Raw genomic sequence first — 143,147 nt, forward strand, 5'->3', positions numbered from 1 at the left:
ATGGGTTTCCATAGGGCTTCTGTAGACCAATGGAGAGTAATTTTTGCGTGCACCAAGCAGACAATATTTAACCTGCTTTACGAATTAGTTGCACAATTTATAGTCCCACCAGCAGGGTTTAAGAGCTGCTTTGCTTCGTTACATGCCAAGGCTTGTGTATTTGAAGAATGAGGAATGGTGTTTCTTGTTGTTCATTGTGTTTTCTGTAACTGTGGTTTTAATTCACACTACTTCCATTTTATTGCCTCAATCGACTTAACCTGAACCTCTCCCCTGCCTAGCGCCTCAGTGCTTTTCAGAGCTCGTGCTTTGCAATGGCTTGCATCTGAATGTGTGCTGCTTTCTCTTTGTGGGGAAGAGTGGTGTCCTGGACTTCCCTCATAGCCATCAGCATTCATCCATGCACCACTGGTGGACTGACTATTTGATACGCACCGGGAACTGCACTAAGTGTTGGGAGTACAGCCATGAACAACGGGCATGCAGCTTGTGATCTATTTGCAAGAATAGAAAAGTAGGGATGTTTTCCCAGGAAAGGAAATGTCTGAGATGAACTTTAAAAGTCGAGCAAGCAAGGAGTCTATTTAGTGTTGCAATGGTGAGGACACAGCCCCAAAGGCAGGCGGACTGACAACTCATTCAGGGAACAGACTGAGACACTCAGCTGGGCGGGGCTTGAACAGAGTCCAGAGCAGAGGGCAGGTTGGCAGGAAGTTTTGGAAGTTTGGCAACTTCTTGTTTTCTTGCTGAATGAGGGTTTGAGAGCTGAGCCTATGATGTCGCCATCCCTAATACTTATGAACTAAATGACAGGACATGGAGGACAGGCACTGCCATTGAGCACATGCCCTTCTGACTAACCAAATAGCTCAGTCTTCATGTTAAAGATTGATCTTTCTGAGGTGAAGACATTGCTGCTTGTAAATTTTGTCAAAAGAAAAAGCATGAGTGTGGAAAACTGCTCTTGTCATGCAGTGTAAGAAAGGACGTTTCCAGGGCATCTGGGAAGGGAAGGGGTGAAATGTCCCTGTGTCAGGAGGGAGCAGGCAAACGTCTCTCTCTCTCTCTCGCTCCTTGGCTGTGCATGCTGTGTGAGTCCTCTGCTTCCTCTTTGATGCAGTGGGGAACTGGTAGAAGATTGCATCTGAGGATACTGCCAGCTCTGACATGCTGTGGGTCTGTCAGCTATCAACACTTTGAGGGAAAATGGTTTAGGCAACATGTCTAGCCACGAGAACTTCTAGAGAGAACACCTCTCTCATCAGGTAGCTTTTGCTGTGTAGCAACAAAAAGCTCCATTTATTCAAGCTTATCATTTTTGACTCCTGTGTATATAGAATGATGTGGTCTCTAATTACAAGTAACAAACCAACTTAACAACTTGAGTGAAAAAGAACTTGTTTATAGGATTTTTGGAGGAGGTTGCTATGGAGCCTTAGGACAAGAATGGAGCTAGATCTCAAGACAGTACTAGAGCAAGGATTAGGGAAACCTTTGGGGCTCCTTTTCTGTGTGTTGAGTGTGGGTGGTTGCAGAACCGGGTGGCTGGCTTCAGGACTAGATGAACAATGCCATGGAACCCCGCCTCTGCCAAGGTTGTTTTCACTGAAGGCTGTGAGTCCAGACATGGCTGGTCCTAATGGGTAGCTTGCTGAAGGTCTCTGGTGGAGATAAGTGGAGGGGCTGTAGATGAACAGACTCCTTCTATCGGAAGGAACTTGTAAGAGAAAGCAGTGTGTGTGTGTGTGTGTGAGAGAGAGAGAGAGATGAACTTTACTGTGTCATCCTAGGAGAGCAGACCCATTTTCTTGGCTCTCTTTTGCCATCTGAGACTCAACTTTGACCAAGGGCTGGCTCCCAATAGCAAACCTATGCCAGTTTTTCTGCTCCCAGACAGTGCAACAGATAAACAGGAAGAGGAATCACAACTTCTCACTAACAAGGAGGCCTGAGAGTGCTGTTAAAGGATGTGGTGGAGCTCCTGGCCACATTCCCTGCACATGTGGAGGTTCTGTAAATGGGGAAACTGGGTTTGGTTTGGGTGGAGTTGGGGATCCCCTCTGTGACCTTGCCCCATGTTTCTTTTACAGAGTTGATATATCCCTAAAGGAAGAGCCCAGGGCTCCAGACTTCCATCAGGATGGTGGGCGATGCCCCCTACCTCATCTCAGATCTGGACCGGCGGGGTCAGCGGAGATCCTTCTCAGAGAGATATGACCCCAGCCTGAAGACCATGATCCCTGTGCGACCCTATGCAAGGTACATCAGGAGGGGAATTGGAGGAAGAGGGCCGGGACCTTAAGTGGGTGTTGCCTTTCTTTTAGGAGGGTGGACCCTGCTCCTGCTGCCTTCAGGCTGTGTGTGTGTGTGTGTGTGTGTGTGTGTGTGGTGTGTGTGTGTGTGTGTGATTGTGTCCTTCCAACCACCCACATGTTCATTCATCTGTTGACCACTTACTTTGTGCCCCCTCCTAACCTTTAGTGAGAGGAAGGCAGTAGCTGATGTTTAGAAGGGTGCTCTATGTGCCAGGATCTGCCCAAGTAGCATGAAGCATTGCATTCATTCTTCACTGTTACCATGGAGGCGCTGAAGTTATCTCTGTCTGATAGGTGAAGAAACAAAGGCTCAGAGAGTTTAAATAACTTACCTTAGGTTCACCAGGTAGCATTTGCTTTGTAACCAAAAGCAATTGGTCATTTATTCAACCTTGTAATTTTTTTATTTGATTTATTTATTTTTATTACAAAGTCAGATATACAGAGAGGAGGAGAGACAGAGAGGAAGATCTTCCGTCGTCCTCGACTGCTTTCCCAGGCCACAAGCAGGGAGCTGGATTTGGAAGTGGAGCTGCCGGGACTAGAATCAGTGCCCACATGGGATCCCGGCGCGTTCAAGGCAAGGACTCTAGCCACTAGACCATGCCGCCGGGCCCCAAACCTTGTAATTTTTTGAGTGGTCTGGAGAGTAGATCAGTTTAGACTGAGTTCAGTTGAGTGGTTCATCTGGTGTTACCTGGGCTTATTCACAAAGTTACTAATGAGCAAGGTGCATGTGTCTGGGGGCCGGCTGGTTGACTGATCTGGGACAGTGAAGGCCCCTGGGCCATGCTGGAACTCTATCTCCAGCAGGCCAGTCTGGATTTGATCTTACAGTGCTATTGTCAGCTTCTGAGGAGCTGGAGGGGGAGAAAGCGGACTTCTTAAGGCTCAGGTTCACATTGGCACATCGCTTCCTTAACTTCATCCCGTGAGCTAAATCACAAATCAGTCCAGATTCTAGAAACTACCTCTTGAGAGAATAAGCTGCAAGGATCTTGAATGCACATGGAGAGAGAGAGTGGGGTCCTTTTGTAATTGAAGGTTACAATTCAGCAGCCTCATCTCTAGGCTTTCCTGTTTTGTGTGTGTAAAGGTCAAGGGTCTTCAAAAAATTCATGGGAACTGTGTGCTAAGAAGAAACCACGCATGGGTTGCAAGAATCTTTGCATCAAAATCAACTCCTTTAATTCCATTTTCCATGATTTCTTGAAGTGCCTTGGTATATCATTATCATGGTGTTCACAAAAGAACCACGAATTACTGCCATTTCCACGTGACAACTCGAGGCTAGCAGGCAGCTCTGTGCAGAAGTGAAACTGCACACGTGAGCATGCTCTAAGGTGAGAGGTGAACAGGTGAACAGGTGAACAGGTGAGGGCTTGGGCTATCACCTTAGGGCCCAAGAGTCTTGTTTTTTTTGTGTGTTTTTATAAAGTCATTTTTGGTAGGATTTATTTATATAAAACACAGAGAGAAAGAGGCAGGGAAAGGGAAAGGTAACACGGGACACACCAGTGTCTCTGCTGTGAACCAGGCTAGGGCGGTGAGGGAGAACTGTCTTACCAGGTCACCTGACAAGTCTCTGACCTTCCACCCAAAGGATGTGAGCTGGGAACATTTGTCTGGGGGCTCCCTCTAGTACTCTATTAGCTAGGGTGTGCCGCTGGGGGCAGCAGCCCCCTGCATTGCTGGCTGCACGCGGGCTCCTGTGAAGATCCCAGAACAGATGGCGAAAGGATGCCCAGCACACGATTGAGGCGGGACTCAGCCAGCATGAGCTCACGTGAAACCCGTCCTCCTTAGCCGAGGTCAGAGGGTGTCTCCGACAGCATCTGCCACAAATGCAGAGCTCCTGCAGGACCGGGAATGTCACGATCCACCAGCACTCGGGAGAGGACCTTCTGTGTCTCTGGCTTGTATTTTGCCTTAGATGCTTAATTCTTCAAGAGCCCCGCACATGTTTTTTTCTTCTTTCTTCCTTTTCTTCCTCTTTACTCCTTCCCCCCCCTTCTTCTTTCTTTGCTTATCTTTTTGTTCTTCCATTCTGCCTCATTCTTCCTCTTTTCTCTCCTCCTCCCAATATCTCCACTTTCTTCTTTCCTGTCTTCTGCACCCTCTCTGTTGCCCTTCCCTACGCAACGGTGAGCCTTGGTTTTGCCTCCAGCTCTCAGGCACTGGGTGGCCCTGCTCTCTGTAACATGCCCTGCAGAGGAGCCTCCTAGCCCCCTAAGATCAGATGGCACTTACTGAACCCTCTGCTGGCCAACTTGTGATTCTCTGTTCCCTTCACATGGACCAGGCGCTCTTGTTTCCCATGGAATGGTCCCAAGATCAGTTTTTGGTAAATGCTCCACAACTGGCCACTGAAAGAAATGTCCTAGTTGTTAATGTTTATCAATTTTTAAAAAAGATTTCTTTGTTGGAAATAGTGACTGAGAGAGACCCCAACACTCAGGGGGAGAGAGAGAGAGAGAGAGAGAGAGAGAGAGAGAGAGAGAGAGAGAGAGAGAGATATCAATCTACTGCTTCACTCCTTGAGCCCACAACAGGGTTGGGCCAGGCCAGAACTAGAACCCACGAACTCCAACTGTACCTATCCCATGTAGATAATAGAAACCCAAGTATTTGGGTTTCATCTTCTACCTTCCTGGGTGCATTAGCAGAGAGCTGGATTGAAAGTCGGGCAGCCAGGACTTGAACCAGGGCCCTGATAAAGGCGGCTGGCATCTCATGCAGCAGCCAACTTTCTGCTGTACTCCAGTTTCCAGCCCTGTGTTGATCAGTTTTGGTGGTGTGACTGCCCCCACCATGACTGATTTGTGGTTCCTGACATGGCATTACCGAGAACAAAGTTGGGAGGTATTGTTCAGTAGCTCACTGGTCTATGGTGTTTCTACCCTTCACACCCAGCAAGTACAGCTAACCTCAGGAACACAGCAAATGCTAAAATAATGAGGAAGTGGTAAGTTTTGATTATGATGAGTATGACTGATACCTTCTTTAATAAATGATTCATGACTTCTTTAAGTCTATATAATCTGATTTAGAATATCAGCTATGTCTCACACGTGCCCTTGTATGTTATTTTTTTATATTTTATTTTTTATTCATTGATTACATTGTATTATGTGATACAGTTTCGTTGTTTTTTATATTTTATTTTTTTATTCATTGATTACATTGTATTATGTGATACAGTTTCGTTGTTTTTTATATTTTATTTTTTTATTCATTGATTACATTGTATTATGTGATACAGTTTCGTTGCCTTGTATGTTATTAACATGGTGTTCATGAAAACACCACAGATTATGGCCATTTCCACATGGCACAGTTCCCCCACTAAGGGGCTGACGAGTGAGAGTCATGAAATCCTAGCATGGCTGTGGTTAGTGTTCTGGGGGGAGTCAGGGTCCATCGCATTTGTCCACAGGCTGGCATCTAACCCGGTGGATGATGCAGGGCTCCTGTCCTTTGCTACCTTCTCCTGGCTCACACCGATCATGATCAAGGGGTACAAGCATGCCCTGACAGTGGACACCCTTCCTCCGCTGTCACCCTATGATTCATCCGACATCAATGCCAAAAGGTATGCTTGGGTCACGTTGGGAGAAGAGTGTACCCAGGGAAACTGTCCCATGAGCCCTCTCCTGGGCTTCCACCTACCCAAAATGTGTGGAGGTCCCTAGCCACAGGTGCTGGTCACCCTGCTTAGTAGTTACACTTTGAACCTGGGGCTGGGCAGCCCGAATTTCTTGGCCCTATCCTGGAACGGTCCAGACCAGGCAGAGGTAGTGTGGAGGGGAGAAAGGTTGGGTGGAAGGGCTGTGGCTTGAGGCTGCAAGGATGCTCTGGTTTGTTGGTGCCGCAGGATAAAGATACTTGGAAACTCAGATACCAGTGCATGTAAGGGTCCAGGCAGACTCCGTCTGGGCTACCTCGTGTGGCTGAAGGCATGAATTCTGTTTTGGCTTGAAGACCTTTATTGGACTTTGCTATTGCAAAATGCGTTTCGGTGCAAGCAGCTGAAACTGCCATATTTGCCAGTTCTGACCTGTAAAAATGTAAATGCCATTGACTTAATCTGTTTGCTATTCAGGAACAGAGTGCGAAAGTGACAAAGGTTAAACAGGAGGGCGCCTGCCGCAGCCCTGCTCCGCTACCTCGGATTATAAACACCAGGCAGGCGTGGTTCGGTCTAGAACTTTTCTGCTCTAATTAAACACACCTTGGGCTACCATTGTCTACAGATCAATACTTCTTCTCTCTCCCCACTCAAAGGTCATGCTTTTCCTCTTACACAGAAAAGGAAGTGTGCCAACTGACTGTCCACCACTTGGCTCTTTTCAGCAGTCTTGTAAAGACCCTTCCGTGTCTGCAAGGAGACCTCAGCTGCCTCCTCTCTAACAGCTCTAGTGATCTCCAGGGCTCCCATGGCCTGGGCTGTTTGGACAAAGGCACAGTGGTCAAGCCCTTTGCACCTCTGTCTCCAGGGAGTCTCCTTGTCTTGGGCCATGTGGGGGTTGCGTTCATAGCACGAGCTGGGTGTCTTAATTATGGTCTTGTAATTGCTTCTGAAATTTCATCGCCCTTCACGGATACCCTGGAGAAATCTCAGCTGGTGACAATTTCTGAAATCTACATACATCCTGGAGAACGTTGACAGGAAGTCCTTAGAGAAGAGTGTTGACCGTGGGGTACCCATGCAGCCTTGGGTCTTCTTCCTTGGTTGTCATTGTTGATTTTCATTCTCCCAACTTCCAACTGCAAGCCTCTTCTCTGGCTGTCTGCGCTGCTGAGGTGATCTCTTCTACTTGGCCAAGATTCAGCTACAAACCCATGCTGACTCCTCCATACCATGTCTGCCTCTCACCCAGGCCTCTCTGCCTCTCTGCATCCTATTGCATGGCTGCCCTGGGGTGCCTCACAACCCTCTCATAGCTTGAGTTGCACCCTCGATTCTGGGCCCTGACCCTGTATCATTCTCATCTTTCTCTTTCCTGCTTCACACTGTGGGTCATTTGGGAAGTGAGGATCCATCCTTGGCTTCCCCTTCCCTCCTGCGTGTGATTCATCAGTGAGTGCTGTGGTACTTCCGGTGCTCTTGTCCTTAGATCCACTATTTTGTTATGCTGTGTGTGGTTCAGCCAGCCCTCTCCTGGATCTCCTACAACCATCTCTGGATTCTGCCTCTGCTCGCTCATGGTCCATTCCCTTCTAATCAACCAAGCAATCTGATGGGAATGTGAGATGAGTTTGTCACATTGGTTAGAGATTGGATGAAGACTTAAGTCCCTTCCTGTGCCCCTGGCTGGCCTTGCCTGCTGGCTCTTGTTAGCCCCTCTTCTTCACCCACTATTCTCCTCTCACACTGACCTTCATATGGAAGTTGGAAATTGACTCTGTCCTCTATGCCCTGGGGAAGCTTATTTTCTTTCATTTTTTTTTTTAAGATTTATTCATTTTATTACAGCCAGATATACACAGAGGAGGAGAGACAGAGAGGAAGATCTTCCGTCCGATGATTCACTCCCCAAGTGAGCCGCAACGGGCCGATGCGCGCCGATCCGATGCCGGGAACCTGGAACCTCTTCCGGGTCTCCCACGCGGGTGCAGTGTCCCAAAGCATTGGGCCGTCCTCAACTGCTTTCCCAGGCCACAAGCAGGGAGCTGGATGGGAAGTGGAGCTGCCGGGATTAGAACCGGCGCCCATATGGGATCCCGGGGCTTTCAAGGCGAGGACTTTAGCCGCTAGACCACGCCACCGGCCCCGGAAGCTTATTTTCTTGATCTCACTATTGCCCTGGGGTTTTATCAGAGTTGGGAATTAGGTAAACAAAGGATTAGAAAGTGCCTCAATGTCCAGGCATCATCTCCTTGGCTCTATGTACCACCTGCTTAGGAAAAGAAGAAAACAGAGTCAGTGCTGTGGGTGCTGTGAGGACTGAGGGCGGGATCCAGCCCTTTGCCCACCAGAGGAGCTTGAGGCAACACACGGCAACATCCCTTGCCCCTTGCTGTCTTTTGGCCACAGATTACGAATCCTTTGGGATGAAGAAGTGGAGCGGGTGGGTCCCGAGAAGGCCTCTTTGGGCCGAGTGGTCTGGAAGTTCCAGAGGACGCGTGTGCTAATGGACGTCGTGGCCAACATCCTGTGCATCATCATGGCGGCCATAGGGCCGGTGAGTGGGGGAGGTCCCTCTCCTACTTCTTATCGTAGGTGCCCAGCCTGACTAGTGGTGTCATTAGTTACTTCCTCTGTGAACTGGTGGGCTTAGTTGCACTGTCATTATCTTTGTACTCCTGGGGGCAGATTTTCACAAAGCTAGTCCTTGGTGAGTGCCGCAGCCACCATGGCACTCAGTTAAAACGTTTGCCTAGTAAAGTCAATCTGTGGGTTGGGTCCGAGGCCACCCCCAGCCCCCTCCCCTCTCTCTGCTGTGCTGTTTTACAGACGGTTCTCATTCACCAAATCCTGCAGCACACTGAGAGCAGCTCTAGCGAAATCTGGGTTGGCATCAGCCTGTGCCTAGCCCTTTTTGCAACCGAATTTACCAAAGTCCTCTTTTGGGCCCTTGCCTGGGCCATCAATTATCGCACAGCAATCCGGTTGAAGGTAGCTGTCTCCACCCTGGTTTTCGAAAACCTGTTGTCCTTCAAGACACTGACACACATCTCTGTTGGTGAGGTAAGCTGGGCCAGAGGGAGGCCAAGCTTAGCAGGTGGGTTCTTAGTTTCCTGGACCAGCGTGAGGTGAGCTTTCTGAAGGGAAGCACCTGCCTTCTTCGGCTTGCACCGGTCCTGCTCACGGTGCTGCCTGCTGAGACTCCAAATGCTAGCAGAGTGCAGGGCAGGGAGCTCCATGCCAGCTGAGGGGGGCTAAAAAGGTTTCCGAGTTCCAGCTGGGACAGGGCTTGGGGTGATAGCATCTAGCCCTTGGGATGGTCAGTGTCAGGACTCTGAAGCACAGCAGAGCACATGATGGGCATTTAGTAGTACTATCCAGATGGGCCAATGGACAGAAAACTCCCAAGTTGCGGAGCATTTGGAGGTGGCAAAGCCTTGGTTTAGAACATGCCTATTGGACTTCAGAGTTGACCTTTTCTTACACCCTTAATCCTTGGCAATGAGATCCTTCCCACCTATTTGAGAAAATTTCCTTAATTGAGGGACTCCAGGCGGTCTGACCCAAGAAGAAGGATTTACTTCTCTCTCACAGTTCAAGTATACTCAAGCCATTCTATATTCATTTATGATCAGATTCAGCTCTCTATATAGAGCAGACACCCTATAGCAACATGATGAATTTATTTCACTGTGAATAAAAGAAGTCTGGAAGAGGAAGGTGAGGGCTGGGAGGTGGGTTTCCAGAACCTGCTATCTTTCTTTATCAGTCATTGTAGACATGGTTACCAAATTGGTACAGAGTGGATGCTGGGGATCCAGCCTTCTCAGTCACATTTTAGATCTTGGTAGGAAGAGGAAGGTGCCAAAAGAGATGTCTCTTCCAAGTTGGCTCCTTTAACAATTCATTCCAGGGGAAGGCATTTAATGTAGTGGCTAAGATGCCTATATTCCGTATGGGCATCTTCCTTTTGACAGCTGGGACTGACTCCTGGCTTCCCACTGATGCAGTCCCTAGGAGCCAGTTGAAATGGCTCCAGTTATTGAGTTCCTGCTGCTTGACGGCCTTGAACTGAGTTCCTCTTGGCATCTGTCTTTGGCTCCTGGTACCCCACCCGAAGGTGCTATGCACATTTTGAGGATGAACCAGTAGATGGAAGCTGTCTGTCATCTGTGCATCTATTTATCTATCTAACCTATCATCTAGATCTATCTTGTGTATCGATATCCTCTCTCTGTGTGTGTGAGTTTGTCTCACATGAAAAACAAATAGGATTCATCCCAGAGTCCCATCCCACATGTTGACTTATATCCCAGCATAGTCTTGCCATTGACGTAGTCGCAAGGGCACGTCTCTTCCACAAAGTAGGCTGGGGAAGGCAGCTGGGTTGATATTGAAGAAGGCGAGAGTGAATACAAGGCAGATACTGGCAGTCCGTCTAGCATGCTCCCAGATAGTGCTGCTACTTTCTAGGTTTTCCCCAAGATTCTCGGTCTTCAGAGACTGGCCTCTGTAAAGCCACATCAGAATGGGACCCCAAAACTCATTGTTTGGTCCACTGATGATCCTCTGCAGTTTCTGTCTTCTCCCCTGTGACCCCTTGGACACCCCGAAATGCCTTCAGTTAAAGTAATGCTTGAGTGACCGTTCCAAAGCCTGAACCCATGTGCTTTCTCTACAGGTGCTCAATATACTATCAAGTGATAGCTATTCCTTGTTTGAAGCTGCCTTGTTTTGTCCCCTGCCAGCCACCATCCCTATCCTAATGGTCGTTTGTGCGTTGTATGCCTTTTTCATTTTGGGATTCACCGCTTTCATCGGCATATCCGTATATATCGTATTCATCCCCATCCAGGTAATGCCGGGCCTCTGTAGTTGCAACTGCTTCACCCACACATACACCTGTCCAAATGGGGGTGCTGACACCATGTCGTTCTTCACAAACTCAAATCTGCATGCTCTGGGTGAGGAGAGCTGGGCCTCTTCGGCTCTCCCAAGTCCCCAGCACGTCCCCGGCATCCTGACAATCCGTTCCATCAGCTGCCCAATCCCTACTGACTTCCCTCCAGACTGCTCAGTGGCCTCCACTCCAGCAGAAAACCCTGGAGAGTCTCAAGGCAGCTTTCCTTGGAACATTCCCTGGCACCAACACGCCAATCACTCCAATCCCTGGATTTTTTTTTTTTTTTTTTTTAGACCAACTGCAACTCTCAGCAGTTCTGTTTGAATGCGATGTTTGTGTCTTGGTTTCAGATATTTATGGCTAAGCTCAATTCAGCTTTCCGAAGATCAGCAATTTCAGTGACAGACAAGCGCCTTCAGACAATGAATGAATTTCTGACCTGCATCAAGCTGATTAAAATGTATGCCTGGGAGAAATCTTTTACCAATACAATTCGAGGTAGGCGTAGCCGCTGCTGCCAGAGCCACTTGTCCTGGAGAATGGGTTCTACTGAGGGGTTTTTGAGTCTCCCTGCCTGAGTCTTCCTGGTAGGGACCTCGTGGAGCTCTTAGGGCAGGCTCAGGCACCTGTTCACCGTGAGCCACCGTGCTTTGGCTGGAGTGTGGAGTTCCCAGTATTGAGCTGCTCCTTTGACAGGAGTGATCCACTGCAAGATGGCGAGTATGAAAACAGCTGTCTCAGGCAACTACCTCCTGGACGTAAGCAGCGCACACACACACACACACACACACACACACACACACGTTTATACTCTCAAACACACATGCTTCATAAAGTTGGTGGAAGGTGGAATTAAAAAATGTCTATCTGGATTGAAAAAGATTTTGAAATGTGTGCATGGTTTTTGCATTAGGTGCCATTTCAAAGCTCCCACCTTGCTCTCCTGCCCCCTGGTGGTGGCTCCCCCAGCACATCTGCATGGCCACTGGCTCAGTGTTCCTTCCACAGAGGCGAGGTTGGGTTTGCACTGCTTTCCTCCTCTCTTTTACCTACTTGCCCTGTGATGGATATGTGGATATGGGGATGGAAGCCATGACCAGCATGGTGAAGGCAGGTTCACTCTCTCTCTCTCTCTTTTTAAGTGATATTAAAACTTTCAATCAAATATAAATGCAAATTTAATGGCAAGGCACTTACATAATTGCTGACATGGACTCAGGTGGTTGGCCATTTAATGATCTGAATCCCTGTTAGAACTGACTCCCTGGATCTGCAATGATACTTTGCACCCACGTGTGATTGGGTCCGAAGCTGTCTACCTACCCTTGAGGAAGTGGCTTTAGAAGAGCTACTTCAAAACTTGTCAAAGGCTGGGACACGGGTGTCCCCACCGGCCCTCTCAGAGGACCCAGGAACACTCCCCGACGCTCTGAACTTACTTCAGCATGATTCAATTCGATTTGAATCCATTGGAATTAATTCAAATCCACCCAACTGAATTTCAAGCAAGTGCTTTAGTTCTGTCAATATATAATAAATATCCCTACTAAGTGCGAGGCCATGGGTCTGGGGCGAAGGAGTTCCTGCTTTGAAGATGAGGGAAGGGTGAATAACTAAATCTCAGAAGAGCCACAGTTGGTTGGCTCCACCTCCAGAACACAGCCGGAACCCATCTGCTCCCCTGCATTCCTCTGCCACCCCAGGGCAAGCCAATTGTCTGGCCCTCCGGGACTAGGGCCAGAGCCCTTGGCTGACTCTCCCCCGCCTCTCGGCATGCCATCTGCACCCTGCAGCCTGAGTGACCTTTAAAAAATGTCAGTCAGATCCTGCAGGAAAACCTGGAGTGGCTTCTGATTCTCAAGAAAGCCTTCGGAATGAACCTTCAATTTCTCCACCACAGGACCTGAGAGGTCCGGCGGGATTGGGCCCCTGGCAGCCTCCATGGCTCTCTCACGGTGGACCCTAACCTGTGCAAATGGGCTGTGCTGCTTCCTGCCACAGGACCTTTGTACCTGCTATTCCCTGTGCTGGGAAATTGTTGAATGGGTAGCCACTTGAATTGGTATCCATGGGGGAGTGATTCCTAGACCCCTAGGGATGCCCAGATCTGCAGATGCTTAGGTCCCTTATAGAAAATGATGCCACACTTGCATAATCTTTACAATCGTCTGTAAGTGACTTCGTGCAATGTTTACTATGTTATTTAGGGAAAAATGACTAGAAAAATTTCTGCTCATGTTCGGCATGGATGCAGACGTTCTGATGCATGGTTAGGTGGGTCTGTAGGCTCAGAGCCTCATAACTGAGACAATACTGACTATAGTTTACAAATGGGGACAATGCCACAAGAGGAACTCAGAAGGGTTTAGGGGCTCCTGGGGCACACACTAATTTGAGGAGCAGTTCCAGGAAAGACTTCTGGACATGGGTGGATTTCACATAGGCCTTAAGGCAGGGGAGGGTTTGGACACTCAGAAAGTGGGGGAAGCCCCAGCCTGGTGGTAGAGATGTGGGAGTGCACTTGGGCAAAAGGGTGACGGTGTTGTTGTTGTTGTTGTTTGTTTGTTTGTTTGTTTGTTTTGAGAAGGGTATGTGAGAAGTGAGTTCCAATCCTGCCTGGTGACTTAGAAGGAAAATGGTCCTTCACAGGTGATGCCCCCTCCAATGGTGTCAAGGGCATTAGAAGTGCCCCTCCCTCAGCACATCGCTGAGAGACAGTGGCTGTGGGGACACAGCAGAGCCCCAGGCACGTGGTGAGCTTGTGTAAGGGCAGCTGTGGCTGTCCCGTGGCTGAAGTGAAGGAGCTGAGGCAGACGACGCTGGGGCAGGGCTTCAGGGCAAGGCCCGTGAGTGTCTGGAGCAGGAGGTGCGAACTCAGGGCAAGGCCCGTGAGTGTCTGGAGCAGGAGGTGCGAACTCAGGGCAAGGCCCGTGAGTGTCTGGAGCAGGAGGTGCGAACTCAGGGCAAGGCCCGTGAGTGTCTGGAGCAGGAGGTGCGAACTCAGGGCAAGGCCCGTGAGTGTCTGGAGCAGGAGGTGCGAACTCAGGGCAAGGCCCGTGAGTGTCTGGAGCAGGAGGTGCGAACTCAGGGCAAGGCCCGTGAGTGTCTGGAGCAGGAGGTGCGAACTCAGGGCAAGGCCCGTGAGTGTCTGGAGCAGGAGGTGCGAACTCAGGGCAAGGCCCGTGAGTGTCTGGAGCAGGAGGTGCGAACTCAGGGCAAGGCCCGTAAGTGTCTGGAGCAGGAGGTGTGAACTCAACTTGTGAGCAGTGTGGAGTTGGGAACAGCCTCCCAGCTGAAGAAAGAGAGAGACGCTTCCGAGTGGATGGCTGCAGTGGGAACACCCAGGCAGGGGTTCCAATCAGGTGGGCTTCGGACCTGCATATGTGTCTCATGTGGCTGTATAGTACTGAAGTCTCTGCCTGGGTGACTCCCAGTGTTGAGGCATAAAGAAATAGCTCATTCAAATCTAGACCTGAGACCAGGAAGGGTTAAGGATCCAGCATCATGGGGTCTCACCACACTCCTCATTCTGTTGCACCTGCACATTTCCTATGGAATTACCCTGCTTCAGTCCTTGCCTGGTCCCTGGAGGCATCTGAGTTTATGACTCCTAGTACACAGGGTGTCGGGCCTGGGAGGGACCTTGGAGCCCACCCAGGAATGGCAGCTGATGTGCACTGAGCTCCTGGCTGATGCTGAGTTTGTGCTAAGGGCTTGTGGGGCTCACTGAAACTCCACACCAGGCTTCCTTATCAGTATTTGGAGGAGAATCAGGCGGAAGGTCACACAGTTTCCACACACTGACTCCAGGTATGCACAGGGAGGTGATTCTGAACTGTTTTCGCCTTTGTAGATATAAGAAAGAGGGAAAGGAAATTACTCGAAAAAGCCGGATTTGTTCAAAGTGGAAATTCAGCCCTGGCCCCCGTTGCGTCCACCATAGCCATCGTACTGACCTTCACCTGCCACATCCTGCTGAGACGCAAGCTCACCGCCCCTGTGGTAAGAGCAACTTCTGGATCTGGAGCCTTCTGCACTCCATCCTTGCCAAGCCCCAGGCAGGAGATCCCTTCTCACCTTCTCTCAACGTTGGCATCAAACCACCCAATCACAATGGACCACAAGTCAGCCCCTGCATTTTATAAGTGCTTGGGCTGGCAGGCAGCCGGGCTAGCATAGGCTGGATTCTCACGCAGTTCAGGGTGTAGCAGGGGGTATGATTCCTGTAAAAATGTAATTTTACATTTGGGGAAAACTTGAAGTCAGAGGTGTGCTTGGCTTTTTGGTTTGTCCTGGATGCTATCAGGAGAAGCAGGAAAGTCTCGCGGTGTAGGGAGTTGTGGCTATCGGGACAAGCAGTGCTGGCATTGGAGTCTGGGCTCAGAAACCAGCTCTGCCTTCTTGAAATCCAGTGCTACCTCTCCTTTGCCATGTGTTATGGTGCATGATTGACCCTCTCTCACCTTAGTTCTGTTATTTGTAAAAGGGGTAAGTCTCTCTCCATGCAGTGGTCACTCCTGAATGGCTACTTTATGTTCCAGCCTGTGGGATCTGCCCTGGCCCTCAAGTACTGCATCAATTCTGCTTTCATTTTTAACTTGATTCTTTGACCAGGCAAGCATATGCCAACAAACAAACAAACAAACAAACAAACAAACAAACCAAACAAAAAGCCTCAAAAGGGAAATTGGGATAAGTGTGAGAAGTTTATCGATTGATTAATTGCAAGGTAAGGGAGGTGCCTGAGCAATCCAAGGTGAAGAAAAACTTGATTGGAAAGAAAAAGATTCTTGATTTGCATAAAGGAAATGGCTGGAGTATTAGCACAATGATCAGCAGGGCCAGGAATGGGAGAAAGAAGGAGAAGGAGATAAAAAAACAGTGGGCAATCTTGCAGAGAAAATGCTGCCCCCAATGAAGGGGTTCTGGGCCCAGGCAGGGGTCCTGTTGGAGAAGTCAGTGGCCTCTGCCGCCACATGTCACTTGGGCAGGTGTTTGTTTTCTGTAGCTTTTGGCAGGTCAAGGCTCACACACAGTTTGCTCTTACATCCCCCAGAGGCTTTGAGCCCAGCCATGCATTCAGACCCACGGAGGGTATGATAATAACGGGCTTTCCAGGGTTCCCAAAAGAAAAGTAGTTTTTCTCCAGAAGCAACACATCAGGTAAACTAATTTGAAAACAAATTGAGTGCATGCATCACAATGGCTTATGAGAAATATAAACCAAAGCCAGATGCCCCAAAATCAAGTTCCCTTAGTCTTTGGATTCAGAATCGCTTGCGATGACTTTCTCTGCTGGGCCCGGGTCAGAAGGAATCAACTCTATGGTGCCTGGTTACACCAGACAACCCTGGTGCGTTGTTAGCTGAGGTCTGGGCTCCCCGAGGCGAGGGGGCGCTTTGGGTCCTAGGTGAGTGGGGGTCAGAACTAGATCAGACAATCACGTCCTCCATCACTTTGCCAACTAATAACAAAGATTAGTGAGGACTGGTGGGGAGGGGGGAGTTTCTATCCAGGGGATCCATTTGATAGCAGGCAGGACTTGTGGAAGGAAGCTTTGTCATTAAACTCTGAAAGAGCAGCTGGAGAAGCTGCTAATTACAAGGTGGACAGGTGGGAAGATGAAATTGGAGAGGTGTGATTGCATACCCTTGGAACTCCTGTCGGTGGGAGGAAGCTAATCCTGGTTGGGGCTTCTCCACAGCAACTACCCATTTCATAGGACGCCATGAGGAAGAATCCCCCAACAGACAGGAGAGATTGCTTTAGGAACCATTGTTGAACAAAGGCTCTGAAATCTGCCCTTGGTGTGTGGGGAGGCCAGGCCCTGGGAGCAGGAGAGCCAGAGGTCTCTCTTGCAGCTAGCAGGAACTCTAGAAGATTCTTCCAGGTAGCTGCTGCCTTCATCCCTGGGGTAGTGTGAGATGTAGAGAAGGATGCTGTAGCTTCGGAGAGCCTGAAGAACTGATAGCAGAGGCTGATGTAGGTGAGTCACTGGACTGGACTCAGGCATGGACAACTAAGGAGATAGATGTTCAAGGGAGTATAGTTAGACGCCACCCTCAGATCTTCTTCCTCCTGGGTTGATAGAGACAAGGGAATATATGTCCTACTATCTTGTTGCAAATCAAAAAGCAAAGTGGGTTAAGACGCCTCTGTTGCTAGTTTTCCGGCCCATGGTTTCTGAGCCAAGAGGGGGATGTTGTTTCTCTGTAAATTCTAACTTTGCCACTGCTTATCTTCTCAGCTAGTCTCACACGCCCATGGGTAGAGCAGGTGAGCGCCAAGGCATCTTCCCATCCTAAATCTTTATGCCTCTCTTTTGCTCTTCAGGCATTTAGTGTGATTGCCATGTTTAACGTAATGAAGTTCTCCATTGCAATCTTACCTTTCTCGGTCAAAGCAGGGGCCGAAGCCAATGTGTCTCTGAAGAGAATGAAGGTATAACTAACACTGGGTGAGTAGGGAAGAGACATCTCATTCCTGGGTGGGGAGACACTCAGGTGTGGGGAGGTCGCAGCCATGCTCTGGAGGGGGAGGCCACTTGCCTGGCTGGCAAGGGAGAGGTAGGAACCCGTCTCGAGTGGGGTTGGTCAGTGTGCATGGCGCAGGCAGCAGGGGAAGCATCCTAAGTCATCTTCCCGTATAGGAAAGACAGAGTCCCTGGACATGCAGGTGATGTTCCTGACTTTCTGCACTTCATCCAAGTCCCGAATCTTCAGTTGTCCCATTGGTGGGGATGGATTTACCCCTGTCATCTCCTCTTTACCTTCTTTGTCCCGTGGTGGATGCGGGGATGTAAGCCATGACCACGTTTATATTTATTTAGTCACTGTATTCATTCATTCAGCAAGGACTCCCTGCCTGTCTTCTATATACGAGGTATGTGGCAAGTGAAAAATATAAGATAATCTTTCAAAAGCTCCACTCTAGTAAGGATGTCAGTGACATGCAAGAAAGGAATATGATTTTTTTTTTGAGTTCAGGTGAGGACAGAAAAAGGAGAAGGACATTTGGGTAAAACAAAAACAAAACCTTGTATGTTCAGACATCTAGGCTTTGATTAGATGTTATTTGCCCCAGCCAGACATCTGACAGTCACCTTAAGTCTGCCTGATTTCTGCACCTTTTTTCGCTTCTAGCTACTTGAGAGCTGCTTGAGTCACTGTACTGTCTCAATTTTAAGAGGCACCATTGCAATATAGGATGGAAAAGTGAACTATTGGGTTGATACTTTCGGATAAAGTATGAGAATTAATGCCATCATGTTAACTGTATCTGTTATGATATCAGAGACAAAAGGATTCTTTTCAGACTTGGGGAAGATAGAATATCTTGAATCTGCAATCTCCACGCTGTTCATTTTGCCTGTACCTGGCGTCTACCATCATGGCCCGTACGGACAAATACAAGGATTTGTCAGCCTGGCCTCCGCCTCCAGCCTTGTCCTCTGGGGGCACTCAAGCCCCCCCCGCCCCCGAGAGCTACAACATGTTGGTTTAAACACCAACTCTCAGCAGGTTAAATCTTTGAACTCCTGTCTCCAGCCCCCATCTCTGAGCCCTCCACCCATCTTCTCTGCCATCTTGATCTCAGTGTCTCAGTCATCCTGAATGTCTTGCTTTCTGTCCCCACCCCCAATGTCATGCCTTGGCCCACATGGTGTCCTCCATCAGCATACTCTTCTCCCTTTCGCTCGACAGCACCAACCATTAGCCTGGGCCAATCATGCCAGGACCCAGATACCCCTCTCCTGGAAGTTACAGTGCTGTGAGACTGAAAAGATATACGCATGTTCTCGTCTCCGCTAAACTTCTCTCCTCAAAGACAAGAACTGTGCCTTATTTAGATTTGTGTTTCTGCTGTTTGCCCCAGAAGCCATCACAGGGTGGGCACGTGGCAAAAACCAAAGTAATTGTTGAACTGAGTTGAATGGGACCCTAGGAATAGCACACAGCATGTGATTCTGCGCTCACAGGCATCTCTCCTGCACAAGCAAGTCTATCACCCAAAGAGTGACACAGACCACCTGTCCTTGGTGTGAGGTTGGAATGTAGCTGGGATCAGCAGTCTTCAAAGTGGGTGACCCAAATAGGGCTTGTGGTAAGGGGCCTCTGTCCCAGATAGGATGAGCTGGTGAACTATTTCTGCTTCAGCTTCTCTTGTGGGAATAACTTGAGAAGTTCTATTGTGGGTATCCTGGTAGATTGTCAAGGTTGTGATTTGGGGTCATTGGAAAATACATTGGGATGGCTCTTGCAAATGGGTGATGCCTGCTCAGTTAATTTTGTCTCTTTTATCTTAGAAAATCCTCACAGCTAAGAGCCCCCCATCTTACATCACCCAACCAGAAGACCCAGATACCGTCTTGCTTTTAGCAAATGCCACTTTGTCATGGGATCAAGAAGCCACCTGGAAAGGTGACTCAAAGAAAGGGCAGAACCAGAAAATGCAGCCTGCAAAGGAGCAGAGGCCAGAGGTGTACCGTGAGCGGAGTCCCTCAGCCCAGAGATCCTTGGGTTCAGAGGAACATTCTGGTAGTCCCAAACCGGTCCTCCACGACATCAGCTTTGTGGTGAGAAAGGTGGGTGTGTCCCGGGAACCTCCGTCCTCTTCTGTACCTGGCATGGCTGTGTCTACCTCAAGGCCTCTAGTCTGAGCTGGAGATAGTGGTGGGAATGTCTCTATTCTAGTTGTCTGTTTCCTCCTCCAATTTTATATTATTTTTAAGATGATTTGGCTGAGGTCTGGAACCACGGTGCAGTAGGCTAAGCTTGCATTTGCTGCACTGGCATCCCATATGGGTGTCAGGTTTTCTTTTTTTTAGCAGCTGTACTTGCCATCCAGATCCCTGCTTATGGCCTGGAAAAGCAGCAGAGGATGGCTCAAGTGCTTGGGTCCCTGAACCCAGATGGGAAACCCAGAAGAAGCTCTTGGCCCCTGCCTTCAGCCTGGTCCAGCTCTAGCCGCTGCAACCTCTAGTGAGGGAGTCAGCAGAGGGAAGACTCTCTCTCTGTACTTCTCTCTCTCCCTCCCCTGTCTATCCCTCTCTCTCTCTGTCTTTCAAAAAAATATCTGACAGGTAGAGAGAGAGATCTTTCATCCACTGGTTCACGCCACAGCTGTCCACAACAGTGAGAATCAACCCTTACCAAAGCAACAGAGCCTGGAACTCCACCCAGATTTCATATGTGAATGATAGGGACCCAACTGCACCTCCCAGGGTTCACCTTAGCAGAAAAGTGAACTGGAAACAGCCTAGACTTGAACCTAAGGACTCCCACATGGGATGTGGGTGCCCCAAGTGGCATCTTAAATGCCAACTCCGCTGACTGCCATTTTGAGTAGACAGTGGCTAGGCTCAAACCTACTAGTTTTCATAAATTTTTTAGATTTGCTCTTAATATCATGTTGGCCAATTAAGACAGATAAATAATAATTGATAATTAAGAACACTTGCTATGAGTGTACTTCAGCAAATTATGCATATTCAATTTTTTTTGCACCAAAATGAACTTCTAATCAATTTTAATTAGCTAACTTTTAATTTAATTAGTTTTAAGTTCACTTTTACACAATCTTGGTGAAGTGCCTTCACATTTGCCAGGTGTGCAACCCACTCATTTAACCACCACATTATCCTCACTTTGTGATGGAAGAGCCCAAGACACAAGAAAGTTAAATAATCACCTAGGGTCATGTAACTGACAAGTGTCAGAGACTCCCCAGCAATGTTTGAATCAGAGACCTGGAGGTCAGCAACCTCACGTCTTTCTGCTGAAGACAAGAATGGATCTAGAAGACTCATAGTCAACCCCAAGAAGTGGGCAAGACCCAGAAGAAAGCCAAGCACATGGTGAGGCTTGTCTGTGATCTGTTGTTCCCATAATGTCACAGTTTTTTGAAGTGCTTTGAGTGGAACTGGAAAGAACCAGCTTTGTTGACAGGGGACTGCAATGACACTAGGGGCTCTGCCAGGGCAGAATTGAACTGACTCTGTCCTGATTGCCATTTTGTCTCTGGTGCCCTTCCTGGTGCCTGACGTTCATTAAAAACATGCCACAGGACTCATTGACGGGAGCTGGCAACCTTCACATGCTAAGGTGTGGTAGACTTTCTGGTCTAGTCTAAGCTGGTAAAGGAACCACATCTGATCCCATGTTGGAGTTCTCCAAGGGGCTGCATGAAGCAGGTCAAAACAAGAATCTTCTTGGATACTCCTGCTGCGCCACTCTCTCTGTCAGCCGTAGTCTCTGGTAGTCTATATGGCTACATCTCCTCCCTCATGTTTTGTAGGTCTTACTAAAACATCACTAGAGGCAGGTGTTCTGTGTGATTCATGTACCTCGGACTGCCGGTGGCTTCTGGCACCTGCCACTGCTGGACCTGTGCCTGCCCTTGGGCATGTCACAGTCCTTGCAAAGCCCCAGGATCTTCCCAGCACAGGGAGCAGCTCTCCCACAATCACAGTTGGGCTGCTTTAAGCACCAGCTCCTTCCACCACAGAGCTGGATGAAAACCCACTCAGCTTCTCAGATTTCCTTGAGTTTTCCTACAGCTCTGAGCTGTGTTTGCCTCCTGTGGGAACTGAGCTCATAGCACGTCCTTCGTAGGCTGCCTTGCTGTTCCTGTTTTACTGCCTCCCTTTCCTACAGGTGTTTCCTGCTCCTCCCAGCAAACTACGCTCACTTGAACCCATGATTCAGGGTCTGCTTCTAGAAGACCTCAAGCTAAGATATCTCCCTTCCCATGGAGGCCGTGTCTTTAATATTATTTTTATTGGAAAGGCAGATTTACAGAGAGGAGACACAGAATGATCATCCAGCCTCTGAGTCACTCCACAGTTGGCTGCAACAGCTGGAGCTGAGCCAATGAAACCCAGGAGCCAGGAGCTTCTTCCGTGTCTTCCACATGGGTGCAGGGGCCCAAGGATTTGAGCCTTCCTCTGCTGCTTTCCTAGGACAAAAATGGGAAACTGGATTGGAAGTGCCAGAAGTAGGGAGTCGAACTGGTGCCCATGTGGGATGTCAGCACTTACAGGTAGAGAATTAGCCTGTTGAGCCAGCTACCAGTCTCATGAAGGCCTTCTTTCTACTCCCACCATCCTTCTCTCTTCTTTCCTGCTTTAGTTGATTCCCTGACGTGCACCTGACACTCTCCCTTTTGTCCATTTCTGCTAACTGAAACAGAAGTCCCATGGCTCTGTAGTCAATGCATTTTGCCTGTTGTGGTCCTTTGGTGCAGGAGGACTTTTCAAAAGTAAGCAGAGAGTCTGTACTATGGGAAAAACTACACATGGAATACAAATGACTTTGCATCAAATAAACTTTTTTTTTGTTTCATTTCCAAAGTTCTTGACAAATAGTCCTCCACACATAGCAGATGCTAGTAGCCATTTGATGGTGGAACCAAAAAAAAAAAAATCTGCAGCTGTAGAATCCTCAAGGAGCCCAATATGTTGAAGTAGTGTCACTGTTTGTGGGTTTTAATGAATTGTTATGGTGCAGGAATAGAGAAAAATGACTTTGAAAACATGCCCCGCTCTTTGAACTTCCAAGGCTGCCCTTGTCCCCTGGTCCCTTGAGCTGCACGGCCTTTCCCTTCCACTGGCTTTGCTTTCGTGGAGAAGGCTGTGCAGAGGATCACCCTTGTCTCCAAGGCCTGTGACTCCCAGACCGGCACAAGGCTGTTTCACACCGCTGCTGGTACATGATCTCCAGAAACCCTCTGGGTTCTCTGCCATGCTGTGCAAGGAGAGCACTTAATTAAGACTTACATCCCTGGACGCTCCTGGCTGTGTGGGTGGGGGCTGGAGTGTGAGGCTGCAGCTGGTGCCCCACTGAGCAAGCAGTGCCGCTTTGGTTCCCACCAGGTTGGGGATGATTCCCCTCTCTGGTCCTGGACCCTGAAAGAATTCCAGCGGTGACTGTGTATTGTCTCTTTCTCTGCCAGGGGAAGGTCTTAGGAATCTGCGGGAATGTGGGGAGTGGAAAGAGCTCCCTCATTGCAGCCCTGCTGGGACAGGTAAGCCTGATGGGGAGGGCTGCGAAGTGGAACGTTAACACTATGACCAAACTAGTCCCTTCCTGCAGTATTTACAACCTGTTAGGACAGTGGAACCAGCGCTTGGGCTGGCTGCCCTGGATCCTGGGTGTATTGTTGGTGCTGGCGGCTGGGTAGTTAATGAACTTGACAGCTCAGAGCTCCTCTGAGCTTTTTAACATAGTTGTGGCTTTGAACCTTGAGGACATGTGCACAGTGGTGGCCGCTTCTCTGCCTAGAGCTGCGTCTTGGTCAGAGAGAGCTGAATGTTTGGATCCATGGCCTCCTGTGATTGCGGCTGCACAGATTGGGAAATGCCAGCAAGGCAGCTCGGTCTGGGATGCAACGTGACTGTGGATTATGTCTTTCCCCTTGTTTATTTCCATGGTCCCAGCACCTGCCCTGGTGTCTGCCAAGAGCCGATGCTCAACCTAGCCTGCCTTGGTGAAGGAGTTGCCAAGTGAATGTCAACACACTAGTGCAGGAATGCAGTCCAGGCTTCTCTGCAGATCTTGTGGTTAGAAGATGCAGGAGCCTGGGCTCTTGTTCTTTCCACCTGAAGCTGTGTGTCCCCAGGAGAAAGAGTGAGGGCATTTCCAGTATCCATAGGCTTCCATGTTCTCACGGGTTCTAAATCATATACTCAATGAAAGAGAAATTCTCTGGAGGACAAATGCTAGGTTTTCTTCTTTCTCTCTACTGTCCCCAAGAACAGATTGGGAAGTTGAGAATGACAGTGCTAGGATGAGGCTGGGAGCCTCTGAAGAAGTAATGGTACTAGGCTCAGAAGGAGGGGTGGAATTTGACATGCTACACTACACGCCACCTCTTTAGACCCCACTCAACTAGTCGGTACTAAGAATGGAGGCGGCCATGGGGGCTGGCCAACCTCAGGGATTCCGACTGTGCCTCTGTGATAATTCTGGAGTCGGCAGGCTCATTAGAGTTGATCCAGCTCGGTTCTCCACCTTCCAGCATGTGTGCTCTTGATAAGCCAGGAGATGGTCCAACCCGCTCTTGTGATCCCTCCAGCCACAGGGATCTCATTATTTCACAGCCAGCTCCCTCTGGGAGAGTTTTGATGTATATCAGGGGATAATTTGCCTCCTCTAGACTTGCGCATCTTTTTAAAACTTCTCAGAGAAAGTGGAATCTATCATCTACCATGAGACTGTGGTGGCAACAGGCCCCTTCACCACGATGACACACAGGATAATTCCCTGGAGCCCTATCTGCCTGGGTTTGTTCACCTAGCTCAGCTGTATGCTCAGTGTTTAATCCTGGGCAAGCAGCTTCACTTCTCTGAAACTTGACTATGAAATGAGATTTCCCTATTGCCTGCAAGGGCTATTGAGCATTGTGGTAAGGCTAAATGAGATACTGCATAGACTAATCCATTACAGGGTAATTCCCAGTGCCAGTCCTGGCCATCAGTGCCTTACATACACATAAGGCAGTGTATGGACTCTGCTCTACACATTTTAGTTGCTATGAATATTCAAGCTGTTGTTAATGGTGTCCCTTCTCCCAGTCTGGTGCTCTTTATTGCTTGAACCATTGCTGCAGTGAAATGGTAACACTGCCTTTCATACCTGGGCTGCCTTGTGGCTGCCTCCTTTTCCACCTGCAGACACACTTGGGTGGCCGCAACCCTGACATCTGTGGCCTGTTCTTCAGGTCTTTGCTGTGGATACCTTCAAACATTGCATCACCATTCATGTCCACCAACCTTGTAGGGCCTTCCTTAATGATCTATGTATGTCAGGGACACAAACAGAAGCTTGTGCGTTTTTTTCCTCTAAGAATATATTTATGTATTTAAAATTCAGAGTGACAGAGAAGAGAAAGGAGGGAGAGAGAAATCTCCAAATGGCTGTAACAGTGTGTTGCATGTGAAACTTGTTTTTCCGCTCCTCTGGAACAATTTGAAGCCCTGGTCACTCCAGGCCTGTGTCTTTGCGAGGTACCCACTGTGTGACTGAGTCAAGGCTGCATCCTTGAGATGATGCATGCATGCCAGGGCCACCAGCCCCAGCATTTCAGGCTGTGCTAAGCTTCCCAGGGCCTGGCAGACAAGGTTCAAGTCCAGCCAGTACATGAGGAAGAAAGGAAGCCCTGTGCCTTTGGCTGCTCAGAGAGCATCTTGCTGCTGCTGGCATGCTACAGCGTGACTCGCTGCTGCTTGCTCCCTAATCCTCCTTTCATGGACTTTTAACCATCTGACTTTGAGATCCCCAAACGTACGGTGACATTTTGCAGTGTTTGCAAATGTGTGTGTATATATGGGGGTGGGGTATGTCCAGGACATCTGGTCAACCCTCCTGCACTTCATAACTAGTGCTTATGAGTGATGGAACCTCATAGGTCATGGTGGGGAAGTCCTGGGGTCTGGCTTCCAAAAGTCACGTGATCCTGCTTTTCCAGATGCAGCTGCAGAAAGGAATCGTGGCTGTCAATGGAACTTTGGCCTACGTCTCACAGCAGGCTTGGATCTTCCATGGAAATGTGAGAGAAAATATACTATTTGGAGAAAAATATGATGAGCAAAGGTAATGTCAGCTTTGAAAGCATAAGGCATGTCCCTGCTTGGTGGGCTGCCTTCCAGGTGCTGTTGCCTTTGGTGAGGGTGGCTCAAGCAGGTGGACAGTACATCAGACCATGCTTGATTATTCTCTTCCTGTTCCTTGTGTTTAGGCAAAGCACCTGCTGCATACTTGCGACCCAGTTCCAGGGCCAGGCATTGCATGTCCTCGGGTTCCCGGGAACAGGGCACATGTTGTCTGATTGGGAGAAAGCGAATCTGACTGTGTAGCTTTAGGCTGAGTAGCCAACACTATGGAGCCATGAGCAGCAATGAATCTACCTTGGCATCAATAATCGATGTCAGTACTGCCAAGATGAATTGTCATTGTCCTGAAAATGTTATAAGCAGCATTCCAGTTCTAATGGTCTGAGTGTGCTCTCAGTGCCGGGACTTGAATCGCATGTGAAGCCCTAGGAAGAGAGCTTGCTGAAATTCTTTACCAAGCTTGGTGTGGGGTCAACACAGTCTCCTCTGACTTTTCTAACCGCCTGTTTCTGGGGCATCCTGGCACTACCTCCCCATTTAACAAGGTGGAGAATCTAAGGCTCACAAAGGCAAATTGACTCAGCCAAGACCTAATCTAGTCAGCAGCAGACTCAGTCTTGGGTTTCCATCTTGAGCACCACACACTAGCGTCCTCTGTCCCTGTTGTAAAAGCCTGTCTGGGAGTCATCCAGGAGCTGTTCCAGGCACCATGATGCTGAAGTAGAGAGAAATGCAGCTCACCCCAGGAGCAAGCTGTTGACTCCGGGGGTGGCTTGGACTTCCTCACTGTACTGTCTGAACCTGCAACACTGCCCTGCTGGCTGGTATTGGCCAGGATGCGGGTTCCCAGCAAGAGGCCTGTTGCCTCATCTCCTCCTTCCTGGCTGTGGCATCCTGTCACCAGCACACTCAGGTGTGGCAGGCAGGTCTGACCAGTACAAGTGTACTGAGCACCAGCCAAATCCCTCTGCTCAGCATCTCCTGGCCTTGGCTGCCTTCACCTGCCATGGAATGCCTTCCTAGTCTGCAGAAACAGCCTGATAGCAGGGGTCTTTATTCAACAGGATGTTTGGGGAGCAACCATGAAGGTGCTTCTAAAAGGGGCATAAAAGGTACAATTCAAAGATGTTTATTCTGGTTTATTTTTGGAAATTCATGCATTTTAATTATCTGCATGAGCAAGGAGTTCAACAATATTATTCTGCAGTAAAGCAGACTTAACATTCCATCTCCCTTTCCCCCAGGAATTTTAAAAACACCCTTGATTTACCAAATGGTTGTACCACGCAAAGCATAACGGGGGACAGTCATCTTAGGCCTCTCAGTGCTAAAGTCTGCCAGAGGCTATGAGAGAAGGGCAACCCAGGAAGATGTTGCGTCATGGGCGACAGGAGACTGCGTGCACTGCTCAGTGGCCACCAAGATCACAAGAAGGTGTGAGATCAGGGAAGAGTGGCCCCTGCACTGGGTTTTAGAGGATGGACCAAGCATCCTTCCCATGAGGCGTCTTAAGCAGGGTATTTTGGGGGTAATTGTGGCTTCAGAGCCATAGGAAGGAGGGAGGTGGGAGGAAGTTTAAACTGGAGCTTGATGAGGGAAAGGAGAGGCGCTGGTCAGCCTGAGCGTTGCTGCTGAAGACAGTCCCAAGGCAAGGATGCTACTGCCAACTCCCGCTTGGTGGGGATTTTTGCAATGCACTAAAGGCTGTCCGTGTGCACTCCGGAACCATTCTCACAACAACCCAGTGAAGAGTTGCCAGCCTAGTTTCCTAGACTGGAGAGTGAGGGTCAAGGTGATGCTTGCCCAAGGCTACCCAGCTGCATGCAGAACCACATTGTTCTCATTCCATGGCCCCTGATCTCAGTCCCTGTGTATTCCAGTCCTACAGTTGTTCCCTGGTCTGCACACAGGATATGCTCCAGGTGTTGTTGAGTACTGCCATATGCCTCTGACCACTGACTCAGACTGACTGCCCTCTTCCTTGCTGCTCTGTCCACTCATTGGGACTGTGTGTTTTGCAAAGTGTAAATTGTCATGCATTGAGGGGGAAGGATACAGATATCAACCAATGCATCCATCAGGCTCTGTGAAGGAAGGCAGCTCATCAAACATCAAGACTGATAGAAAATGGAAGGCCCAGCAGAAGTGCCTGGCAGCTGCTCAGCCGGGGCACATGCCTGGACCACCCCTAGATATACCAGGTGGTCAGAGCAGAAGACAGTGTGGTGGGGCTTTCTGGGTGGGGTTAGGATGCAGAGAAAGCTGAAGGAGAAACTGTGCTTTTCACACAATGTGGGGTCTGCATATGAACCTTCTACCTTTCTAGGTGCTTTAGTGTGGAAAGTTCTTAGGGCTTGACTGCTCTCTGGGTTGAGTGGTTAGGCCACTCAAAGGCTTTGGCACCAAGGCCCTGGAGGTACTTTTGTACTTTGCAGGATCTCCCCCCAGCAATTTGGCCAAAGCAAAGCTAGTCAAATTCCCCAATGACTGGAGCCAGATGGTGGACGATGTGGGATGGATAGGGGAGCAGACCAGGAAGGCTGAGGGGTCTGAGCATGGTCCTGTCCAGCCTCCCTCACTTTCAGGAGGCATTCGCTGGGTCTTGGTGTTCTCGGCAGATATTGGGGTGCCATTCTGTAATCAGCAAGCTCTGAGCCACCTGCCTTCAGCTAACCACACTCTCTCCTCCTGGCCTAGCTGTGGCCCTGTGTCCCCTGGAAGGCTGTCCCCATGGACCTCAGCTTATGAGGGTGACCCCACCAGGGGCTAGCCAGCAGTCCAAGCCTTCATCGTCCTCTACAGGGGGTCCAGGTGTATGCATGTCATCTTCCCCAGGGTGAAGAAACCCTGCCAGGCAGGGGAGGGCTGACCCCAAGTCAGCCCTGCATCAGGTCCAGGGATCAAGGGGATACCCAAGGCAGAGCAACTGGCCAGGGAGCTGTGAGCCTTGACCTTGCTGCTACCTCCCTTGTCCCAGTAGTGCCTTTGGGGCAGCCCAAAGCAGCAGTGCTGGGAGTCCTGCTCACCCTGCTGCCTCGTGATCTTCATGCCCGCAGGTATCTGCACACAGTTCGTGTCTGTGGCCTTCAGACGGATCTGAGGAGCCTCCCTTACGGGGACCTGACCGAGGTGAGTGCCACCCCACTGTAGCTGCCTAGCCCAGGGCCAAAGGACTGGGACCAGCAGGCCCCTGCTGCGCGTTCATGTGCTCCAGAGGACAGAGAAATGCCAGCCCATGTGGACCAATTCCAACTTCTGCCCGTCCTGCATTGTGCATAAGGTGTCTGGCCTTGATGGATGTCACGAGGGGTGACACAGAGCCCACTTCCTGAGGCTACTTTCAGTTTGTCTGGCATGTTGGGAAATGTTCTGGTGAAGTTTCTTTCCTCGCCTCCAAGGCTAGCCAGACCCTCCAAAAGCAGGGGCCTCGGCTGTGGCATGAAGACCTGTTTCAAGGCCTCCTGCTTGTCTCCCTGGTTCTGCTCAGCCAAGGAGTGAGCACTTCCAAGCATTGCCACCTGTGCTATCCCAGGGCGCTTGTCCAAAGCTTGGTGCTCAGTCCTGCGCTTGAGCCCTGCTGCCCTCCTTGGCTGTTCTTCTACCTGCCTGCCCAAGTGGGTATGCCCCTTCTAGCCTCTGGGTCCTTGCCCTCGCAACTGTTACAACCGTCTGAGTTTGTACTCCAGCTTTCCTCCTTGGGGAAGTTCTCTCCAGCCCCCTCTGCATTCCCAGTCTGAAGCAACTTGGCACAGTTCTTCATTCGTGCTCCTCTGCAGGCTCTAAGTCAGTTCTGCCTTGTGCCATTACTGTGCATGCATGCCAGTACTTACCCCTGTTGTAAGGGGACTCCTTCTGCCTAGGGTGTTGTCTTGCCCAACCTCATGTGGCCTGCCCGGTATCCAGCTCAACACCTTGTTGAACCATAAGGAAGATGTGCTTTGGGCTCAGTTGGATAGAATCTCTTTGAAATAAGCAGCCAAGCTTTACAATCTTTCAAGGAAAAAGTTTCTATGCTCATCTGGCCCAGCATGGTGGCAGGTCTCAAGGATGTGACGATGAGCATGGAGACCAGGGTCATGTCTGGGCAAAGCCCAATGCTGTCTAGTATGGGGGGAATGGGGAAGTGGTCTGTGCTTCCCAGGGAAGCAGCAAGGCCCCTGGTCCCTTTGCTCCCAGCCATCTCCTTCTGTTGCCTCTGGTTCACAGCGCTGTTCTTCCAGTGTACCAACACTTCCCTCTGGGACTGATGGTCCAGATGTGGCTTTCTGTGGAGTATTGGTGGTTGTTAGGGTCTCAAGAGCCAGGTGCCCATCCACCGATCAGCATCAGAAAGAGCCATGGTTGCCAGGGCCCACCAGGCTTCAGAGAGGAGGGAGAGGAAGCAGAACCTTCCCTTTGCCAGTGTCCAGTGGGGTCTGGGGTCCTGTGAAGGTGGCAGGAAGCTCTTGACCCCTGAGAGCTGCAGCACCACCATCCGTGTCCTTGTTTGCAGATTGGGGAGCGAGGTCTGAACCTCTCCGGGGGGCAGAGGCAGAGGATCAGCCTGGCCCGTGCTGTCTACTCCAACCGTCAGCTCTATCTGCTGGACGACCCCCTGTCGGCCGTGGATGCCCACGTGGGCAAGCACGTATTTCAGGAATGCATCAGGAAGACACTCAGGGGGAAGACGGTTGTCCTGGTGACCCACCAGCTGCAGGTGACTGGGACACACAAGGGTCCACAAGGCCAAGGGACAGGATGGAGAGTCTACTGCGTACAGCTGCCTCTTCTATCCAAGGCTCAGAAAGGGCAGGAGGAAGCTGGAGACAGAGAAGGCACCCATGGCTATGTCCCAGTCGTCTGGCTTCTGTATAGCACTGCCTGTCCTGAGCACAGCCTCCACCAGCCCTGCCTTTGGGATGTGTGGGCAAGGCTTTTCCTCCACTAGGATCCATGAACCTTAGCTTGTATGGTGGAGATGGGGACCCCTCCTTCAGCTCTGGGCACCTGGCAGTGAGTGAGAAGAGTGGAAACCAGGAGAAGCAGGCACACTGCACCTTTCTTTCAGCCAGCTCCGGCAGGTCTGAGGCCAGTGGCACCTTACATGGGAGGATGGCATCACCACCCCTCTCCTGCAGTTTGCATTCGGGTGCTGTCTGGGCTTCCTCTGAGTGGGCTTTGCACCCTGCAGGAAGCTGGGTGTCTCTAGAGCTCCTGTCCTCAGGGCAAGGTGGAGGAAATTGCTGGAGCTCCGGTGAGGTGACTGGGAATGGTTGTGACCCAGCCAGGCTGTAGCGACCACCCTCTGGGAGGCAGACCTCTCCTCTCCAGCTCTTGTCAGGGATCCTGGAGATCCAGGGGGCCTGTCTCATCCATGACTCATGTGGGTCAGAACTGCCCCTCTGGGAGTTCCCAGGGAGGGGGCATCACAACCTCGGGGTGCTGAGACCCACCCACCTGCAGTGTGACCCAGGCAAGAGGAACCTTGCTCCAGGCCACAGCCTCCTGCAGGTCACCTTTCCCAAGGTCACTCTTGTCTGGTGAAAGAGGCAGGCAGCCACAAGGTGGCTCTAGACTCTGGGTCTGGCCCACTGTTGTCCATTGTATTGTGTGTGTGTGGTGGTGGTGGTGGTGGGGGGTACTCAGGCTTGTCTCTGCTGCTTTTATTCTGGATCCTTCCGAGTGCTTGTGCTGGGTGATGGGCTCTGCCACGTACTTGAGGAGATATATGAAAGGATGCCCTTGGAAGGCCATGGATCCCCAGCCTGGAGGCAGATTCTAGTGTTTGAGAGCAAAGCCATTCAAATCTGCCTACTCACTCCTGAGTGAACCTGGGGCTGGCTGGCCAGAGGAACCTCCACCTTATCAGGAGCTGCAAAGCTTAGGGTGTGCGGTTGCCATGGGCTCTGTACTGCCTCAGTTTCCCCATCTGGAAAATCAGCTGCTGATGAAGTTGCCTGCTGGCCTGTGGGGTTGTAGAGGACCAAGAGGAGGTAAGAGACCAGACCATGCTGCCGGAAGTAAGAAGCCATTTACAGGAGTGAGAATTTCGTTTTTTTGGAAGGAGGCTTTGTCAGGAAGTGATTCCACTGGACATTAAAAACCAGTCCATTCCTGCTTGGGCTGTCTGTACCAGTGGACAGGGAGGTGGCAAGGCTGGAGTTGTCTAGGATGTCAGACCTGTGCTCCTGTCTGGCACACAATCACTCCTTGCAGCTCCCTCTTGGTCTTTTTAAGGACGTTCAAGGTTGGTCTGACCTTGGTGGAAGCTGCAGTATAGGAGAAGGCCCCTGGCCCGTTTTATAAATGCTTCTTTAAGTTGTAGCATCTTAAAAATGTCACACCCAAATCTGAAAAATTGCTCCAGCCACTTGCCCACCTCCAGGAAGGGGCTTGCTGCTCTCCCACAGGTTGATCCTAAGGGAGACAGCTCCTCTGTCGCCTTCCAGAGTGAATGAAGAAGCCCCTCTTGGCATAACCCTTTGATCACAGGAATGACTTGGAAATGGAGTTTCAGTGAGCAAAGCAGAAGCACTCAGGGTAGAAGACGGGCTGCCAGTTGCAGATGCAGGTCCCTTTCTGTGGTACAGCTGAAGCCCAGGGCCGTGGGCTCTTACCTGGGGGTCTGCATCAGGGTCTGCTGCAGTCAGAGGTGGCCCTGTGATGCTACAGCTGAGGAGGGCCATCATACGCTCCCCACGTGCCTTTTGCCACTATCAGCTGAAGCGGAGGAGGGTGCTATGTGCTTCCCCTTGAATGTCAAAGCCTGGCTTTCACATTCCTGGGTGCTAGATCAGGGCTCCTCCCTGGGGGCCGTTGGCAATGTCTGGAGATAATTTTTTATTATCATTTTGTTGGAAAGGCAGATTTACAGGCAGAAGAAGATACACAGAAAGATCTCCATCTGCTGGTTCATTCCCCAAATGGCCACAACTGCTCGAGCTGAGCAGATCTGAAGCCAGGAGCTTCTTCTGAGTTTCCCACATAGGGGCAGGGTCCCGAGGCTTTGGATCATCCTCCACTGCTTTCCCAGGCCATAAACAGGGAGTGGGATGGAAAGTGGAGTAGCCAGGGACACTACAGGTGCCCATATGGGATCCTGGCGCTTGTAGATAGATTAGCCAGTTAGGTCATTGTGCTGGCACTGAGATTTATTTATTTGCTTATTATGGCTGGTCACAGTCAGTGGGGAAGGATGGAGGCTGGTGGGTGAAGACTTCTAACTCTGCCACAGAGCACAGGCAGCTAAGAATCACCTGACCCTTGCATGATGGTGGTGAGATTCCCCTCGGCTGGTGAGCCAGGGATGCCTGTCCCTCCCCAAGGCAGAAGCGTGCTGTGAATCACCCCTCTACTTCTGCAGTTCTTGGAGTCTTGTGATGAAGTCATTCTGTTGGAAGATGGAGAGATTTGTGAGAAGGGCACTCACAAGGAGTTAATGGAGGAGCGGGGACGCTATGCCAAGCTGATCCACAACCTCCGAGGCTTGCAATTTAAGGTAGCACTGGTGCGCCTGCATATGTGTGTGTGTGTGCGCGCGCGTGTGTGTGCAGGTGTGGCAGGGACTGTGGATGGTGCTGTGCCTCCTGGTGTCTGGACCGGAGAGGTGCTGTCATTCAGCTCTCAGAAGGAATCTCCTTCTGTCTCCAGGACCCCGAGCACATTTACAACGCGGCCATGGTGGAAGTCCTTAAGGAGAGCCAGTCACAGAGGAGCAGTGAGGATGCTGGTACAAGCAGAGCTCCAGCCCCGGCTCTCCTGCTGCCCTAGGTGCCTGCGTGGACCCAGAGCTCTCTTTATTTCTCACCCTAGCTTTGGCTCCAGGAGATGAGAAAGAGGAAACAAAAGAATCTGAAACAACCTTGGAATTTGGAGATGTCAAAGGTATCTAGCATCCATGATATACACATTTATTTTAATTTGAAAGGCAGATTTACAGAGAGAGCGAGAGAGCGAGAGAGCGAGAGTGAGAGCGAGAGCGAGAGCGAGAGAGAGGGAGAGAGAGAGAGAGAGAGAGAAAGCGCTTCCATCTGATGGACCACTCTTCAGATGGCCTCAATGAGCTGAGCTCGTCCGAAGCCAGGAGCCAAAAGCTTCTTCTGGGTCTCCCATATGAGTACAGGGACCCAAGGACTTGGGCTATGCTCATTGCTTTCCTAGGCTATGAACAAGGAACAGATTTGGAAGTATAGCAATCAGGACATGAAGTGGTGCTTGTAATGGATGCCAGCACTGAAGGTGGAGGATTAGCCTGTTATGTCATCATACCAGCTTCCATCCATGCTCTCGTACAGTGACTAAGCTAGTAACTACGCCCGCAATAGTCACTGCACCAGTTGGAGAGATCACGCAATGCCAGGGCTTCCTCAGAGGCAGAAGCCAGCACAAGGCGTGTGTCCTACCCTGCAGGGGAGCATGAAAAAGGACCTGGATCAGTGATGGGATCGAGGTGGGATGAGGTCGTTCCAAACATAGTACTGGGTGCCAAGTGTTACGGGAGGCTGCGTGGAGAGATGGAATGTCCACATTTGTGGGATCTCATGGGCTGGAGGGGGTCACAGCCAAATGAGACACTGTAGTAGGAGTTGTGGACAGGGTCTGGAGTGGGAGTAACAAATCAGGGAGGGCTTCACTGAGGGGGCGATCTTTGAATGAGGCCTTCAGGGATGTGTAAGAGGTGTGCTGGGGACATTGTGGGGAGAAGGCAGAGAAGGCAGAGGGTTTGAGGCTGGGAGCTTGAGGGCACTCTGGGAAGCCAGAGGAGCAGGGAATTTGGCTAGGGTCTGGCAGGTGAGCTGCCTCTTGCACTCCTTAGGCACTGCTGCCCCTCATCCCTGCCCTATAGTTCAAGGTCTCCCATTCTGGGCTCTGGGCCTGACCCTGAGAGAGCAGGGCTCAGCAGCCCTCAAAGTGCCTGTAGCAGGTGATTTTCCATGCTGGAGTCTGTTCCTCAGTGATGTGTGGCTAAAAAAAAAAAAAAAAAAATCCAAACAACTTGATCCATTTCATCAAGTATAAAATGCTTCCTGTTTTATAAGACCTGATCATTTTATGCGCCGCTTAGGAAAGAGAAAAATCACTTGCAATTGAATGTTTCTCAGACTGTGGGCACATCCCAATTTCAAAGACGCTAGGATGTGAATTTAAAACTCAGGTGTGTCTTTGCTGCCTTGAACTTTGTCACCCTCAATGGGCTTACAACAAACACAGGTGCATTGAGAAAGACAGCAATGGTGTGAGTGCTTGCCAGAGAAGTGATGTGCTGTAATGGGGGTCTTGTGGGCAGTCAGCACAGCTCCCTGTTTTCTTACCACTCATTCTCCTCTGGAGAGGAGGGGGACACTGTGCACTTGCGCTCTGGAGAAAGAGTTACTGACGGATAAACATCTGGGTGATTCTAGCTGCTGACAGCTGCAGGAGAGAGGATACCTGGAAACCAGTTATAGGCAGCACCGCCCACCTCGCCCGCATCAGGGCGCCTGGCAAAGGTCAGCAGAGGGGATCGAGGAGAGCTCCAGTGGGCCGGCTGTGGGGTTTGCCCAGTGCCATGGACTCTGCAGGGTGCCCTTTATTAGGCACTGCCCACACACTGATGCCTTGCCCTGGTTTTCCAGTCCTGGTGGGAGACACAATGAGCAGATGTTGGGCTGAGAGTTTCTCAAAGGAGCACCAGGTTCCTGGGCAGGGAACTTCTGAGTCCTCAAGGCAGCTGCCCCTTTGAGGTACAGATGCATTCCTCATTGTGGCAGGGTGCACAAAGCCTTGGTCCAACTCTCTTTAACTCAGTTTATAAAGCCAAGCTTGGTTTGTGCGTCTGCATTGGAATGACATTTTCTGTTTCTTGGTGGAAGAGAGGGGCCGAAGACATGCATTCAGCCCTACCTGCCTGGTGCTGTTTCAGACAGCACTGCTGTGTCTCTGAGATGCTGTTTTCATGAGAATGTGGCAGGCCTGGGCCTTCTCCTGGGGCAGTGCAGGGGAGGACGTGGGGTTACCGCAGGGATGGCCCCAGGAGCTCATGCAGCAGTTGACCTGGAAGGGTGCCTTGTATGTGTGTGTTTGCTACATATCCTTTTTCTTTTTAAAAGTATCTATATAGTTGAGAAGGATGTATGCCCAATGTGGACCACTGATCAGGGTGGGGATAATCAAGGCTTGGGGGGAAGGGAGTAAGACAAATGCTTCCAATTTATTTTTTCCTCCTGTGTCTGGAGGAAAACAGGGAAGGAAGGGCTGGGGTCACTCCCAGCAGCCAAACTACATCAGTACCCAGGGATGGGGAACAGCCACTTAACATCAACCTAGGAACCCCAGTGTGGAGCATGTTCCCTGGGTACTTAAGTGGTTTTGATAGTTCTGGGGAAGGTTGAGGAAATATTTTCAAGAAACATTGATTGACATAGTCCACCCTAGTGTGTCCGTTTGCCCAGATACTTGCTGTCAAAGCTTGGCCAGGAGAGTTGTCCAACCTGTTCTGCTCTCCATCCTCTGACATAGTACCTAATGTCCTCTGTAGTTCTCAATGAGCTGGCTGTGATGACCGCATGTACATCTGGTCATGCTGTCCATTTCACAGGCATCAGCAATTGGGGAAGCCCAGTCCCAATACATGCACTAAATGATCAGACCACAGACCCTGTGTTTTTCCGTGTGGTCAGAATTTTAGTCCAGTGGTTCAGTTGGGGGAGTCCCCCAAGAAACCTCAACTTAGGTGACTTCAGACCTGAGTCTTGTCTGTGCCCGCCAGTGCAGGGTCTGGCTCAGTTCATCACCTGTATCAGCCTACATATGTACTGATGGTTGTTGTCACCTGATATAGTTCTGTTCCCAGCCTCATCTCATACACCAACCAATGGGTGCTGCAGCCCAGTCTAAACCTGCCCACCACACACTTGACCCTCATGCACATCAGTGGGAATTGTAGCCTAGTTGGAGAGATCGCCAATAACTGCCCCAGGTCTGCCACCAGCCCCAGTTCCTGTGCAGTAGGAACATACCCTGGTATGTACAGCAGACTGGTCTGGTCCATTTCGTATCCCATCTGGTTCTTGTACACACCAATGGGTGCTGCTGCCTAGCTCAGCCTGACCGACCCCAGTGTCCAACCCACATGTATGCTGGTGAGTGTTTCTGTTTTGTCCAGCCAGTCCTGTTTCTAGCTCTGGTTCTACTCACAGGTGGGAGCTGCAATCTAGAGCGGGTGCCCACAGTTTCCCCAGTAAGCCCACTCCAAGCCCCAGAACTTATATTTTCAGGTGATATGACTTGCAACCAGTCCTAGCACTTGTCAGCAGACGCTGTGGCAAAGCCCAACCAGCCAGCACTTACTCTGGCTCTTGTGTGTGCCTGTGAATGTGGTGTCCTAGTCCAGCCCGGCTCTCCCACAAACCCAACTCATATGTAGGCCGATGGGTATTTTAACCATGCCCAGCCTGATTTACCCCCAGTCTCAGCTCACCAATGGGAGCAGTAGCCCAACAGGGGAGCCCCTGAGACCCTCATATCAGACTCCTCTGGCCTGGGATCTTATATTTGTTGGTGCATGTTGTAACCCCAGTCAGACATGGCTCACTTTGCCTCAGCATTTTCTGGTGGATGCTACAGCCTGGTTCCACCCAGCCTGCCCTGAGTTCTGGCCCTAATGTGAACTGGCAGGTATTGTAGCTGAACTTAGTCTGTCCTGCAACCTATCCTGGCTCTCACCTGCCAGTAGATCCTGTGGACTGTCCCAGCCTGGCCATATCCCAGGTCTGCCCCACACGTATGCCAAAGGGTACTATAATCCAGTATTGTCTGGACAGCTCCCAGCCTTGGCTCTTATGCTTATCAGTGGGGACTGCATTCTGACTTAAGGAGTTCTGCTGGGGGTGAGCTTGAGAAGGCAGAAAAGGCCTCTTTCATGTTCAAGGTGTAGGAAACATGTGGGTATGCTTGCCACTCCAGCTGGGCATCTAGCCCCACTGCCAACCACTATGACAACCTGCGTGCTCTCCCTGAGAGCTGCCTGTGTAACTCTGGCTTGAAGTGCAGGGAATTGGGCCCTCACAGATAACAGCCTCACCCAGTGGCCAGCGATGTGCAAAAACCTCATGTTCCTGTTGCCGTATTCTGTTTGTCTACCTATGCATGGAGTTAAGCTCTGGTTGTCCACAGTGGATGACTTGCCTCCAGTTTTTGTCTTCCTTTTTCTACTCCCCACCTCCTCTTTTAAAGAGTTCATTCATTTATTCACTTGAAGGGAGGAGGGAGGAGAGAGAAAAAGAGAAAGAGAGGACCCAGTGCGGTGGCCTAGCGGCTTAAGTTCTTGTCTTGAATACACCAGGATCCCATATGGGACCCAGTTCTAATCCTGGCAGCCCCATTTCCCATCCAGGTCACTGCCTGTGGCCTAGGAAAGTAGTCAAGGACTGCCCAAAGCCTTGGGGTCCTGCACCCACATGGGGAGACCTGGGAGAAGTTCCTGACTCCTGGCTTTGAGTCGGCACAACTCTGCCGTGATGGTCATTTGGGGAGTGAATCATTGGACAGAAGAGCTTCCTCTCTGCCTTTCCTCCTCTCTGTATATCTGCCTTTCCAATAAAAATAATCTTTTAGAGAGAGAGAAAGAGAGAGAGAAACTCTTCATCTGCTCTCCAAACAGCAGCAATGAATGGCTATGGCTTGACTAAGCCAAATTTAGGAGCTTAATCTCATCCAGGGCTTGCATGTGGGTGATAGGGCCCATCTTCTGCTGATTTCCAGGAGTATTAGCAAGGAACTGAACGGGAAGTGGAGCAGCCAGGACTTGAAGCCAGGATTTACATGGGATGCTGGCGTTGCTAGCAGCAGCTTCACCCACTTCACTGCAGTGGCAGCCCATTCCCAAATGTTTTCAATCCATGGTTGTTCTCATTCACTGTGGACACTGCAGAGCCAATGCTCACATCCACTGCTTTGTTTTGAAGAGAAATGGATCAAGACAACAGGGGGAGTATCCACAGTCCTGAGCACACAGTAGGCATTTGATTTAGACCAGAAGCCTACCTCCCAGAGCTCATTTATAGTGCAGTGAGCGCAGGTGTGCTGGCAACCTGAACGAGTGGAGCATGGGGGAGGATGGGTCCTTCGTGCCCTCTGGGGATAGGGGTGTGGAGGGCCTGCCAGTCTTGCCAGGAACCCAGCTGGCAGTGACCACCTGAGACCCGTGTTTGTCTTCGCAGTTCCTGCACATCAGCTAGTCCAGACCGAATCGTCTCAGGAAGGCACGGTGACCTGGAGAACGTACCACACATACATTAAGGCTTCTGGAGGTTCTTGATCTCATTTACATGGAGCAACAATCCCTTCTTAAATTGCTGGGTTCACAAGTTTATGATTTCCTCAACAGTTACAACCGCTGGGGCTGTTTATCGAGGCTTTTATTTTTCTCCCTTTAAAAACTTAAGACTGATAATAGGACTTTTTAAATGGAATCATCCTTCATCTATATTGAAGCTGGCAGCCCCTATCTTCTGGGAGCCAGATGGGCAGCAGCATGCATTGGCAATGGCTCTTCAAACCCTCACACTCTCTTCATCGCCTACAATGGCAGTCTGCTTATGACCTGCCATCCACACTAGATGCAATGTCGGTGCGCAAGGCGGTCCTGCAGCTTCGTCCCTAGTCTGTCCTCCATCATTTTGGTATATTCTTGATATATTTTTTGATGAAATGCTTCATTTTCACATCGTATTGGTTAATTTTTTGTAAGATCTGTTTATTTGAAAGGCTGAGTGACACAGAGAAGGAGAGACAATGGTTTTCCATCCTCTGGTTCTCTCCCTGAGTAGTCATAAGAGCTGAGACTGGGCTGGCTGAAGGCAGCCCTTCCAGTCTTCCCACAGGACCACAAAGACTCAGACCATCTTCCGTTGCCTTCCCAGGCACATTAGCAAGGAGCTGGATCAAAAATGGAGTGGCTGGAACTAGAACGGGCACCCATATGGGATGCTGGAATTGAGGTGGCAGCTTAACTCGCCACACCGTAACACTGGCCCCCATTGATTTGTTTTTAGAGTATTGAGTTCTTATTAAAATGTGTGCTGGTGGTTACCATAGGATGGCAGGTGGGCACATTTTCCAAATAGATGGAAAAGTTGTTCTCACAGTGCTCTATTAGCCTAGAAGGTGGTACCCCAGGTTCAAGGCCCTCTTCCCATGGGTGTTGAGTTTCCCGTGGAGGGTGGGTTTTCCAGGGGGTTGAGTCCTGATGGAGGACAGGCCACTTCTGCCCCTGCTGGCATTAGTAACCCCGCCTGGCTCCCCTCTTTGCAGGATACCTCCTCTCTCTCTTCGCAGTCTCCCTCTTCCTCCTCATGATTGGCAGCTGCACCTTCAGTAACTGGTGGCTGGGTCTCTGGCTGGACAAGGGTTCACAGGTGAGTTTGTTCTTGGCAGTGAAAAGCACTGAACTTGTGTCTTGGAGCACGGAGGTCACCCACTGGAATCACTTTGGGAGCCTCTGCCCCTGCAGGTGGCATCTGGGGCAGGTGCTTAAGCTGCCCAATTCCAATTCCTAACATCCCCTTCAGTTTCTCAAGACAAACAGTGCATTGGGATTCCCGCATGCCACCTGCAGATATCAAAGGGGTGGCTGAGAAAGTGTGCCAAAGACAGTATGTCTGTGAGGGCAGGAAAGACCAAGTCAGCGTTGTAGCCTGGGTCTCAGGCAGGGTCAGGGAAACGTCACATAGATTTCTCTTTCTTTCCTACCGTTGAAGAACTGGCATTCTGTCCTTGACACCATCAGCGCCAGACAGTTCCATAGGGCTCTGGCCCCTGAAGTTGCCTCTGTGGGATTGGGATGTGCCAGAGTCACACTCAGTTCCCATACGTGCGACAGACCACCAGGAGCCCTTTCCTGCTGGCTGAGCTCCTCTGGGAAAGGACTTGAACTCACTTCTCCCTGGAGTTTGCAGGGAGCTTTCCCAGCTTTTGGCTAATGGTTTCAGAGCTTTTCTGGAAGCCTCAGCAGTGCTGTGTCCGCTCATGCTTGGTGGCTGGCTACATTTTTGTTTAGTTCCGTTGCTATGACCATCAGAATCAGGAGGGGTGGGGCTTGAGCAGGAGACAGGCTATTGGACCACCAGCATTCTGAGGCCACACCCCAGGCGGAGGCCAACAATGGACAGCATGGTGGCATGAGCACCAGGATCCATAGCTTCTTCTTGATCCAACATGCCCAGGACGAGGGATTCCTCTTGGGGAGCCAGTTTAGATCATGGCAAAGGCCACTCCTGAGCTTGGGGCTTCCCTACAGCAGGCTGCTGGGTGTGAAGCAGCAGTGGCAGTCCAAGTGTTTGTCCCTTGTCCCTGGGCACAGGAGCAGAAGGAACAAAAGACCTTCAGCCAGGCCTGTGATCAGGGACTCCCCTGGGGATGCTTTCACTTTTTTTCAACAGTTCATCCATCAGCCACCTCTGGTTTATGCTTCTGCTATTACTGCCCTCAGCAAAATGGCATTTGGAAGAGTGATCCCCCCAAACAGTCTCCCAGCACACGGCCAGGAGACACAGGAACTTGGTAGTTTCTCAGGGTGGGGAGGAGAAAGTGGCCTGTACTCAGAGATGCTGGCAAAATGGTGTGTGCCCCCTGGGGCTGGGTTGGATGGGATTGTGGCTGGAGCCTCCTATGACGGGGGGCATCCAAGGCTGTGTGGCTGTGCCCTCCCAGAGAGCCCCCTGGGTTTCCCTGAGCTAAGGCTTGATGACAGCTGGCAGCTGGCAGGAGGCATGGTGAGTGAGGGAGGTTCTTGGGCACTGTCCTGTTGGGGTGGATACCAGGTGCCCCACTTGCTTCTCTTATCTGCCTGGCCCAGCTTTCCTTTCGGTCTTGCAATTACAGGAAGCTTCTGGGTGACTGCCTGCATGTCACCTTGTTCAGCTGCTTTGTTTTCGCAGTGACTGTGAGATCATGTCAGATGCCCCTTGGACTCACAGCTACCCATGCAGAAGAATCATGCATAGCCCCAAAGGGGAACTGGCTTGATTTTGCCCACCCGACTCCTTCTGTACCATTACCCACCTCTTATTTTGAGTTTCTTCTCTCTGGGAAGGATCTCTGGATAATCCCTGTTCTCTCTAGAGTCCACTCATGCTAGGTGCTTCTCTTGTATTTTCTCCCAAGATTACTTGCGGGCCACAGGGCAACAAGACAGTGTGTGAGGTCGGCGAGGTCCTGGCAGACATGGGGCAGCGCTTGTACCAGTGGGTGTACGCAGCCAGCATGGGGTCTGTGCTGTTCTTCGGCATCGCCAAAGGCTTCACCTTCACCAAGACCACGCTGATGGCGTCCTCCTCACTGCACGACAGAGTGTTCGACAAGGTGCCACCACCAGGGCCCTGAGGCACACCAGTGATTTGATGTGCCAGGCACTGTCTGTGCTGAGCCCTGGGCACAGGCATAGCCCTCTTGGAGTTTTCAGTCTTTTCCCGGGAGAGACTTTCCAATATCTATAGCACCTAGGAAGGCAAATTTCAGGCAGCTGTTAGGGGTACCAGAGCTGCAATAGGCAAACATGCAGGCCCAGGAGCATTTCCTGCTCCAAGGAACTCAGATACCTAAAAAGTCTTTCCAGCCCCTGCCTTATTCCACTGCTGCCATAGGTGGCAGCTACTCGCTGTGATGGCCCTGGTCAGAGGTGTTTTCATTTTGGGGATAGAGGACCAAGGGCATCTTGACATTTTAGTTCCCTGGGGCACAAGGTCCCTCCTCTCTAAAGGCACCACCTCTCCCATACCTGGCTGTACCTGAGATTTGTCAAGGGTCTCTCTGGGTCTCTGTGCCCAGTCCAGCTCCCCCTTCCCCCATCTTCACTGTACCTCATGATGACTACAGAAGCAGAGGGCAGCCCCACTGTCCCCAGGACACAAGGTCAAGTCCCACCCTTACAGCTGCAGATCCAGCAGAGCAGCCTGCAGTCTGCCAAGCACCAACCTTGACCCTGCCTGGCTGTTTGCTTGTGTCTACAGATCTTAAAGAGCCCAATGAGCTTCTTCGACACAACTCCCACTGGCAGGCTGATGAACCGCTTTTCCAAAGACATGGACGAGCTGGATGTGAGGCTGCCATTTCATGCTGAGAACTTCCTACAGCAGTTTTTTATGGTGGTGTTCATTCTCGTGATCTTGGCGGCTGTGTTCCCTGCTATCCTGCTGGTGGTGGCTGGCCTGGCTGTAGGCTTCCTCATGCTGTTACGGTAGGTCCTGGCACCACTTCAAGAGGAGAAAGTTGTATGTACACACACACACACACACACACACACACACACACACACTTACCCATGTACAATGATGGCATGTCAGAAGATGCTGCACCCTGGTCTCACCCTGGTCTCTTTGACTGACAGTACAGCACACTGGTCTCCCGCATTTGCTAAATGTCAGCTGCTTTGTAAAGTGTTTCACATATATCTGGCCCACATCTAGTTTCAGGCAGGTGGATAGTATTAGGAGGTGGCCAGGAGACTAGTAACCACTGTCTGTCTGCTGATATCCCCACTCCTGCTGCCAGAAAAGAGAGGAGACTCATCCTTGGGGACTCTGAGCCTGGTGACACAGCCCTGGAGCTGTCCCAGACTGTGGTTAGAGACCCAGGCCTGCAGGGTCGGGAAGGCAGGGAAAGACAAGGACTCCAGCCTCCCAGGGGGGGCAAATCCCCCATTTCCTGGAGTGAACTGCGATTCTAAGCAGATGGCACAGTGGTTATTGGGTAAGGGCACAACAGTTTGTACCTGAGCCTCAAAACTAGCCAAGAGACCTTAGGGAAAGTTGGGGAAGTGCTGGGAGCCTCCATTTGCTCATGTCCAAAGAGGCCATGGCCAACACATTTGCCTCACCTGTGTCCGAGGTGTCACTCTGATGCTCAGATGAGGCAGTCTGACCAACTTCTTGCAAATTACAAATGAGATAAAGGACCAGCAGAAAGCCTAGTGGTTAAGCCGCTGGTTTGGGATGCTTGGGCATCTGTTAGAGTGCCTGGGTTTAAGTCTTGACTTGGCTGCTGGCTGTACATCCTGGTAGTAGAGGTGGGGAGTGGATGATGATTGAAGTTAGTTGGGACTCTGCTTCTAAAGTGGGAGACCCAGACTGAGTTCCTGGAGCCCTGTTTGACCTAGCCCAGTCCCTGCCATTGTGGTCATGAAGGAGCATTAGATAAGAATAATCCCTCTGTGTCTTAAATAAATAAATACATATATAACTGAAGAGTTTCCTTGAAAATCAACAAACCGGGAGTATGCACTTAGCTGTGCTCTAGGTGGGTAAAACAAGTAAAGCAGCAGATGGGAACTCTCTCCTGATGTCTCACTGTCTCTGCTTCTCAGATCGAAAACAAGCGCAGGTGTCCATTTGGGGCTGTGCTGTTGAGAAAGGTTGGTTTTCACAGACAGACTCACATTCTGGGCAGTGAGACATCTCTGCTCTAGGAAGCGCTCAGAACTGAGGCCTCTCCAGAGGGCACGGGCACTCACATTGCTCAGATTCCCACCTCGTACCACCTGAGATTTGCACACCCAGAGAAGGACAAGCAGGCTCACCTTCTCTCCCTAGGAAGGCAGTGCATTGCCCTGAGCGAGCAGCCACACCCGCCTGTGGCCACGGTGAGCCCTGTGTGACCCTGTCTTGCAGCCCTCTGGGCCCCTCTTGATTCCTACACCTCCCACTCCCCCATGCCCTTTCCTTGCAGTATTTTCCACCGAGGAGTCCAGGAGCTCAAGAAGGTGGAGAACATTAGTCGTTCACCCTGGTTCTCACACATCACCTCCTCCATGCAAGGCCTTGGTGTCATTCACGCCTATGGCAAAGAGGAGACCTGCATCAACAAGTGAGTCTGCTGTGTGTGGGGTGTGTCGGCAACGCCTGCGTCACTGTGTATCCCGAGCCGAGTGGAGGGACTGGGGTTGAAAAGGAGACAACAAGCACCGGGTCATTCGTGTAAGGAGAATGCCGAATGCCGTTTATTGAAACTCCAGACTGCCTTTTATACTCTGCCTAGTTCCTCCCAGTGTTTATCCAATCTTCAAGCAGCCATCCTAAAATCCCCTGGGGACAGAACTTGACAAACAGGAAGCAGGAACTTGAGGTTAGGCTAGGGGGCTACATGTGTCATGCCAAGATTGCACGCCCTGTTACACCTCTTGAGAAACAAACTAAGCTGTAGAGTTAACCGTTGAGAGACTGGGCCCTGGAAGGGTTGCGGGGTGGGGGCGCTGCTTGAGGTCTGACCCAGGAGGGTGCAGAACACGTGGCTCCTCTGACTCTGACAGCCAAGTCTGGGCCACAGGGGAAGAGCTGGCTGGACTGGGAGCCCTGGTCTAGGGCCATGGTCCCAGTGAACTGGGGCAATTATGCGATGGCCGCCTTGGCACTTAACTTCGTCTTTACTTTGTACTCTAAAAGCAAAAGCGGGTTCAATTCGAGAAAATAAGGGAAAGCAGGAAAAAAAAAATAAAACACACAGGTAAAACCAAAGTCCTGTTAATAGTTTCACTCAAGTCCTTTTTATAAAAATTCATTAGTTTTCTCTTATGTATTTGGAGTGTTTTTCTCTTGTTTTTAAACATGTACTTAAAATTTTTAGTATCATTTTTCATGATGTTAGAGACTTTTTGTTAAAAAAACAAAAGTTTCCCTTTGGCTGGTCCATCATTTTCCTGCTTTTCAAGTGGGGGAGATGAGATGAGCAAATTCCTCTTGAGTCATCCAGTTGCAGACCTCTAAGATGCTTGATAAATGGTATCAGCCTTCAGGGACTCACTGCAGTGAGAAACATCCTGGCATCTTAGGCTCTTGCATTAAATAGCTGCTCTCCCTCAGGACCCAATTTAATGTGAGTTCCTGGGGCAGGGGTAGGGGATCCTGCTCTACACTCAGGTACACAGTCTCTTCCACCTGATGGCCTTTGGGGTCTTCTCCAAGATCCTCCACATCCAGCTGGATGAAAAGAAAAGGGAGGCGGGTAGAGGACCCCATGGGAAATTCTTACAGCTCAACCTTTGTACAGGGGTACTGGTCATCTCTGCACACTCATTGTTCAGGTTTCAGTCACATGCCTCTCCTAACTGCAAGGGAGATTGGGAAATGTAGTCCAGTGTGTTGCAAGGTGGCAGTGAAAACCAAGTTTGGTGAAATCTACAGCTGTGTCTGCCACTATTTCCTTACCATCTTCCTCACATACTCTGACACCTGCTTCTAACTCTTTTTCTTTCTCTCTCCTTGTCTCCCAACTTTGCCACTGGGGATCTCCATGTAGCCTCACTGCTTGCTGGTAATTGAGTCAGTACCTGGTTCTCTCACATCACCCACCAAGAGCCTTGCCTTGCATGCAGACCCTCTCATGCAAGTTGTGCCGTCCTGCAGACTCTCCTTAAAGCACCTTTAGGAGGATCCTGGAGGGAGCTGAGCCCCTGCAGGATTGAAGGTGGGGTGTCCCTTCTGTTGATGTTTTATTTCCAGAAAGTTTGGGATTCTGAGCTGTGTTGCCTTGGCTGCCAGGCAAACAGAAACATCATGGTGCCTGGAAGGACAGTTGTTTCAGCGTTCTGGGGAATAATGCGTCATTGTGGAAACAGGAGAGGCGAGGGGACTGCAGAGCCCAGAGTGGTCACAGGTGCTACCACACAAGGCTTGGGGGGCCTGGAGAGCAGGGGGAGCAGCCATGTGTGAGGGCCTTGCCCCTCCGCCCCCATCCCTTCTTGGGCAGGAGCCCATGATGGCAATGGTTAGCCATATGGTTAAAAGATGACTCTTGGATGTGTTCAAGTCACAGGGTCTTGTTGTGATGAGGCTGAGTTTTGTGTGTGTGTGTGTGTGTGTGTGGTGAGGAATGGGGGCGTAATGATGCACAGTTGGGGAGCATTTAACTTTTAGAACACCCCACCCCTTTTTTTCTGAGTCTGGTGCAGGGGAGCTGTGGAGAAGGGCAGCAAGGAGGGGCCGTCCTCAGGGGACTGCTGACTTCTGGACTGTTCTTTCTTGTGTACTGTTCATTCCTGCTGACCCAGCACACTGTGCAGGTGTGGCATGGCAAGAGGTCTGTTTCTCTGTCCTCAAAACAAAAAAATGTGGTTGGCTTGTATTTGCAGTGCAGCTGAATGAAACCTTCTGGCCTTCAAAGACAGAGCCACATCTTGTGCAGTGAGATGCTCCTGCCAACAAAGTACTCAGAACTGGGACTTGAAGGAGAGATGCAACACTCGGTTTCTCAGAGTCCTACTCCTCAACTGGGTCACTAGCACTCACTGGCTTTTCCAGGGAGTTCTGCCTGGCAGCATTTGTACCCCTAAGATAGAGGCCTTTCTGCCTCACCCCAAGGGGTTGCACCAAAACTATAGTCTTGAGTGTCATCTTCCCCCTCCAGGCTCAACTCCGGGGATGGAGGGAATGGGCAGAAAGAGTCTCCCCTTCTTTGGGTGGGTCTCGCCTCCACCTTCTGACTGTGTTGCCTCTCTGTCACTCTGCCTTGACTTTGCCTTCTTTTTGGCTTGGTGGATGTGTAGCAGGGGTACCAAAGGTCACCCTTCTCTCTTTGAAGAGACCGGTGGTTTTATCAGCATTTCCCAGGAAGCTTTTCCCTGACTTAGAGATAGAACCAAGTAAACACCCTTCATTACCACCTGACTGTCACAGACATCAAGTCTCACCAGGGCCAACTCCTCCAGAACATAGTCTACCCATTTGATAGAACAAAAGGGGCGAGTCATCAATTCCACAAGGCCCTGGAGCAGGGACTGAGGGGAAACTAGAGTGTGAAGAACTCTCAGTTTTTATTCCCAGCAATGAGTTTCAGTCGGAAGGTCTGGGAAAGAGCCAGGTTGTCACCATGCTCAAATGCCACATGGAATTTCTCAAAATATGTGCAAAGGTGGCAGATTTTTCAGAACATGGTTGGATGTATGCTAACTTTTGGGAGACCTTACTGTGGAAGGGTGAGTTTCCCCCAACTCCCTTATTTTTCCCTAAATCCATGGAAGCACAGCCTGAATTGTTGTGTCTGATGTTCTTATTTTCTTCACCTTAGGTTTAAGATGCTGAATGATGAGAACTCCAGCCACCTGCTGTACTTTAACTGCGCTCTCCGGTGGTTCGCTCTGAGAATGGATGTCCTCATGAACATTGTCACCTTCATTGTGGCTTTGTTGGTGACACTGAGCTTCTCCTACATCAGCGCTTCGTCCAAGGGCTTGTCATTGTCATACATCATCCAGGTAGCAACTCATACAAGGTGGGGCCTGTGGAAGCTCTGACATGGAATGTATACATCAGGAGGGATTGAGGGAGCGGAAAACCCATCTTAGCGAAGAGAACTGAGTAGCTCACATCATGAAAAAGTTGGGCAACTACGTGGGCTTCAGGCACCACTGGGTCATGGCTCTTGGCTTTGTCCTCACAACTGTGCAGTGGTGGCCAGCAGCCTCTTGGGTCTTCAGCAGGGTTCAAGCAGGAAAAAAGTCGCTGGACAAGAGCTTCAAGCTGCTTCTCCTGGGATTAGTTGAGGCACCATGGAGCTGAGGAATAATTCAATGAAGTGAAGTGGTTGGTTTAAGCTAAGGGTTAGAGTCACAGCCCTTCCCTCCAGATCACATGGCTCTTGCACAGGTTGGAATGTGAAGGGAGTGGTGGGAACATGGTCGCAGTGTCTATGACACTGACTTTTGGATCGCCTGCTTTTGACTAGTGAATAGCTAGATGGCTTTTAGGGAGCTTTGGGCAGCACCCTTTACCTCAAGGAGTTCGCCTGCTGCTGTGCAGTGGCCACACGGTACTGCCGTGGGCTCTGTTTGCGGAAGACAGGGTTGGGAAGATTCTTCCAAGATCACATGTGATGGTCAGGATCTGTACCCAGGCCAGCCAGACTGGTGCTTGTTTGACCCTTGTCTCCTGACACGCGCTTTGTGCCATTCTCTTGGTAAATTTCTCTGTCTAGGCGGTATCCCAGATGGTAGATCTTTGCACATAGCTTGTTTGGTGGGCTGGGCTGTTTCAAAGTCAAAAGATTCTTCCTCTGAGATAAACTTCTCCTCTTCTTGTTTCCCAGACACATATTGGTTCAATATTGAATCAAGTTGCTAAACTTCTTTTATCTCAAAGTTTCATCTTTTCTGGGCTGCTTATGTTTATTTTGGGAAATTTTTCTGAACTTTGTCATTCAACTGCTGCTTTGCCTTTTAGAACTGATGAACCTAGAGTCATATATTTAATTCCCACAAGCTCTTTATCAGGAGTGGCTGGTTGTGGACACGTGCGCACGTAGCCAGCCTCTCTGTGGGCTCTTTCTCATGCCTGAGGCTTCCTTCTGCCCTGCCGAAGCTCGTTAAGTGCCTGTAGCACGTTCTGCTTCCATTTTATCAGAAAGCTTTCATCATTTCCTGCTTAGCAGAAATCTGTAACTCTGTTACTCATTGGCATTCTTTCCCAACACCCTTGCTGCTAAAGGGCTATTCTTTGTTGAAATTGTCTCTGATATTATTATTATTTTGTAAAAGATTTATTTGTTTATTTTTGGTTTTGTGATTCAGAGTTACACACACACATACACACATACACGCATAGGGAGACAAAGAGAGAAAGAGATTCTTTCTAATGGCTCACTGCCATCTGGCCACAGATCAAGAATGGGCCAGGCCGAAGTCAGGAATCAGGAGCTTTATTTAAATCTCCCATGTGGGTGAGGGGCTGAAGCGCTTGTGCCAACCTCTGCTGCTTTTCTAGGCCATTAGCTGGATCCAGGGAGCTGGATCAAAAGCGGAGAGGCTGAGACTCAAATCAGTGCCATATGGGAACCCAGCATTTCAGGTGGCAGCTTTACTCATTGCACCACAATGCTGGACCTCTGATATTATCTTAATGACATTTGAGGGCGGTGAGGGAGCAGCCTAGCATATTCTTAGTCCTCTGTCTTAACGAGGGCCGCATGAATTGCCTGAGTTAGACAGTTTCCCTCGCTGATGTTATCATTTGTTGTTCCTAGTAAATGCCAAACCAACGATGCTCTTATACTATAATTGGTCCAAGCAAAGCAGCTTTTCCCAATGAAAGTCAGGCTTTGGGGTGATACCACCAGCTGTCCGTGAACCTGTTTTCCAACCCTTCTGTTAAGTTTAAAGAACTTGCACTCATCGAGATTTCTGGGATGTTTCTCCAGCTGGCCTTGTGGCTTTTTGAGCATTTGTTCCCTTTGGAGAATGCAGGATCAAAATGACAGAGTTTCACTTGCAAAGAGAGGAAACTCACTAGATGGATGGGAAATTAGTGTGAACTCCTGCAGAGCAGGCAGTGGATGTAAGGGCATTTCAGCGAATAGAGTGAAGGAGGCAGGGCTCACAGAGGCTTTAGGATCATTGCACCTGCCCTTCTTAAGGGCTGAGTTCAACCATTCACTCTCCAGACATCTGTTGAGCACCTGCTTTGAGCCAGTCACTGTCCTGGCTGCTGTGAATTCAGCTTTAAATGATCTGGACAGAATATTTCAAATTAATTACAAGCATGGATTTTTAAATATTCTTACCTCAAAGACACAATAGATATTTGTGGTGATGTACGTGTTGAAGACCTTGGCTTGAGCATCATGTAATATGCACACAGGTGTCGATGCTGTAGTGTACTAGGCTAAAGCCTCTGACTTTGGTGCCGGCATCCCTTCTGGGTGCTAATTCAAGTCCCAGCTGCTCCACTTCCATTCAGATCTCTGCTTTGGCCTGGGACAGCAGCAGCAGAGGTTGGCCAAAATCCTGGGACACTGCACCCAAGTGGAAGACAAGGAGAAAACTCCTGGCTCTTGGTTTCAGATTGGCTCAGCTCTGGCCATTATGGATGAACTAAAGGATGAAAGCTCTCTCTTCTCTAACTCTGCCTTTCAAATACAAATAAATACACCATTTATTTATTATTATTATTATTATTTTTTTAAGATTTATTGTTATTGGAAAGCCGGATATACAGAGAGGAGGAGAGACAGAGAGGAAGATCTTCCATCCGATGTTTCACTCCCCAAGTGAGCCGCAATGGGCCGGGGCGCGCCGATCCGGTGCCGGGAACCAGGAACTTCTTCCAGGTCTCCCAAATACACCATTTATTTTTAAAATAAGAATGTACACCTAGTGTTGAGGAGCTGGTGCTATGGTGTAGCAGGTGTGGTGATGCAATACCGGCATCCATATGGGCAGAGATTCAAGTCCTGACTGCTTATCTCCGATCACAGCTTCCTGCTAATGAGCCTGGGGAAGCAGCAGAGGATGGCCCACGTGTTTGGGTCCCTGTACCTATATAGGAGACCCAGAAGAATCTTCTGCCTCCAAGTTTCAGCTTTGCCTAGTTCCAGCAGCCATTGTGGCCATTTGGGGAGTAAACAAGTGGATGAAGGAAGACCTTTCCCTCTGTCTCTCCCTACCCCTCTGTAACTTTGCCTTTCAAGTAAGTGAAATGATGGGGATATATATATATATATATATATATATATATATATATATATATATAAAATACATATGTGTGTGTTGAAACTTCATACTAAGGACAGCCATATGGCCCGGTGGATTCAGCCACCATTTGAGATGCTTACATCCCAAATTGGAGTGCATAGTTCAAGCCTGGGCTCCCTGCTCCGTCTTGGCTTTCTATTAATGCACACCCTGGGAGGCAGCAGATGATGGCTCAGCTGATTGGTCTCCTGCCACGCAGGTGGGAGACCTGGGTTGAGTTCTAGGTCCCTGGCTTCAGCCTAGGCTGTTGTGGGCATTTGGGGAGGAACAAGTAGATGGAAGATCTCTCTTTTTCCCCCACCCCCATCTCTGCCTTTCAAATAAATGAAACATATTCTAAAAAGTGTCAAGAATAAGAAGCATCCCTGTAGCTCATAAATATGCATATAATTGTATGCATACTTTTAAAGAAATGGATGTGGAGAGGTTCCAATCTTGCAGGCAGCTGGAAGAAATTGTAGGACAAGTAGTACATGGGTGAGGAGGCCTCAGACAGTCCGTGTCACAAAGGTGGCGGGGGGTTGCTGTGGCTGTTGAGGGGAGCAGCATGGCGGCCAGCACTTCCAGAAGGCCTTGGTTGGGAAGTGAAGGACAAGGAAGAAAGAAGTCCAGGATCGGTGGATCGGGCCAAGGCGCTGAGGCACAGCTTGGGGGCAGGCAGGAGGTTGGAAAGTTTGAAGAAGGGGCGGACAGTGATGTCAGGGGGCTGCAGAGCTGTGTAAGCTGGGGCAGGGATGCTGCCTCTGTTCCAGGGAGGGCCCTTTTCATGATGATGTGGTAGACATCTGGATGGGCAAGGTTGTTCTGGGCATTGTGCACATTGTGCAGTGCTTAGCAGCTCCCTTACCTCTCTGCTCCCATCATCCCCACTCCAGGCTGTGATGACCAAGAAAAACTCTAGGTACTGCCTGTGTGTTTGGGAAAGTCACTGGTGTCAGAGTGTGCAGCCCCAGGTCTGGGTGGGGCAGGGAGGTAGCGGGGAGGGGTTGCAGAACAACTGAAGGCCTGCTCTGGGAACTGGAACCAGCCACTCTCCACCTCATTTGCCTAATTTCTATTGGGCCACTTGTTTCTTACCATAACTACTTCTTTTTAAATATTTATTTTATATATTTGGAAGGCAGAATTCTAGAAGAGAGAGAGAGAAAGAGAGATCTTCCATCCATGGTTCACTTCCCAAGTGGCTGCAATGGCCATTGGCTGGGCCAGGTTAAACCTAGAATCCAAAAGTTCATCAGAGTCCCAAGCACCTGGGCCATCTTCTGCTGCTTCCCCAGTGCATTTGCAGGGAGCAAGACTGGATGTGGAACAGCCGAGACAACAACAGGCAACCATACAGGATGCTTGTGTGCCAGGTGGTGATTTAACCCGGTGGGCATCAATGCTGGTGACCAGAGCTTTCTTACTCAGAATCCATCGGGAGGACTTGTTACCCAAAGCACCTCAGCAGCTCACAGTCTCCCTGCATCACCCCTTCCAAAGGATCCTGCCCCCCACCTCTCCTGGAGCATCCAACAAACACATGTGGACCATGTCTCATTGTGCATATCCACGTGAGACTCACCTGCACTCACTCTGTGGTGCCCACATGGAGCTGGTCTATCTGCAGCCAACTTGGGGAAGCAGTGCTTAGCACCTGGCCCAAATCACAGTTAGGAGGTGTATATTCCGTGGGGCGGTGGACAGCTCCTTCCTGCAGCTCACCTTGTGATCCAGGGAGGGAGTGCTGGTGCCCACACCCTACACACACACACACACACAGAGCCTTTCAGGGCAGGCAGAGGTGCAGGGGTTTGGCACAGGCCAGAGCGGGCTCTGCACTGCAGGGAGTGGTGGGAGTCTGAAGTTGCACTCAGCCCTGTTTTGGAGGTTGTGCCTCCACAGATTCAACCAAGGTTGCATCAAAAGCAGTCACTGGGGTGTGGTACATGGGTGCTGAATGTGTGCAGACATGTTTTCTCCACTTGATTCCCTCATCGGTGTGATGTAACAGCTGTCTAGCCAGCATTTCCACTGCAGCAGCGGTTGTAAGTCATCTAGGGGTGATTGAAAATCTGCGCAGGATTCGTATGCCAGTTCTGCACCTTTCCTATAAAGGTGAAAACATCTCCTGTTGATACTATGGGATGACAATACATGCTCAACTTCCTTATCTCAGCATGGGACAGTTCTGGCTGTGATTCCTGCTGGGTTTCTCTGAGCTTTCCAACAGACACGCCTCTCAATTGCACACAGCGGTACTGGATTCTGCACACACCTTTCTTGGCTGCCTTTCTTCCCGGTCTTTTCTTGCCCACCCTCTATGAGTATTTTGGGGATTTACCACCTGTAGTAATTGGTCAAGGCTGGAATAACAAATGTAAAGCAGACCTGGTTCTTACTCCAGAGGAATTTATTCTCTCATGACTTGGTGGCAGACATCAGAAGCCAAGGTGTTAGCGCTTCCATGTTCTTTCTGAAGGCTCCAAGGCAGACCGTCCCTGTCGTCTGCCTTCTTCTGGTGGTTGCTTACGTTCCTTGGCTTGTGGTCGCACCACAGCAATCTGAGCCTCTGGCTTCATGTTCACTTCTCTTCTTTGTGACTTTACTTCCTTGGTGTCTTACAAGGACACCTGTTCTGGGACTCAGGGCCCACTCAGGTAATCTGGAGTGATCTTTAGAGGCTCACTTCACTCCCAAAGACCCTCTTTCCAGATGAAGTGGCAGGGATTTGTGTAGGGAGAGAGGGCTTGGGATGAAGAGCCCTCAGGTCTCCAATGGGGCTGGCTTCTGGGGGCTCATGCTAGATGAGGTCAATGGTTTTGGGGTGCTTATATAGTGGTGGTGGAGTTTCCAGTGAGTTTTTGACCTCGGGACTGCCCCCAGAGAGACTCTCATATTTGGACAGAAGTGTATGTTGGAGTGGTGCAGTGGTGGGTGGCCAGACGCCATCGGGGAGGCTGGGGAGAGTGCAGTTACCACTTGTTCCTGGACACAGAGCAAGTGAAGGCAAATGCTTGTGCTGGGACATCTCCTGGGGCAGGAGTCTGGGAATGCAGACTCTGGGCTTCCTTTTTGTGAGGTTCCAAGTGAAGCAGGGGAAGGGGGATTCTCCAGGGCTGTCCCCTGAGGGGTGGCACTGCAGAGCTGAGAAAGGAAAGGGCTCTGAGTGACAGGCTGTTCCTTGCCAACAGCTCAGCGGGCTGCTCCAAGTGTGTGTGCGAACAGGAACTGAGACCCAAGCCAAATTCACCTCAGTGGAGCTGCTAAGGGAATACATGTTGGTAAGAAGTTGGCGCATGAGCACAAGGGGACACAGTGACCCTGTAGATTGCAGAATAATATTTGATTTCTTCAGATGTACAAAGAGATGTTGGGGGAAAAAAAAAACCCGAAGTTGTGCTGGTTACCCCTGTTCTTAAATTGTGTTTATAAGACAGTCTAAATCCTTAACAATGAATGTTCCTTCGGGGTAGTTTTTATGTATACAAAGGGCAGGTGAGTGGCTTGCTTTGGTTGCCAAAAGTTAGAACTTGATCGGCCAAAGCTGTAAGCTGAAAGAGAAAGAGGCACGATGTTACACTTTCTTAGAAGCCTTTCTATTCCGCTTGCAGATCCTGCTAGTCTTTGTAAGGAAGTCCCGCTGGTTCTGGTAGTCACTGCGAAGGACCTGTAAATGGTGTTTGGCTCTATCTGCAAACGTCATTAAACACTATGAGACATTTTGGACTGCATTTTGAAGTTTAATACATTCAGTTCGCTTTTTTAAGTACCTCAATGATCAGATTTCACAAACAAAGCTTCCTACTTGTATAAATGACATTTCAACGCCCTACACCAACAATAAGTTTTTGGCTTAAAGTTGTGTTTCAACCAATGATGCAATTATACATTTTAAATGAGACAGAACCACAATCCCAGATTTTATTAATATTAGAAATACTGCACCAAATACTCCTCCAATTAAGAAAGCTACTGCTGTGGTCTTTCCTCCTCCTAAACCTGTATTCTCAATTCTGAATCTTCTAGGAGCTTAACACAAACAACTCCCAGGGTGCAGGTCGTTTTCTCAGCCAATTGAGGTTCTGATCAGCCAGAGAAGGGGCTCATCAGGCGCCCCAAGGAGCACATGGGCTCTCTTTTCTGGACAGTTAACAGGAACCTCCTAACTGAAGAGGCAGATTCAGCCTTAAAACCAAGCCAAGCTGCTGCTCTCATTAGACAGACTGCATTGCTGGGCCTCTTAGGAGATGCAGGTGCCCCTTAGCCACTGACCTGAGCTGGGTGTCCTGCATTCTCATCACCTTCCCACCTCCATCCCCACAACACCTCCAATCCTGCAGGTCTCCGAGCCTAGTCTGACCTCTCCAGGCCAGGTGCCCAGGTTCCCTTGGTCCCCACGGGAGCTGTCTCTTACTTCCTGTCGAGCAGCCATACTGTGTTCACTAAGCTCCAGGGCTTTTCTTTCTAGTCTCCCAAACCTCAGGCCCTTTGCACCAGCTGTGACTGCTGCCTCCAAGGCTCTAGACTCAAATTTTCTGTTGGCCACGTCCTCTCAGCACTTCTGGTCTAGGCGCCAGTGCCACATCCCCACAGATGCCATCCGCCACCCTGCTTATCGTCCTCCACCCCGCCTGTTGTCTGCCACCTTGCCTGTTGTCTTCATTTCCATTATTTTTTTTTTCTTGTTTGTAATGGGACATGCACACTGGTGTTGGAGTGTCCTCACTGGTCTGCACCCCAGTGCCTAGGGTTGTGGAAGTGAATATATGGAATGCAAGGAAGAATTAGGGGCAACTCACTGTTACACTCTGCTTTTCAGACCTGTGTTCCTGAGTGCACTCATCCCCTTAAAGCAGGGCCCTGTCCCCAGGACTGGCCCAGCCGTGGGGAGATAACCTTCAAAGACTATCAGATGCGGTACAGAGAGAACACCCCGCTGGTCCTCGACGGGCTGAACTTGCACATTGAGAGTGGGCAGACCGTGGGCATTGTGGGAAGAACAGGCTCCGGTGAGCACCACCAGCTCTGCTCTTGCTTCTTTCTTTCTTTAAAAAATGTACTTGTTTTTGTTTTGAAAGAGATTCAGAGAGAGGAGGGCAAAAGAAAGAGAGATCTTCCACCTGCCGGTTCACTCCTACAGAGGGCTGGGCCAGGTTGAACCCAGGAGATTCATTTTGGGTCTCTCACGTGAACGGCAGCGATCCAAGGGCTTAGGCCATCTTCTGCTGGGCTCCCAGGCCATTATCAGGGAGCTAGACCGGAAGTGGGGGGCCAAGATACAATCCAGCATCCCGTGTTGCAGACAGCAGTTTTATGGCTGCATCGCAGTGCCAGCCCCTCTGCTGTCGTTTCTTTAGGTTGCGTTCTATACATCCCCAGAGCATGCTGCTTATTAAACCACAACAGAGAAGCACCACGTGCCTGTGGGACTGACTGCTATCTCCCCTCAGATCTCTATCCTGTAAATTAGGATCTCAGGTTGAGCAGTGGAGGGAGTTGGGAGCTAACACCCAGCAGCAGTTTTGGAATTGATTGGATGATATTCATTTTGGTGAAAGAGGATGGGTGCTGGCTGAGGGGGTCCCTGCAGGGACAGCGCAGGATGGGGAAGGATAACTGTGTTAGGGTGGTTTCAGGCAAGCCCAGAACCAGGAATCCCTGCCTGTCAGGAGCTATTTGTTTCACTGCCTTAAAAATGCCTGTAATGACCCACTTGGCTGTGACGGACACAAGTTGGAACTGATGTGGAGTTGTGTTCCCGGTCTCCCTTGCTCGTGCGGTTCCCAGGGAAGTCCTCGCTAGGTATGGCGCTGTTCCGCCTAGTGGAGCCGGCAGGCGGCACCATCCTCATCGACGCCGTGGACATCTGCTCCGTGGGTTTGGAAGACCTCAGAACGAAGCTGACTGTGATCCCCCAGGACCCTGTCCTGTTTGTAGGTACAGTAAGGTAGCTGTTTTTTGCTCATTGCGTATTCCTATTTTTGCATAGTGAAATCAGACCAGCACAGCATGACCAGCATGGGGCTGACCCAACTCAGGGAGATGGGGGACAGGGCTGGGAGGTGGACCCTGAGATTTACTGCTTCCACATTAAGTTGTCAATCGCTGAGATGCTTGCTCCTCACAGGTCCTAGACAGCCCTGTTTTATCTGTGTATCTTACCAGGCTTCCCAGCAGACACTGTCAGAAGCACCCCACTTTGCACGCTGAATAAGTGATTTCCCCCCCATTTGTGGCCACTTGTGTGATGATTGCTTCCTACCAGGGAGCAAGCAGAAGCTGGACAGCTGCACGCCAGCAGGGCTGCAGCTTCGTGTCAGGGGCTGAGGTCAAGTGTGAAGTGAGAACCACAGCTTCCTCCTCCTTCTTTCTTGGCTCCTCCTTTTCCTTCCCCTCTTTCTCCTCCTTCTTCTCCTCCTTCTTCAACTTCTGTTTTTTACTTATTGTTTTCCATGATACAGTTTTGTAGGCATAGGGCTTTCCCCTTCCCCTCCTCTTCTTGCCTTACCGAGTTCCCCAACCCCCAATTTGCTCCCATGTTATCACAATAGTATAGTTCCTTAGTGCAAATTACAAACTTAACTTTCTGATATTTAAAGTTAGACCCTCCTATTGTAATGTAGAAATATGTCTATAAGTTTTATTGGCAGTCTTACTCGTTTAGGAGTAGAGGCTCATACTTGCTCATGTGCTAGTCTCCCTTGTATGGTTCATATACACATTCTTCGCATAGTGGTTGCTTTATATCAGAGAACTTGTGATATTTCTGCTTTTGGAACTGGTTTGCTCCACTAAGCAAAACGGCTCCCAGGTGGACCATTTTGTTGCAAATGATAAAATTCCATTCTTTTTTTACGGCTGAGTAGTATTCCCTAGAGTAGCTGTACCACTTTTTTTTTCATCCATTGCTCTGTTGACAGGCATCTGAGTTAGTTCCATGTCTTTGCTAGTGTGAATTGTACTGCTATAAAAGTAGGATTGCAGGTGACTCTTTAGAATGTAGATTTCATTTCATTTGGATATATTTGCAGAAGTGGTATAACTGGATCGTGTGGAGATGAATTCTTAGTTGTCTGTGCACTCTCCATACTGACTTTCATAACGGTTGTACTAGTTTACATTCCTACCAACAGTACGTCAGAGTGTCTTTTTCCCCATAGCCGTGCTAATAGTTGTTATTTATTGATTTCTGTTTATAGACCAGGTCTTCTGTAAATAAACCAGATCTTCTGTATATAGACCATTCTCATTGGAGTTAGATGGAACCTCATTGTGGTTTTTTTGTTTGCACTTCCCTGATAGCTAGGCAGACTGAACATTTTTGAAATGTGTTTATGAGCCTTTTTAATATCAGCTTTTGAAAGTATCACTTCAAATGTCCTTTGTCCATTTCTTAGCTGGGTTACTTCTTTTGCTCTTGTTAAGTGTCTGGAGTTTCTTGTAAATCCTGGATGTTAGTCCTCTATTTGTTGTGTAACTTGCAAATATTTTCTCCCTTTCTGTTGGCTTTCTCTTTGTTTATTAACTGTTTCCCTTGTAGTACAGAAACTTCTTAGTTTGATGTAGTCCCATTTGTTTATTTTTGCTTTAATTGCCTGTGCTTTGGGAGCTTCGCAAAGAAGTCTTTGCCTACAGCTGAGTCTTCCAGAGTTTTCCTGATGTTTTTTCTTAGTAATTTGATGGTGTCAGATCATATGTTTAGATCCTTGATCCATTCCAATTGGAAAAATTATAAAATATCCAATTTTCCCAACACCATTTGTTAAAGAGACTACTCTTCCTCCTTGGGTTGTTTTTGGTTCATTTGCCAAAAATTAGTTGGTTGTAGATGTGGGGGATCACTTCTGGGATGTTTATTTTGTTGCATTAGTCTTCAGGTCTTTTTTGTGCCAGTACCAGACTGTTTTGGTTATCACTGCCTTGTAGTATATCATGGAGTTTGTTATTGTGATAGCTCCTTTTTTTTTTTATCATTTGATAGCTTTAGCTATTTGAGGTCTCTTGCATTTCCATACGAATTTTAGCATCAATTTTTTTCTAGGTCTGAGAAGAATGTTGTTGAGTTTTGATTGGAATTGCATTGTATCTGTAGATGACTTTCAGTTATATGAACATTTTAATGATATGATTCTACCAATTCAAGAAGTGGGTACATTTTTTCATGATTTGATGTCTTCTTCTATTTCTTTTTTTCTGTTTTGTAGTTTTCATCATGATAGAGATCTTTCATGTCCTTGGTTGAGTTTTTCTAAGGTATTTGAAGGTTTTTTTTGCCTCTATTATGAATGAGACTGATCCTGTAAAGCTTTTTTTCAGATATTATTTGTGTATACCAAAGTGATTGGTTTATTGGTTGATATGATTAATTTTGTACGCTATGAACTTGCTAAATTCTCTAATGAGTTCCAATAGTCTCCTGTTGAGCCTTTGGTTCCCCTGTGGAGAATCATGTCCTGTACAAATAGGGATAATTTGGCTTTCTCCTTTCTAATTTGTGTTCTTTTGATTTCTTTTTTTGGCTTGATAGCTCTGGCTAGTAGTTTCAGTCTGATGTTCAGGAGCAGTGATGAGAGTGGACTTCCTTGATTGATTCCAGATCTTAGTGAAAATGCATCCAGCTTCTCCCCGTTCAATCTGATGCTGGCTTTGAATTTTTTCATGTATTGCCTTGATTGTGTTAATTTGCTTGAAGTCTTAACATGCAGGCTTGCTTAATGCCCTATCGTGTGGTCTACCCTGAAGAAGGTTTTATGCCCTGATGAAAAGAATATGTACTCTGCATCTGTAGGATAAAATATTCTGTAGATATCGATTAAGTCCATTTGGCCCATAGCATCTGTTAAGCTCTGTTGTTTCTTTGTTGAATTTCTGTCTCGTTGATCTGTCCATTGATGAGAGCGAGTGTTGAGGTCTTGCACTATTATTATCTATGTCTCCCTTTGTTAACAATTGTTTTATATAGCCAGGTACTCTCACATTGGGTGCATATACACTTACTAAAGTTGTTTCTTTTTGTTAAATGTATCATTTGATCATTTTGTAGAGTCTTTCTTCTTTTCTTTTAGAGGATTTTGTTAAAGTCTATTTTTTCCAATATTAGAATGGCTATACCAGCTCATTTTTTCTTCCCATTGGCTTAGAACATGTTTTAATCCTTTAGCTTTTAGTATGTGTGTCTTTGTTGATGAGATGTGTTTCTTGAAGCAGATAGATGGACCTTGTCTACATCTTTCAGTTGCAGAGTTTAGATCCTTGTTTTCAGGGTTATTGCTGAGTAGCAATTTAGTTCTATCACTTTAATACAGATTTTCCCATTGTTTGGTTCAGGGTTTCGTGTGTGTTTGGGGGGGTTGGGGTGGCTTTCCTGGGATGTTCTCTACTTCTGTCTTCTTGATTATGGTGGGTGTTATTCTCATTTTCTGTGTGTAGCATATCTTTAAACATCATTTGTAGGGCTGGTTAGGTAGAAACAAGTTCTTTCAGTTTCTGCTTGTTTTGAAAGTTCTTTATTCCATCTTCATGTAAAAATTAAAGCTTTGCTGATTATAGTATTCTGGGTTGGCAGTTTCTTTTTTTTGAGACCTGGATTATGTCTGTCTATTCTTTCCCAGCCTGTAGGGTTTCTGGTGAGAACTCAGCTGTGAATCTGATTGGAGATCCTCTATAGGTTATCAAATGTTTCTCATGTGCACATTTAGGTATCTTTAGTTTTTTGTGTTCAGCTTAGAAAGTTTGAGATAACCAATTTCTCTATGAACCTCATGCAGTGGCCAGCCCTTAGGAGAGAGGACTGTTTCTCCCCCTGAGCACCAAATGCAGCAGGGGAACCATATTTCCTGGATGTGGAGCTGGCCCTGCGATAAATGCACACTAGGTCTTGAAACATCAGGATCATATTCTGCTGTGACATCCTCAGTCCTTGGTGAGGCCCTGGGGACTGCAAAAGCTCCTCTCGCCTCTGAAGGCTGAAGGAACAGAGTGGAAGGGCCACATATGCACATTGCTGTCACCCTCCCCCTGCCCAGAGTTTGGCTGTGCAGCTCCACTGCACAGGTCTGCAGTGCCTCGCTGGGTGCCGCTGCCTCTTGGTTGCAGTTCCCTATCCCACTGGAGTTCTCTGTTCCATTAGAGTGTTGCAGATGCTTGGGCTCATGGCCTGCAGTTGGTAGTCCTGGCCCTTCACCACCTCCTGTTGTCCCCCTGCATGCTACAGAAACTCCTGGCCCCTCCTACTGGTCCTTCAGAAATCTAACTCCCTCTGCTTTTCCTTTGTTGCAGGTACAACTTGGACCCATTTGAGAGTCACACCGACGAGATGCTCTGGCAGGTTCTGGAGAGAACGTTCATGAAAGACACGGTAGGTCTCTGGGGCTGCACCAGGCACAATGTGGCAGACAAGCTTGGGCCAATGCTCATCAGGTGTGGGCACCTATGTGTCAGCAGGATGCAGTCCTCACTGGCTATTTATTTTTTAAGACTTATTTTGTTCATTTGAAAGGCAGAGTTACAGATGGTAGAGCAACACAGATAGAGATAGAGAGCTTCTATCTACTGATTCACTCCCCAAACATCTGCAACGACCAAGGCTGGGCCAGGCGGAAACCAGGAGCCAAAAGTTTCTTCTAGATTTCCCATGTGGGTGCAGGGGTTCAAGTTCTTGGGCCATCCTCTGCTGCTTTCCAAGGCCATCTTTAGTAGGAAACCAGGGCTGGGGTAGAGCAGCTGGGATTCCAACCAGTACCCACTCAGGATGCCAGGCATTGCAGGAGATGGCCTTACCCACTACACCCCACTGACTTCTTATTAAAGCATCCCTAGACACTACTTCAGGGATCTACAATGGTCCATCATGAGCTCCACACGTGCATACGTTGCATCAGTTGGCCTCACAGCAGTCCTCTGAGGTTGGCACTCTTGTCCCTTGACTTAGAGATGCAGAACTTAAACTCAGAAGTAACAGGTCCAGGCTGTTGAGCTATAGATTGTGACCTGAACCCTAATTCCAGAGCTGTTGGAGCACACTAGTAGATCACAACAGAAAATTCAGAGGAAAGTGAGGGACTGTTTGGGAGGGGCCTGCCCTGGAGGTGCTGCAACCTCAGTAGGGCTCAGCAGGCCAACAGCCCCACCTCTGCAGCCTGAATGGCTCATCTCTTCCAAGACTTGGCACCCATGTGAGCCTCTCCCTCAGATGTTATGACTTGTTCTTGCAGCTGTATCAGACCCCAACTTGCCTTTTCCTCTCTTGATGACCAGAAAATTCTTGCATCCTGTCACTGTTTTGTTATGGGGGTAGCGACCCCGGTGCTGTTGCCACTTGGCTGTGTGTTCATTGCAGCTAGCAGTGCCTGATTGGTACTCCTTGGTGAGTGGTCCACAGGGTTCCACGGGTCCAACTGTGATTTTAAATTATGCAAGTCTGCCTCCTCTCCAGCCCTTGCTCAAGCCGTGCCTGTTTGCAGTGTCAAAATGATTGTTGTTTTGTGCCTTCTTTCCCACAGTAAAATAAAGCCAGCGGATGAATTCACAAGAGGAGGCCATCAACAGGAACGAGGCAGAACCATTATATAGATCATCAGCATCAATGCGCTGCTTTCTCTGCTTTTTTTTTTTATATTTATAGATAATGAAACTCCCAGAAAAATTACAGGCAGAAGTCACAGAAAATGGGGAAAACTTCTCCGTAGGGGAACGCCAGCTGCTCTGTATGGCCCGGGCGCTTCTCCGTAATTCAAAGGTAAGGAGACAACACAAAAAGCGAATTTGTCAAATTGTGACTATTTCCTGTGGTGCTCCTCCAGAGGGGAGGTAGAGCCACTGGTTTGTCTTTCAGTAAAGATGACGATTGAGCCACTTAAGAAACAGTCATGTTTTTGTTTCTTAAGACTAACACAAGAGTAAAAATGGAAAAATCACAGCTATTTCTGGTGGCGGCGCCTTGCTCCCCTGAGGTTCTCCTCTGCCGGGAGGTCTGGTTTCCATATTTTCTTTAGGATGACTTTGGCAATTCTGCCTTTGCAATTTCCCCACTTTGTCCCTGAGCAGTTCTGAGTCCTGATAAGCAGGACCCAGGACACTGGAGAAGGCCACCGGGATGCTCTCCTGTGGACATTGTGAGATGGACACTTTGGTCTCTTAGGGACTTAGCCACCTTGCTTGTTGGTTTCCAGCGGTCCTCTGCTGTTGCTGTGGAAATCTACAGGGACCCCATGAAGGTGAAACCCATTGTGCTTGACATGCTAAGGACAGTGGAAAGGGAACCTGCTGTAATGCCACTCAGGGGTTGTGTCTGTGTATCTTGTGCCCATGATAAGACACGTTCTCCTTTCTCTAGCCAGGAAATAGATCCTGGAGTGGGTGGAGGGAGTCAAGCAGCTAGACAGAGGCTGAGCAGAGGTCAAGCTCTTTGATTTGCTGTATCAAACGGGGCTGGGGCAGGCAGACTAATCCCCTTTCCCTTCAAAAAGATGTCCCACCTCCTGATAACATGGAAACTTCCACACAAGAGTTACAGACTTGAGAGTTACAGCCTCAAGTGATTACAGCAGGGAGAGTCATGGGAGAGAAGGAGATGTGGTGTCAGGAAGGGGTCACGGGCCATGCAATTCAGGAGGTTTCTGGAGGCCAGAAAAGGTCAGGGAAAAGTTTATTGCTGAGAGCTCAGAGAAGGAATGTGGCCCTAAAAACCAGTGCCTTGGTTTTAGGGCTTCTGACTCTTAGGGTTGTCGGTTAATAAATATGGCTTTCAGTCTCTAAACTCATGGTAATTTCTTAGAGACAATGATAGGAAAGCAAATGGCAGTGCTGTTCTTTTTGGCTTAGGCTGATTCACCCTAGCAACTGTGTAGGGTTTCTTCCAGCCTGTCTAGATGGTTAGAATAACCCATTTACCAAGAGGCATAAAAAGTATATAGCTAAGCTCCTTCCTCCAGCAAGTCCTTCAGAGGAAGGGGAAGGTGATATGATGGGACTTTCATTCTTTGCAAGACTTAGCTCATTACTTTTCAGCTTTTCTTCTTCTAAGTAGAACTGAAACTATGAATTTACCTCTCAGTACAGCTTTGGCTCAGTGTGACATGTAGAGCATTCCCTTCTCCAACAGATCATTCTCCTAGATGAAGCCACTGCGTCTATGGACTCCAAGACGGACACACTCGTCCAGAGCACCATCAAGGATGCCTTCAAAGGCTGCACCGTGCTGACCATTGCCCACCGCTTGAACACGGTTCTCAACTGTGACCGGGTCCTCGTCATGGAAAACGGGAAGGTGCTGGAAGCTCGTGTCAGCTTTACCTCCCTGTGGTTTGGGCTTTCTAGTGGGTGGGTGTTTTCTGGAAATTTCATTTCTTCTTCTCTGACTTTTAGGTGATTGAGTTCGACAAACCTGAGGTCCTTGCTGAAAAGCCAGATTCTGCATTTGCGATGTTGCTAGCAGCAGAAGTCCAATTGTAAACTCCCTACAGCTGAGTTTACAGGAGAAGGAGGATATATGGGATGTTGGCTGAGTGTTGCAGCAGCAAGAGCTGTCACCTGGACAGGTTGCCACCTCCCATTTGGGGGTACAGGCAGCCGAGGCCACAGTGCTATCCCCTACCTTGCCCGTAGTTCTTGCCACCTCTCCTCATTTGGTGAATTTGGGCTGATTCTGAACAGAAGATGAAGTCAGTGGATTTAAAAACTGGCCCTTACTTCCTAACTCCCACAAGGGTCCCTCATGTGTCCCTGCTAATACCATTGTACCGCCTGAGAATGGAAATGCTGTAACTTTGCACTGAAAGCTGGTCAAAGCAAACAGAACAGGCAAAATGCCCAAGGATGGCATTTGCAAGGGTTTCCTGGCCTTGCTTTTAACAGGAAGAAAAGCAGAATTCTCTGCTTGCTTAACCGCTGTTCACGTCTGCCTCGACTGCATGACAAGCAGTAACCACACGGATCCGCAGCCTGAAAGATGGATTACAGTGTTGGCTGAAAAAAAAGTTGTTTTTTTTTTAAATCATCTTATATGTTCAATTGATGTGTTAGAATAACCAGGAAAACAAAATGCCAGAGTAGCTCTGTAAATGACATTTTTATATCTTCTTTATTGGTCATTAAAATCTAATAGGAAATTAAACTACCCTGAAATGCTCTCCTACAATTATTTAACTCAGGATGTTGTAGTTTCTGCACGGCTTCTTCTCTCAGATCTCTATCTCTGTCTCCCCGACTCAGTATTATAGAATCACGATTGTTTACCGTGTCCTTCATGGTTTGCTGTAATGGATCGGGTAGCCCTGGGAATGAATGCTGTAACAAGCGGTGACATTTCAAAAGGAAAACAGATGGCAAGTCCAGTGGGTTCCTATGTAGGTCTGCTGAGGGCAGCACAGAATTTCTGGCCAGGTTTGCTGCCTTAATACCTGAGGTCCCTGATATTTCCTGGTCCCCATGCTAACTCCCTAGTACCTATGTTAAACTGTAGACATAGCACAGGACAAAGGTTCTATTCAATGCCCCTCCCTCTTACTCTCTGAGTCTTGGTCATGCACCTGCCCCTCTCCAGCCATACCTGAAGATAAGCACCGTTAATGCTGAAGAAATTTACACCTGCAGCATGCACAAATGGCAACATCTGATGAATTCAAGCAGATACAGCCATGGAGGGTGTACTGGTGTTTCACACATACATCTGCTGATTCCTGGCTTTAGATATCAGATTGTGATAGGACTCCTGGGACAGGACAGTCTGCTGGCCGCTGGAGTGGGTGCTGGCAGGGGTTTCTTCCCATTGCTAGGTTTCTGTGCAGTGTTCGAAACTTTCTTGAGGTCCATGGAAAGAAGGGAAAATAGATGGAGAACAAACTCTGGCTCAGGACGTTGTGTTGCTGGCTCATAGCCCCACCCCGCAGACTTCCCATCTTGCCACAGCACCCAACGCTTTCCTGTTGAAGCCACAACTTGAGTTGGGTTGTGGGCAATGTACAAGATGCACACCTTTCTGCTTTCTGGGATGATGTGAGGGGTTTTGACTTGAGTGAAAGTCAACTCCATCCAGCCCCAGGAGTTCCCCCATGTGTCTGAGCTCAAAGTGCGTGGATCTACAACTGACTGTAAGCAGAGTCTTTCTGTCTGTCTTTCTTTCTTTCTTTCTTTCTCTTTCAAGATTTAAGGTCAGATATACAGAAAGAAGGAGGAGAGACAGAGAAGAAGATCTCCTGTCCATTGATTCACTCCCCAAGTGGCTGCAATGTCTGAAACTGAGCTGATCTGAAGCCAGGAGCCAGGAGCTTCTTGCAGGTCTCCCATGCGGGAGAAAAGGCCCAAGGCTTTGGGCCGTCCTTGACCACTTTCCCAGGCCACAAGCGTGGAGTTGGATGGGAAGCAGGGCAGCTGGGATTAGAACCAGGGCCCATATGGGATCCCAGAGTAAACAAGGTGGGGGCTTTAGCTGTTAGGCTAGTGAGCCAAGTCCAGCAGAGTTTATAATTCTCATCTCTTCCTGAACCTCCATGCAAATTCTGGCTGTTTCGCTCACCTTCACTCCCTATAGCCCAAGATCAGAAAGACTCAGAAAGGACTCACAGATTTTATTCTTGTCATTCAAGTGAACACATCTGAAAAATGACCCAGAATTTTTGGTTTAAAAAATGTGAAATGTTCTTTGCAGAGAGCTGGAATCACTTTGGTCAGTACAGCATGATTTAAAATGAATCGAAAAATGCAGGAGGTCGTGGTGGGGTTAGATGGACAATCAAAGAAATCGCTTTTCTTTGGGTCCCGTGTGGAAGGTCACTGCTGGGTGAGGCTAAATGGGGCACTCAATTCTTGAAACACATGCTGATTTCTGCAGAGTCCCTGCCTGATGTGCAAGCTCATGGCTCCTGCTGAAAAGCTGTCCCTCGCAGGGCTGTCATTCAAGGGCCGTCAGGTCAGTACTTTCCATTTTAGCCCCAAACACAGCTCTGCCAGTCTGACCTTTGCCTTCAGCCCAAGAGGCCCTTGCAGTACTGGGCCTATTTCACCTGCCCAAAAATATATACTCAAAGATAACTAGGTTTGGTTGGTGGCAGTTTCATAGTTTAAAAAAATAATTACTCGAGAGTTAGAGAAAAGAGGAAGAAAATAAGATAGAAGGAGTGTGCTCCAATTCACTGGCTTGCTCCTAAATGCCTACAATGGCAAGGGTTTGGGTGGAAGCTGAATCTGGAATTTGGGAGCTCAATCCAGGTTTCCCATGGGGGAGGCAGGGATGCCACCATCATTGGAGCCACAACCTGCTACCTCCCGGGATCTTTATTAGCAGGAAGCTGGAGCAGGGCCAGGAACCTAAGCCAGGGATTCCATCATAGGGTACAGGCCATAACAGCAAATGCACTGTTTGTTACCATAAAGTATAGCGCCAGACTTAGCTCTTTAACTATTTTACATGTAAAGCTCAGTGGCATTAAATACAAAGATTCGCCACTATCCAGATCTTTTTCATCTTTCCAATCTACAGCCATGAGGTTTCCATCCCTGCTCCTCAGGCTACTATCTAATTCCATATATTTATTGGTGGTGCTGCCTCTAAGGAGAATGGTCTCACGTTGGTCCTCTCCTGATGGGCTTGGGTTGCACAGTGTCTTCACGGCTCAGTCTTGTGGCTGGATATGTCAGCTCCCTTCTTCTGACCCTCCCTGCATTCCCTCAGTGAGTTGTAAGCGTGTATGTCTTCTCATGCCCATCCTGGACTGGCGTTTCTTCTTCTTCTTTTTCTTCTTCTTCCTATTCTTTTTTAGATAATTTATTTTTATTGCAAAGGCTGATACACATAGAGGAGGAGAGACATAGAGGAAGATCTTCCATCCAATGATTCTTTCCCCAACTGGCCTCAATGGCTGGAGCTGAGCCAATCTAAAGCCAGAAGCCAGGAGCTTCTTGCAGGTCTCCCACATGGGTGCAGGATCCCAAGACTTTGGGCTGTCCTCCACTGGCCTCCTAGGCCACAGGCAGGGAGCTGGATGGGAAAGGGACTGAGAATCTTGGGACTCCTGCTGCTGCAGAGTCAACTAAGCCACGGGGAAGAGAAATGGCACCCCTCCAGGGACAGGACCAAGCATCCTGTGACTAGCACTGCTGGAGACACACAGCCCCCTGCAATTCACAGTGCCCCTGACTGCTCTTTGCTGAGCATGCAGTGAGATCCTCTGGAGAGCCAAGTACCCTCTGGTGCATCTGTACAAATTGCTTGTCCTCAACACTACAGTTGGCAAATTCAAGGTCATCTGCATATCTCCAGCACTTGGGAGAGAGTGAGGCTGCTGTGCAGAAAGCATGTATGGTTTGGCTACCACGTGGGTTCCTTGGCAAGTGCTCTTAATGGTGCCACAGCCCTAAGCAGATGCCCAACTTTCTCTGATGTGGACCTTGTAGAACCAGGTGTGTTGCTGTCCAAATTGCCGGGAGAAGGGAGTATACTGGCAAGAAAAACGCATGAGCTCTGGGAGGTGGTCCCTTCCCAGCCTTAAAGTGCTTTGGCTACCAGCAGCTGGATCTGTGGCTTCTCTTCCCCAGGCCCCCTTTTCCCTCCTGCTGGAGCCATAATACCCACACACTAGCAGGGTGGAAGCAGCTAGAGATTTCCATTCTGCTGAGGGCTGTGCTGAGCTCATGGGTACCAGCACCTTGTCTGTGGTGGGAAATGCACACTTGCCAGTTGCCTAGTGGGCTCAGCCTGAAATTGTCTCCTTCCTGAGCTCTTTCCTTCCCCTGTAGGACTTCCCTGTACCTCTTACAACACTGTTTCCATCACTCCAAGCCTAGCAACCCTTGTCACAATGTCAGCTTCTGGGAATTCTGACATGAGGAGTTAGGTCAGAAGAAATCCATGCTCCAGCTCATTGTTACCAGTTGCAGGTCCCTCTGTAGGGATCCCGGCCACTCTATCCTAGCACCCAGGTGTATCAGGCGGTAAAAACTCTACCCAGTGTCTCCAGGGTGAGCCTGAGACCTAGACCAGGCCCACTATAGTTGTCACAATTGTGTGGTGCTGCAAAAGTTGTGACACCCATGGCTTAGCTTAGGCCAGGTTGAGCCCAACCCAAGAGTTTAACCCAAACCAGGGAGCTGAGGCCCCAGGGAGCGCTGTTCCTATCCTTTACCCTGTGTAATGCTGGTGGAACGCAGAGACTATCTTAAGGAGTTTTACTTGAATTTGTTCATTTCCCTCTCAACAGTACATCTCTTGTTTTCCACATTTTTCTGGTGGGAGCATTCAGTGCTACTGTCTGTATATTTGTGTCACTCCCAATTGCAAGTATAGGATCTAATCCTGAGTGCCTTATCTTGGTAAGATGTGGGACTTTGGGGGCCTGTGACAAGGTATGGGAAGTCAAGTTGTCTGTGATGCCCAGTACTATCCCTGGAGTGCCAGTCTGAGTCCTGGCTATTACTACTTCTCACCCAGCTCCCTGCTGATGCATTTGGAAAGCAACAGATGATGGCCCACCTACCTGGGCCCCTGCTATCCATATGGAGACCCTTATGGAGTTTCTTGCTACTGGTTTTGGCCTGGTCCAGCCCCCTGCCATTGTGGCTATTGGGGAGAAGAACGAACAAATCGCTCTTTCTCTCTCTTTCCATTTCGAAATAAATAAAATAAGCCTTTAAAAAAGCAGAGGTGGTACCTTCGGAGGGATTAGGTCATGAGGATGAAGCCCTCATATGCAGGATGCTGCCTTTGTGGAAAAGGTCCAAGGAGTTTGCTGACAGTCCCTACCGTGGGTGGCACGGGAGCCATTGTGAGGAACAGGCTGTCAACATACTCTGAATCCTCTGGCACCTTGACCTTGGTCTTCACAGTCTCCAACACTCTTGAGTGACATGCTTCTGTAACTTACATGTTGCCTCGTGCTTTGTAACTGCAGCCAGAGCGGATGGAGACCATGAGGAACAAAGGCAGGATAAGCAACATGCCCAAGAATCTTGAGTTTTTCAAGGCCCCTCACAGTCTGTGGGTACATCTACATCTTCAACGTCCTTTTGCAATTGCAGCAGTTGATTGAATCGTGATCTTCCTTGGGCCCGGTATGATGGCTCAGTGGCTAAACTCTCACCTTGCATGTGCCAGTGTAGCATATGGGCACCAGTTACTGTCCCAGATGCTCCACCTCCCATCCAGCTCTCTGCTTGTGACCGGGGGAAAGACAGCAGAGAATGGGCCAAAACTTTGGGACCCTGCACCCAAGTGGAAGACCTGGGAGAAGCTCCAGGCTTCAGATTGACTCAGCTCCAGCCATTGCGATTATCTGGGGAGTGAACCAGCAGACAGAAGATTTTTCTCACTGTAAATCTGCCTTTCCAATAAATAAGATAAAACATAAAATAGATGACCCTCTTTTATCTACAATTTTCTTTTTTTTTTTTTTTTTTTTTTTTTAAATATTTATTTTATTTTTATTACAAAGTCAGATATACTGAGAGGAGGAGAGATAGAGAGGAAGTGGAGCTGCCGGGATTAGAACCAGCAGCCATATGGGATCAAGGCGAGGACCTTAGCCACTAGGCCACGCTGCCGAGCCCTTATCTACAATTTTCAAACAACACAAAATTGGAAGAAATTGTCCACACACCCCTTCTAGAGTCAGTGTTCGTTCACGAAACCAGGATCCTCGAACGAAGGGGCGAGACCCCAGAGCTTTCAGTGGGAAGCAGTGCGTCTGTCCTCGCACTGACTCAGCAGATTCATGTACAAAGGCTGAGTCCCGGACACAGCAGGGCATGGCCTTGGACACCTTTGTTGGTTTCCTGTTTCAACTGCAGTCTCTTAGTGCCCCTAATATGGTGACACTCTGGTTGCTAAAGGGATTCTATAGAGTTACTGTGCAATGGCCATAGAGATCCTACAGGGTTACAATAGGGTTGCTAGTCACAATTATGGCTACAGAACTGGACCACGCTTCAGCTCAAGCTAAACTCACTTTAGTTTCCTTTATGAGGCATGTGCAGTGTCCAAAGAATGCTTAGGTGCCCTTGGGAAGCTAAAGGGAAGAAATGCCGAGGAGAGAGACAAAGACATGCAGAGGATATTAGGGCTCCTCTGCCCCACAGCATTCTCTGGGGACTCTTGTCTTCCTCTGTCCTCTTATCACCTGGGACATGGAGGAGGATAGGGTTGGATGGCTTGATTAGCCAAATGCACAGTAAGGCAAGCATGTCCAAAAGGCCCTGAGGATGCACAGGGAAAACCCAGTCACTGCTGGGAAGGAGGCTGCAGCCAGCCGTGTGAGCTCAGAAGAGAAAGTTGTAAAAAGAAATGCATACCAGTGAAAAGGCCTCATGGGGTTGGAGGAGTGAAAGAAAGCAGAGACACTGTTGCCAAACAACACCCCAAGTTAGTTGAAGGTGGTGCTGTAGAACCCCCAAACAGGGTCCACACATCGAATGCACAGAAAAGTCAATCACTGACCACGGGATGAAAATAGGTGTTTATTGCAAAGTGGCGAGCAAGGAGCCTGGCTGTTGTCACCTAGTTCCCAAGCTCCCTAAGGAGTTGGGGCTGAAGGAATTTGGGGGCTGGGAGTTGCGCCATCAGCTCATGTTCAAGTTCCTGGTTCATCAGAGGAGCTCATGACCTTCCTGTGATTGGTCAGTCTTTACAGAGTTGATGCTGGTTAGAGTGAGCTCCAGCTGGTCTGGGGGTTACATGAAGGTGGTGGTTATAGTCTGCCTGAAATGGAATTCTCCTCTGGATAATTTTGGTCATCAGTGTTTTTATCCATTGCAGAAGCAAATGACTCTTGAATATTGCTACTAGAACCGTGTAGGGTCAGCTGTGCGTCTCCCTGAATTCCTTGCTGTAGAGGACAAGCAAGAACACCTTGGGCTGAGGGAGACAAACCTAGGCTGGGCTGTGCATTGACATCATAAGGGTTCAGTTTCAACATGAACTCCAGTGCTGAGCCATGCCTCAGCCTTTTCCCTCCCTCAGGCATTGGTGCAGCTTCTGAATCCAAGTGCATAGCATAAGCAGGATTAGTGAAGGCACTACTGTTAACATACATGTGCACTGTGTCACTCAACCTGAGCAGAAAACCAGTTAGAATGCCTTCTGTGAGTGAGCCCAAGCTGGGAGCAGATAAACAATCCAGAGGACAACTGCTGTGGGGGGGGGGGAAGGAGAAGGACTTTGAAAAATGGGTACCTATAGTATGTTCTTGATGCCTTCGGTGACAGCCACTCAGAGATGGGCTCTCTGATTAACTGAAAACATGAACACACTGCAGTGATTCAAGGGATTGGCACCAGGGACAAGAATGAGGGTGAGAGCAAAGGGGGATTTGAACATGAAGACAGCAAAGACTATGATGCTGTAGTGTAGATGTGTGCTGCAGCTGTGTGTAAGGGGGAGTCCCTGGGGCAGATTTCCACTGGGGAAGAAAGGGGGACATTGGCCCAGCAGTACCAGAGAAGCTCTGCCCAGGTGGCTTCTGGCACCTGTGCCATGTGTGCAGTTCCTTGATGGTGGCGGTAACTCCCCCGGGGGAAGACGGCCAGGAGGAGCTGGGTAGCAGCAGTAAGCATTTCCCAGTAACGTGCATGTGACACAGGTGTTTCCTACAGTTGGGAATTCACAGTTTCATGAATGAGCTGGAGCCGGGACAGGGGGATCTCGGGTCAGTTGGCAGCCTTCCCTCACTGGTGCTACTTTTCTCCATCTGGGATCGAGAAGGGCCAGAGGAGGGATGCCTACCTGCAACAGAGTCCTTCTTCATCATCTCTGCTCTCCTTTCTACTGCTCCCAGCCTCTTGTTGGTTGTCAGGGGAGGGAGCTTTGTAATTCCCTTAGGAATTCAGCTTCTGTGGAGACACATGTCAGCAGAGATTGATGTGCTAGAAGCAGTGACAACCCCTCCCTACATCTCTTTCTCCACTTGGGCCTGAGGGAATTTTCTAAGGGAAGAGCCTCCATCACCCCAGCTCCTGTTTAGCATGACAGGAATCCCTTTCCTCTGCTTACTAGGACCCGAATAGAATAGGTTGGTATGAGTGGGAAGCGATGTTTCTGGTTGTGTGGAGGGAAGACAGAGGCTTTGTGAGCAGCTACAAGCATCGGTCATTGTCTAAGCTGACACCTAGGGCAGCAGCATCAGGACTTCAGTAAACTGCTGTAAGATTCAAATTTTTAAACACAACAAGCACTGAGCAGTTACTGTGCTTTTTGGATGTTGTGCTACACCCTGCAGTTGCCAAGATGAGTGAGTTCTACCTGGGTGCCAGATTTACGATTATATTATAAGGATGATGTGAGAAGTTTTATTGCGTTGGGTTCAGAGTTACCCTGGAGAAGCCAGAAAGCTTGATTCTAGATGGGTGTAGCATGGAAGGGGAGGAAAGGGTCTACAGCGGTGGTCTACACTGTGAGCTGATCTTTGGAGGAAGTGCACAGGTATGCCAGGTAAAGAAGGTTCCATGAGTGAGGTCATGGGGCTGAGGATGCTCAGAGCATCACTTACTTCCCTCACATCCTTTCAAGTCATCTCAGGCACCGCTCTTTCCTGAGTCTTTCCCCACTCCTTTGCCCCATCCCCTGCAACCCTCCCCAACATTTCAGCCTTCTCTGCCAACCTCTCTGTGCTCCCCACTGCACTGGGACCTCTTGAGGGCAGAGACAGTCGCTGTCGGCACAGCACGGTGCCAGGCTTGGGTAGGCAATGCCAAACCAGTGGAAAAGCAAGATCTGGAAACGCGAATAAGCCAACAAGAACCAACCCAAGGTTATATCACAACTTCAAGCAAACCTGGCTTTTATTTGGTTCTAGCCTTCAGGTATAAGAAGGGGATGGTGGCTGAAGACACCGCACAAGGTGAGCTCTTGAGGTCTAGGAAATTGCAGCTCACCTTGGAAACGAATCAGCCAAGGGAGAAGTGACCTTTAAAACACAAGGAAGAACAGTAGTTCTGTGTGGTAAGGTCACAGGGGGTCCATGCACTATTGACTTTGTTACATCATTAATAACTTGGCTGTTGGCCAGAAAATTACATTTCTGTACCTTCCCTATACTTTCTAATTTACCCAGGGCCCTCCCCAGCTTTCTGTTTACACATCTAATTGTCTCACTGGGAAATTCCAAGGCTCATAGTTCTTATCAACATTTCCCCTAGGCTGAGACCTACAGCTCATTCCCGTGTCTCAGTCCATAGGAGTTCTGTCTACTGGGAGAGAGCCATGTAGCTTTCCTCAGGCACTTAAGCCAGACTGACTGATGTGCACCCTGAAGATTTAGGACAGGGGAAGCCAGAAAGTCACAAATCAGTTTGCCAGGGACTGCACTGAAGGTGACTTCTGTTCTCAAGTTCAAAGTGGAAGTGAGTGCAGGGTTCAGAATAGAACTACGGAGAAATCAGAAGACCACAGTGAAGTAGATGTGAGGAACAAGGATGGGAGGAGACAGAGGAGGACAGCTTTCGTGCGCAGGGCTGGAGTCCCCCTGTCCGTTTCTGTTGGTCATTAACCACACCTGTTGTGGCTGGGCTCAGGTTGTGGGCATACATCTGTGCAGCCTGTTAAACTCTGATCCACAAAACTCAGCCACAAGATGATCATGAGGTCAAAAGAATCCAGCCAAGCAATTTCTGAGCGAGCACTCCTGCTCTTGCCATAGACACTCCAACACCATGGAGGGCATGCCCAGACACCAGCTAATCCTGGTCTGCTACCATCTTCTCTCTCAGGTGGTTCTCTTCTTCTCTCATTTGGTTCCTGTGTTTCAAGCATTTACTGTTGTTCCTCGACTACCTGCAAAGGCCAAGTCTTCCACGCCCTGCTCTGTAGGCCTGCAGGGATATTCCCCTTTCTCTTCACTTCTGCAAGTTCTGAGTTTGAAGTGCTGATCAGCCTCCACAGAGGGTAGAGCACAGCTGTACCCAGGATGTTCATTAGTGAGTAGGGCTCAGCAGAGCCTGGGAACACTTACCTTTCAAGCGTTTTATCCCATCCTGCATAGAAGAGGCCACCAAGTGCTGAGCGTGAAGCAAATGATCAGGGAATGAACCCAGCCTCTCTCTCTCTCTCTCTCTCTCTCTCTCTCTCTCTCTCTCTGTGTGTGTGTGTGTGTGTGTGTGTGTGTGTAAAGGGAGGCCTCCCAGCCCACGCTGAGGGTTTGAGGACACGGCTCTGCACCCCTGCGCAGGTCCGGCTGTGTGCACATGGCCAGCTTCCCTCCTTGCTGCTTCAATGTCCTCTGCCAACATTATGACATACCTATATTTGGATGGTTAGGAACCCTTAGATTTTTCAGCTATAAAATGATCTTATTTTATAACACAGCCAGCACCGTGTTGCCTGATGACTTCCCCTGCCTGGCATTAATCCTGGTCGAACAGAATGGCTGAGAAAAAAGTACCCAGCCATTTTCCATTCGGCTCAAATGTTGAGTTTCCTGACATCATCAAGGTGGCTCTGCCTTTCAGTCTGACAGCTTAAAAAGACTCGTGCCGTCTCCTTCTGGTAGTGCAGGAGGGTTTTTGTGGAGTGTGATGTGCTACACGCTGCACCTGAAGGGTGAGGACTCACATTCGAAGCAGGCCCAGTATAGGGGACAAGCTTGTTACCCACCTACATTGGCCACTGCCCATCAGCTATGTGAAAATGTGTTTGTGTGAGTGTACGTGGATGTGTGTGACTATAAATGCGGGTGTACCTGAGTGTGAGTGTCTGAGTATGAATGCATGTATGTACACAAGTATGTACGTGTGTGCATGTGTATATGAATATGTGAATATGAGCTTTGTGAGTATACATGTATGTGTGAAATGTGTGAGTACATTTGAGTGAGTGTAATTGTGTGAGTACAAATATGTGTATATGAGTGTGTGAATGTAAGCAAGTATGTGTGAGTGTATGAGTTTCAGTGTGAGTGTGAGTGTGTATAGGTGTGAGCGGCAGACGAAAAGAGGGGGACATTGGTGGAAGGTCAAACATTTCACTTCTGGTTTTATCTTGCTTCTTGCTCCAGATTTCAAGGATAAGAAGAGGGAGAAGTTGGGGTCTTTCTTCCTTAATCTCATGTTTGCTTTGCATATCTAGCACTGCCTCTCAACCCGTATGGGAAGCTTCTGGCATGATTTTCTTCTGCTGGAGGGCCCCAGATTCTAAAGTTTAGATGTAAGTTGGGAGACCATTGCAGCCCACGAACTGTTCATTTCATCTACCCGCAAGTGGAACTGGGTCCCCGGTGGTGCATCTGCCCCCGGCTGGGCACCAGAGGGAGGAAGGGGCCGGGGCTGTGGAGAAGGCTGTTGCTACCACCCCTTCAGGTGGTAACACTCCAAGTCAGGCAACACTCCAAGCTTTTAACTCACCAAGTTGTGCTAGTCTGGTGATAAGAAATTAAGACTTGTCTTTTGTTCAGAGTCAGAAAGCATGGATTAGTCCCTTGGGAACCTAAAGATTTGGCTTAAATTAATCTGCCAAATGTGTTGAGAATGTGGGCAGGAAAAATAAAACCAAACAAACTTAAATTGATAACAAAAGATCCGAGGCACTTGCTAGGAAAAAAAAAAGAAAAAAGAAGAAAGAAAGAAAGAATGCCAACAAGCCAATCTTATTCCGTGCTCCCTGCAGCATTTTCCTTCATGCTCTTTGTGGTATTCTGCATCCCAACAGAACAGCCTTGGGGTGGAGGTGTCCCCAGGACCTAACTCTTAACTCCATTTACGCAGGTCCTTCTGGTCCTTCTCAGATGAGAATTCTGTGCTGGCTCCCAGAGAGGGACATGCACTAGGCAGTGTGGAAGGGGGTGATGTTTACCACCTGCCTATCTGCATTCTCTAACTTACCTGGTGTTACAGGAAACTACAGCTGCCAGGCTCCCTTGCTCCTGGAGGAGAGGCAGAGAAAGGCCTGGGACTGTCTTCCCAATTCTCTCTACTTACTGTGGTGTCTCTGCCAGCGGCTGCGTCTCTCCATGCTTTTAGCTCCCCCCAGTTGTTCTCTACCCAATAGCCCTGACCTACTTTGGATGCGACCCAGTAGCCCCTGCAGAATTATCTCTTCCCACTATCCTTCCAGCCCTCAGCAAATACAGATTGTCTGTTCTAACTCCAGTCTCCCCTGTGAGACTACTTCTTTGGAAGGCTTAGAGCAGCATCAGCCCTGCTCTTTGAATCCTGACTAACATGGGGGTATATCCTATGAATTGAAGGCAAAAGGGCTACCCATTACTCTCCATTGGCCAGTGAAACTGGTATGGTCTAGGCAGGCAGCTGGTTCAGGGATCATTAGTCTGGAAACCACACCTCCCTGCCTGTCTAACCTTGGTTTTTTTGTTGTTGTTGTTGTTTTGCCCACCCATGCATCAGGGAGTGTGCACCCATCATTACCTGGGACTTGGGGGAGTAGTGTTGTGTTGTGATACAGACATTCTGGTCTTAAGCCCTATTAAAACCTGTGCAGGGAGGGGCTTGCCCTTTTGGTCGGTTTCCTCCATTGACTTTTTCTCTTCACCTCTGGGGCTCTTGGCCTCCCCCTCCCCTGAACTCTCTTGCTTCCTGCAGGCTAACTCTAACAACAAGAGGTAGTAATCCCACCCCCTTACCCCTGTGCTCTCTGGCTCACTCCCCCTGAGCGGAGCCCACTTTAACCTCTGAACAGACCTTACCCCTTGCTCCAGTTACGTCAGTGCCTATGCTTAAACTGATTTCTAAGTAAGGGGATTGGAACTTGGGAAATAAACATTTGGCCCAAAACCTAGACCACAGCAACTAGAAGCTAGTCTGTGGGGGACAAAGATTTGGGTCAGTGTTGTTCTCACACAGCAACCACATAGGCCTTCCAGGGCCATAGTTCACACCATTTTCTCCTCCAACCACATTCAGAACTTCCTAAGGCTATTACTACCAAATTTTTATTGTCCCATTTTTACAGATGTGAAAACTGAAGCCAGAAGGTGAAATTGATTTCCAATGATCAGTGAACACAGACCACTAAAGCTCTTGGTCACCACATTGCCCTCATCTATACCTTCTGATGGGACTGTTGTGGGGTGGGCAGCTACCTACAAGCTTGGGAGACACCCCTCTCACCTATGTGACCCCTTCTGCCCACCTGTGATGCTCACCTATTGTCACCTGGAACCTGAGAGGGGGCGGTATTGCATTGTTGTGTAACTACTCCCCTCACAAGCCCCCATAAAGGGCCATGATAGGGAGGGGCTTGCTCTCCCGGGTGTTTCCATCACTCTAACACTCCAACTCTTGGCCTCCCCAGTACCTGCTTGCTCCCTGCTTCTCTCAGATAGATCCAGGACAGGCAGACCCTAAGCACGGCCCCTGTATGTCCGTATTTCTCACCCTCTGTTCACTGCTTGGGCGAGTCAGTGAAGACGCACATGTTAAGATGCTTTGCATGTCTAATTTGTGTACTTTCTAGAGTTCCAGGAAAGTTGAGGTCTAACAATAATGGGATGTTGGCAGAGAAGGCAGGAAAAGATAAATGTTTGTGGCTTTATAAGTGTGTCCAGGTTGTTTGCTGCACATCCCTTAGAATAACTTAAATTGCTGGGGAAGCTAGAACACAGGTCTTCAGTTTACCGGATGAACTCCAGAGTAATGGCCATTACTTCCTCTCAGTGTTTCAATTCAGACTGAATTGGCATATGGACTTGTATTTGCTAATTTCTAGTGGACCCTGTTAGCACCAAGCTTAGTCAATAAAGACTGCTTAATACATTTTAATCTTGTCTGGCATGATCTCGCTTGTGCCCTGCAACAGGACAAGACCACAAGTCTGGCTCTCCCAGTAAAATTCCCAAATGCAGTCTCCCCCAAAAGCTTCACTCATTCTTCTTCCTTCCTTCCTCCCTCCCTCCCTCCCTCCCTTCCTTCCTTCCTTCCTTCCTTCCTTCCTTCCTTCCTTCCTTCCTTCCTTCCTTTTTTCTTTCTTTCTCTTAAGATTCATTCATTTTTATTGGAAAGAGATTTTATAGAGAGATGGAGAGACGAAGATCTTCTGTCTGCTGGTTTATTCCCTGAGTGACTGCAATGGCTGAAGCTGAGCTGATCTGAAGTGAGGAGCTTCTTCCAGGTGTCCCACATGGATGTAGGATCCCATGGCTTTAGGTAATGCGCTACTGCTTTCCCAGGCCACAAGCACGGAACTGTCTGGGAAGCAGAACAAGTCAGTGCCTGCAAGATGAGGATTTAGCCACTGAGCCCTCACACTGCCTCCCACGCCCAAACATTTCAATAGACCTTTTGCATCTGGCAGCTGTTTGATACAATCAGGCAGCCATTTGATAAGATCCTCCCACTCGGCCCACTGATCTTCCTGCATTTCCTTGCACTTTTCCATGGAAGAAAAGCTACTCTAGCCTTACCCATTTCCCCTTTTCTCTAAGCTTCCCCATCTCTCCGAGCATCCCAAGACCCCAAAAGTATAACGGGTCTAGCCTGCTGAAAAACTGGGTCTTCTGCCACATGCTTCCTCTGTGGACACGTTGGTAGATGGTCACCTCTTCGTGTTACTCTGATACTGAATTCAATCTGGCTGTAAGTCTGCTCCCCATCTCTTGATTCTTTGACTCTTTCCCAACATGTTCTCTGTGTGGTCCTCCAAGCAAGTACCACCCAAGCAAGCCCTTCTCTCCTTGATCTGCTTGAAGCTATCCTAGTTCCTTGTGGATTTAAAGGGAAGTTGGGCTTCGTAAGAGCAAAAATGCTCAGTTTTTGCACTTCAGATCTCCTTTGGCTCAAAACCAGCAGGCCTCTCAAATCAGATCTGCCTTAGAGGGTCGAAGGATCCCACATACACTTCCTGGCTGCTTGGGCTATCGCTGTGGGAATCACTTCACAGTGAAAGAGGTTGTCTCAAGTCCCGCTCTCTCACCATCCATGTGAATCCAAGGTCATGGGCGGGGTGTAGAGTGATACTAGGACTGGAGCAGAACATCTCACTCCAGAAGGAAAGGAAACCATAATTCCAGCCCCATTAGTACCCAAACAACTAGCAACAAGTGCTTGCAAAGATGCTTTAAGCCAAAGGCTGTGTCCCAGCTACTCCCTAGGAACCAGGCCTCATTAAGAAAAGAACATGGTTGTGTCCAAAAGTTCCTCGTGATGACAAATTCAGTGAGCTTTTTATAAACTGTGGCCTTGGGGACGGGGAGGAACTGGGTTATGCCCAGGGAGCCTGCTCCACTGGTGCAGGAAGCCCATTGTCTTATAAAGAGTCCCCATGTGGGATGACTGGCAAGGAAACTGTTGTGGAAGAAAAGAATTTGCAAAGATTGAACTGGGCTTGACCTGATTTCTTAGTGGAGAATGGTTGCCTGGTGCTGAGCCCAACAATGCAAGAGGAAATTTGTTCCAGGTTTTATCATCATCACTGTCGTCATTGTCATCCTCAACATGATCACCATCGGTCCCAAGCAGAATTTTTTAAGTTTGCTAAATGAGGCATCTTGTTATGCTAGCTAATGAAATCCAAAAACAAAAAAAAAATTTACAAAATTTGAGTTTACATCTGGACTCAGGTCAGTCCATGAAACATCCCTTGGTCATTTTCTGGGGATCTGTGATGTGCTCTGCCACTGCTTCTCAGGCTCGGCTGCACACCAGCATCACCTAGAAAGATTTACAATCCAACAGGGCCTGGGCCTCCCGTCAGACCCATTAAACCCAAGTCCATGGTCATGCAGCTTGGCATTGGAACATTTTTAAAGCTCCACTGGAGCCTCCGATGTGCAGCCAAGTTTGAGAACGACCAAGAAAGTGTGCTGGGAACAGCAGAGGAAGAGAAATAGCCTGTCCCTGACCTCCAGTCACTAGCTAGTTAGGACAACAGGCAGCTAAGTAACCATGTGTGTTATATAATGACATGACAGCAATGGGAGTAACAATTCACAGTAAGACAACAGTGTTTCAGAGTAGAGATAACACACCCAGAGAGAGAGAGAGAGAGAGAAGAGAGGGAGAGAGAAAAGAGACGATGGGGAGGGAAGGAGACAGAGAGACAGAGACCACGCCCTAGAACAGTAGAAGGAACAAGAAGATTAGAAAGTGGGGCAGAGAGAGGTGAGAGCATTAAGGAATACTTTCTGGAAGAATTGGAATTGAGAAGAAACTTACAGGAGAATCAGGGATTGGATTTTCCCATGCACGAATGGTTTCAATTAGAAAAGCAGATCAGAGTAGCTATTTTCTGGAATTTGTGGACAGATGAAGAGTGTCGTTAACTGCCTCCTCAGTAGGACACAGAATTACAAAGGTAGAACGCAATGTCAACGTCCTTGACTGTAGCGACCATTTCACCATGTGTAAAGATACTTCATAAAGTTCATGGAAAACAGAATGAAAGAAAAGCGTTGGGTGCAAAATCATGAAATCCACTCAACTTTTCTTAACAGGCATTTTCTACCAACCCAAATAAATTCATCCTATAATTCAGCTTTCCCATGAATCTTTTTTTTTTTCTTTTCTTAAAATTTAATTAAAATGTAAAATATTAATTTATTTTTATTGGAAAGTCAGATTTACATAGAAAAAGAGGAGCAAAGAAAGCTCTTCTCTCCAGTGGTTCACTCCCCAAGTGGCAGCGATGGCTGGAGCTGAGCTGATCCAAAGCCAGGAGTCAAGAGCTTCTTCTGGGGTTCCCACATGCGTTCAGGGTCCCAAAGTTTTGGACTGTCCTTTGCTGGTTTCTCAGGCCACAAGTAGGGAGTTGGAATGGAAGTGGAGCAGCTGGGACACAAATTGGCACCCATATGGGATCCCGGCTCATGCAATTAAAGGCAAGGACTTTAATCATTAGGCTACCACACTGGGCCCTATTCTTTCATTTTTAGAAAGATCTATTTTATTTGAAAGGTTGAGTTATGTACTAAGAGAGGAAGAGAGAAGTTTTCCATTCTCTGGTTTGTTTCCCAAATGGCCCCAACAGTCAAGGCATGGCCAGGCTGAAGCCAAGAGTTATGAGCTTTTTCCAGGTCTCCCATGTGGGTGCAGGGACCCAGTGACTTTACCATCCTCTGTTACTTTCCTAAGCACATTAGTAGGGAACTGGATCAAAAGTGGAGCAAATGGAATTTGAACTAGCACCCGTAAGGGATGCTGAAACCTCGGTGGCAGCTTAACATGTTGTGCCATAGTGCTTCCCCCATTTTTGAAAATGCCTCTTTATTTGAAAGGCAGAGTGGCAGAGAGAAAGCAAGACGCACACACACACACACACACACACACACACACACACACACACACAGGGAGAGAGAGATTTCATTTGTAGTTACTCCCCAAATGACTGCAATAGCCTGATTTGAATCAGGCTAAAGCCAAGAGTCAGAATTCCATCTGGGTCTCCCACATGAATCACAGAGACCTAGGTTATCATTGGCTGCACTCCCAGCCACATTAGCAGGAAGTCAGACTGGAAGGGGAGCAGCCAGGACTTGAACAAGAGCTCCCAAATGGAATAGGGGCATCTCAAGCAACTGCTTAACCTACTGTACAACATTGGCCTCTCCATGGACTTTTTGGTGTCCCCTATTGTATCAAAATATCATGGTGTATACCATTAACATGGACAATGAAAAAATAAGGTAGATTGTGGACTGGATTGAAAATAACCTTGACTGCTGGCTAAGCTGCTTGGCTTCCATCGGTAGCAACAGATTCCTGTGTCAGGGAGTGACATGATGCAGGGAGGCTGAGCTTCTGTTCCTGGTGGAGAAGTATAGTATGCAGTGGAATTGAAGGGAAGGGCTTGGGCAGACGAAATTTAGAATGGGAAATGCTTCTTCGGGACACAGTCCTTGCAGGTGAGTGCAAGAACCATGGTAGGGAGCGGATCAGACCAGAACAGACCAGGGAATGTACAAGTCAGGGGCAAACCAAAGCGGGTCAGTTCATATCACCTGCTGGTGATTCTAAGCGCCAGAATGGAGTGTGGGTCATGCCAGGTTAGGTCACAACACAAGCCATTTCACATGAGGGTCAGAACTGGCAGCCGGCTGGGCTGGGCTAGGCTATAGCCCCCACTAGTGTGAGTTGGAATTAGGGGTAGGCTGAGCCCAGCCAGGCTACAGCACCCACTGGCAAATGTTAAGGAGAGGTACGCCATGCCAAACTTGGCCACAATGCCCAACCAGCACATATGAGACTCAAGGGGTGAGGGGGTGAAGCTGGTAGGGAGAATGTTGAGGGCTCCCCTGCTGGACCAGCACTCCCATGGAGAGCAAGAGTTGGGATTGGGGCAGACCAGGCCGGGCAGGTAAACCATACCTGTTGGCCTCATGAGGACCAGGCCAGGCAGGGTTACTATACCTATTGGCCTCATGAGAGCTGGATCAGGGAAAAGCCAGGCTGGGTTGACTGTTCCAACTGATGCATATATAAGTCAGAGTGAGTTTGGGTTGGTTGGGCTTTGCTACAGCATCAGCTGGCAAATGCTGGCATGGGGGGCCGCAAACTCTGTCACAGAGAGTGGCATCCGCAAGCAGGTGTGTGGGCTGGATAGTAGGGCTAGTTGGGTTGAACTAGGCTCCAATGCCTGTTGATACATATGAGAGCTGAATGGGATGTGAGATAGACTGAACCAGTCTGCTGTACATACTGGCAAGCACAGGAACCATGGCAGGGGATAGGCTTGGTGGGGGTTATTGATCAACTATCCCAACCAAGTGTTAGCAGTGAATACCTGGACCAATGGAGACTCTAAGGTGGACTATGTCAAATAGTAGATTCTGGGGAAATTTCATCGTGCTTAGAGTGGCGAGGCAGGCAGTAATTCAGAATTGTTGAACTATCAAAACCTCATGAGTAAGGCCCTCAGCTCATGCCCCACATTGGAACCCGGGGATGTTCTCAAGTGGCTGTCCTCCATCCCAGGGTGCAGAAGCATTTGGGACGCTGGATGTGGCTTCTCTCCTTATCTCCCCCTTTCCCCCTGATACAGGAAGGAAAAAAAAGTAGAAAGTAGAAATTGTGATCTCACCCACCTTCCTGTAGCCCTTGACCCTAATCACCCTAATCAACTATGTAAAAATCATCAAAAATAAAAATAATTTTTAAAAAAGAATCCTCGGCTTGAGGTTGGCATTTTGGTGCAGTAAGTTAAGCTACCACCTGTGATGCTGGCATACCATATGAGCATGGATTGGAGTACCGTTGCTTCACCCCCAATCCAGCTCCCTGCTTATTCACATGGGAAAAGCATCAGAGATTGGCCTGAGTGCTTTGCCCTCTGCCATCCATTTGGGAGACATGGGTGAAGTTCCTGGGCTCCTGACTTCAGCCTGACCCAGTCCTGGTCGTCGTGGTCACTTTGTAGAGTGAACCAGTAGGTGGAAGATCTGTTTGTTTCTCCTTCTCTGTAACTCTGGCATTCAGATAAATCGATAAATCTTAAAAAGTAAGAATTCTTGTCTTGGATGACTGAATGAGTGATGCTGCTATTAACCAGAGAGGAAGTACCAACCTGCCATAGAAGAGGATTGATTAAGGCTTTCAGACAACTGCCCCACAGTTAGATAATAATCAGCCAAAAATGGATAAAATGGGTTTAGGTGAATTCCCTCATCTGGCCACTGGGCCTTGCATGTCCACTGAGAAAATCAGAAATGGTGAATACAGGGTTCCTATGTAGGGATTTGTTCTGGTGGTGTTATTTTCCAGTATTGTTAGGAAAAGAGAAGACATTTGGAGGAATGGTGATGAATCATTTTATACCTGTTACAGAATATCTTGCTACAATATCTTAGTACAGTAGGTACTAGAAAATGTGGACCTAGGAATAGTTAGGGGCTGAGATAAAGATGGGGGAGGGTCATCCACATGAAGATGAGGCTCAGGGAGGTGGATGCGGCAGCCTGAGGTAAGGGGTCTGTGACTGGGTCTGGGTTTTGATCTGGTTACTAGTGACAGAACCCCAGTGTATCTGGCTCATGGAAAAAACCACGGTACATGGAAAGAGTGGAGGAAAAATGTTGGTCAACCCAAGCAACCGAAAATAAAAGGTATGTATGTCTGATTTTCTTGCTTTTCTAAAATCGTGGGCCTGTTTCCTGGCAAGTTTTAAGAAACACACCAGAAGGAGTTGTCACACTAAGTAATTCGTTTGCAGCAAATAAGGGGACCCCAGGGATCTGTTTTCAAAGCTGTGACTCCATCAGCAGGGAAGTGAATCCATCAGTGGGAAAGTTCTTGTTACCATGTGTGGTTGTGGGTATAAGTCCATGCAGGTGTAGTTCAGAAACACACATAGGTTACATGTTACTATAACAACACTTCAGCCCTTCCAGGGGTGGAGATCTTAGTAACACAATGAAGCATGAGTCTGGGCCACCATTATGGAGCAGCAGGTTAAGTCACCACTTATATCACAGGCATCTCATATCACAGGGCCAGGGTTCGAGTCCTGCCTTGCTTGCTTTTGACCCAGCTTCCTGATAAGTGCTAAGCCTGTAGAAAATGACCCAAACAATGGGTGCTGCTACTTGTGCGGGAGATCTAGATGTTGTTCTTGGTTCCTGGCTTCAGATTGGCTTAAACCTGGCCATTGTAGGCTTTTGAGGAGCAGATCAGCAGAGAGAAAAACTCTCTTTCTCACGCTCTATTGCTTTGAATTTCAAAGGAATTTGAAAATATGAAAAGTACACAAACCAAAACAAGCAATGGCCTTTGGTTATCATCTGACCCACACACACAGGCTTTGCTCTAGCAATAGGACCTGGACCATTGTAGAGTGCCAGGAGATGGCACCTCTCCCTGGAATGTGACTGCAACCTGTCAGAAAACTTTGGAGAACATAATATGCTTAAAGGGTTTTGAAATAGAAGGGGTTTGGATTTCTTGGGGACATAACCCGTGGTACTTTTACACTTAGTTCTACGGTTGAATCCAAGAGCTCAGACATCTTAAGGGTCAAGAGGATTCTTCACCGTGTTTGGCTGTGGATTGGCCACCTTCTCAGGCCTGTTTCATCTGCATTGTCACAAAGATGGCCCCAGGTTTCATTCTGTTAGCTTAGAAAGAAGGAGGCCACTCTTTCCCCAACAGATCAGATCCTTTTTTCTATAATCTATTTATGTAGAAAGGAAGTTTGGTAGCCACAGCCACGTCACTTGCTTACATATGATCTGCGGGTGCTCTTGAGCTGTAGGCATGGAGCTGTAGTTACTATAGAGACCATACGGCTGGCAAAAGCCAAAATATTTACTGTGTGATCCTTTACAGAAGCAGTATGCCAACCCTGGCACTGGAATCTCAGCCCGTGGGAGCAGAGACTTTTGTCTGTTTTACTCATTGCTGTGGCCCCAGTGCTGGAATCATGCCTGTTCGTTGATAGGTATTCAGTGAATATCTGTGGAAGGAATGGGCGAGTGGTTTAGATTACAGATGAGATGCTCTGTACTGAACTTGCAGAGAGCATCATTGCTGAGCAGGGACTGCCACAGAACCTGGGGGAGAACAGAGCAGAGGGTGAAGACACGAGGAACAGCCAGGTCTCAGGAGGGGGCTCTGCCAGGATGACGGGTCCAGATCTGGAACACAAGCCCTTTCAGTGGAGGCCACCTGTGAAGGGGGAGAAGGTGGAAACTGCTAGTGATGCCTACTCCAGGGACTTGCCGTGGAGCCAGCGCGCTCCAAACAAGGATGGAATCCAACAGCTTTTTTTCACATTCAAATTGATAAGAGGGTATGAGGGCTGGCCGGCATCAGAGGAAGCCCAACTCCACAACACCTGTGTCTCCAGGAGATCTTGCCATGGAAGTTAGCCCAGCTCATTCATTCTCACCTCCACCTTTCAGCCAGCTAAGCTGTGCATCCACGGTCCCTCAATTGATAGACATTTCCTTCCAAGAGCCAGAGCTTCACACTTTCCCCAGCCAGCTTAACATCTTAGTCTTCATAATAAGCTCCGGGGGAATAACTATGTGTGCTATGATAATTGAAAGCAGAAAATCGGAGGCTGTGTAGTTTCTTCTTGAACGTAACTCAAAATTCTCTTCTGCTCACTTTGTCAGAGTCTATTAATTGATGCCAGAAGTGTTCGACTCAGTTTCAGTTGCATTTGAATCTGTTAAACATTTGCAGGGCCAAAGGCAAGGTGGAAAGTTACAGGACCATACCCCAAGTGTAAGCTCCCCACGGGCTGCCTTGCCTTGCGCTGGTCTGATGTGCGACCCCATCCCCAGAGGCCAGGTGCTCAGCAGGTGTCCACAATTCCATCCCCTCCCTGCCCAGCCCTTCCAAATGACCCCAAACAGGAGACTGCTGCTTCATGTCCTCCTTGGATTCTAGCACGGAGGGGCTTGACTGTGGAGGTGCCATTTGAGAGCAGGGGATCCTGGCGTGAGTCTCATTTCCTATACTCGGGTAGCCACAGGCTCTCCTGAGCTACTGCAGTTTCTGATCAACGTTTGCATTGGAGTGTGTCTTTAGGAGGAGTTGCTCCTGCTGTCATACCAGGGAGGCTTTTAAGGTTCCGCTCAGCCATTCTCTGGAAACAAAGACAACTTCTATTGCTTTGTAAAAGACTCTCTGAAGGCCATGTCACCACTTTTGTCTCACATGGCTGGTGAAGCTCTGGGTAGGGCGTGCTGGTAGGTGGGACCTGGCTCTCATCCTAGCTGTGACAGCTAATCCTTCTAGACAGAAATCAAGTCAGAACTGGGCCCTGGTACAATTGGGCTCCTGGACCAATGAATTGGGGTTTGCTGAGTGTCTTCTCTCCTTTCCAATCTCCTAACTGGTCCTCATCCAGAGGCATTTGACCTAGATGTCCTCCCGCCCCCAAATAAAACACACAGACACATAGACACACACGCTTAATGTGAGCATACATTTGAGTGCATTTGTGGAGGTTGAAAAACCAAAAGACTGACCTCAGTTTCTAGGGATTAACTTATCCATCAGTGAAAGTGAGTGAGGAGGGCAGGTGGATGTGGTTTAGGTGCCTAATGCCCGGGATCCTGGAACAGATCATAATCGGAATCTTTTTTTTTTTTTAAATGGATGTGTTAACTGACATAGGGACATTCTTCTTTTTTTTTTTGACTTTTTTTATTAATTATTATGCATTATGTGACAGTTTCATAGACTCTGGGAATCCCCCACCCCTCCCCCTCCCCTCCCCCCTGGTGGATTCCTCCACCTTGGTGCAGTATTACAGTTCAAATTCAATCAAGATTCTTTCCTTGCAAACATATACCAAACATAGAGTCCAGCTACTTATTGTCCAGATGGGTTGAACAGTTTCTTGGGGAGACCATTTCTGGTCCAAAGTTAGAGCTGGTATAATATCATCCCAGTCAATTAAGAGTCCCAATATAACATCAACAGCAATTTGCAACATTATGGAATTGACATGGTTTTGCGTAACCAGTATGTTAAAAAAAAAAACAAAAAACAAGTTCTTAACCACAACCTATGATTTGCTCATTGACATTTCAATTTTAGTTTGTATACAGGACCGGCTGCTATATACCTTAAAATGGCTATAAGGTACCATTCAGCTGTCTCGTGTCTATTTCATTTTAGTATTTAGCCATTTGTTGTGTTGAAGTATAATTTTGCTGATCTTGGCAGATTTTAGGATAATCTAGACTGGCTTGTAACTCTAACAAGACATTTGTCAACAATTAAGGTGCAGAACATTTTTTTGGGGGGGGGGGTGTGCAGGAAAGTCCCCAACACCACGGTGAAGAGTGACTAATCTTCGTGTCCCACCCAGCGAGGCATGAGCAAATCCATGCCAGCCTTTCACAGCCATGAGTGTTCCCCTTGCTGCCACCAGGGGCTGCTGTGGCCAGGGAATAGCATCCGGAGCCAAGCTGTTTACCAAGAGGAAAGAGAAAACAAAAAGACAAAGAGATGATTATTTCGGTTCATCTAGAATTTTGTGATTTCAGGGGATTTGGGTGATGTGATTCTCCCCCACCCTCTTGTGGCAAGTATATGACTTTTCTTATAGCATGGTCCCGAGAGAGGATGGCCCTCCTCTGCCCGACCCCAACAAGATCCCCTCCACGTGGGGTGACAGGGCCAGGCTGCCGCTGCTGACCTGACCTTGGCAGCCAGGGAGAACAAAACCTTCCTTCTGGAGAACTCCTCTGTGCATATCAATGAGAATTGTATTCAGTTGCAAGTGTGGGATGGGACAAACTACCCTGGCAAGGCAGGGTCTGAGCAGCACATTTCCTAGGTACAGGAACTGCTCATCAGACTGACAACAGGGTGAGAGGCTGTGGAGCTTCAGTTTAATCCAATCCTGGGGGGGGGGGACACCAATTGTGTGCCTGGTTATCTCACTTGAGCTCAACAGTCTCTGGAAGGGTTCTCTTCGGAAGAGCTGGGTTGAAAAGTTGGAGGGAGCAACTGGGAAAAAGAGTTGAGATGCTTTAGAAAACAGCCTCACTCACAGGAATCAAGAAAGCAAGAAAAATCTGTAAATTGCAGCTATTTAATTTAGCAGGAAATAGAAACTCCATGGGGAAAACAGTGAATCAAAGGGTAGAATACAAAGTTGCGTTTATTTCCTGTGGCTAAAAGAAAAAAAAACATGAAAGCTGGAAAAAATGAATTCCTACTGAAGGATGGTTTGCTCCATGTTGCTAAAAGGTCATGGTGCGTTGTTATTCTGATTATTTTTTGTCATTCTTATCTTGGACTTTTTTTTTTTTTTTGGCTAGTATGAGCAATGGACCACAAAAGGACATGCATCACTGCTTATCAATTTAGCCTTTTCCATTTGAAAAAAAAAAAAAAGGCCATTCCTCCCGAGTTGGAAATAGATTTGCAATCAGTAGCATTAATCATGGGGTATTGGTGCCACAGCACTTTGGTCCAGTCCCTGGTGCTGCAAGGGCTTAGCCCTTCAGGCTGCAGGAGAAGGTCTAGGATTTTCCTGAGAGCAGATTTGCCACAGGACTTCTCCGCCCCTGGGAGTAGAAACAAATGACCACCTGGAACCTGGCAGTCCTCACTGGGTTCTCCCCACGTGGCCGGGCAGGCTTCTGTGTCTGTCATGGTCTCTCTGAGACTCTGGGAACGCATACACACAAGAGCACCAAGTCACCACCTATATGCGGCAGGACAGGGAGCAGACTGGGCAATGCTGGCTTGTCTCTAACACCCACAAGTATCAGGAAACTTCCCTTCTGCCTTCCGTTGCCATTCAGCTCCTGAATGTGTGTGATCCATCATCAGGCACACAGCAGGTCCTCCAGAGGGGCAAGCCCCTCCTCCTCTCTCCCAGAGCCTTCTACCAGCATCCTGCTGGCCAGAAGCCGTCAGTTCAGTGATTGGCTCTTGATGTCAGGACTCTGCCTCTGTAGTCGGCTATTGGGCTCCGGCTAGTTTCCCTGGGCTATCCCAGGGCCAGGAGGAGAGACAGCATCAGCGTGGATGAAAAGCTGATAATTGGAGGAACACACTTAATGGAGGGGCTGCGGGAGGGTGAGAGGCCTCATTCCACTGAGAGTATCAGCAAAGAGCTTTACGTGTCTTCCCAGTTCTGCACAAATTGTGTTTTCTGCTTGTAAATCATTTGACAAGTTCTAAATGTATCAAACTGAGCAGATTTGTTGTGAAATGCATTACACATATGCTGAGTATTTTAGTAGCATTGTAGCCACCAGGAATCCTTTTCTGCTGGTGTGGAAATACAAAAACTAATACCTCCCCTTCCTTTGGCGCTAGCTCCCGGTACAGAGATCTCTTAATTTACATAAATGTAAAGGTAAATGTGTATTGCAAGGTTCAACCACCACCGGGGAAAGGAAAAAGGCTTGGACGACTGTTGACCAAGAGGCCTTTATTGGGGGGAAGTCTATTCTGGGACCTTTTCTCCGCTTGACAGAGGCGGAGAGAAAACAGGAAGCCGCAGGGAGGAAAAGGCGCAGACAAAATAGGGTGCGCAAAGAAGCAGGCAGGAGGCTTTTATACACCTCCTGAGTGGAAGCCAGAGCGGATGCAGCTCTGGTCCTTAGTAGGAGAGGAAATGCCGGCCCAAACGCCTCATTGGTCCACCAGGGCTCCCCGGCCCTGGTAACACGCCATATCTCCACCGCCTCTTCCAGGTACAGTCGGAGTGACATGTTGATGCGACGCAAACTCTGCCCACCTCCGTAGTTGCGGAAGCCTTTATGTATGTCTGAAATCATGTCCTGATTTCTCATCTTTGTCTTATTGATGGAAGGCTTAGCACTCAGGGACTCTTAGAAATGGGAGCAACCCGAAGTGATTACTGACACGAGGCTCTCCCCTAAGTTCTCATGATTACTCTGTGATGGAAGCGTGGTCCATGCATGTCAGCAGCATCTTGCGTGCAGGCCCACTGCAGTGCTGGAGCTCAGCTCTGCTCAGGTCTGATGCTGTGCCCCCACGTCATGTGAAGTCAGCTTCATCCCCAGTGCAGCAGTGTGGGGAGGTAGAACCTAGGGGTTTAGGTCATCGTGGCTCCATCCTCTTCCACGGGTTAATGTTTGAGGCTAGCCCACTGTGTGCTAAGTGTTTGTAAGAGCCTGAAAAGTCTTGGACAGTGCTGAAGGGTCATCTGTCACGTGAGTCCCTCTCTTTTGTTAATCCACTGTGTGACGAGGTGGGTAGACGCTTTGATTCTGTGGATGATTTCAACATGGAGGTCCCTCATGTCTTCCGCTTCACGTTCCAGACCCTCTCAAAGAAAGGGCTCCTTCCTCCTTCCTGCCCACTGCAATAGCTTAGCCCTCCCATCCCCATGGGTCAGGTGGGGTCAGGTGCGTCCAAGTCATACAGAGGCAGCATGACAAGAGCAAACTCAGCTTCTATGCTCTCGGAATTCCCACTGGAAGGCGGACAGCTGAGAATAGAAGGCCCCACCAGCGCACCTCTTGACCAGCTTGTCTGGTCCATGCAGACCCAGCACTGCTGTGAAGCCAGCAGGAGGCCTTGGCTGGAGAGTAGAATTTGCGTTCCTCTATTGTTGCAGCTCTGATCATTGTGTGTTTCTCATCTCTGTTTTGCAAACAGCCTGTTTTAAGCAGGAGGGAGTGAACAAAACACAAGAAAAGCTCTTTTTGTTTTCTGCCCTAGACTCTGCTTGAACACCACCCTCCCAAAACTAACTGTTGTGCTCTTCAGAGATGCTGAGAGTGATGGATAAAAGCAGCAGTGGTGGCCATCCTTTGCTTGGCACGCACATGGCCCATGGCATGAATCGGGGCCCAAGCGGGGGCTTCTGGCTTGATTTATAAGAGTCTGAGCATCCGGCTGCCCCAGCGGGCTCTCTGCAAACACAGCATACACAGAAAAGGTGTGATTTACAGGTGGCTAGGCAAGGGCTTGGAACCTGGGGGTGGAGGCTTCAGACCGGAACCCCAGACATTTCCCTGGCAGGCTCTTATGTGGGCGGGAGCTCTGGGCAAGCACACAGCAGCACTACCTGTAAATGGTGCCTCTGCAGGACACTTGCCCCTCTGCGGCTGCGCAGAGTGTTGGGTGAGAGGCAACAATACCTGCAGCAGGTTCTGTAATGGCCACTGTCTCCACAGCATGCCTGGGTCCCTTCCCTCAGGCAACCTCCACTACATGCAGCCTAGAGAGCCCCCAGGAGCCCCAGGCCCCAGCAAAGCCTCTGCTTGCCCACTATCTCAGGCATGGACAGCTGCTACGCCATTTCTTAAACACAGAAACGTGTTTTTCATAGTTGCGGAGGCTGAGGAGTCCCAGGTCAAGCCTCTAACAGATTCAACCTCTGGCTGGGGTCTACTCTCTGCTTCCAACATGGCACCTTGTTCTGTACCGCTGGGTCCACATGTGGTGGGAGGGCCAGGCTGTTCTCTGAAGAGTCTTGGAGAAGAGTGTGAATCCTGCTCCTGAGCGTGCAGTCCTCTTGGCCTCACTTCCCAAAAGCCTCACTTGTTAACACCTTCACCTTGAGGTCTAAGTTCCACGGACATTCAAGTCACAACGCCCAGCATCCAGGAGGCTCCAGGAGCTCTGTTCTCGCTTAGCCATGATGGCAGTATTCCTGCGGACTGAGCAGCTGCTCACCTGCAACCACAGAGCCCAAGGAGGCTCTGGGCATGTCTCCCTCTCCTCACTTCTTTGGCTGTTCCTTTAGGGCCCCAGCAACTAAACACAGGATGATTGTAAATCCTGCCATCCCCTTGGTATCAGTTCCTGTTCTAAGCTGTAAGCACCAGAAAACAACCTTGGCTTCTTGGTATGAAAAGAGACTTACCAGATGGAAAAAAGAGGCAGGAGTTGTTCTATCTCAAGTGTGCACACAATGGCCACGGCCCTGATGAGTGACATCCAACTGCAGACATGTTTGGTGCTGGCATTTTATTTAAGGCCACGGAGTCTATGTGTCCTGGGGTATATGGTCTCCTTCAGGCTCTGTAGTAAAAAGGTAATCATTTGAAATTGTTTTGCACCAAGACTTTCCCCCAGAACCCTTAGTGGAGAGGTCAGGACTTAGTTCCCCAACAAGAATGCAATAGTTGTTAGGGAAAGAGAAGAGTGTCCTGTAGCCAAAGAGGTTGAATGTCCACTGCCTAGGCTGTTCAACTTTGCGAAAATCACCTACAGACCAATATGACACCTTAGGCCCTCCTAGTCTTATCATTATGGTCATCTTTCATTGTCTTTTGAATATACTGGAGGCAGCAAAGCAGAAAGCAGTCCCCCTGAGTGAGCCTGTCCCCCTGGCACTCCAGTTTCCAGCCAGCAGTTCACTTCCTGGAAACAGGGTTGGGCCTGTCAAGGTTACAGCGTGGCTGTGAGGACTGAGCAAGGAAGCAGGTGCACACACTCTCGCCGAGCAGAGCTCATCTTGTGATTGAGGGATATTGAGCTGGCTCTGAATGGACCAGCTGTGCCTGATCACAGCTTTTTATTTCCTCCAAGCCTCACTGCCCCTTTTCATCTGCTTCAGCTCTGATTGGTACAGTTAGTTTTTCTTCTGCTTTATTCCTCAGAAGGTTTGGCTTTCCGGGGCCAGAATTTCCTCCTTTGTTTTCCTGGTCTTTATTCACATCCTGGGCTTCTCTGATTTCAGGGAGGCCTTTGTCTTCTTTCTTCAGTTTGTGTGCAGCTGATGCAAGAGCCTGGATGAATGTGGGGTTGGCCCTCTAACAGGCAGCTGTCCTGCAGGGTCACCTTTCTTCCAGCACACTTTCTTTCTTGTCGTCCTCTTTCCTCTCTTCTTTCTTCTCCCTCTGCTTTTGCTACGGCTGCATCCGGCACATTGCAAGCCAGCAGTCTGTCATCTCCATGTACAGCTCTCAGGGTGTGGACATAACTGCTGCTGTGTGGATGCGAGTGTTCCCCAAAGGCTCCTGCCTTGGGAGTGTGGTCCCTACATGGCAATGTCGGCGAGTACAACGTTGGAGAATCCGCAGGTCAATCCTTGGAAGGGTCTATGGGACCCAGTTTCTCTGGCTTCCTTTTCTGAGATGTGAGCTCCTCCCACATGTGCTCCTGCCATCAGGATGCCGTCACCAGAGCCAAGCTGATGCTGGTGCCACACCCTTGAACCTTCAGAAGAACTAAGGGCTAAATAACCTGTTTTACTTTATGAGTAAGGCTGCTTCAGGATTCTGTTATAGTGACAGGAGACTAATGCATGGACCTTCCCAACTTGCTGCATTAGAACATGATATCACTCAGATGAAGCAGGAGCAGGCAGAAATTCTCATCAGAAAAGCATCATGGAAAACAATGCCCAAAGTCCTCTTGGTAGAATATCCAACAACAATGGGCAGCCAATGAGAGGAGAAGTGGAATAAAGCCACTGAATTGGCAATCAGTACAAATAAGCTGAAAGTTACAACCACAGAGTAGCCAGAAACCAAGAGCTAGGAGCTTCATCCAGGTCTACCACATGAGTGGAGGGCCCCCAAAGCCCAGGGCATCCTCTGGCCATGAGCAGAGAGCTGGATTGGAAGTGGAGCAGTCGGAACACAAATAGGCACCCATATAGGAATGCCAGTACTATGGGAGCTTTACCTGCTATGCCACAATGCTGGCCCCAGGCTTGAAAATTTTTAAAAAGACCAATAAAACTACTGGGAGAGTAGTGTTATTTTCCATACATTCCTGAGAATGGAGCATATAAACATGAGTTTAAGTTGGTATAGATTATCAAAAGGCACATCTTCAACCTTTTCAAGTTCTAATCATTGCTACTATTTTACTCTAAGATGATTCTGTAGGAATCAGTGGCTCCAGTGGCACAGAAGCTTTCTCGTGAAATTCAGATCTTGTTTTCAGTTTCACATGAAGTTTTTTCCTACTAAATTCAAGTCAAATTCAAGTCCAGTTCAAGTGCAGTAAGATCTCTGGCTTTCTGCAGAAGGAAGGCGTGTACTCTGGAACTAAAACTATTCATACTATTCTAATAATTTTCTGGGCATTTGAGTTAGGTTCATTTTCTTTCTTCTTTATAGATTTGGCACTGCTAAAATTCTTTGTAGTCAAGACAAACGACCCATAAACAACACAGCCAGGGCAGATGTTTGGTGTGGTGCTTAAGATAAAACTTAGGATGCTGGCATGCTATATGAGAGTGCCTAGTATTAGAGTCCTAGCTCTTCCACATCATATTGAACTAATTTACACACTGGGAGGCAGCAAGGACGGTTCAGGTCCTTGCTTCCCTAATGGACTGAGTTCCTAGTTCCTGATTTTGACCTGGCTTAACCTTGGCTGTGGTGGGCTTTTGTGAAAAGAATCAGCAGGGAGGTGATCTCTCTTTCAAATAGAAATAAGTAGATAAATAATTTTAAAACCACCAAGCAACCAGTATGTTTCTAAAAAATTATTTTTATTGGAAAGGTAGATTTTATATAGAAAGAAGATCTTCCATCTGCTGGTTCACTCCCCAAATGTCTGCAATGCCTAGGTAAGCTGGTAGCTAGAAGTTTCTTCCATGTTTCCCACATGCGTGTAGGGTCTCAAGGATTTGAGAATTCCTCTGCTGCTTCCCCAGGTCATAAGTAGAGAGCTGGATTGGAAGTGGAGCAGCCATATGGGATGCTAGCACAACAGGGTAGAGGATTAGCCTATTGCACAACTGTGCCAACCCCACAACCAATAGTTTTTTTTTTTTTTTGAAAAACATTTTTATGAAGAGGATTCAGTTAATTGGGAAATACACTTTAAGAATAAACCATTCAATAGGTAAACATAGACCGTTTGAATATATCTATAAATATTACTGATTTATAACTCAAACATGATTTTAAAAATATTATTTACCAGAAAAGCAGTGATAGGAAGAGGGAAAGAGTGAGAGAGAACAGACTATCTATTCATTTGTTCTCCAAATGCCCTCAACAGCCATGGAGGGTTGGGTCAGGCCAAAGCCAGAGGCCAGGAACTCTGTTCAAGTCTCCCATGTGGATGGCAGTCGTCCAAGTGCTTGAGGGATCTGCCGTGTCTCCAGGCGCTTTGACAGGAAGCTGCATTGGAAACAAAGCAGCAAGGCTGGCATTCTGACGTGCAATGCAACCACCACGAGCAGAGGTCACGGTGCCAGCCACAGACACCTGTTTTTTAAGCTCACAGACCCCTCCTTTGGAAATTTCTCTGTGAGCTGATACACGGCACTGCCATTGTTCAAAGCTGGCATCTAGGCTTTCTTCATTCATTCTGGGGGTGCAGAACCAGTGGCAACTTTGGAGCAGAGGACAAAGAACGAGCTCTCTGTGTTCAAGGTGGGTGATTTTGTGGTGATCAGTGCTTCTCAGAACGGAAGCAAAAGGAGACCACACAATGAATGTGATGGCAGTGGTAGGAGAGATGCCCGTCGGCCTGACAGCAGGTTCAGCATTGTGACTTAAGGCTCTGTTTTAATGCTCCACCACCTCCAGTTTGGGCTTGATGTAGTGACAGCCCCTTGCTTTAAGACTGTCTTTCGTTCACATTATGTTTCCCTGGGTGGCAATCTTTCCATTCTCAGTGCAGAGACTGAGCTAAGAGCAAGTGGGACGTTGGGGAAGGCTGGGCCTGTAGACATCAGAGTGGTGATATGTGCTTTTCCTAATCCCCAGCTGCTACTCAGCAAAAGCTCAGGGGGAAACTGATAACGCTGTGCCCTCTGGAAAGCCGGCGGCTTTAATTTTAATTGATCTTAACAAACTACATTTCTGTGAATTTATGCCATCATTCTGACCCAAGCTTGGACATTGCTGCTGCCAAAGCACTGATGTTTAACCAGGAACTTTAAATTTATAGCAAAAACAAGAAGCAAATGATTTGTGTGCTCTGTTTCCACAGAAACAATGAGAAATCTTTGAGATTGCTAACTATAATGTGTGTGCACATTTATCCATGCAGAAATATGTGATGTTATTTTGAGTGTTTTCATATATAAATGCATATAAAAAATATAAAAAGGTCTGAAAATCTCAGGTTATAGGGAGAAGGGAAGGGCCCCGGAGCACAGGACGCAAAAGGCCATCTGCAGTGTTTCCTTCATTTCCTTCTCTCTCCCCTTTCCTTTCTTTGAACATGTCTTTTAAAGATTTGGGGATAGCGTGTATACCAGAAAAATTTAATAGAGCCCAGTTCTGCCCCTAATGATTGTAAACTCAATTGTTCTAAAACACTGACTTCTGCCTATCAGCTGTGTTCTGTGACAGCACGTGGGACATTCGCATCCACACACACGGCTGCGTGTGAGCCGCTCCTCTGCTCTAGATCCATGCTTTCTGCTCATGTAAATTGTCCTGGGAGGCAGCAGATGGTGGCTCGAGTGGTGGTGCCTGCCACGCATGTGAGTGACCTGGCTTGAGTTCCCAGATCCTGCCACTGGCCTGGCCCAGCTCTGGCTATTGCAGTCCTTTGGGGAGTGAACCAGCGGATAGGAAGTTGTTCTCTTTTTCCCCCCAAATCAATCAATTAATAGTTTTCCCAAGCAAATGTTCCTTGCAGCTAAGAGCAAAGAACATTTTCGTGAGTGGCCTACGATAGTCATTCGACAAAATGTTGAATGGGTAAAATGGATATACAGATGGGCACATGGCTGCCTGGATATAGGATGGAGGAATGGACAGACAATATGGTGAGGTCATCGTTTATTAGATTAAGAATTATTTTGAGGACAAGCTCTACAAATACATAAAAGAAAAAAGAAAATTGATGGCCACTCTCACTTATGCTTAGCCAAGTACTGTGTTTTTTTTTTTATGTCAGTATATTGTGCCTTAAAAAATTTCAGCAAAATGAGGGGTTGTTCAAGTTGAAGTTAGGCTGTAGGGTACAACCAGAGAGCAACAAAACTGTTTGCTTTCCTCTCAGAAAAAATAGGAGGAAACATATGAATAAACACTGATACCATTTAGCAGTGTAGTGCATAATTACAGGACACCCTGGGAGAACAAAAGTGCCCAACAGGGTGGCACAACAGTCTGGCATGAATCAGGCAAGGAGACAGATGCTCACCCACAGCCGAATTTGTGGTCTACCACAGACACCATCAGGGAACCATCATCCCGTAAGGGAGCCAGGGACTCTGTGAGGCTGCCAATCCCAGAACCCCTTGTGCTGCCTTTCCCTAAACCATGGCCCTGACTTCCTCCAGTGGCTTCCATCCCCCAGCTCAGGCTTGTTGCTCCTCCTCGCACAGTGACTCCTCCAGTTCCTGCAGCTATGGCTGTGGGGGAAGAGAAACACCTGAATGTGACACCTGCCACTTCTTTCCTGTGTTGGCACTGGCAGCCCAGCCCAGCCCTTCAGGGAAATAATCTTCTCTGAACTCTAGCAGACATTTAGCAGCATCTCTGTCTTTTAAAGATGAATTTATTTGAAAAATAGAATTAAAGAGAGAGGGAGAGATAGATCTTCCAATAGGTGAGGTTAGGCAAAGGCAAAGCCAGGAGCCCGGAACTCCCAGAAATAGTGCAGACAGGAAATGAACCAGCTTTCAGAGCCATAATGCCTGCCCCTTCATCAGGCTTCTCACCTGAAAACTCTTTGTAATTGGTGCAGTAATTTATTTTTTATCTAAAAAATTAAAAAAAAATTTTTGGATGATGTTTAACTGAGAAGGATTCATGTCCATGTGAACCATTGACCAGATTGGGAAGGGTTGAGGAATAAGGGAAAGTAGACGAGACCATTGTTTCCAGTTTTGTTTTTTCTTCTTCCTAAATCTGAGGGAAGGGGCCAGACCAGGGGAGAAGCTGTACCCAGCCTCCCATTGCATCAGTAGCCATGAATGGGAGAACTGCCACCCAGTGTCGTCCCAGGGTCCCCGATGTGAAGCATGCTCTGAAAGTAGTGCAGTAGGGTCTGCAGCCACATTTGTGAATCCAAGTGATGTGTGAGGTCTTGTCACTAAGGAATTAGCTGGAACCAGTCGCAGCAAGAAGGGAATGGGTCTGTCGGGGCAGATTGAGGCTCTGGGTGGAAAGAACAGGGAAACGCAACTCCCTCTCAGGGCCCACTCCCACCCTACCCAATGGCTGGCAGTGACTGACGCTGGAAGCTTCATACATGCATCTCTGCTTAAAACACATGCTGTCAAGTTCGTTTTCCAGTGCCTGGAAAAAAAATCTGTCAAATACCTTAAGCCATTCTGTTAAGAGAATTTCTTGTACAATGGCTGAATCCTTTGCTTTGGTTTCTTTTTCTTTTTCTTTTTTTTTTTTTTTTTCTAGGTGAAGTTACAGAGAGGGGTAGGGGAGAGCTCTTTCATTCACTGGTTAATTCCCTAAATGGCTGTAATGGACTGGGCCACTCTAAAGCCAGGAGCCAGGAACTTTTTCAGGGTCTCCCACATGAGTGTGCGGGGGCCCAAGGACCTGGGCCATCCATGGCTGCTTTCCCAGCACATTAGCAGGAAGTTGGTTTGGAAGTGGAGCAACCAGGTCTCAAACTGGTTGCCATATGGGATGCTTGCTGTGCAGGCATAGCTTTCCATAGTATGTCACAGCCCTGGTTTTGGGTTCTTTCTTTTTCATTGACTGTTGAGCACATGAGAGTTGGTCATCCAGTTGGTCATTCAGACTGTTTGGGGGTGTATAAGCCTCAGGCCTTGTGCTCTGGACACCTGCAGGAAACAAGTAGGTGACATTGATGAGCAACGCTGCTCAGTGGAGACATTGGTATCCTCGATGTCTTCATTTCCTTCTAAACAGGGATAATCTGGTCCTCAGCACCCAAGGACCTGCTGTCCTACAGGTCTAGTGCTGCCAGGGACATGGATCTGCCCTTCTGATTTTTTAACAGTGATCTTGCCCTTCATGTTTCTCTGAGTTTGGTATTTCTTTGGGGTTATTGCCCTTCAAGAAAGCCCTACTATTATCATTATTATTTTTTTTTAAAAGGCAGAGTTACAGAGAGGAAAAAGAGAAAGATATCTTCCATCTGTTGACTTACTCCCCGAGTGGCCATAACAGCTGGGATTGGGCCAGGACCAAAGCCAGGAACCTAAAACTCCATCCAGAACCCCCATGTTGGTGGCATGGGACCAAGCCATTGAACCACTTTTTGCTGCATTGCCAGATGCATTAGCATGGAGTTGGATGGGAAGCAGAGTAACCAGGACTCCAACTGGCACTCCTAGGGGATGCCAAGATGGCAGGCAACAGCTTAACCTGTTGTGCCCAACACTATAGCCCTTCCAGGAAGCCTTTTAATTCTGTGTAAGAAAGAGATTTTTATTTTCCTTTTTCAAATGGAAAGAAAAAAATATCTTTACAAAATCAAATCCATGTTCCATCAAGAAATAAGACAAACTAGACAGAAGCTGTGGAATAAGGTGAGTTATTAATATTCTAAGGAAGTTGAAGAGATTGTGAGAGTCATTATAAGACATTTAAACACCCACTACAAAGAGAAGCTACTAACGGGTGAGTGTAGGTATAATTTAATGCTTACATTTATGAGAAAATCCAGGAAATGACAGCTCTGTAATTTTGACTTCAGTACGGGAGGTAATGGAAATGTTGCTCAAGCTTGGCTCAGTGAAAGTTATTATTTAATTAGGGGCACAGACGCAGTGCAGCGATGTGTTCTTGTTGTACATGCAGGGTATTCACTGGCATCTCAAAGAAATGAAGAAGCAGTGGAGAATTGAGCTGCCATTTCACTGAATAGTTGTACCTGAACTTGGGGTTAGAATCCAGGGCCCTGGGAACCAGGAAACCTTCGCAGCCAGCTGCCTTCTCCGTCCAGATGCCTCGGTGCTCATCTCAATAGAAACTGTTATGTCTTCTGCAACAGGAAGAAGAACGGAGTCGATCGATGTCTTAGGAATTGATGGATATGTAATAGGCACTGAGCTGAAAAAGGAAGCGAGTAGGTGAGCCTTGAGATCATAGCTTCGGCGGGAGGATTGGAATCTTGTGAACAGACCTCGCGAAGCCGAGGCTTCAGCTGGCCAGCAGTTTCGGGAGGCCAGGGCATGAGGACTTGCTGACTGCTTTGCTTAGCCCTGCAGCCCCCACAACACAGCCTGTTATTTCCAGCTGTGCTGATGTTAATAGGCCATCACAGGCGATTTCTGAACCACATTTCTTTAGAGAGAAGTGAGGATTCTGTGCAATACTCTCACCGCAGGTGTCTCTCGATGAACATGGTAGGGGAGGCAGGCAGAAGGGAGCCCATAGTTGTGTTCACTGCGACGATTTTTCAAAAACTATGTATCCAGCAAACTCTTTAAGAAACCTTCAAAATGCTCATTTAACAATCAGACATTTCCTCCTAGAGGCCCAGAAAAAAGGCTGCCTCACCAACTCCCAGGTTTATTTCTGTCACGCTTATTTGAGATGATTGAAAAGAGCCCTAAGTTGGGCCCGGTGGCGTGGCCTAGCGGCTAAAGTCCTCGCCTTGAACGCCCCGGGATCCCATATGGGCGCCGGTTCTAATCCTGGCAGCTCCACTTCCCATCCAGCTCCCTGCTTGTGGCCTGGGAAAGCAGTTGAGGACGGCCCAAAGCTTTGGGACCCTGCACCCGCGTGGGACACCGGGAAGAGGTTCCTGGATCCCGGCATCGGATTGGAGCGCACAGGCCGTTAGCGGCTCACTTGGGGAGTGAATCATCGGACGGAGGATCTTCCTCTCTGTCTCTCCTCCTCTCTGTATGTCTGACTTTGTAATAAAAATAAATCTTTAAAAAAAAAAAAAAAAAGAGCCCTAAGTCGAGGTCACCAAGGAGACCTCAAGGAGAATGTGTTCTATAAGGCAGTGTAATGGGCCCAGAACAGTTCTGTGGGCCACCAACCTAGGGCCGTATTCTCAAAATATTGCTAGGGCACCAATCTTTCTTAAATGATGTATTTATTTATTTGAAAGAGTTACAGAGAGAGAGAGAGAAAGAGAGAGAGATCTTCCATTTACATCGGGTCACTCTCCAGATGACCACAACAGCTGGAGCTGGGCCAGGCTGAAACCAGAAACCAGGAGCTTCTTCTGTGTTTCCTATGTGGGTGCAGGAACCCAAGTACTTGGGCCATCCTGTGCTGCTTTCCTAGGCGTGTTAGCAGAGAGATGGGTTGAAACAAGCAGGACATGAACTGGTGCCCATATGGCATGCTGACATCAGAGGCAATAGCTTTACCTACATCACCCTGAGGATGCTGATTTCTAAAATTTTTATTTTTTTTTAAATATTTACTTGGAAGGCAAAGCACCAGAGACAGATATCTGACTCACCTATTCACTTAGCATATGCCCATAACAGTCCGACACCAGGAGTTGGGAATTCAATCCCTGTGTCCCAATAGGCGGCCAGGATTCAAGTGCTCAAACCTCCCAAGGGAGCATCAGCAGGAAACTGCATCAGAAGTGGGGTAGCTGGGACTCCAACCAGGTACTCTATTACGGGGTGTGGTTGTTCCAGGCAGTGTCTGACTGCTGCTGCTGCTGCTGCAAACACCTGCCCTAGGGGCAGCAATCTGTATTCCAAGAGCAATTGTGTTTCTTTTTAGTGTCTGGAATGTTCTTACCTTTGTGTAGTTGTCAATTGAAAATTTCTAGGTTATACCCACAGGAGGTAGCCTGATCCAGAGAAGCAGAACTATTTGAAAGATGCCACAGATCCTTCTCCCAACTCTGGCTCTGGTCCTGGCAAGAGTTCCTCCCTAAACTGGGTACCTTCACTGTAGCTTAGGGCACATGAAGGACAGATAGCCAGTGATGCAGCTCCCAGCACTGAGTGGTGCAAATAATTCCTTCCTGTGGTAGGAAGGGAAGCCATGGTGTGAATCTGATTGTAATGTGTTTGGGCAAAAGCAGGTTGAGTCATGAGGATCAGCACCAGGACTGTGGAATTTCAGATAGCAGCAGGAGGGAAAACATGGTTCCAGGGAGCTTGGAAGCAGGGTAAAGAAGCCTTGGAGAACAATGGGACCAGAAAAATTTGAGAAGAACAGAGGGGCAGGCATTGTGGTGTAGTGGGTAAAGCTGCTAGCATCCCAGTGCAGACGATGGTTCAAATCCTAGTTACTTTACTTCCAATCCAGCTCCCTGTTTGTGACTTGGAAGCGCAGTGGAGGATGGCCTAAAGCTTTGGACCCTGCACCTTGCAGGGAAGAGGGTTTAGGGATGAAGGCAGGGTTCTGGGGGGGGTAGAGAAGGCTCCTGGCTTTGGATTGATTTGGCTTTGACCATTACAACCACTTGGGGAGTAAATGAGTGGTCAGAAGATCTTTCTTTCTGCCTCTCCTTCTCTCTGTAAATCTGATTTTTCAATAAAAATACATAAACAAAGAAACAAATCTTTTTTTAATAAAGGAAAATGTACAGAATTGGTGCCAGTGGTCCTTGTGGTTGACATCAAGCTGTGTTCTGAGCTTCAGGCTTTTAGTTCACCTTCTCATACCAGTTCCCTGCAGGATTCTGGACAGGTCATGCTTCTCTCAGGAATCCCTGGTGGCTGCCTGTGGCCTCTCTCCATCCTGCCTCGGTCAGGTGCTGAATTCTTCAGCCTTTCCAGACTGCTTTTGATGATTCTCCCGCTGGTTTCTCTTCCTGCAAAGCCCTCTGCCTCCCTTTCTACTGGAGAAGTATCCTGGCTTACCCGGATCTGTGACACCTGACCCCATAGGGTATTTTATCCATGAGGCCCTGAGGAGTTCAGTGGAGCCCGGGACAGATCTCAAGGCCCACAGGGTAGGGATAGATACAATTAGGTCAAAGAGGGCCTGGTGCTGTAGCCTAGCGGCTAAAGTTTTCACCTTGCACCTGCAGGGATCCCATATGGGTGCTGGTTCTAATCCCAGCAGCCCTGCTTCCCATCCAGCTCCCTGCTTGTGGCCTGGGAAAGCAGCTGAGGATGGCCCAAAGCTTTGGGACCCAGCATCTGCTTGGGGGACCTGGAAGACACTCCGGGCTCCTGGTTTTGGACTGGCTCAGCTCCGGCTGTTGTGACCACTTGGGGAGTGAATCAGTTAATGCAAGATCTTCCTCTTTGTCTCTCTTCCTCTCTGTATATCTGAATTTTCAATAAAAATAAATAAGTCTTTTAATATATATGTATATATAAATTAGTTCAAAGATAGGAAAACTGCAAAATAAAAACTATTAATAGCATTCTACAAACAGAACCATCAAAATGTTTTTGACAGCACAATGCTATATTTAATGTGAATTTGTTTTGGTACAAAGATGATTTTTGATGCAAAATTTTTTTTCTAGTATGCAGCAAATGAACCTTCTGGAAAAAAAACTATGCAAATATTTCAAAATTGTTGTTTGCACTGTTAGTGCCACAGGTCTTGGCAGGTGCCCTCATTTGGCAATTGATGGCGTTTGGATGTGTTACTGTGTCTCCTGAGGGGGTCTTCAAAGGCAACAATGCTAGGGACCTGCAGGTGCTTCTGTAGGAGACTCTCTGAAACTGGTGCCAGGTGTGGGGGTGGGGCTCTCCGTCTCCTCCTCCCTTCTCTGCTTTGGGCATAAATCTCTCACAGCGCTGGCCTCACCCTGCTTTGTGTACACACAGCCTGTGCCCATGGCTGCCTCCTCTGCAATCCTCCCTTCCACAGGGCTCCTCACTGTGGCCCCTAGGCTGATAACGACAGATGGTTCAAGTCACATCCACCAAATGGCTGAGTTCTGGCTCCTTTTAGAAATTCAGATCATCAAGCCACGCCAGATCAGTCATACCTTTGCACTGGGTTGTAGGAGGTTGCCCTGAGTGGGTGGGACAGGAGCCTCCTGTTTGCCAAGCCTTGCTCTGCCCACTTTGGGCACTTCTGCATCAGCATCCAGGCAGATCCAAGTGCTGTGTGTGCGTCCCCCGTCTCATACTGTTTGTTTATCCTTCCTTCTGCTCCTCCTACTTCATGCAGTGGTCTACATGCTGTAGGGGTTTTAAATGTACAGGATTGGGCCAGCATTGTGGTGCAGTAGGTTAATCCACCACTCGGAATGCCAGCATTCCTGTATGAGTGCCAGTTCAAGTCCCAGCTGCTCTACTTCCAATCCGGTCTCTGCGACCCAGGTGGGAGGAGAGCTGCATGGTCCTGGCTTAGAACAGGTCAAGTCCCGCCTTTTGTGGCCATTTGAGGAGCTAATTGGTGAATGGAAGATCTCTCTCCATCTCTCTCTCAGCCCCCCTCTCTCCTTCTGTAACTGCCTTTCCAATACATAGACTTTTAAAACTGTGTAAGTTTTCAAAATATTTCAAAAATATCCATGGAGAAAATGTATTGTGAAAATCTATGCATGAATTTCAAAATGTTACACCAAAGGAAATTTATCTCTCCATTAACGTTTCATGAATTTTTTGAAGTAGCCTCATCTTTGTGGAGTCAGTAAATGGTTATGGATCCAAAGCTTGATATCCCCAGAATTTATCATCAGAATTGGACTTTGAGCCATGCAGAGGAGCATTAGCCACTTTGTAATGGCAAGCCCCGGCTTTCCCTTGTCTCACCAGCTTAGGGAGGGAACCCAATAGCAGGCTGAATTCAGAGTAATTGACTCATCACACTGAGAATGATCACTGCAGTACAAAATATTTCTATATGATGGAATTTAGCATTACTAAATTTTCATCAAATTTATAGGCAGATTATTGCCTCAACTCCAAAATGATACATCGAACTCTTTGTTAAAGTGAGAATGTCAGATGTGAGAAATTTGTGACGAAACACAAACGGAAAGCACAATGAATGTATGCCATCAAGTACTGCCATTTTTCTTTTCTCAAACAAACTTAATCTTCTCCCCTAAATTGATTTTTAAAAGGACCCTTTACAGATGAGCGATTCAGCTGAAAGGAATGGCAGAGAAGTGCAAACATTGTTGATTAGAGATTTAAAAGCTGTCACTTTAGGAAACTGGCATTTCAAATTTGCTTCTGAGATTCAAGCTACAAAGGTCAGATTCAACAAACGTGCTGAAAACATGCTCTTTCACAGCCTGGGCCAAGGAATCTAAAGGGGAGGGTTTTCAACAAAACGGCCAGACTCATGTTAGTTGGGGTAAGCATCTCAAATCCCAAACAGATGGAACTCAGGATAGGGGCTGTCTTCGTCTGCCGCTCTGTATTCTCTCCCCTAAAACAGTGCCTTGTGTCTGACTGTGCCTCAATCATGTTTATGATTACTTGATTAATAAACACACTCAACTCATTTGCCCTTAAAAGCAACAAACCTCCGTTCAACCCTCTTGGAAGAATAACGAGGTCTAAAATCTGAAAAGGCCACAGAAAAGTAAGCAGAGAGGTTTGGCCATTAATAATTCATGTGAGAGGAAAGCTGCAATAGGAGGGATGCTGCTCACCCTGCTGTGGGTACGTTTCTGTAGAAATGCAATGGAAATGTTCCCAGCTTGGTAATGAGGATGGCATGTATGCGTGGGCTGGCCGTATCAAATCAGATGTAGTTGTAAGAGATAGGGATTGACCTGTGGGTTACTTCACTCATATCGGAGCTGTAATAATCTAGAATGCAGTAGATACTATGTTACTATTTCAGAAATCAAGGATTTCCACAGTGTTATCCTTTAAGCATGATGCATGTCTGCTCCTTGACCAAATAGTAATTGAAGCTAAAGCAACTGCAGTTCAAATCAGCGAAGGGATACAGCAGAATAAACGATTCATAAAATAGATTTCTTGCAGTGGGTATTTAGCTTAGAAGCTGAGATATCCTTGGCCTCCATCAGAGTAACTGATGGCTCCTAACTCTACTTTCTCATCCGTGCTGGTGCTGGTGCTGGGCTACTGCGGGGTTGGTTTAATTACTTGGGTTTGTGCCACCAGTGTGGAAGACCTGGATTGAGTTCTCAGCTCCCGGCTTCTGTTCCAACCTTGGCTCAGCCCCGGACGCTGCTGGCATGCCAGTGAACGCCACTTCATTTCTCTCTTTTCTTCCTGCCCATCAAGAGAATGACTGGATGCATAAATAAGTAAATAAACACACTTAAAAATGTTTCCTGCCTACCTCAATCTCCACGGGAGGAGTGAATTTCTCCATCCTCTGATTTTGGGCTGAGCCACGTGACTTGCTTGGCTGAGGGATGCTAGAAGATGCACTCATACCTTGAGTGATGAGAACATGCCGGGTGGCCAGTGGCCCTTCAGTCTGAGCCCAGAGAGAAGCAGGCGTAGTTCAGCCACGTGCTCTCCTAGCAGTAAGCACATACTTGGGGGAGGGGCACTTGTGACGTCACAGTCACGGACAGGTGTTCTGCCTGCTCCAGGTCAAACACTGAAAGGTTAGTTTTTATTATGTGTATCAGATAACATGACCAGGCGACTCAGACTATTACAGCTCTCTTTCTCCCAGATGAGGGGAGGAAGAACTGGGTAATAGGGTCCTTGGGGACTCAGAAAGACATAGTAGTGGGTGTGTGTGTTGATTCTAGAATTCTTCTACTGGACTCCTGTGCTCTGAAAGTGAGTCCACCTGCCCTGCTTTGAAAAACCTTATCATCAAAGATCTATATGAAGAAAAAAAATCACTCCAATCTCTTTTTCTCTGACTTCAGATTCACTCTTCTCCTCAGCAAATCAGAGTTGGTAATAACCTACCTCGTGGTGAAGGGGCTTAAAGGAGACCAGCCCTCAAATATGAATGTCTGTGTCTGAGGAGCAGTGGATCTTGCTTCTTTCCACCACCACTTGCTTACTGTTGAACATGGGACGTGTTACTCCTGCTGTGTCAAGTCCAAATGTGCTGAGCCAGAAAACGCCAGCACTTTCCTGGTATGAGAACTGGCACATGCTAACCTCTGGCAGAGCAAAACAAATTGCAAGGATACTGTTGCTTCTTCCTGTGTACTGAGGACCCTGATGATGGCTGCTCTTTTTTTTTTTTTTTTTTTTTTTTTTTTTTTTTTTTTTTTACAGTTTCATTGGGAGTCCATCTTTGTCTGGAAATAGAGATGCATACTGCATTGTACCCTCATGTCTGGATATGATAGTCTCCATTACACAGTTGCTATATATCTCCTTAAGTGAAAAGCCATAAAACAAAATCAACAACAGGAAGAAAAAAATTAACAACACCATGAAGTTAAATAACATGCTACCAAATGACTAATGTGTCGCTGAAGAAATGAAAATGTCAAGAACCTTGTTGGAAAAAATGGTGCTGCTGTTTGATCTATGAGTCATACAGTAGAATTTGATCAGAAGAAAGTGTTTTGAAGAGATGAAACTAACAAAAAAAGAAAGAAAATCCATGAGATAAAATTTTTGCTGATATTTGTTGGTGAAATGTGTTTCCTGTAGGAAACAAATAGATGGGTTTTGTTTTTTAATCCAGTCTACTAATCTGATGTTTGATTGATGAGTTTAAGCCATTTACATTCAGGGTTAATACAAATAGGTGGTAATTTGGTCCTGTCACTTTAGCAACGGGTTGTTCATTGTTTTAGTCTTCTGTTGTTATTTTACTGGGATGTTCTTCGCTTTTGCCTTTGGTTTGGGTGGGTGCTATTCCTCTTCTCTGTCAAGAGAACATCTTTAAGTGTTATTTGCAGGGCAGGTTTGGAAGATGCATATTCTTTTAACTTTGCTTTGGAAGAGTTTTATTTCATTTTCAAAGACAAAGGAAAACTTTGCTGGGTACATTATTCTGGGCTAAATTTTTTTTTTGTTTTGAGATTCTGGAATATGTTGCTCTATTCTCTTCTTGCCTGTAGAGTTTCCTGTGAAAGGTCTCATGTGAATTTAATTGGCATTCCTTTATATGTCAGTTGATTTTTTTCATGTGCACATTTAAGAATCTTTTCCTTATGTTCGATTGAAGAGAGCTTGATTATCATGTGTCGTGATGAAGATCACTTTTGGTCAACTCTGTTGGAAGATCTGTGCCCCTCCTGGATGTTGTTTCCCAGTTCTTTCTCTAGATTAGGGTAATTTTCCCTTATTATTTCATTAAATACATTTGTAATCCCAACTTCTCTTTCTGCACCTTCTGGGATTAAAATAACTCTTTTATTTGGCCTGTAGTAGTGCCTTTCAATTCTTGAATACTTTTTTAGCTTCATGCAGCTCTGCTTCCAGCTTTTGTTGGTTTCCCTGTGGTGACAGGAAATATCTTCCAATTCTGAGATTCTTTCTTCTGCCTCCTTCATTCTATTTTGGAGATCTCCACTGTACTCTTAATTGCTCCACTGTATTCTTCATTTCTGATATATCAGTTTTTATGTACATGAAAAGAAGATTGAAGAGGACAGAGGGGACTTCAGATGCAGAGAGGTGACAGGGAAGGCATTGGGAGCTGAACTGGAAGCTGGATGGTGTTGGAGAAGTAACAATAGATGAAACACCATGGGGAGCAAGAGTGAGTTCAGCCAAGCCAATTAGAAGGGAATTTCAAATCATGATGAGCATGGGGCAGGATGGAACAGCAAGCTGAGGGAGGGCGTGCAGCTAGGGCTGGGCATTCTTTACCTACCATTGCAGCCTTACACCTTGTCCTCAGCAGATTAAAGAAGTCTTTTAGAGAGGGAGGAGGTGACATTAGCTAAATGTCATGCAGTGCCTTGGACTGGATTCTAGAGCAGGAAAAGAAAGTCTGAATGAAGTCCCCAGTATAGGTGACAAAGCTGTATCCTCATTTGTCTCCTACTTTGGATAATTGTATGATGATTATATAGGAGGCACTTGCCTGGGAAAACTGGATGGAAGATACATGGAAACTTTGCTATCTTTGCAGCTCGAGAGTCTGGAAATATTTCCATATAAAAAGTTGAAAAACATGTGGTGCACAATGAAAATACCCATAACAGCAAGAAGTTTGCAGTTGGCCTGCTGTACAACAGAGTACTAAATCTCAGGGCAGTTCCGGTAGCATCACTTGCACCGTTTGGAGAATGCTGTGTAGAACTCAGCTGTGTAGCTGGGTTGCTTCAGTGCAGAAAGCGAGGGAGGCACAGCTCAGAGTCCAGCCTACTTCACCACAGGGGCAGAGGGACAAATCCCTCCTCAGGGGCTCCCCACCTTCTGTTCCCTGCCCCTCTTCACTCTGCCCCACTCCCCTGTAATCTGTAAGAACTCAGGCTTGGGTCTCAGGGATTCCACCTAGGAAATGGGAGATATGGCTGTGGCCACTCTAAGTCCCGTAGAGTCTGAGCTGCCCAGTGGGTCTGGCTCATTTACCGGATGAAAACCATATCCCAAAGCCACTGGTGTCCAGGAGAAACATCCAGAGACTTGTTCTGTCCAGTGCATCGTAAATCTCCCCAAGAGACAGAGCAGCTAACACTTCCTGAATACTCTCTTAAGCCCAGTCTGCACATTGCACTTTCTGAGTATTGCCTTCCAAAACCCTCATCACAATTACCATCATCATAGCCCCTCTTTGGTGTCTTCTCATGTCATGGGGACAGGCCAGTGTCTGCCTCCTCCTTTCCCAGAGCCCCAGGTCCAAATGTGCTAAGTCTGGGTTCCAGCGCAGGAGCATGCAAATGAAGGAGTATTTTAGTAGCTTGCTCCCTTCCAGAAGCAATTCCTTCCAGCTGCGTCCCCCTGGGAACCTGGGAAAAATCTTTCTCCTTTCCACTGGCTCCTTCCTTCCTCCTGCTCCTTTCCTCCCAGCTAGGCTCTTTATGGATGGTGTGTGCTCATGCGTACTCGACATTCATTTGTTTTATTTCCTTTATTAGTTTTACCAAAATTGCAAAGTGATAAATACAGACTGGAAAATGAATTCTAACAGCACAGAGACGTATAACAGCAGCGGGATGCCCCCTTGCTCCTTCCCAGGTGCCTTTCTCTAACCCTGCCCCAAATCCCAGCTCTCTGCAAGGGGCTGCAGCAAACACATTTTCTGAGAAATCAGTACCAAATCCATTTACAGCAGAGGCCCCTGGGCCGGAAGGAGCCTCAGCCTCCTGTCTCGCTCACACTGGGTTGTACTGCAGGGAACCCATCATACCCGGTGGACATTGTGAATGCATGATGCATTTCCTTATGGCATTTTTCATGAGATCAAAGACAAATGTGGGCACTGCTCCATACTGAAGCTGTAGATCTACTCTATTCATTTCCAGCATCTGTGATGAGTGACATCATGCAAATACAGCTTCCTGTATTATCCCCTGGTTAACAACTGTTTGGCTGTTTTGTGGTATTTCTGTTACAAATGTGGTGCAGTGGCCTCTGGTCTACATGGATCTGGGTGTGCACAAATGAGGGCTCTCATCAAGGAGATTGTCTGCCATGGAACTGTGGAGTCAGGTGGTACACAGAGTTTAAATTCTCTCCTAGAGTTGCTAATGGATCTCATGGGAGCCAGACACAGACAGCGGCAGGGCTACAGGGTTTTCAAGGCCACAGTCTCTTCTTGACAGGGTTAAGTCTAGGTCGTTCAAGTTCAAGGAGGCACTTACAAAGAGAATGGGGGTTCCTTTTGTTGACTGTAGCCAGCAAATCCCACCCTGGTGACCTACAGGGGACTAAGGTGAGACACAACATTCCTTCTGTGACTTGGATACTCAAGGCTTTTTCTTGTAACCCTTCTTTGTAAAGACTTTTCAAAACATCTTACAATCCTGGATATTGGTCCGCTTATTGGTTGTGTAGTGTGCAAAGACTTTCTTCCATTCTGCTGGTTGCTTCTTCACTTGGTTGATCGTTTCCTTTGCTGCACAGAAGTTTTTTAGTTTGATGTAGTCCCATTTGTTCATTTTGGCTTCGACTGCCTGTGCTTTTGCTGACTTTTCTAAGAAGTCTTTCCCCATTCCTCTATCTTGGAGAGTGCTTCCCATGTTCTCCTCTAATAGCTGGACAGTTTCTGGGTTACAGTTTAGGTCCTTGATCCATTTAGAGCTGAATTTTGTGTACGCTGACAGGTAGGGGTCTTGCTTCTTACCTCTGCAGACTACTTTCCAGTTGTTTCCACGTTTTTTGAAGAGATCAGGCTTTTTTGCCCATATTATTTTCAGTTTTCTTGTCAAAAACTAGTTGACTGTACATGTGTGGGCTCCTTTCTGGGTTTCTATTCTGTTTCACTGAATTTCTTCTGTGTTTCTGTAATAGTACCAAACTCTTCTGATGATCACTGCCCTGTAGTATGTATTGAGGTCTGGAATTATAATTCTGCCAGCTTGATCTTATTCTTCAGCTTTGGCTATTTATGGTCTCTTGTGCTTCCAATTGAACTTTTGTATCATCTTTTCTATTTCTGAGAAGAATGTTGTTGGGATTTTGATTGGGACTCGGTGAATCTGTATATTACTTTTGGTAATATGAACATTCTCATGATGTTGATCCTGCTGATCCAGGAAAATGATAGGTTTCTCTCTCTTTTAATATCTTCTTCTATTTCTTTTTTCAGTGTTTTATAATTTTCATCACAGAGGTCTTCCACATCTTTGGTTATGTTAATTCCTAAGTATTTAAGAGTCCTCTTTGCTATTTTAAAGGGGACTGTACTTGCAAGTTTTTTCTCAGCCATTCAATTATTTATGTATACTAGTACCATCCATTTTTTGTTCATTCATTTTATATGCTGCTACCCTGCCAAATTCTCTTATGAGTTCCAATAGTATCTTAATTGAATCTTTTGATTCTACTATGTAGGCAATCATGTCATCTGCAAACAGGGATCATTTTAATTCCTCAGTTCTGAATTGGATGTCTTTAATTTATTTTTCTTGCCTAATAGCTCTAGCCAGAACTTCAGATGCTATATTGAATAGCAGTGGTAGAAGTGGGCATCCATCTCCAGTGCTGTGGAAAAGCTTCCAGTCTTCCCCATTAGCGTGATGCTGGCACTGAGTTTTTCTTATATTATTTTGATTGTGTTGTAGAATGTTCCTTCTATGCCCATCTTGCTTAAGGTTTCTAGCATAAAGTGGTATTGGATTTTATCAAATGCCTTCTCTGCATCTATTTTTCAGTTTGTTGATGTGGTGATTCACATTTGTTGATTTGTTAAACCATCCCTGCATGCCAAGGATAAATCCCACCTGGTCCAGGTGAATGATCTGCCTGATGCACTTTTGGATCCTGTTGGCTAGTATTTTGTTGAGGATCTTTGCATCTGTGTTCGTCAGAACTATCAATCTGTAGTTCTCTTTTTCTTTTATTTCTGTATCTGGCTTTGGTAATAAAGTGATATTGGCTTTACAGAGAGAGAGAGTTTGGAAGGATTGCCTCCATTTTTACTGTTTGGAAAATCTTGTGGAGAATTGAGGTAAGTTCCTCTTGAAACATTTGATAGAATTCTGCAGTAAATCCATCTGGTCCAGGGCTTTGTTTGGTTGGGAGGGTTTTAATTCCTGATTCAATCTCAGTCCTTGTTATAGGTCTATTTAGATAATTAATTGCCTCATGGTTCAATTTTGGTGGATTTTATGTGTCCAAAAATCTGTCCATTTCTTCCAGGTCTTCTGATTTATTGGCATATAGTTGCTTGCAATAGTTCCTAATAAATCTATGTATATCTGATGTATCTGTTTTTATATTTCCTTCTTCGCCCGGGATTCTATTGATTTGTATCTTCTCCCTCCTTTTTCTTTTCTTCAATTAATTGGGCTATTGGGGTAATCTATTTTGTTGACATTTTTAGAGAATCAGCTCTTTGATTCATTGACCTTATGCATTGTTCTTTTGGTCTCTATATATTTCCTCTCTTATTTTGATTATTTCTTTTTTTTCCTGCTAATCTTAGGATTATTTTGCTGCTGTTTTTCTAATTCTTTCAAATGTATAGTTATCTAATTTTCTCCATGCTTTTCTAATTTCTTAACATAAGCTTTGATTGAGATGAACTTTTTTTCTTAACACTGCCTTGTGTTCCATCAGTTTTGATATGTTGTGTTGATGCCTTCATTTGTTTCAAGCAAATTTTAACATTTTTCTTTTTGATTTTCTCTCTAACTCCTTGTTCATTTGATAGCATAGTATTCAGTCTTCAAGTATTTGTACATCTTCCTGAGTATTTTGACTCTTTGGTTTCTAGTCACTCCACGATAATCTGAAAAGATGCATGGTATAATTTTAAAATTTTTAGATTTGCTGAAAATTGTTTTGTGGCCTGTAACATAGTCAATCTTGGAGAAAGTTCCATGTACTGATGAAAAAAAGTTGCATTGCCTGTCTGTAGGATGTCCATTTGTTTGATGTCTGGGTGAGCTCGGTTGTTTCCTTGCTGAGTTTCTGTCTCTTTGATCTTTCCATTGATGTTAATGGGTTATCACTATTATTATATTGGAGTGTATTTCTTCCTTTAAGTCCATTAATACTTGCCTCATGCAGCTAAGAGCCTTGCCATTGGTGCATATATATTTATTATGGTGATTTCTTCTTGCTGAATGGATCCTTCGGTCATTATGTGGTGTCCTTCTTCACCTCCATCATTTTTCACATCAAAGTCTGTATTTTCTGATATAAGAATGGCTACACCAGGTCGTTTTCCTTTTCCATTAGCCTACAATATCTTTCATCCTTTCACTTGCAGTTTCCATATATCTTTGCTTAATCTAACTTAGTTTCATAATTGATGAATCTCTTATGACGTGGCATTAGATAACAAAATATTGGGGCTGGCCCTCTGCCCGTGATGCTGCCATATCATTTTGGTGTTAAGTACTGGCTACTCCACCTCCAATCAAACTCCTTGCTAATGCACCTGGGAAAGCAACAGAGGCTAATTCAAGTCCTTGGACCCCTGTACCCATGTGGGGAACCTGGAAGAAGCTCCTGGCTCCTGTCTTCAGCTCCTCTCTGTCTCTGCCCACCCTGTAACTCTGATTTTAAAGTAAAATAAAATAAAATAAAATCTTTTTTTAAAAAAGAAATACAAAATGTTCATCTCAAGTAGAGCAAAAATTGTGACTTATTCTGATTTGCAAGTGGCAGCATAATTTATATTAATAATATTTATACATTTGAAGCATGTACTTTGATGAGTTTTGACAGCAAGCCCATCACCCACAAAACCCTCCAATCTCTACCCAGGCAATTTCTCTCCATCTGTAACCTAAAAAAAACTACTCTGTACTTTCCTTTATCATGAATCAGTTTTGTGTATTCTAGAACTCTTAAAAAAAATGACTAATTGGGCCCAGCGCAGTGGCCTAGCAGCTAAAGTCCTTGTCTTGAATGTGCTGGGATCTAGCTCTCTGTGACCTAGGAAAGAAGTCAAGGATGGCCCAAAGCCTTGGGACCCTGTACCTGTATGGGAGACCTGGAAGAAGTTCCTGGATCCTGGCTTCAGATTGGCTCAACTCCGGCTATTGTGGTCACTTGGGGAGTGAATCATCAGACAGAAGATCTTTCTCTCTGTCTCTCTTCCTCTCTGTATATCTGAGGACTATGTTCATATTAGGTTGTTCTTATCTTTGTATTAATTGTGTTGTGTTTGTTTTGAATAACCCATTTTTCAGGTGAGGAAACCAAGGCTTAAGGAGATAAAAGGACTTGCTCAGAGTCTTGTGAGTGGTAAGGAATCAAAATTTGAATTTTGGTGTCTGACTCCAGAGCCTGAGGTGGAGAGGACCTTGTGTTTTGTCTTCCACACAGCATGGTCTCCCACACTGAGTGGGTAGCACATCCACCAGTGACCATCTCACTCATCCACACGCTCAGCTCCTTACTGCTCCTTCTTGATATTTGCTCTCATCTTCACTCCAGAGGGAGTCATTTGCTGTAGCCTTCCACTGTAGCAAACTCTGGGGAGAAGGAAGCAGGAGTGAGGTCACTGTGGCTGCTAGCCGAGCTCAGCGCCATCTTTGTGCTATGCATGATGGCTGTATGCAATGCCTGACCCTGTAAGCATGGTTTCATTCCTGGGCCTGTCAGCAGGGCAGAAAGGATAATCTCAAGCTGTCAAAAGGGTAAGGGGAGGCTAAAAACAAAAATACACAGTGGCCTCCCAGATAACCCAAATTAAATCAAAGCCTTTTGCACCGGATGCAAGATGGAAGTTTGTGTAAAGGGCTTGGCCTGACACCATTGATTCTGAGGCCATCCGACCTGGAACCCCCCCAGTGACCGCCATACAGGTGGCATGGTTCGGGCACCTCTGCCCCCAATTCAAACTCATCTGAGCTCCTCCCACCAAGAGGGCAGTAGTGGATGGAGCCAGGACTCTGCACCTGCCAAAAACTGCCTGAGATCTACCTACAGTGTAATTACTGTGGAAAGAGAAATCTCTCAGGCCTAGGTAAGCCCAGGGCTTGCCCACCACCTGACAGCAGTGGCCAGTGCTAGGACCCCAAGCATTGGGCCTGACCCAGCCTGGATTTCCACAGCAGCTGCCACACAGCTGGAAGGTTGAGCACTCATGCCTTCAGGTCAAAATCACCTGAGCTTCTCCACAGGTAGCATCCTTAGCATGATTTCTGGTGATAATGAATACTCATCACATGTCTAGTCTGTTGCTGTGGCAGAGATAGAGAAATAGAGAGATAGAGATAGAGATAGAGATAGAGATAGAGATAGAGATAGATAGATAGATAGATAGATAGATAGATAGATAGATAGAGATCTTCCATACTTCCCAATGGCTGGAGCTGGGTCAGGCTGAAGCCAGGAGTCAGGACCTTCCTGCAGGTCTCCCTGTAGGTGAGGGGCCCAGGACTTGCATCATCTTCTGATGCTTTCCCAGTTTTATTCACAGGGAACTGGATCAGAAGTGGAGCAACTACTTCTTGGAATGCCAACATTTCTATTAGGACTTCTAGTTCTCCTGCGCTTGTTCCCAGTGTTTGAAAATGTCAGCCAACTCCTTGCACCTCCCTGGAAAATCTGGAATCACTTCAAACATAGTTCAGAAGACCATTTTCTCTTGGTAAAAAAAAAAATGTGTTGACTGCATGCTTCCCCCAAGGGATGATGCCTGGAGTTGAACTGTTCAAATCCTTACTCAGACACTGGGTGGGTTGCTTAGCCTCTGTGAGCTTCAGGTTGCTCTTCTGCCAGGAGTGGTTTATGCTGACAGCTGTCTGATGCAGTTGGAAAGAATAGATGTGGTTGTGCAATTAAAGAAGTTAGTAGCATGCCCTGGCTCACTAAATCTTGTACAAGTATTAGTCATTTTATATTACTATGATCATTATAATCATCATGCGGATTATCTCTTTCTCTGTAGGCATGGGTTTCAGGTATGAACAGCAAACAGTCTGGGAAAACAGCCTCTTATTTTATTGCTTCTGGAGCCTTCTGCTTTCACTGCCTTGCATGTGTGCCTGTACGCACGATCACACAGGCACATTCATGCATGTACACCCCCTCCACTGTGCACACACACACACACACACACACACACACTGCTGCTTGGTTCCTAGCAGTATGTGGATTGTCTGTCTTGCCAGCTAAGGGCAGAGGCGAGGACCTGGCATACAGCTCCTGGCACGGACACAGTGATTTGTAAGCCAAACCAAACTATTTCTGCAGGTTCGCCAGCAATTTCAGCTGCTCAGTCAACACAGTCTGTGAGTCAGAAGTCAGGTAAACTGTGTGCTCAGACCCATACTTAAGATCATCCTTGGACAGAAGTTGACAGAAAACAAAGTATAATTTTTGATTAGTGTATCCCAGGCTACCAAATTGGCCTGGGTCACAGTAGCTGCTTGTGGAATCTGTTTTGCAGTGGTCTCCAAACAAACGAGCCCGAGAATTTTGCAAGAAAAAGATAATATTGTGTATGAAGGCTTTCTGAGCACAAATAGCACCTGTCCCCATCTCTCTCCCTCTCTGTCCTTCCCTCAAACACACATTCTTTCTGTTTTACCACACTGAGATTCTTCGTCCCAGCCTTCCTTGTCAATGTGCTCTTCTTTCTCCCAAGTATGTCTTCTCCTTCTGCTTTATCCAGCCTTCAACTCTCAAGTGAGTGTGATTGGGTGCATTTGCCACCTTCCACAGTCTTTCAAATCAGCCACCACCATAAGAGTGACAGCAGTGACGGTTCTCCTGGTGTAGCGGCCCTTTGATGCTAAGTGCCTAATGAAGACCCCCCAGCACATATCCGTAACAGTCCTTGTAGGCCATGAGCTTTCCTCCTACCTTGCATGTCAGGGCTAGAGAAGGGTGGGAACTTGGCTGTGAAGTCTCCACAGCAGTGACTGGTGGTCTTGGAGCTTGAACCACCGGTATCTGCCTTCACAGCCGCTGTGGCTCAATGTATTCAGGAGTCACACAAGGTCTCTATCAGTCTCTGTCAGCATTGACTTGTGACTGTGAAAGCATGTCAGAATACATTGTACGATATCAAAGGCATCATTCATACGTATATGAATATTATTTCAGGATACTTTAATTTCCTTTGGACATGGACATGACAACACGTTTAGGGGTTAGTGGCAGCAAACACCATTGGGACGCTTTGCTTTCTGAGCTCCGTTTGGAAAAATGCTAGATTTTTTGAATTGGAAATCTGTCCTCCCTTGTCCTTACTTTGCTTAATAATAACATTACCAATAGTCATGACATCTCGTGGATGTGATAGACATGAACTTGCTTAACACATCATATCGTGTCGTGCACAAAGCAGCTCCTGGTTGATTTTCACTGTTGATGGACGAGTGGTTTTGTTCATGTATCTGGGGGACAGGAGGCTGGTTCCCATGGACTTCCCCATCTCACTGTGCCCTAATCAACTATGTAAAGATTATCAAACTAAAAGAATTTTAAAAAAAGGAAAGTGCAGGAGGCCACTATGTTTGCCCATAGCTTGGCCTCCCTCAAACTTTCTTATTTCTGATTTCCACCAACACCTTCCAAAGGAGCCTTTCCACATTTCCCCTTTTCATTGCTTCCATCTCTCCTGCCCAGAAATGACAACAGCCCAGAGGCACTGTGTGTCTGTCATATGCTCTGCGCGTACTGGTGTCTTAGGTATGAAAGAGTTGGGTTGGGTTTGCCCTATTGGTAACACAAGCTCCAGAGGTAGGACTGGTGGAACCCAGTCTCCCAGTACTTCCAGTGAGCTAATGGATGGCAGACCACTCTGAAAGCAGAGTGTCATGAGCACAACACCTAGCACAGATTAAGCCCTCGTAAATGTTCGCTCATTTTTAGCAGGGACAAGTGGCATAGTGAGCATTCACTGGCAGATGTTGACTGTGTGATGGGATTGTGAGCTTTTCATCAATTCGGAGGCTTAGTTCTGACAGTAACCCTGTTGGAAGGCACGGATAATAAAATCATCACTTTACAAATAAGAGTGTTGAGACACAGACTAATCAATGTGCCCATGGTGACCCAGCCTTGTTGGTAAGGCTAGAATCTGAAGCCAGGAAGTCATGCATTGTGTTAATCATGGCCAGCCTGATGTTAGTATAAAAATTCAACATTGTCAACAATGGATGACCCCACTGATGCTATGGTTTCACATGGGCTTTGGCCAATGTGGTCATTTTAGGACTGAACTTATAATCTGCTTCTCCCCCTCCCAACCACAGCTGCCTGGATTATTGATGAGAGTCCAGTTGTTGACTTCCCAGCCTTGGGAAAGGACTCAGGTGTCCCCACCAACCCTTCCTCCTCTTTGGAAACAAGATGGCAGGGAGTGTGGGATGCTGCTGTGGAGCTGCGTGTTACTATGGCAGCAGCTCGTGCCTCTTTCCTATCCTCTCCGAGGTGCTCTGACACAGGCAGCTGTTTCTATGGTAACAGGGCAAGTGCAGGGCCCAAGAAGAAAAGACCTGTGTGTGTTCTGACATGGGGGAGTTGACAAAGCTCAGAGGCATGTGGAGGGCCACCCTGCCATATGCCCGAGAGAAAGGGAACCCAGGGCATGGAGTGAGAAGAGAAGGGCGCCTTAGTGACCTCTGCTTAGAGCTTGCCTTTTTGTCTGTAATATGTGAACAATTTCAGGCTTCAGGTGGAAACTGCCGCTGGGAGTGAATTATCAGGGCTTCATGATTCAATTACTATGCAGGCAACAGACCCACAAATGACTCCCCAAATCTGGCTGTGGTGCTCTTAGAGAAGTTCCAAAGAAACAGGGAGGTGAGGCTCTGTTCTGACTGGAGCTGCTCCCACTGACAGGCACCTGCAGAGGAGCCCCCTCAGCACTCCCACTTCTCCTGCTGCTCCCTGCCCCTGGGGCTCCAGGGCCATACATTCCCCTCACTTGGCCTGTTGCATGCTTTCAAGGCAGCAGGAGGTGCCCATGAGGAAATCCCAGTCTGTTCTAAGAACAGGCTCCGAGGCATGTATCATTGTTACATGGGCCATGTGGCATCTCTTCCTGAGTTGGCAGGTGGATCTGAGGTGAGCTACTGATGTTTGTTGAGAGCTGCACCTGCACTAGTGTGAAGCAATAACATGCAAATGGGATGCATGGGATTGTCCCATTTTGCAGATGAGGACACAGGCAGGAATAGCTTGAATCACTTCTCCAAGATCTCACATTTAGGCTGAGATCCAAACCACATTCACTTGTTTACTTAAGAAGAAGTTAGTAGTAAGAAGATACTTCAAAAAGTCCACAGAAAATGGGATTAAAAGATAACTATTGGTCCCGGTGCGATAGCATAGTGGTTAAGGTCCTCGCCTTGCATGCGTTGGGATCCCATATAGGCGCTAGTTCTAATCCCGGCAGTCCCGCTTCCCATCCAGTTCCCTGCCTGTGGCCTGGGAACGCAGTCGAGGACAGCTCAAAGGCTTGGGATCCTGCACCTGTGTGAGAGACCCGGAAGAGCTCCTGGCTCCTGGCTTCAGATTGGCTCAGCTCCAGCCATTGCGCTCACTTGGGAAGTGAATCATAGGACGGAAGATCCTCCTCTCTGTCTCTCCTCCTCTCTGTATATTCACCTTTCCAATAAAAAATGATAACTATTTTGATGCAAAAAATTGGGTTTCCTTGCATCATTTTTTCATAAATATTCTTTAAAGATTTATTTATTTATTCTTATTTGAAAGGAAGATTTACAGGGAGAAGGAGAAAGAGAGAGGGGGAGAGAGAGAAAGAGAGAGAGTGAGAGAGAGAGAGAGATATCTCGGCTATATGCTGGTCCACTCTTCAAATGGTCACAATGGCAGGAGCTGGAGCCGGAGCTGAGCTGATCCAACGGCAGGAGCCAGCAGCCTCTTCTGGGTCTCCCAGATGGGCTCAGGGGCACAAGGACTTGAGCCATCTTCCTCTTCTCTCCCCAGGTCAAAAGCAGGGAGCTGAATTGGAAGTGGAGTGGCTGGCATAAGAATCAGAACCTATTTGGAATACTGGCATTGCAGGTAGTGATTTAGACCACTATTTCACATGCCAACTTTATAATAAGTATCTTTTAAGAGGAAGGATAGCAGTCTTTGTACACCATGAAAAAATAATCTATTATTTCTAGAGTTAAGAACAGCTTCTTTATTATAGGAACAATGTGTGTTCATTTTCTCTATAATTAGAAGATACACATAGACAATTGGAAAACAGTACAAAGTTCTAATTCTCAGAGAAGAGATAACTACTGTTGGTGTATATAATTACATATCCTTGGACAAGGGTGCTCATGCAAAGAAATCCATGCAGAGCTGTTTCAAAATGTGGTATGGTAAGCATTTTCCATGGACATCGTGGAGACTTCAAAAGCTGGCGGAACATGGAGCATGCGTAGGCTTGCTGCCAGAGGCAGTGGGCACAACATCAGGGTCTTTTCAGTGATAGAAACACAGCTGCACACTCGGTCTTAAGGTATGAAAAGAGTGTGGAGGCTTAGCATAAGAGATGTCCAAGGCTCCATCTAACCTTAAGCGCAGCGGAATCCCAGTGCTCAGTCTAGTTACTTCCTGTGGCTTCATTTCACTCTCCCATTTGGAGGCGAAGATGGCTGCTGGCCACTTCAGATGGGCAACCTACAGACTGCAACCCCAGGAGAAAAAGAGGACTGATCTTCCCACCCTTGCAGGCAAGTCTTGGTAGTTGACCTTCTAGAATGATTGGTCCAGTTTGGGTCACTTACAGTTTTCAAACCAGTCATTTGGTTGATGCTGTATTCTTATGGGCCAAATCTGATCATTTATCCAACTTTGGAGTAGTGGTGGGAAGAAGCTGTGTATTGGAAAAGGGAGTCCCTCTGTGAAACCCATCGCTGTCCGAACAGCAAAGGGCATGCATGCTGGCGGACCAGACTCAGGGGTGGTCCTAAACCCTTGCTGTCTGTGTGTATGGAGAAGTGGTGTGTACACACACTCATTGACCAAATCCTATAGCATGTCTGCACACTCTGAGCCCTCAACTGTTCATAACACAGATAGGACGCCATCTCGTCTCTCCAAGCAAGGAGTCTTACAATGAAAATTCTACCCAGCTGAGCTCTGGCAAGTACTCCCCAGTCTTGAACTTTACCCCTAATAGGACACCCTTCTCTTCTGTGGTTTGTTCCCTCCCACATGGGCACTGAGGCTGCCACATGTACTTCATCCCACATCTTTCATTAGAGATGTTTCAAATCATTCATATTTCTTTCTTTTTTTGCCCATGCATCTCCTGGCATTTTCTCACTGTCATGAAAAACTCAAGCCCTGGATTATTTTCCACCTACCACGTTTTCTTTGTGGATACTGAAGAACCTGGAAGCTTTACCTGATAGATCTCTGAGCATTTGGCATCTCAGGGATTAGGGAAGTGGGATTCAAGGAGATTAGCGCGTGGCTTTGCAGGTTTTTGCTGCTGAGAACACTGGAGAGTGGTCTGTAATACCGGCTTGGTCCCGCTCCCCTCATCCTCCCACCACCTCCCCAGGTCTCAGGTCAAGCCCCCCTTCACTACTTGTTCTCCTTCTTCCTCTCTCTTCTACAAATTCTTGTGGGCACTTCCACTCGTGGGGCCTTCCTCCTCTCTGTGGCTCCTAGAGTCCTCAAGGAAACCGAAATGAGGGTACATTTTCTTGGCAAAGTCTTTGGAGATTTTATGGTCCACAGTCTCTTTCACTTCCAGGCAATAGAGAAACGTTACTAATAAAGCTGGTCTTGAAAGGCCATCCAACACGGGGGGAGGGGGCCTGCTATTGTCTGAATATGCCTCCTCCATTCCTACACACATTTCCAACATCACACACTCATTAACACATAAAATACACATCCTCCACATGCACTCACACACATGCCACATACACCACACTCATGCAAACACTTGAATCACATATACACATAACGCATTTACACAACATACACACTTATATACAACATACACCACACACGTATATCACATATGCACATAACACACATACCATACACCCTAATATACCTCACACACATCACACAGCACACACATTACACAGGAGACACATACTACACAGTATGCATATCACATATGTATAACACACCACATACACAAACACCACAATATCACATTCACATACATCACATATACACACAACACACATATATACCATGTAAACTCCAAACACATCCTTAGACATAACACACATGCATCACACACAAAAAACCACACACACACAACATATAGACATACACCACACATTCACCACTCACATATACACATACCAACATACCACTCCCACACATATATACCACACACACACCTCACATACACACATACACAACCCCACACACACTCACACACTTGTGCTAAACACTGCCCCGTAATGCTAACCATCCTTTGGGCAGTAATTAAATTCAGTCGAAGTCACAGAGGTGATGCCCTCAGGATGGGATTGGCTCAGACAGACTGACAAAAGGGCCTTGAACATTCAGAGAGCGTGTGCTGTCTGTGACCTGCGAGGGCGACCTTCACCAGGCACAGAAGGTGCCAGCCCTGACTTGGCTTCCAGCCTCCAGAATGACTCTGAGAAATGAATCTGTGTTATTTTAGTCTATGGGGCATGGTAGCTCTGCACAACTCAGAGAAGTCAGCGGAAGCCAGTCCTTCACTCAGAGAGCTCCGATGGGCTGAGACCAAATCACTTGGAAGTTGACCAGACTTCCTGACAAAAATGTTTGAGGTCGTAGCCCAGATCAGGAAGCGATATCAGCACTATTGATAAGACAATGCTTGTTCTGGTACAGCCTGAAGTTGTACGCTGGAGTTAGGTGTGAACTGATGGCCAGTTTAGGTGAAGCCATAGGAGCTGCCATGGGTTAATCATGCTTTCATGTCCTCTCTTACCACCTGCACAAGAGCCAGCTCATGTTGCCAAGCTGCATCTGATTCTCCCCCGGCCATAAGTGTGATGCAAAGCTGACCTGTTACAATGCAAGGAAATTCAGTTGCCTTTTATTGTGGCATAACCCACCCTGTCTTAACCCATGGTCAAGTCTTTCTCACAGGGACTTGAGAGGGGTCAAGGTCCAGGCAACATGCTCCACAAAGATTTCCCACCTCTGTTAGTTTCAAAGATCCTCTTGTTCTTCATCACCAGCTCCTCATAAGTGTCCAATTCTTATCTTTTAGGTCTCAGGTCAAATATTCCCTTTCCAAGGGCCTGCCATCACCAGAACATGTGATGTGAAAAACCAATTCCTTCCCACCTTCATCTTCAGCATCTACCAAAATCCGATAGAATTTTGTTTGGTTTCCCACCAGGATAAAAGGCTTTGAATCATAGGGACTCTAGCATCACTGAATCTTGCTGGCACCAAGACTTTAAGAAAGTGTGCTAAATGAATAAAAGAATGGAAAGGAAAGTAATAAATAAATACTTTTCATGTATGTGTGTTTATTCAAGGCCATGGAGGAGTAGGCAAATTTAGAAGCTCTTCTCCCCTTCAGATTCACTGTTCATAGGATTTTGAGATCAGATCTCATATTCTTCTCCTTTGATTTCACAAAATTTACCTGAAAGAAAGAGATAGCAGGCCATCTCCCAATTGTTGGTTCATTTCCCAAGTCAGGGGAAGTCATTTCATCAGTCAGGGGTAGGCCAGGCTGAAGCCAGGAGCCAGAACTCCATCTGGTCTCCATAGGGATGAAATGAAGCCAAGCACTTGAGCTCGCTGCCTCCCAGGCCTTCCTGTGTGTTGGGCCAGAGGTGGGACCAGCACTTGACCTTGGACACCACAATGTATACGGGTTGCTGGAATCCCAAGTGATAGCTAAACTCCATGCTTCAGATCTCGATTTAAGCAATTAATTGTCCCACTCATTCCCACTCATTCCCTTTGAAAGGCTGCCCTGAATTCCAGTGGGTACCACCACTTGCTGTCTTGGGCCACCACAACTCTCTGTGACTCCAGCCTATCATGTTGTCATATGGCCCTTAGACAGTAAGCCATCAATGACAGGGACTGGATCCTAAGGTTTGCATTTTCAGGCACTCTAAGATACTTATCCTATCCCTACAGAAGGAGCTTAGGGAATGCTTGTGGGGAGATGATCTCTCTTCTGGTGTCTATGCCATTTCCCATGCTAGTTTGGTCACTCCAGCAAGACTGGAGTTGCTGAAGGACACATCTTTTTTATCTTCTTCCTTGCATCAAGAACCTAGTAGGTATTCAGTAAGTAATGATTAGTTTCCTTCCTCTGTGCCAGGGTCCAGAATACTTTGCCTTTATCATGGCTTGTGGAAACAGAAAGCTCACAGAAGCTGCAGTCAACTACCCATAAGCCATGTGAATGGTGTCTCTGAACTTAAAAGAATCAGTAGGCCATGGTGGAGGGCTACTCCATGTGTCTGATATAGTGGCCTTCCCTCCAAAACCCCAGAACCCCACAGTACAACATTCTCTCTGAATAAAGAGGTGTGTCTCAAGTGTTCAGGTATGGGCAGTCATTGTGAACTTGACATTCACATACCCAATCAATGTTAGCCAACTGAGTAAACAAATAAATGGCAAAACCGCAAATGAGCCACAAAATTAAATTTTTCTACCTCATCTGCAAATTGACATCAAAAGAATCAGTTACACCTGGGATGCGCTCTCTTCATTTTCTGAAACTCTTTGGGCACATCAAACTACTCTTCAAACAGAATCGGAAACAAACTGATTCTCTCCTTTGGCTTTCTCATACTGTGAAGTCCTTACAACAATCTAAAAATAATGCCAGAAAGATGCTGTTCAGTTCTGTCCCAATGCAATCAAAATGCTACACATATGCACACGCACACTTGGTGGCAATGACTTAAAATCTGCCTGGTGTGTTTCTGTTGGTGCATGGAGTCTGTTTCAAAGAGTTAGAACTCATGCATACATAAGCACTTATAGGAACTAGACCTGGTCTGGATTCAGAGAAGCAATGGGAAAAACAGCTTCACAAATACAGCAGATATTTAATTCTCCAAGTAATCCTTCATTGCTTTGCTTGCTTGTGTGGCATTGGACACCCTCTCTCCTGCACATCCGCTCAACAAACCCAATAGTTTTGGCAGCTGCCAACCTCAGACCTTCCCCACCACCTGAAAGCTAGACAAGAAGAGTCTGTATTACCTTTTTCTTGAAACTAGCCATGATAACAATACAGCACATGCCTACCTTGAGGCCATTTTTGACAATAGCATTATGGCTTTTGTCCTATAAATCAACACTCCCTAAGCAGATCATAATTGTTAAGGCTGGTGACATAGGTCTGGATGCCACCTCAACATCAGAATGACAAGTTCCAAACACTTTCTCAGGGTTGGCATCTTTGTGCAATGGGTTAAATTTCCATTTGCCCTGCCAGCATCCTATATATGCATGAGTTTGAGCTCTGCATTTTTAATTTTTTTAAAAAAGATTTATTTATTTTTATTTCAAAGGTAGATTAATAGAGAGAAAAAGGGACACCGAAGGGTAGATCTTCCATCCTCTGGTTCACTCCCCTGAGCTGATCCAAAGCCAGGAGCTGGGTGACTCTTATGGGCCTCCCACATGGGTGCAGGGTCACAAGGGATTTGGCCACCCTCTACTGTTTTCCCAGGCTATAAGCAAGGATCTGGATTGGAGGTGAAGTAGCTGGGATACAAACTGGTACCCAGACATGGGATGCCAGTGCTTGAAAGTGAAGGGTCAGTCTGTTGAGCCATGGCACCAGCCCCTGAGCTCCACTTTCGATCCAGCTCGTTGACGTCAGTGGAAAATGGCCCAAGTGCTTGAGCCCCTGCAACCATGTGGGAGACCAGGATGGAGTCAGGTTATTGGTTTTGCCCTGGCCCACTCCAGCCAGGGCAGTAAACCACAGTATGGAAGATCTCTCATGTCTGTATGCTCTGCTTTTCAAATAAATAAATCTTATTTTTAAAAAAGAGAACTCTGGGGCTCAGTGTGGTAGCCTAGCAGCTAAAATCCTTGCGTTGCATGTGCTGGGATCCCATATGGGTGCCAGTTCTAATCCTGGCGGTTCTGCTTCCCATCCAGCTCCCTGCTTGTGGCCTGGGAAAGCAGCCTAGGATAGCCCAAAGCCTTGGGACCCTGCACCCACATGGGAGACCAGGAAGAGGCTCCTGGCTCCTGGCTTTGGAGAGAAGAAGAAGAAGAAGAAGAAGAAGAAGAAGAAGAAGAAGAAGAAAGAGAGAGAGAGAGAGAGAGAGAGAGAGAGAGAGAGAGAGAGAGAGAGAGAGAGAGAGAGAACTCTGTTTCCTAAATTTCATCCTGGCTCCACTTACACCTGGGCCACACAGGCATTATAAAGAGGCACAATGTGGAGAGGTGGCGTGGAGACCTCTGTGGCTGGGTGCCAACAGAGGTGCAGCAGTATTGCAGCTGCAGTGCTGTCATTCTGGTTAAAGCTGGCAGTAGTCACCTTGTTCAAATACCAAGAACTTTTGTTCTCATGAGTAGAAAAACGACTTGGCATGTTTTTTTGGAAAGGAAGCTGGTTAATTCTCAGAGAGAATGGCTTGCCACTCAGCTGCTCCCACTCTCCTCCTCTCGCTGGACTCCTGCTGTATTTTAAATACCTGCCTGTAGCAGTATCTGGATTGCAAGACCTTTCTGAAAACGTATGTCCCAACTAAATTATGGGTTTCTTCCCTGGGGTATGTCAGGCCATCCATCCTTGTTATTTCCTAGAAGAGAGAAGTCTGAGGAATGGAATAGAGGGCGGGCAGAATGAGAGTGGTGCATGGTCCCTGGATGAGCAGAGTTATCAGAGAGGGGTGGCATCAATGGGACTCTGGGGTTAAAGTGACTAGACACATCCTGTTTATAATTTGCCAATTTTCTTATCTTTTTTTTAAAGATTTATTTCTTTTATTACAAAGTCAGATATACAGAGAGGAGGAGAGACAGAGAGGAAGATCTTCCATCCGATGATTCACTCCCCAAGTGAGCCGCAACGGGCCGGTGCACGCCGATCCGAGCCGGGAACCGGGAACCTCCTCCAGGTCTCCCACGCAGGTGCAGTGTCCCAATGCATTGGGCTGTCCTCAACTGCTTTCCCAGGCCACAAGCAGGGAGCTGGATGGGAAGTGGAGCTGCCGGGATTAGAACCGGCGTCCATATGGGATCCCGGGGCGTTCAAGGCGAGGACTTTAGCCACTAGGCCACGCCGCTGGGCCCAATTTGCCAATTTTCAACAAGTTTGCAAGGAGCAAAATATGAGGGAGCTTCAGAAAGCTCATGGAAATGCACATTAGGAAAAAATGGTGTGTGCATTTCAAAATTTATTAACCACCAAAATACCATCATTTTTTCATCCCTTTTTTTCTACACCAAAGCCACTAGGCATCTTGAAAAAAGGAGTCACATTTTCGTAGAGGTAGTTACAGATGCACTCTGGTGTATGCGTGAGACTTTTGAAACAGAAGGAGAAAAACAGCACCAAGGGCACCGGAAGGGCTGCTGCAGGCCCACATGCCCTGGGAAGTGGGCAGAGTTGACCTCAGTGATATAGTCGCTTCCAGCAGAGAGGGCTGGCAGCTTCACTACAGCATTTCCACCAGCACGGATGCTCAGAAGGGAGCAGTGTTAATTTTTTTTTTTCCATGCTGCACAGTCTTCTGTATCTCACCTTCCCTCAAATCCCTGCAGCAGCGTCTGTACATTGGTGATTTATTTCAATTCTGTTTTTACTAATAGCATCTCATATTTGGTCAAATCAAATCATTTTGCTACTGCTCAGAACGTTAATGTGAGGCATAGGCAGAGGAGTTGCGCTCGCTCTCTCTCTCTCTCTCTCTCTCTCTCCCTCTCTCACACACACACATTTCAGGCCAAAGGACTTGCTGGAACTTGCACTTTGCCCTTTAAAATACCTTTTGCATTTAGCTCAATAAAACAAATGGGAATCTCTGTGCTTGCTAGAACATACAAGAATCTAGTGTGGGAATACCTCAAAGTTTCTTTGGGGATCTCCCCAATCCAAATGCTGGACTCAGAACCCTAGCCAAGAAAAGACAGAGGACAAAACAAGTCAATCAACCACCTCAGCTATATGTTGGCAGCGAAACACTGGGCAAATGGAGACTCTATGATGGACTATGTCAATCAGTGGATTCTTCAACGACCTCATCGTGCTCAAAGTGGCGAGATTGGCAGCGATTTATAACTGGTGAACTATCAAAACCACTTGAGCAAGTATCTCAGAGCATGCCCCACGTCTGGGACTTGAGGTGGGTGGAAAACTGAGTAGGGCTTCTCCCTCAATATCCCCCTTTACCTCAGATACATGAAGGAAACAATATGGAAATAATAGTCTTATCCATTTCCCTATAGCCCTTGAACCTTTTCACCGTAATTAACTATGTAAAGATTGTCAAAAATATAATAAAACAAATGGGATTCTGCAGGCAGGTCCAGTGCCTTCTATCCATGGCACCTGTCTTCTTTTTAAACTCAGACTCACTTTCTTCACAATAGTTCATGACAATCTCTGTCTATTTAGTGCTAGAGAGGGATTCTCTCTCTCTACAAATCAATTCCCCTTAAGTGAGTTTTGAAGATTTGTGTGCTTTTAATAGCATATTTGGGATTTATCTGCCTTTGAATAAGATCATTATATACATAAATATGCACAAAATATTTTGAGGTCTAAGAGGACAAAGCTATCCATCTGTTTTGTCTCAGTCTTTCCAGCACAATTCAGCTCTCGAGTTTCATCTTTATTTTCATAAAATGTTTACTTATTTGCTTGGATCCAGAATGACAGAGAGAATGAGAGAGATAGAAAGATTTCCAGCCACTGGTCACAACAGCCAGCCCTGGCCCAGGCTGAATTCAGGAGCCAGGAACTACATCTGGGGTAGCAGGAGCCCAAACACTTGCACTGTTTTTCCCAAGCCATCAGCAAGGAGCTGGATCAGAATGGGAGCATCCAGGACAGGCACCAGCACCCATGGGGGATCCCAGCACCATAGTTGGTGGCTTCACTTCTTCCTTAATTTCTCTCTTGAAATCCTGTCCTTGTGGATCACTTTGCTTCTGGCTCAGTTCTTGATGAAAATTTCCCTCAAACAGTGTAGCTACTGCCTTGTCGCCTTCATTCAGCCACCCAGTCCAGGAGGCTTTAGAGGAAACAGAATGTGTGGCATGGATGGGGACCAGGTTGTGCCCAGTGGAAGCCACTGCCTTGCAGTTCAGTACAAAAAAAAATTAAATTGAGCTGAGAATAAACTCTCTCTTTTTTGCTCTTGGTGGGCCTCGATGGAGTCTAGGCTGACGACCTCCCTCCCACATGGGCACAGCTGCCCAGGCAACGGTTAGTTGTTTGTGCTGGTGGAAATTGGCAGCAGGGCTGAGGGCCCCACAGCATTGGTGTATCATTTTGGAAGGAACTGAATCAGTTTGCTGCTGCTGGAGCCAATTTATTTCTGCATTACTCATTATAGCTTAGCTTAACAGATCCGTGCTATTAACATGAGGTCACATCCAGCAGGGGTGACCAACAATGGGATCTTGAAGGGCAGGGAAGAGTCAGACTGGGGTGAGGAAAGCTTCAAGCTCAGACAAAAAGCTGATGTCCACAAGATAATTGTAGTGAACCCACGGCAAGGTTGACCCTTGACCGGAGACCTGGGGGAAGTAGATTTTGTTGTTTTCTTCTCAGAGTCTTTTTACAAATATCATTATTTGTTATGTGGGCATTTATAAAACAAACTAAAAGCACAAGAATGCATTATGTGGATGTGGTCAAAACACAGAGAGTGCAGCAAGCTTCTCTTCTCTTCAAGAGACCGTGATTCCTGTTTCTGGCAGAATAAAGAGGGTGCCTATAGGTGGAAACAAATTGGTCATTACAGGTACAATTTTTGCCCCAAAATGAAGTATAACTGCAATTTCCCCTGCCACCCACTATCGAATGTAAAGGTGTGAAAGCTGTTGTTTGGTTGCTTCCTACCTTTTCACTATTGTTTTTAATAGCACTAAAACATGCACAACATAAAAATTGGCCATCTTGACTTTTTAAGAGCACAGTCCTGGAGCATTAAGTGTATTCACACTGCTGTGCAGCTAGCCTCCTGAGGTTTTCATCTTGCAAAGCTCCGTACCTCTCAAACAAGTCCCCAGTCTTCCTCTACAGCCCCAGCCAACTACCTTCCAGCTCTCTATCTTCTCTGGGCCATTTGAGGTATCTGTGCTGTAGGGGCTCTTTTAGTTGCAAGTAGCAGAAGCCACTGGAAACTGCTAAAGCAAAAAAAAAAAAAAGTGAAAGAGTACACAGGTTCAAGAGGCTCAAGGGATGGACTGAGGCATAGGGACGGCAGGGAGGCCTCAGGAACAAAAGGAGTGCAGGCCTAAAATGCACAAACCTGCTGCCCATCCTGATTCGTCCTTCTGCACCTCTGTACAGGAACTTCTACCATATGACAAAGACCATGGCACCAGCAGCTAAGTATCATCTTCATCCACCAGAGATCCATGGACCTGCCAAGCTCACTGATTCCAATATGTATTTCTGGGAAAACGGCTCTTGATTCAAGTGGATCACGACTAGGATGGTAGGAATGTTCATATCGGACCAGCTTTAAGTCCGGTGCCTAACTCTCGTCACTCACCTCTTTGATGGAAGGGGCATGTACGGTTCTGATAGATCCCATGGAGACCATAGGGGCTGAAGGATTTCCAAGCAGGTAGTGCTGGTAGCCTGTCCACCATCAGGCCCTTCCCGTCCTCTTCCTCCACCAGCTGTGCATGTGCTTCAGAGCCACTCACGCACTGCTTTGCTTCTGGCCCCTCACCGTAACAGCTGTTTCAGGAGATATTCCTTTTCATGGTCTTCCTCTCTCACCACCAATAGGAGCATTGAATACACATGTCCATGTAGTCTGTGTGTATGTGTATGTGTATGTTTGTGTATATGTGTGTATGTGCATATCTATGTGTGTATATATATATGTACATATTTCAAATCACTTGTTAGGATCATCAAATAGGATTTCCCCCAGAGTATTCTTTGTACAAAAAATACAAAAGACAGTCCTTCTTAAGGCTGTTATCCTAATTCTCACAGGTATCAGGATCACCTAATCCATTCAACTAAAGCATCTCCAGGCTACTGGCAAGAAAATAAAAGTAGGATATTATTAGCAATATCATAATTCCCTCGTACTGTGACATTTAGTTAGGCAGGCTTCATCTGTATTTTTCTATTGGTTGGATTATCTTAGCTTTTAAGAACTTTTCCCAGGGCCAGAACTTTGGCATAGCCAATAAAACCTCTGCCCCAAACACTGGCATCTCATGTCATATGGGAACTTATTTGTGTTCTAGCTGCTCCACTTTCAATCCAGCTCCCTGACATTGGCCTAGGAAAAACAGTGGAAGATGACCCACATGTTTGGGTCCCTGCCACCAATCTGGGAGACCTGAATGAAGCTCCTGGCTCCTGGCTTCATTCTGGCCCAACCTGGACCATAGTGGCCATTTTGGGGGCATGAACCAGTGAATGGAAGATCTTTCTCCCAGTGTCCTCCTCTCTCTGTAACTCTTTCAAATAAAGAAATAAATCTCAAAAATCAATCAATTAAAATAAAAACTTGTGCTTCATTCACATCGAGTATACTACCTGTGGACACTTGGTCTCCACTGCACATTAACCAGAGAGCAAAGTCTGGAGAGGCCTCCATGCCCGACTGGCCAGAGCCCTGACCCACAGTGATGGCCTCCGTGTGGGGACTCCCACAGAAACTCAACATCCACTGTCCTCTCCCAGTAGAGAAATGCCCTGCCTAGTGTCTGTCTGAGGGCCTCCTATCACTCCAGAGCAGCGCAGCCCATTGTGCATTTTACAGATCATCGGCCCCAACCCTTTCAGGGCCTGCTGTTCAGTCTGTTCACTGCCATTCCCAGCTTTGAAAGATTTTTTTAAAGCAATATTTATGCTGTATTTCTGGCTACAAGTATAGTACCAGGTTTTCTTGCCTAAGAAACAAGATGAATCATAGTACTTGGAGTCAAGGAGGTTATAATATGAGTCAGGCTTGTGAACAGCCAGGATAAAGGGAATCATTTATTGAGTGCCTTCTGCATGCCCACAGTGTTTAACTTTGTGTTCAGAAAAATGTCATATGTGATTCCCCACACCCAGGAGGCTCAGACCCCACCATAGTGGAGTCTGTGGTGTCTCCCAGGTCCCTCTTCCTTTGTGCTGCCCCCAAGATGCCTGCCTTCATTTAGAGAGCCAACCCTACCCCACTCACAGACTGTGGCTTCATAGCCCTATCTCTTAACAAGTGCCCCAGTTGTTCATAAGAATCAGAAATAACTAATCAGACTGTTCCAGCCTCCTTATTGGTTCATCAATGGACAAGTGACCCAAGGCTGACCAATCAGAATAAATTCTGGGACTTCCACTAGAACAATTGGGAGAACCTTGCTCTTCTGTCCATTCTTTAAAACTGGTAAGATGTTGATCCAGTCTAGCTCATGGGCAAAGGCTTTCCCCATTTTAGAAGTGAGAGGAATAAAACAAAGAGAAGTTAGGCCACTCCTAAAGTCACAGAGTCAGCTGGAATAATATCTGGAATCCAAATACCTGACTCCAGCATTCATGTTCTGCCGGGGTGCCTTTCACATAATCCATACACCTCAGGTTGCCCAACAGGAAACTCTGCTTCCCCATAGCTGTTTCTTCCAGAAAGAGACTTCTTCCAAGAAGGTCTCCCAGATTGCTGAAAGTGGAGATCCCTGGCTTTGGTGTACACCTGAGTTCAACTGTGCTCACATCTAGATAAAGAAACCAAGGGTAACAAACACAGGAGCAAGGTGCAGCAAATAACCCATCCAGAGTGGCAAGAAAAAGGATCATTCACCTGCATTAAGTTCCTGATTCCTTTGAAAATGTGATGAAAGTCATTGGTTATCCAGAGTTTGTGTACTCCTGAAGAATGGTATATGACAAGGTTCTTAAGATTACAAACCACCAAAACCTGGTTCAAATTAGCTTCTTCTAAAAGGAGAAAGCATTGCCTCTTCTAACCACATTAAGACCACAATGAAGCCAAATCCAAAGGGCAGCTGGAACCAGGTGCCAGGCTTTATTCTCTGTTACCTATGGTAAGCAACATGGCTAAAACCAAGTCTCATCCACTGAGAGGCCACATCGTTGTCCCAGCTCCAGCTCAAGCATGTCCTACTGGGTATTTTGGCTATGGTTGTGAGCTGATCCCTGTGGCATCAGAATTCTTTTCACAATAGTTATCACCCAAAGAGGAAGAAGGTGATATCTTCAAAAAACGGAATGTGGGAGAGACAAAGCTAAGCTGACCCTAATAAAGAATCCAGGGAGGAGGAGACCTGACCCAGAGCCTGAAACTGTGTCTCAAAAACTGAGAACCGAGGCTCTTGCATGACTAATTGAGAAAAACACTGGCCCCAGGCTCCATGACCTGAATACTTCAAAGGAAATATTTTGATCAAGAGGATCCGGCATGTGGCCTCTAAATTTTCATTTTTTTCCCACTAAGAATTAGTAGCACAGCCCTTATTACTGTGTCTTATCAAAGGGAAAGTTACTGTGGAAAATTAAAAGAAGATGTGGATTTCCTACTGGGAAATACAGCGCTCTGTGATCTTGAAGTATCTCATGTTTCCAAATGCTGAAAGGCAAATAAAAACATGTTAGATCAAATTGGGCTTGTCCAGTAATGGCTCCAATATTAATGATGCAAAATCAAAAATGCTCAAGTGGGATTTCTAAAGGCACCCTAAACTCAAGCTGAAGTCTCCTTCCATCTGTCCTCTGTACAAACACCAGGCAAATTCACCCCTCACATTGCTTCATTATATTTCCCTATAAACGTCTAATATTCAAAACCACGCACAGCGGCACTTGCGCTCTAGTACCAAACTCATGTCCATATACTGCATCTGGGTTGGCCTCCTCAGTCCTTCAAAAGTTTCCTGCTGGCTTGCAGCTATGGCATCCTCATCCTGTCCTTTAACTTTCTTCACAGCACCTCCATTGCTTGATGAGTCATTTCTGTTTCATCTTTGTAGAGGACTCACCAGCAAAGCAGAATGTGCCAGGCTCGGAATGAGCTCTGATTTGTTGTACCTTGCTCCTATTCAGTCGATATGCAGGGAATGGATCCCTGTAAACTAATTTCCCAGCTTTTTTTGTTAATTAACTTTCAAGTGTGTTCATCCAGAAGCCAGAGGATGATTTTGGAGTCAGCGCTGGCCTCTGGGTTCCAGCAACACTCTTATTGTTGCTCAACTGGGCTGCCTCTCTGACCCATGTGGCTTTCCAAGTCTCCCGACATCACCACAGGCTTGTAGTGTGTTCCCCAGACTCAGTTCTCTTTACTTGGCTCCCTGGAATGGGTTCATTTGTAATGCCAAGATGAGACCACTTCTCTAAGGGCTCTCTGCCCTCTACAATCTGCATGGTATATATTTACATTCCTTAACTTTGAAAAAGGAGTATAGTTTGTACTATTTCAAATGGTACACAATAATGAACAGTGAAAAGAAAGCTTTCCTCTTGTTCTAGACACTCAAAATTAAAAAACAGATACCAGAATTTTGAATATCTCATGTATCCTTCTAGAGATTTCTCTATGCATGTCTCTGTATGTTTGTGACAGTGGGCACATACTGAAAACATAGAAATGTGACTTTGTAGTTTCACTTGATAATATATTTTGGAGAACTTTCCCTGTTTGTACAGCCAGATCCACTTCAGCCCTTGTGTTGGCTGGCTGGAATATACCTTTATGGAGTACCATAGTTTAACTAGCTTACTATTGGTAAACATTTGAATTGTCTTATGTATTTTTCCCCTGTAGCTTATCCACATACATCCAATAGCAAATTATGTCATTTCCCACCAGAACTGGTAAGACAAGAGCATACAAATTTGCATTGGATAGAAAGTGTCTTTCAAAGAAGTTGCACTAGTTCACCTTCTCACCAATTTGCCCAAAAACTTGACAAAATTAGGTACTATCAAAAGTTTTGTAGTTACCAATTCTGGTGGATGACGAATGCCACCTCACCTCCATTGTTCCCCTGGGGCTCTCCAGTGCTCTGACGCTTTATGCTGGTATGTAGAGCTGCACCCTACTAGTGTTGTCAGAGCTGCTATCTGAGGGTCCTATATGTGGCTCACCTCTGGATCAACTGCCCTAAAGAAGACAGTTTCCTTTTTGCATAGAGGGAGAAACACGGAGATTTAGAGAGGCCCAAATCCAGGCATTTGTTCAAGGCCTCCCAGCTGGAGTTTACTCTCAAGCTCAGGTTCTTCACACCAGGCTTTATTCATTGTTGAATTCCCCTTGGCCCAGGAATGCTGTGAGTCTTTAGCTTCTCAAGGGTAGGGATAATCATGCTGTTGGGCAGATGAACAAAGTGCCAAATATTTAATTAGACTCTGTTAGGCAAATAGAATTCTTGCCCTAAGATACTTCTTATCCACAACATAATTTAGCAAATTGTGAAATGCTTGAAAAATGACCACTTTCCTTCCCAGGAGAGCCAACCAACCTGGCAGGTACTTGATACAAATTTTAAAAGTATTTACTAAATGGATACATGCCTTTAACCTGTGTTAAGGGGAGCTTTGCCACCCTAAAGCTGGTCAATAAAGAAAATGAAAAGATACTCAGATCTAGTAAAGCCCAGAATGTACCTGTCCCTTGGAAACAACAAGGGATTGCCTCTAGCATGCCTTGTAGATGACAATATCTGTAGATCTTCAAATCTTTTAAAGGAGTGAGTGTAGTGTTTGTATACAAGCCACACACATTCGACCACATACTTAAAAATCACCTCTAATTACTTAAAAATAATACAATGTAGACACTATGTAATAGTTGCTATAGAGGTCAGCATTTGTGGCACAATAGGCCATGGCTTGTAACAGAAATTCTGTGTTTAAGTGGTGCTTTGAGTACTGCATGCTGTTTATGAATCAGCTCTCTCTTAATGCACCTGGGAAATGAGCAAATGATGACCCAAGTACTCGGACTCTGCCACCCACATTGGAGACCCACATGAGATTCCTGGATTCAGTCTGGCTTAGCCCTGAGTACTGTGGCCTTTTGAATGGAAGCATTGTTTCTCTCACTGACTCTGTCACTGTTTCAAATAAAAAAATCTTATAAATCAGTTGCTATATCATACTGTCTAGGGAACAATGACAAGAAAAAGTTGTGTTCAGTGACAACACAGCCATCACAGGCATGATCACATATTGAATACACAGTTGGATGAATCCAAAGGATCTGTGGATACAGAGGACCGTTTGTGTCTTATCTAACATTCTCCAAAGTCATCAGTTAGGGAAGCTCTTTTATATCTCCCCAAAACCAGGCAGAACTTGCTTATATCTGCTCTGCTCCTGCTGAACAGCAAGAATAGGTTAGGGACAAGGGGAGGGAGGTACCTTTATCACATGGAAGGCAACCATGGCTGCTCTGTCCAGAGCCCTGCTTTTGAGGGGGCATCTAGGGGAAGACAAGAAACATCTGCAGCTCTGGGGAATGAGGCAATTCCAAGAACCCTTAGACTCCATCCAGGAGGTGGGCTATCACATGTGCTGGGCACACCCCAAATGAGTGCTGGTTTAGGTCCTGGCTGTTCCACTTCTGATCCAGATCCTGCTGGTGTGTCTGGGAGGGCAGTGGAGAACGGCCCAGTGCTTGGGCCACTGCCACCCAAGTGGGAGATCTGGATGGAACTGCTGGCTCCTGGCTTTGGTCTAGCCTAGTCCTGGCCATTGTAACCATTTGGAAATATCAGAGGATGGAAGATCTCTCTGTCATTCTCTTTATCTCACTCTGTCTCTGTAGTATCACCTTCCAAGTAAATAAGACAAATCTATAAGTAAGTTTATAGCTTTTGAGAATTCATGGCTTTTGACCATTTGCTTATTTATAAACAGTAATTTTTATACATGATTTGTGGACTTGAGGAGGGGAGCAGAAATCTGTGTTTTGAGTTCGTAGAAATCAAGCATATTCCAAGATTTTAATCATGTTAATGATGTAATGTATATTTCTTCCTGTACTAGTGATCTGTTGAATTCAAAAGAAAATGTCACAAAATCTCCCGGTACTAATACGCTTCTGTCGAAATTTTCAAGCATTTCTCAGCAAATCTGCTACACATATTTTAGTGCTTGGTTCATTGCGTAAGGAAAGAGTCAGGTCTGTAATTCTTGTGTATTATACTGTTGGCCAGCAAAATTTTTTTTTCTGTTTGTGACAGAAGAGTGTTTCTCTGCCCACAACTTTGGACCTCAAGCATGGGAGTTTCCTCTATACTTACTAGGTCTCTAACTCTCCACAGACATCAAGGGGTGTCTAACATTGAATTCAGCTCTGATACAAATATCTGTGTCTAGCAAAGTCCCCACAGCCTAAGTATTGCTCAGTCCTACCAAACTGTCCCCACTCAGATGCCTCTCACAAGTCTGGGCCTGCTGTACCTCTGGCCACATGCCCCCCCCGGAATTCCATCATTTGCTAATATGTCTGTTAGCACGAAGGCACTTTAGGTACACTTACACGTTTATTAGGAAGGATTCAATTCATGAAGGGCCTTAGGGAGAGATACCCATTATGGGAAATGAGGAGGTTCTTTGCCCTTCCCAGAGAAACCCAAGAACCTGCCCATCCAACTTCATCTCCAGTACAGTCTTACCCCTTTCCTGGAGGTTGGGGGACTCAGCCTGAGGCTGTCTAGGAGCCCCATCCCAAATCTCCTCATTAGCCAGAAACCTAGGTGTGTGATTAAAAAGATACTCGCACTACTCAGGAATCCCGCGGGCTTCAGGCACTCAGTGCATGGTGGTGGCTGAGGACAAAAGCCAATGTCACTTCTGCCTACTTCAGTCTCACTGATGACTGCATGCTTGAAGCATGCAGTCTTACATTTGCCCAAAAGCTCCTTATATTAGCCTAAACTTTCTTCTGTAGGTAGTTATATGAATTGTTTAAAATCTTTGGTGTTGGGCCCAGCACGGTAGCCTTGTGACTAAAGTCCTTACCTTGCACACACCAGCATCCTATATGGGTGCCAGTTCGTTACCTGGATGTTCCACTTACCTTCCAGAGCCCTGCTTGTGGCCTGGGAAAGCAGTCACGAATGGCCCCAAAGCCTTGGGACTCTGCACCAGCATGGGAGACCTGGGGGAAGCTCCTGGCTTCAGATTGGCTTAACTTCAGCTGCTGTGGCCACTTGGGGAGTGAACCAGCAGATGGAATATCTTCCTCTCTGTCTCTCCTCTCTGTAAATCTGACTTTCCAATAAAAATAAATCTTAAAAAAAAAACTTTGTTGTTTTCATCAAGAATCCTTGGGCATGTTTCTCTCAACTTTATTCTGTGGATGAAAAGAAACCTAAGTTAGTGTGCTTTCTGGCCTATGGACTCAGTATCATTTGTAAGACCCCCTCGAGAACACAGGTGATGCATTTCTGAATCAACCTTTCTGCCTTGTGAATGCCCCCTCCACAGTTATTGACACCTGTGAACCAATTTTGCTACCCTGTCCTCAAAATGAGAGACTACAAATGGTCCTGATCACTTTGTTTCAGCTAGAAACATGACACAGGCGACAAATGGTCAGAAGGGTTCTCCAGACAACAAAATGTGAAAGCAACCCCTGCACCATAACTTCCAGGCTAGGGACCTGGTCCTCTGCGAACTCCCTTAGCTTAAAGTTTCCTTGCCCAGCTTTCAGCCCTGCAAATCAACCACTGAAGGGAGGTAGTGGGGTCCCTGCTAGGGCTCATGCCATCATTTATGTCCCCTAGAGATGCCATCTTGATGTTTGTTCTTATTTTGAGGGGTTTCCTTGCTTTCTTTATTGGAATGACAGAGTGATAGGGAGAAGGGGAGCAAGCGAGCAAACGAGAGAACGAGAGAGAGAGAGAGAGAGAGATCTTTTATCTACCAGTTCACTTCCCAAATGCCTTCAACAGCCAGAGATAGGTCAGGCCAAAGCAGGAGCACAGAACTTTATTCTAGTCTCCCACGTGGGTATCACCTGCCACTTTCTAAGGTGTACAAGCAGAAAGCAAAATCAGCAGAGCAGGTGGAACTTGAACTAATGCTCTGATAGGAGATATCGTTGCACTGGGTAACACTTCAGCGTGCCGCATCGTAGTGCCTATACTGTGTGTCTTCCAGGAACCCTAAGGCCTGAGCCAAACGTAACCTCCATCTGCACGTAACCCACAGATGGAGCCCACTGTGCCATCCTCAGAGTTTCCTAAAAGACAAAAATATTGCCAACCCGTTGAAGGTGGACAGAGAGCACTGGAGACGAACCAGGAACCCGGGCATGAGCTGACATACACCTCTCAGCCCCAACTTAACTCTACAAGAACTTTTACTCCTACCCTTCAGGAAGCCTGGGAACTAAGTGCTCTCTGCTTTGTAACAAACAGCTTCTTTCTTTTGTTTTTCACCACCCTAGTGTCAGGAAAATTGATTTGTCACGTCTGGGGAGAGAAGACCTAGTTTAAGAGGTCCTAGAGCAGTTCTGACCAGTTTTGGAGATTTTCTGTAACAAATACAAGGTAAAGATATTGAGAAGAAAAGAAACATTGGCAGAAAATATAAAGACACCTTTGACATTTAATCCAATAGAATCAAACTGCATGAGATCAGAGGGACTTGGAATTACAGTTCCATATGGCTGCTGTTACAGAAACATCACCAGGGACTGCTATCAAGTTTGTTGAAAACTACTTATAATAAAAATTTATTGTCATCCAAGGCAGGAGAAAAAAAATCAATGGTTGCAAAGGTAGACACTTTGTTGCTATAATTCAAATGAAACTACCAATACATTTGTCTCTCGGCAGAGAGCATAATCTTCACCTTTTTCCACACAATTATTAATGGGGGATTGGAGATTATTTGATAAGAGACTGACAGGGAGCAAATGAGCAAAACAAGTGTCAGTGACACTCAGGAAAGCAGGTGCTGATGAATAAAATATTATGGTACAAGAGTACGATGAGGTGTAGGAATGATTTGGACACACAGCATGTCTGGATTGATTTGAGCGACACAGCCCATTCTGGGTAAAGAAAAATAAAACAATCATAGGCTTTAGAATGGAGACTGCCTGCCAGGGAATCCATAAATACAAATTTTTTTGGAAATAGGACATTTCTTTCATGGTGAATCCACCTTTGAAATGCAGCACAGGTCAACGAAAGATTCAAGATGAGAATAGAAATGGCTCCAGAGGACATATCCTCCACTTACACACTCAGAGACAAAATTCACCCGGACTTGTGGTTTGAATCCTGTTTGAGTGAGTCCCCAGCCTCTCCTGTGTGGTATGATCCCTCTTGTGGGATGCGAAGTGATAGAATTTAATTGGCTGTAGTGTTTAGAGGTGTGGTATTTGGGGTGATTAGACTTGGACAAGTTGGGCCCCTCAAGATTGAAGACTGCTGGTGTTCTAAAAAAAGGCTGAGAGACCAGAAGACGTGTTTGTTTGCTCCCTGTCTCTTTTTGTGCCATGTGATGACCACCACCTCTCTCCTTCTGACTGCCAGCAAGAGCCCTATCACCAGATACAGCGCATCAAGCATGAGCCAAAATAAGTCTCTGTTGTTACAAAGTTACCCAGCCTTAGATATGTCATCACAGCAATGCACATGGACTGCTACTCACACCGTTTCTCTCCTTGAATTAGAAGTCTCTGTGGGTCTTTGTGGTGAGGGCCCCCAGCATACCTGTCAAGTGAGATCAGTCCTCAAATACAAATAAGCACCACTGGAACTCACTTGCCTACTGAACTGGTTAATGTCCAATTCCTGTGGTGGGAGGATTTCTCTAAGTGAAACTCAGGTTGCTTCTCCAGAATGGACGTACATTTCCATCTTTGTTTGCAAGGCTTGCACGGATGCACCTTTGCAGTGGCAGTTATCACTGTGTGTACTCATCACTCCAATGACAAGGCAGTCTCATCAGCTTGCTTGGCTTTCCAAAGGATAAAGGTTCTCATAGATTTTATACTAGACAACAGGAAGTGCTCTAATTGTATACATATCTGTTTCCTCCTAGACTATAAATACATTAGTAGCAAGTTCTTTTTCTTTTCAATATTGGAAAATGTTGTTACTTCCATCAAAAGCTTGAGACATAGTACCAGACATCCAATTAACTGATTTTTTTGAATGTACTTCAAATTTGCCTTTGGTTTTGGTGGGTGCTATTCCTTTTCTCTGTCAAGAGAACATCTTTAAGTGTCATTTGCAGGACAGGTTTGGAAGATGCATATTCTTTTAACTTTTCTTGACTGTGGAAGAATTTTATTTCACTTTCAAAGACAAAGGTAAACTTTGCTAAGTACATTATCCTGTACCAATGAATTTTTGCTAGTAGAATCTGGAATATGTTGCTCCATTCTCTTTTGGCCTGTAGAGTTTCCTGTGAAAGGTCTCCTGTGAATTTAATTGGCATTCCTCTATATGGCAATTGATTTAAGGATCTTTTCCTTATGTTCCATTGAAGAGATGATCATGTGTCATGGTGAAGATCACTTTTGATCAAGCCTGTTGGGAGTTCTGTGCCCTTCCTGGATTTTGTTTCCCAATTTGTTCTCTTGATTAGGGAAATTTTCCCTTATTATTTCATTGAATACACCTCTAATCCCTGCTT

General features: G+C 47.3%; 1 protein-coding gene and 1 long non-coding RNA gene across 12 annotated transcripts; one reads left to right on the plus strand and one right to left on the minus strand.

The window, feature by feature from the left end:
* Positions 1-2,092: 2,092 nt before the first annotated feature.
* On the plus strand, positions 2,093-65,026 carry ABCC12 (ATP binding cassette subfamily C member 12). 11 transcript variants are annotated; one of them, XM_058674696.1, is made up of 29 exons: positions 2,093-2,259; positions 5,752-5,907; positions 8,353-8,500; positions 8,773-9,006; positions 10,625-10,798; positions 11,197-11,344; positions 14,700-14,848; positions 17,180-17,287; positions 19,152-19,430; positions 22,799-22,870; positions 25,313-25,437; positions 28,514-28,586; positions 29,950-30,153; positions 32,800-32,934; positions 33,087-33,165; positions 33,249-33,320; positions 38,636-38,725; positions 39,729-39,832; positions 41,580-41,777; positions 42,425-42,651; positions 44,139-44,276; positions 47,472-47,658; positions 54,102-54,191; positions 55,730-55,919; positions 56,698-56,857; positions 61,189-61,267; positions 62,534-62,647; positions 64,013-64,192; positions 64,276-65,026. In XM_058674696.1, exons 1-29 carry the CDS (start codon positions 2,141-2,143, stop codon positions 64,360-64,362), a joined length of 4,119 nt encoding a protein of 1,372 aa, XP_058530679.1. In that variant the 5' UTR covers positions 2,093-2,140; the 3' UTR covers positions 64,363-65,026. The 11 variants fall into 11 exon arrangements, 10 of the variants coding, with proteins under 10 accessions (XP_058530679.1, XP_036348456.2, XP_058530680.1 ...); XM_036492563.2 differs by having other exon boundaries at positions 64,013-64,177; XM_058674697.1 differs by having other exon boundaries at positions 19,152-19,421.
* Positions 32,591-39,871, minus strand: LOC131482225 (uncharacterized). Its single transcript, XR_009246819.1, has 2 exons — positions 39,734-39,871; positions 32,591-32,826 (listed from the first exon to the last, which is right to left on the minus strand). It is a non-coding gene; the product is annotated as an uncharacterized LOC131482225 (long non-coding RNA).
* Positions 65,027-143,147: the final 78,121 nt, after the last annotated feature.

Source organism: Ochotona princeps, chromosome 16 (genome assembly GCF_030435755.1).
Source record: "Ochotona princeps isolate mOchPri1 chromosome 16, mOchPri1.hap1, whole genome shotgun sequence".
In the NCBI taxonomy this organism is placed as follows: domain Eukaryota; kingdom Metazoa; phylum Chordata; class Mammalia; order Lagomorpha; family Ochotonidae; genus Ochotona; species Ochotona princeps.

What these genes read in the sequence shown, in the direction of transcription:
- ABCC12 (XM_058674696.1), top strand. Translation starts at nt 2,141, where the DNA reads ATGGTGGGCGATGCCCCCTACCTCATCTCAGATCTGGACCGGCGGGGT. An exon ending in TGGTGACCCACCAGCTGCAG is followed by an intron (nt 30,154 to 32,799) that starts GTGACTGGGACA and finishes CTACTTCTGCAG; the next exon opens with TTCTTGGAGTCTTGTGATGA. An exon ending in GAGGAGACCTGCATCAACAA is followed by an intron (nt 44,277 to 47,471) that starts GTGAGTCTGCTG and finishes TCTTCACCTTAG; the next exon opens with GTTTAAGATGCTGAATGATG.